Source organism: Amphibalanus amphitrite, unplaced genomic scaffold (genome assembly GCF_019059575.1).
Source record: "Amphibalanus amphitrite isolate SeventyFive unplaced genomic scaffold, NRLGWU_Aamphi_draft 000603F_arrow, whole genome shotgun sequence".
Taxonomy (NCBI): domain Eukaryota; kingdom Metazoa; phylum Arthropoda; class Thecostraca; order Balanomorpha; family Balanidae; genus Amphibalanus; species Amphibalanus amphitrite.
Window position 1 is genome coordinate 227,374 of NW_024882097.1, and position 142,106 is coordinate 369,479.

A 142,106-nucleotide genomic window follows, 5' to 3' on the forward strand; every position below is an offset into this window, starting at 1 on the left:
GCGAGTCCTATACATACATCTGAGGGTGTACCATGATGTCTGAGGTACCCAACTGCAGCTCCAATGGTCTCTTCTTACACTGGCGGATCCAGGGAGGGGGCATTTAGGGCCATGCCCCCTTCCCAGAGGCCTAAAGTGGCCCGTTTTCCCCTCCCCCAAACGATAATGAAACATAGTTCAATCAGGGCGTGGCCCAGGAGCCGAGTTAGACAGGGCTGTTTTACCACCTCCCGGCCCGCAAAGGGACCCAAGCACTGACTCGAAGCGGGTTAAAGAGACCCTCCCACCTTCAAAAAAGTTAATGAATTGGCATGAAAGTGATGTCGCTAGGTTCAGAAAGGGCGAAAACGAATATCTACCAAATTTTATCGAAAAATATTCACCGGTTTTCAAGAGATTAGACTTTTATTTTTGTTTACTTTTGGGATATCCGCTGCTGTTCCTAGCGACTTTATTTGAAAGTGCGGCATTTGTTGCGCGCAAAGCAGCCTATACCACCGCATGCTACCAAACGTTTTAGTAAAATATTAAAAAATCATTAGATCTCCGCTGACGTCACACATTCAGAGGGGTATCCAAAAGCATTAGCCCCTCTGAATCAAAATGCTGCAATTTTGAAATTCAATATTTCCGATTTAAGGCATTTCTCGATGTTGTGAGTGCGTGCCGAAACCGGTAATTTTGAGCCAGGGACCCCATTTTGGGTATCTCAGCTCAAATCTAATGTTAAGGTGGGAGGGTCCCTTTAACTGGTCGATAAAAACAATGGTAAGTGTTTACAAAATAATATAAAGGCATGGGTCGGGTGGGCTACCATTTATATATTTTTCTTTTTAGTTAAAAAAAATTCATAGTGTCAGGGCTGTGACGAAAAATAAGTGGCCTAAATCCGATGAGAAAACAGGATTTGGGGGTACCCTAGGTTTGGCTCCTGCATGAGTTGGCCCCCCCCAAAACGCAAGCCTGGATCCGCCAGTGAGCACGTAAATGATGTATGAAATAAGCGTATAACAACATGATCGGAAGGCACAGCATGCAATCAAAACACTACAACATGCCGTCATTTCTGTTCTGTATGATCGTGACATGCGTCACAGGGAGAGGTTTCCCCGTACTATTGGAATCACAGCCACCGGGTTCGGATAGAGATAGTTTGGCGAGATCTGTGTGGTCTAGGAACTTCTCAACTACCGCAGGCGTGGCCTGGTTTGGGATCTCACCGCCGTGTGACTCGGCTGTCACCCGCTCCGACCGTACTGTCCCGTCTCCGCCGCCCGCCGGCGCCTCCGTCAGCCTGTCGCACACGTCCGCCGCCTTCTCCGTCCTGCTCTCCAGCTTGGCGATCCTGCTGCCGAACTGGATGGCGCGCTTGGTGCGCCGCGCGGCGGCCGGAGCCCCGCAGCGGGCGGTCAGCAGGCGGATGGGCAGTTTGTCGCAGCCGCTCCAGCCGGGCCCCAGCTGCGCCTTCAGCCAGATGGGCAGGGAGCTGAGCAGACTGACCACCGACTCGTCCAGGAACGGAAACCTGGCGGGAGGGGAGGGGGAGGGTCAGCTGGGGTGCCGGGGAGCTGAGCAGACTGACCACCGACTCGTCCAGGAACGGAAACCTGACGGGAGGGGAGAGGGAGGGAGGGTCAGTGGGGCTGCCGGGGAGCTGGAGCGTGGCGACACGGGACCTTGCCAGCCGGTCAACGTTACTGGATTCCGTAGGAACATGAAACGACGGATACGACTGAAATAATAGGTAAGCTCAAACGAAAAATAGTCGCAAGAGATTCAGTACCCTTTCAGCGCGTAACGCCCAATCCATGAAAACTGTGGCACTGGTCACTTCTTACATCCTGATAGCCTGATGACCCCCTTCAGCACCCCCTCCCCGCCATTGACCTCGCCTCCCGTCCGTGGTCGCTGATGACCCTGTCATCCCTCCCCCGGTACCCGTCCTTGCGCCCCTCTCCGCCACTGACCTCGCCTCCCTTCCGTGGTCGTTGATAACAGTCCTCCTCGCCCCAGCTGTACCCCTCCCCCGCCCTGACCTCGCCTCCCGTCCGTGGTCGCTGATGACCCGGTCGTAGGGTCCCCTGCCCCCCCCCCCCCCCGCCACTGACCTCGCCTCCCTGCCGTGGTCGCTGATGACCCTGTCGTCCCTACCGAGGTTCCTCTCGCAGATGGCCAGCAGCTGAGTCTGGATCTCTGCCACCAGACCAGGCCAGGAGCGGTCTCGGAAGGCGGAGCGGTGCCGCCCGTACCCGGCCAGCTGCTCGTCGGCGCCCATACCCACCAGCACCACCTGGCGAACGATACAGGAAGCTACTGTCAAAACGCTGACCTACGATGGCTTGTGCTCGTTGCCATAGCGAATATAAGTCAGCTATCTTTAAGATCCTGGTATGTAAGCAGCTAAATACTCCAATTTGTTACATATGATAGCTTTTAGCAGCATGAACTGTTGCAAAATCAACAAAAAGCTGTCGCTGACGATCAAACTTTTGCGTCCTGCAGGCTGCAATTAGGTACTCTAAATCAAGTTCCTAAAATAGTCCGACAGTCCCATGTCACCCGCCTTTGACTGACCCTGGCCTGTGTCTGGTACGCCCGGCGGCCGAGCCCGTCCCCTGCCAGCTCCCCGGCACCTCTGGCAGCGAACCACACCGCGCATCCGATACTGTCGTCCAGGACGGTCTGCAGTGGACTGATGAGGTGGCGGACCCGCGCCGCACGCCACCGAGACAGCTCCGCGGCGGTCACATTCACCTGAGAGGAACGGGCGGGGTGGTTGAGTGCGTTGGGGTAAAGGTCTTTTTAGTTCTTCTATCGGCGAGATCAATCAGATACTGCTTATCGAGCGAGTGAGCAGTTGTGTGCGACGTTTATTTTAGTTCCAGATCAATATCAAGAATGCAAGTGCAAAACGCTTTTACTCTCCAAATCAAGCCAGTCCACCGTTCCACACCTTCCGGCTTACCTCGACAAAGTTCCACCGTCGTCGCGGGTTGATCGTCTGCAGCTCCCGCCATCCGTCCCGTCCCGTCACTCGGTCGGGCACGTCGTACTCAGACGGTGTCTCCGTCTCTGCAGTCTCCGATTTTGTCGTCCCCGAAATAGTCAACCGGCCACGACCAGCTTTCCTTCTCCCATCCTTCCCTGGCGTTTGTGCCTGTGTCGGCCGCTCAAACGCCACATTGAGAAGATCCACGGGCTGGTCATCGGGGAGACATCTATCGGCCATCGCCGCAACTAACATCGAGTCCACGCCGCCGGAGAAGAGCACCGCCAGACGCGGGTGGGGGCAGGCTGCGGGCCGGCTCCCCGCGGCGGCGGCGGACTGCAGACAGCTGGCACACACCGGCGGCATGTTCCCCACCCGGCGCCTCACCGCCGCCAACATGGCCGCCTCGAACCGCTCCATGGCGGCCGCCATGCCAGGCAGACGCTCCGCCTCTTCCAGGCCTCCACCAGCGTCGAGGAGTGTTCTGAGTTCATCGTCTGGTACCGCCGGGTTGACCGTCATCACGGCGGGGCTCTCCAGCGGCGGGCCGGGTGCCACAGACGGCCGCCACGCGTCCGGGACCGTCACGTGACTCCAGGGGTGCAGCCGCAGCCGGAGGTCGGCGATCGACTCGCAGTCGGCCGGGACGTGGACGGAGAACAGGCCCAGACACGGCACCTCGGTGAGGTCGGCGCGGTGCCGGCCGCCGACCGAAGTCAGCGTTACGGAGGAGGGGTTCAGCCGGCCGGGGGAGCCGTTCCACAGGAGGCTGCGCCGGCCGAGCGGGTCGCGGCCGAACCAGAGCCGGCGCTCCGTCGACTGCCAGAGGACCACCGCCCACGGGCCACACACTGAGCTCAGAGTGGATACCACCGCAGACTCTGAGGCACCCGACAGCAGAGCCGCCAGGTGACTGGTGTCAGAAACACCATCAGGGACCTGTAAAACAACACACATGCTCTGACAATGTATAGTCACCATGATACAATTAATCAGAAACAAACTTGGACTTTTCTGAAATGACAGAAAATAATACGTATCAATAAATGGATTGATTCATCATGCTAGATCAATGTAATGTAGGTACCTACCTTGACTCCATCAAAAATGTTCCCATTCCACAGGAGCAGGTCACCACTCTCGTTGACAGCTGGTTGGTGAGTTGCATCATCCCCTCTCATCCATAGCACATACCCATGTGCCAGAAACTTCAGTTGCCCACACAGCCATCCCGAGTGGCAGGCCTGATAGTCGGGCCCACGTCTGTCCAGTAGTTCACTCACAAAGGCCTGCCAACAAAAAAGGCCAGAAAGTAGCATCAAGCATGCTGTCAAGCAGACAGAATAGGAACCATTCTATTTCCCAGCCTCAATTTCATGATTTTTCTATTTCAATGATTTCAACAGTCTCCAAAATAACAGACAGGTATGGTACGAACAATCCAAATCCCCAGCCCTGTCTGATGTTGACTACAAAATGAAATATAGGTACTCACATCCACAGATGCATCCGTAAGGAGTATGAAACGAATCCCGCACATAATACCAGGTTGTAGAGCTTCTTCTTCTTCTTCGTGGGTTAGGGCGGGGTTGTAGAGCTAAAAATTGGCCCAACGAAATTAATGCGGGTACTAATTATGTGAAATTTTACAAGTAAACAACTAACCCTCAACCTCATGCACGCTTTCTGAAGAAACGTCGATGTCTGCTTGTTCAAATGAATTCGCTGATGAGCAGTTAAAGGCTTTTCTGACCCTCTACGATCATCTATTGGTGAAATTATTCGTGAACTTCAGAGAATGTACATAATTGAACACAAAAAAAGAGCTTCACAAATGTACGAGTCGCGCCGTCAACACTTTCTCATTAATTGATACCATATTCAGGAAAATTCCTCATCGTACCATACATCGTAAGTGATCTACCAAATCAATTTCTCAACAAATATATGCTTAAAAGTTGTCTGTGCTTTAAAAAATTGTTAATGAAATTGAAATGAAGAATCGGGGTCAAAAAGATTATTTATATTTTTGTTTTCATTTTCACACTGATGAGTTTCCTTCGTTATTTTCACGGAAATAGGGTAATATGGAAGCCAAGACGAAAGCCAGGACGTTTACATTTGCGTTTTGTTTTGTGAGTTTTTTTTTTGCGTTTGCTATCTGGATATATATGGAACTTATATTGCCTTGATCCGGATTGTCCTGTAGTAGTTTCAAGAAGCCAGTGTCTGGATTCGTTTATTTGGTAAGCTTTTAGGTGAAAGTATGCGACGCGACCTAGGGTTTGCGATTTAGCTAATTAGCTCTCAAATGCTACTGAATGCTAAAAGGTATCATTTGGAATGGTTTCCAAACATTCCACCTCGGAATATCCTTTCAACAATATATGAAACAGACTCCCAATTCTCCGCTCCTTAGTTTACTTCAAGGCGATATATTATCATAGTAGTGCTGCCACCTTTTTGCGGAAAGTCCGAAGACTCGTCAGTTTTTTAGATATTTACCCAAATTTTGCTTAAAGAGGTCTTCATCAAATCATAGGTATTACAGAACAAAACATAACCAGACCAGTAACCTGACCTAACCTTACCTAGGGGAGAGCGGGGCCAGTTGAACCACTTTTTATATATTGACATGCACAGCGAGATCTAGTTGTCATATCGAAAAATGCACAATACCATGAAAAAATATGCTCTTTTGGCTTTATTTTAAGATATGTAAAATTATGTTTCAAACATATTTTGCTGCCAAGCGCATGCTTATAAAACGGCTCTACGCCCGTTTCAAATGACCCCGATGCGAGGTTCAATTGAACCAGCCCAATGGGGTCAATTGCACCTATCCTTAACAATGGGATGTTTTCCTCTTTAAGGCCACTTTCTTAGGGAGATATTTTGTCCGGTTTACTTTTCCAAATGCTACATTCAATAGGTCGTTGGAAAGCTAAAAGTGTAAAGTTCCTCATAATAGGTGACATAAAGTACATAGACTATGGTAAAATGGGCGGATGAGGAAAATGAGAAATATATCAGGCTATAGCGTGCTTTCAAGCAAAAGGCTGGAGAAAAGGGGTCAAAAATTGAGCTCTATTAAACTACTATTTCAGTTTAAAAGCTCATTTCAAAGGTGGACTATTTCCTTTAATGTTTACAGCCCCTGAACAATAACCATTGCAAAGGTCACCGGGGTCCATTGAAACGGCCTGTGGCCCTGTTTCAACTGACCCTCAGAGAAGCGTTTCAATTGTCCCCATCCGCTCCCGCCATCTCGCACGCGCCGTAAAGCACATGTCAGACGAGCTGGAGGGACGGCATCATGCTGAATGAAGGGCCAAATAAGGTGTTATTCCGGAGCCAGGAGTTCTTCTTTCAGCAAATAAAGGTATATGAGATATCACAAAATATTCATAAAAACGATTTCTCCCAAACGCCCCTCAAAAACACAAAAACAAGTGTCAACTCAAAATTACCGTCCGTTTGCCGCCCAAACGCCGTTGACAAAGGAAGTGGTCGAGCGCGGATGCGCAGTGGTGTCGGCAACGCCAAATGTTGCATACTGTTGAAAATAAAGCCATGTTTCACCTGACCCCGTGTTTCAACTGGCCCCGCTCTCCCCTACAGGCTACAACCTACCAACCTAAAACCTACAACGTACAAACCTACAACCTACATACCTACAGCCTACCTACAATTTACAAACCTACAACCTTAAACCCACAAATGTGCAGCCTACAGCAAAATTTGTGCAAATGTCTCCAGAACTGGTGATTCTAGTCGCATACGGCATCAAGACCTGTTGGCTGTTGCTCAACACTGAAGCCACCTCAGTGGCAGAGTCACCAAGATGGGGGACCAGATGGAGGCGTTCGAGGTCACAGACTACGACCTTGAGTCCGAGTTCAACCCGCACGCGCGGCGCGGCTTCCGCCAGACGCGCGAGGAGCGCATCTACGGCGTCTTCGCCGACGACAGCGGCGACGAAAAGGCCGGCCCGTCGAAACCGAAACGGAAACCCAACTACTCGGCTCCGCTGGGATTTGTCAAAGGTGAGAATGATCGTATACCTCGTCCAAATTACTGGCATGGTGCCTTTTTGTCTAAATGACCAGAAATTATATTGATATGAACTAATGATGCTTGTCAAGTTTGTGAGATGAATTAATGATGCTGATGAAAGAGAATCACTTTCACCAAGTATCCGCGTTGTTTGTTGGTGTGAATTAAAGCTATGCATCTTTCCAATCACTCTTTCACTACCATTTCAGCTCTGCCATTAACGCACGACGCATCTGACACTGTGCCTGTGTACAGGTGGCATTCACCAGGTCGGAAAGGACGCTGTGCCGACGAAGAAGTCCGATGACGAAGACGACGATGGCGACGGCCCACCTGCCGGCTCCAGGTGAGTCATGTGTCTTTGGTTTTGTAGATTACACATTGCTGTGTTAATTCAGCTAACATAACTGAATGATGTATCAGTATCTGCCAGGTGATGTCTGTAGCATCACCCGGTCGCGTCACCTACCTAGCTCATCGTCCCCTCTCCGCCCGGCAGTGACGAGGATGAGGCGGCGCCGCGGCTGGGCGCCGGCCTGCCGCGCGCGTTCGGTTCGGGTCCCAAGCAGCGCCGGTTCCAGTCGTCGGGCGCCGGGCCGAGCCGGGAGGAGATTGCCGGCCTGCGGAGCACCGGCGGCGCCGGGCCCACCGCCGGACTCGGCGACATCGGACACTGGGAGAAACACACCAAGGGCATCGGAGCCAAGCTGCTCAAACAGATGGGCTTCAGGGAGGGCGGCGGCCTCGGTGAGTGAAGTCATAGTCGGGTGGTGGGCGTGAAGCGATGGATCGGTGTCTGGATTTTGTGTTAAAATGGCCCATCCGCGTGTCTGTTGTGCGGCACAAACTGCTTTGAAGTGCATAATGTGGTTACAATTCATAAGCGACCCTTTGGTTTATTAGGAATTATCGTTAAAATTACGTTCTCCAGCCGTAATCGCTAGTTCACAAGAGCTCTCTGGCTCATCTCTCGTTCACAACTTTATCAGTAATGAGTAACAACTCGCTTATCACCACATCAGTGATCACTAACACCGTCCTCCCTCCCTCCATCAGGTAAGAACCTGCAGGGCATCTCCACCCCTGTGGAGGCCAAGCTGCGGAAGGGCCGCGGCGCGATCGGAGCCTACGGGACCGAGAAGCCCGCCTCCCGACCGACGCCGGCCGCCGACAAGGAGGGCGACGAGCCGGAGCGAGAGTTTAAGGAGAAGCTGGGGCAGTGGCGGCGTGGACCCAGACGCAAGAAGGTCGACTACGTGTACAAAACGCTGGATGAGGTGCTTCAGGAGGGCAAGACGAGGACGCTGAAACCGGGAGTTTCGTCCAGGTAGGCTGAATGTGATGGTTAGAAAAGGGCCTTCTTATTCGATGAAGGATAGGGCGACAATGAAGCCAAAGGTTACGATAAATAATTAAATAAAGGTGTGGGATGGACTGACTAATTCCTGGGAGTGCCGACTGAAGCCTCATCCTGACCTCCCCTCCGCCCGTCTCCGTCAGCAGCGGCGGCGACCTGGCGCGCACTAAGGTGATCGACATGACGGGCCGCGAGCAGCGCGTGCTCTCCGGCTACCACGCCATCCACGGCCAGCGCGCCCCGCCCCAGACGGAGACGGCCGACGACGACGACTCCAAGAGGACGTTCGACATGCCCGAGCTGCTGCACAACATCAACCTGATGGTCGACCTCTGCGAACAGGTCAGAACTGGGCGTGCCGGGAGGTGAAGTGATATGGAGTGGCGTAAAGATGAGAGGAATCCACATCTTTTGAAGAGCATTTTGGCAAACTCGGAGGGTCGTTTTTTTTAGCTCCCGCTTTTTTCTAAGTGTTTCTGTCTCTTGAAAAGACGCATAACATTTTGATCAACTATGCACTAAACAGTGAACACTTGTAGGCGCGCATTCAGTCACCTCCACCAGCAGTACTGCATCCGTCCAGCGGCGTTTCTAACCCTCCCCCGCCCCACAGGACATTATCCGCTCGGACCGGTCTCTGCGCTACGAGCGGGACCGCCAGGTGACCCTGGAGCACGAGGAGGCGCAGCTCTCAGAGACCATCGAGCGGCACAAGTCGCAGCTGGAACGCGTCGAGGACGTGTCCCGCGCCGTGGATTACATGGAGGCCCACAAACCGGGGTCGGAGAACCCGAGTCCACTGGACGTCATGAGCAAGATGTTCCTCAAACTGAAGGTATGTAGTCAAATTTTGGGATTGATTTATCAGAAGAGGTTATCTCCGCCGTGCAAGTATGGAGACTCTAGCATGGTGTGATTTACCTGTGGAAAATTTATATGAACAAACGACAGGAGTGGTGCATAGTTCTTCTGTCCAAAATCATCGCTACCTACATATGTTATTAATGTGATAGGGTCCCGTTCGTTGTACATTTAATGACAAGTCAAATTTGAGTTGTTTGCACTCCACGCCCGCTCAGAGACTTGCTGTCGTCTAACCAACGCACCTACCTCCACCCCTATCTCTCTCCGCAGACGGACTACCCGATCGAGTTTGACGTGTTCGACCTGGACTACCTGGCCGTCGACTACGTGTTCCCGCTGGTCAAGGAGCTGCTCAACATGTGGAACCCACTGAAGAACCCTAAGTTCGCCACCGAGGTGTTTGCTGAGCTGAAGGAATCTCTGGAGAGCAGCGACAAGCCGCAGATGGAGTACGGCACGCCCGTGGACGTCTACCACAGGTGGGTCATGGCGATGGTGCTGCTGATAGTGTGGGTGATGATGTTGAACGTTAGTATTGATTTTTTTGGGGGAGGGGTAGTGACGTAACTAATTAGGTAATGACCATGAGATTGCGATATTGCGTGCAGAGTACTATAATAATTTTGGAGGGAGATATTGGAGAGAGCTAGAGAGGTGCGTTATCAGCTCCCGGTAAGCTGTCGCTCGGTTGCGATTCGGGAGCCGAGTGAACCATTTGTGCAGGGATTTGAATGATGAGCTGGTGTGTCGGTGTGGTGATTTATTTTGTTGTGTTGGCAGTCAGCCATCGTGTCGTTATGCCAGGCTCTTGTTATCCTTGGCGGTAATTTCTAATGCTCCATTGGTTTCCCGCTGGCCTTTGAGGTTTCCTTGCGAAAATGTTGCTTTTCAATCTGGGAGCTGTCATATTATTTCATCGCGCCATTAATATGAGCTCCCATGTAACGTGAATTCTTGGCTCGTGTCCTTTTACACGGTAACTGATTTATATCCATACTAAATAATGCCAGTAGCCTGGCACGGATACAAATGACGTGCCATTGGTCCTGTTTCATCAGTGATGTTGAAACCTAAGTAAATGTAACATTTCGTCACCAGTGAATTAAATTTGCTAGAGAATGAGGTGACCGAACTGCGACCGCCAGCAGCTATAGCGACCTCTCCCACTGCTAATCACAATTCAACCCTTGTTTCCTGCCGTCACTCTGCTAACCCTCCATCCCCCTCTCTCAGGCTGCTCTGGGAGCTGTGGATGCCGCCGGTGCGCCAGGCCATCAGTCTGTGGCAGCCCAAGCTGCAGCCGGAGCTGACCCAGCTGCTGGAGCTGTGGCGTCCCGTGCTGCCGCGCTGGATCTTCGATAACGTCTGCGACCAGCTGCTGATGCCCCGGCTGCAGACCGAGGTGGACGCCTGGAACCCGCTCACCGACGCAGTGCCCATCCACAGCTGGATACACCCCTGGATGCCCATCATGGGTCAGTAGTGGGGAGGGGGATACAGGGGCCATCCACAGCTGGATACACCCCTGGATGCCCATCATGGGTTAGTAGGAGGGGCGGAAGGGGGGGGGGCGAGACGGAACCCGCCCAAGCCCCGGAGTTGAGCATACGGTCAGAAATCATAATTAGTGATTGTGCACATTAACGTCAGGTCTTAGATCTAGCTGAAGCATTTCAGTCGACTTGTTTTCTTTTCAACACCAGGCATAAACGACGATGCTGGCAAAAATATAAAAGGCAGGGGATTCTAATCGGGACAATGGTCTCATTTATCTAAATTTAGTATATCATATCGTATAACTTATCCGTCTCAACACACCCCGTCTCTGCGCTCCCTCAGACCAGCGCCTGGAGTCTGTGTACCCGACGATCCGCCATAAGCTGGCCAGCGCGCTGCTGGCGTGGCACCCATCGGACCGCTCGGCGCGTCTCATCCTGTCGCCCTGGGTGGGAGTGATGGCTCCCGGCAGCCTGGAGGCGTTCCTCGTGAAGAACATCCTGCCCAAGCTGCAGCTGGCCATGTCGGAACTGGTCGTCAACCCCAACCAGCAGGTGAGGCGGCTGCCGAGGGGAGGGATGATGGGCAGATGGGTGGTGGGGACGGTGAACAGCTGAGTGATGATCATAGAGGGTATCGGGAGGGGGAACGATGTTCTGAATGCAAACGGGGAGTAGGAATTGATGTACTACATCTAGTATTCTGTTCGTTTGGCTAGGTTGATTTCGGACTGGAAAAAGTTAAAAGTATGACGCCATCAGTTCCATTTCATTTCAAGCTGATGGACGTTAGCTAAATGTTACAATGTTCAGTTATCGTGTCCCGACATCGTAGATAGCATACCAGCCACGTCGGTCAAATCGCCCTCACTAACGGCTATGCTTTATGGACTACCGGTGCAAGTATTGGACCAGTGGAACTGGGTGATGGACTGGACCTGACCCTCTGTCCCCTTCTGCTTCCAGGTGTTGGACCAGTGGAATTGGGTGATGGACTGGGAGGAACTCCTCTCGCCCGTCCACCTAGTCAGTATTCTGGACAAACTCTTCTTCCCCAAATGGCTGCAGGTGAGTCCTGACCCAGTGAAATGTGAATAAGAAAACTATGCTGCTAAAAAGTGGTGGTGCTTCGCCGGTGGAATACCCTTCGGTTATCATAGTATCATACCCGTGCTACACTTGTTTTGGTAACAACATTGTGGCCCGGTGTGTTGTCGACACTGGGTGACCTGACCACATCTCACCCTAAGTGCTGGTGAACTGGCAGAACCAAGCGTCCAATTACGAAAAGGTAACCTGACCTGACCTCATCCGCAGGTACTGGTGACGTGGCTGAACCACGCGCCCAATTATGAGGAGGTGACCAAGTGGTACCTGGGCTGGAAGCAGCTCATTCCCGAGAAACTGGTCGGACATGCCGTCGTTAGAGGTGAGCTGATCCACGTTATCATGGTCCCTTCATCCTATTGTAATAAGCGTAAACGTTTTTTTTTTCGAGAGATGTTTCATTTCAGTGCCGCTCCATCCAACGTGCACAAGCACCAAGACCATCTTACATCACTTTTCATGCTTTTTCACCGGCGTTTAGGAATGCCTTCACGCCAGTGTATATAAACGCTTTGATCCATCTCTCTTATCTCATTTCACCGCTCCGCTCCTCCTCAGAGCACCTGAACACGGGTCTGCAGCTGATGAACCGGGCGGCCAGTAACCCGGGCCAGGCGGTCTCCTACCAGGAGCTGAGTCACCTGCTGGCCAGCAGTACGCCGCCGCCGCCGCCGCAGCCGGCGCCCACGCCGTCCCAGATCAGGAATCGGGAGGTAGGTGATGGGCAGCGCCTCTGTCGGATGGTCTGGGAAGTAGGGGTAGTGGTTCCATGCGATAGATGGGGTGGGTGGCCTCATGGTGACGTTTCGGGGAAGGAAAGTGTTTGTGTTGACTGTTTGCTAATGGCTCGTAAAGCAGAACATAGAATGACATCCGTATTCTTCGGACGATTGATTCACCTATCCGTGCTTCTATCCTCAGGAAACTGAAATCCTTCTCCTCCACGCCACAACCCTCTTCCGGGCTGGACAGGCAACTTTATCTCATGCGGGCTGCTCCCTTGGAGCGGCACCGCTGCTCCCGAGGGAGCGCACCCCGTAGCCGGGTGCAGTGAGTGCCTTGGGGCTGGGTGGCCTGTCCTCTGGACGGGCTCAGCCCCGGCGACTCACTAGGGTGCCTGCCCAGACCAATGTCACCCCCTAAATCCTATCATCCTTCCGGCTCTGCAATGGTCTTGTCGACCGAAAGGGCCTAACCCAACAAAACAAACAAAAGACGATTGATTTGAACGCACCGTTAGAATTTGTCTAAACACATCGACTGCAATCACGTAATTAGTAGGTAAGCATCCGGGTTGGAACAATAACGCACAATAAAAATATCCTAATCGCTGTTTCTACAAAATATGGCCCCATATCCATTAAGGTCAACTCCATATCGTTTGCAACGTGTTTGCTTCCCACTAACTCCTCCCGTCACCTTCCTCAGGACCTGACGGCTGCGATCCGCACCGCCTCCGGCTCTGTCACGATCGGTTTCCGCGACCTGCTGGAGCGCCGCTGCGAGGAGCGCGGCATCCTGTTCCACCCGCTGCCGGGCAAGTTCCACGAGGGCAAGCCGGTCCTGCGCTGTGGCGGTCTGAGTATCTACCTGGACAGGAGTGTGATCTTCGTGAACGACGGCGGAGTGTGGGTGCCCAGCTCTCTGCAGAGTGTGCTGGATAAGGCGGCGCTGACTTCAGTGTAGTGTGTATGGGGAGGGAGGGGGGAGGGCGGGAGAGTGAGGGAGAGGACAGTGTGAGAGGCTGTGTGGTTGACTGATAAATGGAATTTCATGTGGACGTTAAAAACTGTGTACTCCATTGACTTGAGGGCTGAGACTCTATAAGGCTGTTTTTTAGTTCAAGTCTCGAGAGTGTGTTCAGATCCGCATGATTTGGCCGTACTTGGTTCGCCCGCTTACGTATCAAGCATAAAAAACACAGGTTATATGGCCTTATCATTCTCCAACCGGCTTGAACTCCATCGCTCATATTGTAGCGCTTGCCTTTCTCGTAACATTTCGCTTCCTAGTTTGTGTCGTCACCATTCTCGCAGGAGACCCCATATGCTGCGTCGCACCATGAGTGGACCTTCAACCTTGTGCTGCGTCGTATCGCAAACCACTGGGGTCGTTTTGACGGAAGCCAGAGCACCACGTCACATACCGTCTCACTACGTGCGATTTTGTCCTCGTATATCATTCTTTGACCCGGGGCGGGTGCGAGCGGTCGCGCTTTGTGCGACTATCTCGCGGCAGGGCTTTGGAGGGGGCGGTATCTGTGAAGGGCGGGGGATGAGGGATATGTCCCTGAACCCTTCGCAGCTACTTTTGCCAATGTCTGCTCCACGTGTGCGACTTGAATACAAATGTTGTTTTCGCATTGTGGTACAAATGGATTTATATTGTCGCGGCCGTTGTAAAATCGGAGAGTTATGGCTCGGAGAATGGATACCGAAGCGGAGACGAGAAATTAAGCGATTGATCTTTACAACCGGTGCGATCGTCATAAATGCTCCATCAGTGAATTAACCCTCGCGGGCCCGGGGGGGGGGCGTTTTTCGCCCCCCCTGGCGAATATTTGCGATAACTCCCGAACGCTTAGGGATAGGAAGGCGAAACTTTCAGTACCTTTTCTCCCATCAATTTGACATCTTCTGAAGTAAAAAATTTGGACCTAGCCCCCTTGATGACGTCACAAGGTCTATTTTTCTAGACCCCTGCACGGCAAAAATCGGCGTCACAGACGCAAACTTCAAATAGCTGCTAAAAATAGAGTTTTAGAGATAAAGACAAATTACGAGCACGGCTGTGTAGCGTTTGACCTAGAGAAAAATAGAAAAATAGTTTTGGTGACCTGAGGTCAGAGGTCAGGTCAACGACCCCGAAATGTGGTTTTAGTTTTTTTTGCAAATAACTTCGACAAAAATTGTCCTAGAGCTACGGCAGTGGTACCATCGCATTCGCCTTGTCAAGCCGCGTCGAATGATATATATTTTGTTCGGAAAAGGTCAAGTTTCATGTTGACCTCATGTGACCTCGAATGACCTCTGGTTGACCTTGACACATGAAAGGTCGTTTATGATGGATTTGTACCCGCTGATCACGAATCTGGCATCTATTTTCCTCTAAGCCTTCATTTAGAGCTTCCGGATGGCAAAATTGTCTTATTTATTATTACTAGCTTGAATCAGTGAAATAGCCTCTAGCAGGGATACTCTTCTGTGACCTTGACCTTTGAGCAGCCTTGTATCGTAAGATGAACCACATATAGGGAACTGATAAGCCTCAAAACATTTCAAAACATCTTGGAAGTTAGCACGCAAGATATGCGAAAAAGTGCCAAGTTTGAGGTCAATTTTGAGCGTGACTTTGACCTTGACCTTTGATTTGGAGCACATTTTCAGAATCCTCAGATTCTCTTCTTTCGTTTGACACCCAATTTTGCCGGTTTGATGCAGCCTGCCGTCCTCTAGAAGGCTTACTTTGAGATCACTACACATGTGCCGGTTTTGGCCTTTGACCTTGACCTCTGACCTTGAAAATTGACCTGAGGTCAAAAATTTTAGGTGCATTAGAATCGTCTCGTAAGGACCTTTCGTTTGGTATCGCTTTTGTTTCCGTAGCTCCCTTATTTACGGAGTTAGACAGGGGGGGCGAAAAACGCCCCCCCCGGGCTGCGATGGTTGGGATTACCCCCCGGGCCCGGCCGGGTTAATCGGCTGGGTGCTGTCACAAACGATCACCGTGATCCTTTGGTGGGTAGTTGGTACACAATGGATGGGTTATTCGATGTCATCAGTGGTCAGCGCGTAATATGTATGGTTTATGAAGCTTTTAGCGGCCCAAACTCCGAAATCATGGCTCCATCTCGAGCCGTTACAACCGCTAAAAACACCCCCCCCCCCTCCCTACCACGACTCTGCGCAGTGAATATCATTGCGTGGTTCGCCCGCGGTCACTGCATACCACCTCCAAACAGTGCCGGAGTTCACGGTACTCTGTTTACCGGTGGCACAGTTCACGGAGCAGCCAGCGACCCTGCCATGACCCGCCGCCAGCTGATCCTGGGGCGCTTCCAAGAACGCAAATCCCCGGTCTCGATACCCACCGGCCCGCTAAGGCTTTGTGCTCCCCGGGCTGTTTGTGTTGGGGCTGCGGGAGTATTTTGAGAGCGCGATTGGCCGGCATTGCGGCGGTCCGTGTCTGGTTTTCCGGTCGCCCAATTCGCTGCTATTGGCTGTTGTTGTTTGGCCTGATCTGACCTCGCGGCCGGTGCCGGCGGAAAATGCGGACTTTTAATGGACCCGTGCCGTGCGGTCTGATACTGAGAACGGAACGGGGGTAACTCCCTACTCCTGCACGGTCAGGATACAATCAGAGGGAGACGGCCAGTTCTGGAGATCACCGGCCTACCCAAAAGGGACGCAGGTGGTTCCTGCGGGCCACTTCCGCTGTTAATGTACTGCACGGAGTGTGCCCTACATGGAGGAATTCATTGCTGGTTTACTGTACCGATACGCGAAATGGAGGGGCAGAAACCCCGGCACCTGTTACTGATAGGTGTTGCTGACGTCAACCGAAAGATGTCGACCGGTTCAAAAGTTCCCATCCGACACATCTTAGCAGATCGTCATCGTTTGAGGAACAAACGTGCGACTTTTGACCTAAAGGATGAGATCGCGGGTCCCAATTTTTTTTTTTGGGTTAGGCCCTTTCGGTCGACAAGACCATTGCAGAGCCGGAAGGATGATAGGAATTAGGGGAGACATTGGTCTGGGCAGGCACCCTAGTGAGTCGCCGGGGCTGAGCCCGTCCAGAGGACAGGCCACCCAGCCCCAAGGCACTCACTGCACCCGGCTACGGGGTGCGCTCACTCAGGAGCAGCGGTGCCGCTCCAATTGGGAGCAGCCCGCATGAGATAAAGTTGCCTGTCCAGCCCGGAGGGGAGTTGCGGCTTGGAGGAGAAGGATTTCAGTATCCTGAGGATAGAAGCACGGAAAGGTGGGGTCTCAAATACCTCTCCCCTCGCACATACTCCATCTAGTGCAGCACAGCCTACCTTAGTCCAATGTATGTAGGTACCGTGTAGTGTAGTGCGGCACAGCTCACCAATGTATCGTGTAGTGCGGCACCGCCTACCACTGAGTGCAGTGTAGTGCGGCACAGCATACCACTGGGTGCAGTGAAGTGCGGCACAGCCTACCACTGAGTGAAGTGTACTGCGGCACAGCCTACCACAATGTGTGAATGTAGTGCGGCACAGCCTACCACTGACTCAGTGGTGTATTAACCCGCGCCCGGCTGGGGGTCCTGGATTTCCACGCCCTGCTGGGGGGGGGGGGGTGTTCAAACACAACTCGGCTCCTGGGCCACGTAGCGATACGCCGAAGGCGGCGTTCGAAAGAGCGTCAAAAATAATGACGAAATCACTTCGGTCAATTTTTTGGTCAGGTCAAAGGTCAGGTCACCAGAGGTCATTGAAGGCAAAATTTCGCCGATTTCCAGGTCGAATGTCGACAATTTCCAAGAAGCCAACGCATAACTCGGGAACCAATAGAGATACAGCGCCGCGGAAAAGCGCATTCGATAGCCCTATTAACGCCCTTTCTGAGTAATTCTCTCAGATTTGACCTAACGTCAACGGTTTTGCCTGCAGGGGGCAAAAACTGCAAAAATAGCCGATTTTTTCGAAAACAGTTTTTCTGCAATTACTTTTGACCAAAGCCTTGTACGAGCTTACTTTTACCGGCATCGTGTTCCTCTCGTCAAGACGCGTCGAATGAACTATAACTTGACCTTTAAAGGTCAACTTGAAAATTTGACCTCAGGTCAAGGTCATGACCTGACCGGGAAGGGTCATGTTGCATATCAGTCGATCCGTATCGTCGAGCTGAACACATCTAAGGCGTTTTCATCGCTCTAGCATGCCTCTATCAAAAGTTATTTGCGAAAAACTGTTAGATACTATTCGTGACCTAAGATGACCTCAGGGCATAAACAGGGGTCACCGACACCATTTTCATGTTCAGTGTGTCTAAACCACTTGTAATCTAGTGTTTGGGAGTGTTTATAATGTCCTTCGTCAAAAAGAGGCGCATTTCAATTTTCTCCCATTGACTTATAATGGGGAGGTCGCAAAATTGACCTGACCTTAGGTCATCGATATCAAAATTCTGAGATATACATTTTGTACATTCTATTGCTCTTAGCAATCGCTGAAAGTTTCAAAGCGATCGGTCACTCGGTGTAGCTTTGACAGACATTGAAACTTTTTATGAGGTGAGGTCACTTCAAGTGACCTGGTGACCTGACCTTGAATGACCTTGGTCTGAAATTTTCACAACATGTGTAGAATTGATGTGTGATAAGGTGTACCAAAAACGGCGGCGCTCCGCGCCGCCGTTTTTGAGATATTCGCGAAAAACCACAAGGGGGGGTGTTCAAACACCCCCCCCCCCAGCAGGGCGCGGGTTAAAGTGTGGCAACTGGCACAGCCTATCACTGAGTGTGGTGTAGTGCGGCACAGCCTACCAATGTAACGTGTGATTTATTGCGGCACAGAGTATACAGACTACCAACTGGAAATAAAACACGTGGCGTTTGTCACCGGCAAACAACTCGTCCCAGAACTCAGAAGAGTCGAGCTGGGAAACTGTATATACCTAATCTCGAAAGTACGCAAACAGCGCCATTAGGGCTCATTTCCACGATCATTTGGCTCTCACATTTATTCCGTGAGCCCACCAGGGTTTACCAATTGATCCAGATAATATTCAAATCGAGTCTTGAGGATCGTCTACAACTTCATTTTCTTTCTCATTTATAATGACCTCCGTTTGACCCCGGCTATCTGAGGACTGAGCTGAAGGTGTATGGTTCTAATGACGTTTTATTTACCTCCCTCCGGCGCTCCCCCTTCTGGCGCCGCAACTCACTGACCAGGCCCTCCCTCGTCAGTGGCCTCAAACAAAAATACACACACCATTTCCACATATGGTAATGCATACCATGGATGCCGACATCATGCCCATGAATGAGCTTACAAAACACTAAAGGCATTCGTGACACCATTTGTTTAATTTATTGATGACATGCACGAGCAGATAGCCCAGGGCCTGCTTCTCTCGCCCGCTGGCTTACACCACTGTGTATTTTCACCTCATTATTCCGGAATCTGAGCGGCTCGATCGCGGTACGTCACACGAAAAGGCCATCTCTTCTCTGGGTATCGGCTCCGTCCAGCACCTGACGTTTAACACGGAGAGATACGTCACAGGAGCGACGCAAGTCGTCCGCTGCGGTGACGGTCAAATTCGGTCGGACGGAGGGCCGATCGACGGACCGCGACGGGACGGGGGCAGTGAATCGTACTGCACTCGGCAGACGGTACCTCGCAGGGTCTACATTATACAGTTATCTGCACTGCAGTGTCTGTACTTTGTGCCTAATTGATTGCACTGCAGTGCATTTTCAGCGACCTGTCATGACCAGCCGTCTGGCACAGGTCACTACAGTGCCCCCTCTCTTATCTCAGGAGACGGTACATACATGCATAAGTAATAGACATGTATGTACCCAAGTCCGTCCCTCCCGTGCCGTGCCGCTCGTGCCGCTCGGAATGTCATCCCGTCCCGCAGTGACGTCACGGGCTCATCAGATGAGCCGTGTAAACACGACTGGCCGGCCGGAGCGCAGTCCGATCTGCACACGGCCGTCTGGTCGCGCGGCCCGAGCCGCCCCCAGCGCAGGTGTCCCGGCAGAGAACGGGCGGCGGTATATCGCCGCCCATCGGGGCACGGAACCACGGCCCGGCTGTGGCCGGGGCAGCACGGGTATTGTACAGAGTTGCCAGGAGGAATGCAACGTTCTTGCATGATGCAACTCACTCACTGGCATTGTCCTAAACTAGGCATTTTTCTCATACATGGGTTTCTTAGTATTGGTCATAATTAACATAGATAACGTGATATGTTCGTCATAGTGTAGATATGAAACGTAAGACCGTGAGACACAGAAGGGGTACCATGCAGGATGAAACGATCATATTTCAAAAAATGGTGAGGGGCGCTGGGGTTCCGTGCGCCGATGGTATTGGAAAAACCGTAAAAATCGATGGTGCGCTTTCGCTATGAAGTCAAAATAAGAGTTCTGAAAACGGTGTTCCATACCTATAGGTCAAACGTGTCACATGCAGGTCAGGTCGATTAGTCGTAGGCAGGGCTGCGGAGTCGGACTCGGAGTCGGTCGGAGTCGGCAGGTCTGCCCGGGGTCGGAGTCGGAGTCAATTTTGGAAACCGGATCCGGAGTCGGAGTCGGGAGTTGGAGTCGGTCGGCGTCGACAGTTCTACCCGGAGTCGGAGTCAGAGTCGGAGTTGGTTTTTGAAAGCCGGAGTCGGAGTCGGAGTCGCCGAAATTCCATCGACTCTGCAGCCCTGGTCGTAGGGCAGTGCAAAATTCAAGGGTCAATAAATATATAGGATTAATGATGATACAATATCAATATTGGTACATCTGAATCGCTTGATGTTTTATACATTCGTGATTAAATATTTATGTGCTAATTATAGGCATAAGCAGAAATGTTAAAGCCAAATGATGGTACGCCTTCTTCAATCTATATCGAGCACAAAAAAAAACGTTAAAAACACACTATGAATATAAGAATAGATGAACCAAAAAATCTCATCAGAAGCAAGGAAATTATACCGATTTTAAATAGCAGTTGATTCCCATCTGTCGGCGTTCGGCGACGGATAACCAAGCCGCCCTGCAGACTGCGCTCGCTAACCCGCAGCATAAAAGTGCGCTGGGAGCGACAGCGTTCCTTCTGCAGTGGGCGTTCCGAGTGCACGGTGTATGAAGCATAGCAAACTGAAAAAGGCGCAGCCAATTAAATACACACAGGATAATAAGGAACTGTCGATTTTCGACCGTGCTCATTAGTTCATTACTACAGCGGCTTGAGGCTGATAAGGGGGCGCAGCTAAACGTTTTTTTTTTTTTAGCTTGTTTTGCCTCTGAATTCGGAAGCATGTGGGAGACGACAGGGATAGTTACTGTACAAATGGTATAAAGGTTGGTATCGAATATAGGTATGCTAAGAGGAAGAAAGTGAAAAGTGATGCATCTATGCACTTTTGACTTGATTAAGCATACAGGTGGCTGACGGGGAAAAGTTTTTTAAGGGATTATCATTGCATGCATTGCGATACACGACCATATTCTCACACTATCGATTCGTCGGTCGGCAAAATAGTTTTTATTTGCAATGACCAGAAATGGATTGTACTTCGGTGTGACAAAAATATCATTGATAATAAATCGTTTAGCGGACTGACTCTGGGTGTAACGAAGCTATTTTTCCCTGTACTTCGACCTTTATTGACAGGTCTTCAAAGGGGCAATGCGATTCAAAAAACATCTAGACGTGAAATTTCCTCCTTCCGAGCGCCCTCCTCGCTGCACACTGCTTCAGCACGTTTGGCTAGACATTTGATGACACCCGTTTTTATGGAGTCTGCATGGTGAGAACTGAAGTGGATATATAAATTGGTTGCTGTAGGTTTTCTGTAAACCGTTGTTTTCAGCGCGTTTCCCGCTCTCGCCACTTCTACGTCCAAAAAGGGAATTTTCCCATCTTCTTCGACCTCTCGTGTGAATTGTATGTCCGGGCATACGTTGTTCAGATGCCTATGAAACTCGTCTAACGCGTCCGTCCCATGTTGCCAGACCACAAAAGTGTCGTCCACGTAGCGCCGCCAGTATTTTGGTTTGAGATGAGCGGTTTCAAGAAGTGTTTTCTCGAGAGTCTCCATGAAGCCGTTTGCCAGTGCGACTGATAAACTAAGGCCCATAGGGGCTCCTTCAAGCTGACTATATAGCTGGCCGCCACACTGAAAATAGCTACAGTTTAGGCACTCCTTCATCAGTGTTCTGATAGAATCGACAGACATTCCACACCTGTCTGGGAGTGTCTCGTCATTGAGAAGCTTCTCACATACGGCGTCTATGGCTTCGTCTGTTGGGACCCTCGTGAATAACGATGTGACGTCAAAACTAACCATGATGTCGTCTGGTGACAGTGTCAGGCTTTTGACTTGCTCAACAAACTGCGCGGAATTTGAAACCGTATGCTCCGCAACGGTTTCAGCACTGGCCAACGGCTTCATGGAGACTCTCGAGAAAACACTTCTTGAAACCGCTCATCTCAAACCAAAATACTGGCGGCGCTACGTGGACGACACTTTTGTGGTCTGGCAACATGGGACGGACGCGTTAGACGAGTTTCATAGGCATCTGAACAACGTATGCCCGGACATACAATTCACACGAGAGGTCGAAGAAGATGGGAAAATTCCCTTTTTGGACGTAGAAGTGGCGAGAGCGGGAAACGCGCTGAAAACAACGGTTTACAGAAAACCTACAGCAACCAATTTATATATCCACTTCAGTTCTCACCATGCAGACTCCATAAAAACGGGTGTCATCAAATGTCTAGCCAAACGTGCTGAAGCAGTATGCAGCGAGGAGGGCGCTCGGAAGGAGGAAATTTCACGTCTAGATGTTTTTTGAATCGCATTGCCCCTTTGAAGACCTGTCAATAAAGGTCGAAGTACAGGGAAAAATAGCTTCTTTACACCCAGAGTCAGTCCGCTAAACGATTTATTATCATTAATATACCTGGGTTTAAATATGACTTTACAGTCTCATATAAAAACATCATTCACTTTGACACGTAGAAAATGGTGGACTAAAATATTTGTTAATCAGTTGAAGCGCGAAAATCCCAGCAATTTCCATAACACGGAATACCTAAATGGTTATCCAGCACTGCATGCAGGTAGGTCCTGGCGGTCAACATCAATGAGGGAAACATCCCAATGAAAAACACGCACGTTGCAAACGCTTTCATTCAGCTGTATGCAGGGGGCGAGTCCCGTGGGAGAAGCAACAGATGCGCCGCCTGGCACTGCACCGGTGAGATAACAGTGCTCCACACCGAGCCTTCATTCACAGCCGCAGCTGCGTTATACAAGCGCAGCTGAACTTTTTGTCGCTCCTCGTGTCCGTATTGTAAATGGGTGTTGGCAGACTGTTTCACTATTTTCGCGAGGTCAGTTCGGTTCAACAGCTGATCGCCCCGAGACGTGGCGACCCGTCAGATATAAAATGTGACCGGCTCCGTCACCAGAAGACAGACATCCCTCGGCGGCTCTACTGCGCCTCTCGGTAGCGCCGCGGGCGGCGCCGCCCCCGCCCCGCCCGCGCCCGCGCGCACGCCGCCGCCGGCCATGAATACATCGGGCGCGCACCATGTAAATGAGCGGCCGGCCAAATACGGGCCGGCCGTCGGCAGACGCCCCGCCGACGCCGCCCCGGCAGCCGGCGCGCCGCGAGCTCCCGTCGACACCGACACACGAACGTCGGCGCCGACGTTGAGCGCATGCGCGCCGCGGCTGCTCCGAATATAGAGTTGTGATACAGGAGCCGTGTGTTGGGCTCGGCTGCGTACGCGGCGCCGGCGGCGGCCGGAGCGAGCGGGCGCCGTAGACGGTACGGCGCGGCCGCCGCGGGAGCACGGTCGGACGGGCGCAGTCGTGCGGTGTCAGTGGGTGCGGACTGGTGCGGACTGGTGACGCCGCGGAGACGTGGTGCTGGTGCACACGGACGGACTGTGTACGGAGCGGGACGGAGCACAGTCCAGTGGTGTGAGACGGTGACTGGACGGCTTCTAAGGATGATAACACCGGACGGGATTTGAAAGGTGAGTACAAATACAACCCTGCGGGTACTACAAGCAGGATATTTGAGTTATATACTGTCACGAAGCTTGGAAGGTTCATTGTAATCAATTATCTTCAAGAACCAAGCATGACAGGTTTAACGCCTGTTCTGGTGCTCGTTATTCGTTCATGAAGACTTTCCTTCCCGGTTGTGGATCCTGTGCCGATGCACATATGTGCCAATGCTGACCGTACGGATAAAGCGTCATACAAACAAGATTTAAAGTTGCAATGAAATACAATTACACGTATAAACAACATGCAACTGGTAGATATTGACATGCTATCATCTAACCGCTAACGCCATGCTTAGCCTCATTATGAACACTTATTGAACATTTTAAATACGGTGTTCAAAACTAAATAAGGCAATTAATAAACGGATCACGGCGCAATGTGCGTGCAGCGAGGTACGAAGGACGCGCAAAAACTCTGGATGTGTGTCTGGCTGTGTAAAAGCTCAGTGTACTCTGTTGGAAAGTCTTTGGTTGCCTTGAAAACTTTTTAAGAATGCCAATGCAAACTGCAGATGTAAAATGTCATGAATTAGCTCGCGATCGCTCCGCAATTGAATTCGAGATTCATTCCTGAACTTTGGTGGTTAAAGGGACCCTCCCACCTTCAAAAAAGTTAATGAATTGGCATGAAAGTGATGTCGCTCGGTTCAGAAAGAGCAAAAACGAATATCTACCAAATTTCATCGAAAAATATTCACCGGTTTTCAAGATATTAGACTTTTACTTTTGTTTACTTTTTGGGATCTCCGCTGTTCCTAGCGACTTTATTTGAAAGTGCGGCATTTGTTGCGCGCAAAGCAGCATATACCACCGCGTGCTACAAAACGTTTTAGTCAAACATTTAAAAATCGTTAGATATCTGCGCTGACGTCACACATTCAGAGGGGTATTCCTATGCATTAGCCCCTCTGAATCAAAATGCTGCAATTTTGAAATTCAATATTTCCGATTTAAGGCATTTCTCGATGTTGTGAGTGCCGAAACCGGTAATTGTGAGCCAGGGACCCCATTTTGGCTATCTCAACTCAAATCTAATGTTAAGGTGGGAGGGTCCCTTTAATCAGCTCGCATGCCGTTTGATGATCTCATATATACGCTGAAAGCGTGTCAAAAGGGCTTACTCCTACCTACGAGCAGCAACTGCTGCTTATATGAAACTTTTTTTTTGTAAAATTAGGCTGTAAAATACAGAATCGGCACCCGCGGGAATGAGAGGATTATTGTCATCATCATCAGTAGTCCGGTCCTTGCGGAGCACACTGGCAGCAGCTTCATATACGAGCAGTTACTTATCATTAAAAAGCGTATGCCTCGTTAAACAGACAATCATGCAATGCAATGTAACAGAAACCACACAGAAAACGTTACAAATGAAACTGTATTTCATTATCACACTATCAGTTGTGTTACCCATATTTTGCTTGCCGGTGACCGTTAGTTATCCGTTTGAACCACAAGGGAAGGCATTTAGTCGACACAGTGAACGGGCCTGAAACAGGCATTCCGTTTCCATTTCCGTTTTCCTATTCAATTTCGCCGAACCGTCGACTGATCTTGAGAGTACCGAAAACGCCACACGGCTGCATGCGACGGGGGATTTGTGACGTATTCGCGGTTCTGTTACCGCCGCTGTCATTTTTCGGCTCCGGCATAGCACACGTGCCGGCGTTTCGTTCTGTGTATTCCGGTTGGTCGTCGGCCCGGCGGAAAAACGTCGGAAACACGCCTGGACTGCGACCGGCGGCATGCGGTGACGACTGTTCTGCTTCCAAATGGTCCTGGCCGACGTGTGCTCCCGGGTACGCGGGACTCCCTCGGTGAGCTTCTGGGAAGGGAGTTCCTGCGTCCCCATGAGACATGGCGCGTTCTCCGGGGATAGGACAAGGAGTTCGTCTGTCATCGACAACACCCTGTCAGGTGTCACACGGTGATAGCGTAAAAATAATTATGTCCGTTTATCGTAGAATCGGAAACCGAGGGAGGGTGTTTTAGTGGTAATGGGCCGAAGGTAATGACGTGTTTTACACGATTCTCCACGCTACCACACCTTCAGCTTTTCATCGTCGTTTTTCTGTGAATTATATCCCTGTCTCAGGTTCTTTACTCTCTTCATTTGACTATAACCTCCGGAAAATAAGTCATGAACTTGTTGTAAAGCCAAGCTAATCGTTCAGCGCGAAGCGAAATTGATCACGCCAAAGTCATCATTTTCATCAGGCGGATCTGCAGCTGCATTTCGTCAATGAAACGACATCTCGCGCTGCAAACACCTCCACTCCGCGCCCACTTACTGCGATGCGATCATGCAAGAGATGCGATCGATTACGAAGTGAAACGGAAAGAGCATGCAGCGCCACTCAGGCATCACTTTAATCAGACACGGCTGGCATTGGCCCTCGCTGAATGCCCGCCTCTTTTGCATATGCATCGCATTGATCATGTTCGTCGTTGCATGACTGCCGAAATGACCGGCGCTCCATCCAAGGAGCTGCTCTGATGGGTGCTGAAACGGGAGGTGCGGGCGCATATAATGACAGATCAGAGCAGCAGCGCCGCAGCCACCGGCGGCGCGCGGTGACCGGCGCCTCGTCCGACACGCACCGGCCATTAGAAACCCATCAATTATTGTGCGCCGGCCCGACCGGCAGACGGTACCCGGGCACAGCTTCGGGCCACGGGAAGATGACGACGGGGTTCGGGTGGAGCTCGGCTCCTTAGAAACTTCCGACATATTTCGAAAGGCTCGTGACAGGGTCTTATGGACTAGATTGTCCCGAAATAATTCCAGAGAAGGGGAATTTCAGCTGGTCTCGTCCCGTCACCCTCTCATTTTTCACTCCGTCCCTACCGCACAAGATCCGCCCCGAGACATGCCAGTGGTGGACCGCCTGACGAAACCCTCGCCGGCGAAAGTTGCTCTGGTAGCTGACTTTCCACCGATTTGGAAATATGGGCCGAGGGGAAATAGTTCAACCGTGTCGCGGGCTGCCCCGTCCAGGAAACGTACAGTCACCGTCACGGGAAAGGCTCCATGCGACAGATATAGCGAGCCGGCCATGGAAAACTCGACTGGGGCATCTATCTCAATGAAGAGCGTAGGATTCTATTGCGACTTGGAAGATTGATGACCATAACTACAGTATTTATCTCCGAAACGAAAATAATTGTATGTTCAGACGAGTGGGAGTGACAGCTTCTATCTCCGTGATTCATTAATCATACGAGAGCGCAATGTTAATTTATTTGTGATTATCTGGTACCTACTACACAAATAGCCAGGCACCATAAATGATACTTGGCTTTCTAATCGTGCAGACAGAGATGTGAATCGTGTATAGCCATAGTATCAACGCACTGGTGCGTGCAAAAGTGAATGTGCAGCCGCCACCCACGGAGACAGGACACACTATCGGGAAGGCCGCCTGTGGTAGTTCCGTGACACCGCGGCGGAACCGGCAGGTGCGTCCCGGCCCTTTCACCGTCACGACTCAGTCGTGAGACACAGGAGAGGGGACATAGGACTAGAAACCATCGCACCAGAGACCTTCGGGTCGAATGGATCAGATACCATCTTCCAACTCGCGCCGGACCGGCCTCTTCTGTCGGCGATCTCTGCCCTCCCCTATCATCGACCTCACGCCGTCGATCCGTCTCAGCCAGCACGTGGCAGGGATGTCCCATGGGGCCAGCTGTGGCCGACGGTCGGTAAGAGACAGGTGCTACGTGCCACCGACCGACCGACGTAGCGACCGCGCCGACGGACCACGCCTAGTCGACGGACCGACCGTATGTCGTTACGGCGAACCACGCCGAGTCGACGGACCGATTGGCCTTACGTCGGAAACGCCACCGGTGTGAGCCGAACTCGCCCGAAGACGGTGATAAGCACTAAGCAGTAAGCAGCCCTGTCCGCTGTCCAGGTGGGCGGGCGAACAGCCGGCGCGGTAACTGCCCGTTCAGACCCACCCCTCCCTGCTGACCCTCTCTGCGCTCCTGTCCGTCGGGCGGACGCAGAAACAGGGCGGTGTTGCACGCGGCCAGAGCGACGGCCGTAAAATGTTCGGTCAGCAGGGCAACACGTACGACGTATTTGGTGGCCGCGTCCATCCTGAGACAATTGTGGCGCGAGCACCTGATGTCACCCCGGTGCTGATACAAATCCGACCGATTTATATACAACAAGGTGACATGTATCTATCCTCAAAAACTGAATGGCGATCCGGCTAAAAGCTAGCCCTGCCTGTATGTTTGCGCTCTCTGAGCAGAGGACATCTGGCGGGCGGGCCGTTTCCACATTCCTGTGGGTGGCCTGTTCAAACCTTCTGACAGATGTCTCGGTAATAACATGAGGCTTTACGTCACGTATGGTAAATACCTGCCGCACGTGCCGCGCATCAGTTTTTAAATTCATTGATTTATATCCATTATACCACGGGCTTTTATTTGCTTGAGCGCAATGCATGTGACAATGCGGCATGTATATATTTCTACATTATATTTCAAGATCCCCCGATGTCCTCAACTGCAGCCTGCACGTATGCATTTCCGTAAGCAGTTACCAGAGGCAGCGTGATTTCCGCGTGCCAAAAGCAGGCCGCGAAAAGCTGATAAGGTTTGATAATATAACCCAAACTTCAGCACCTAATGATCACCAATCTGATAATCGCGCCGATCACGAACTGAGCTCTAGGTGCACCAGCTGCCTGACGTACAGTCCACAGCAGAAGTAATGTGTGGTTTCAGTTATGGGTATGTTCTGCTTCTGAAGCCTAGGAACGATCAGCCAGACTGCAACGAGACTTTAAATGTAGCTTACATGTATCTTCACCCTTGCAGCTACAACTTTATCTATTGACGTCTTCTTTTTAATCAGTCCGCATTTGAAAATCGTCGGTCAAAGCCATCCGTTGAGATTGGTAAAACCACACATTACTTTAGCGGTGGGCTGTACCCCGGCCACCGTGTTGTGATGGAGAGCAGCGGCGGCGGCACGCCTGGGCGGGTGGCCGATCAGGCGGCGCCGGAACCGGCCCGCCCCGATGGCGTGCGCCGCGCTGATTTTTGGCGCCGCAGCGTCTTTTGCGCCGCACCGGAAGGCCACCTGTGACGGGCGGCGGAGGGAACCGATGGGATTTTACCCGAACGGACACGGAGGCCCGCGCGACTACAGCTCGGTATGGGCAAACACGGTCCGCGGTAACAGGCACAAAGCAGCACAGAGCAGCAGCGCTGTGAAAACGACCGACGGACGCCGGACGGTATACCGAGCAGGGTCCGATGACCTAATGGCCGAACAACGAGCCGGCAGCGACCATAGTCCCGTGACCAGGTAGGCATACATGTCTGCATAACATCCCATCTCAGCCGGTCAGCCAGCCTGCGGTCCGTGCCAGCCGGGTTCCGTCCGTCCCAGCCATGCCCAGCGCCCGCTCGGCAGGTATATGGCCCGCGGCCGGTCTGTCCAAATCCAGCCGACATCACTGCCATTCCAGGCATCCGTCCATCTCGGCCAAATCGAGCTGGGCACGGCCGAACCAAATCGAGCCGGCGGTACAGGTCATACCCGGATCTACCGGCGCGTGGACGATGCTAAATCAGCCCAGCGATAACCCGATGGTGACGATAGAGCAAACGGTGACGTCACCACAGAGCGAATGGTGACGTCACTGCAGCGCGTGACTGGGTCGCGCCAAAGGTCATTGTTCGTCGACACAACGCGCTGGCGTCACCGAAAAACGTCATTCACACATACGGTTGGTTCCTTTGGGGTGTTTGGCGGTGGCTCGCACAGAGCTGGAGGCGAAGATAAACCCGGGTGTTGACGGCCTTTCACAGCCAAACAGGGAGAGGAGTTGATCGGAGGACACGCTAATCAAGCATTAACGGGACGTTGAATCGTGATTAGCGGGCCGACGTGACACGACGCGACACCGAGCCAGTGGGGTCCAGGGAAGGGGGAGGGGGAGGGGGGGCGATAACGAGAAGGGTGGAGAAGAACAAACAGAACCGCGGCGGCCCCGCCGTGGTCGGCCGATAACACGCGCAGTGTGAGCCGAGCCGCGGTGTACAAGGGGTGCGCGGAGTGTTTGCCCACCCACCATCCCCATCATCACCGTCCTGTCCTTTGTTCCCAAACGACCCTCGTCGTCCACCCGGGTTTGACGAAGCGGTGGCTCGCACAGAGCTGGAGGCGAAGATAAACCCGGGTGTTGACGGCCTTTCACAGCCAATGGGAACAAAGGACAGGACGGTGATGATGGGGATGGTGGGTGGGCAAACACTCCGCGCACCCCTTGTACACCGCGGCTCGGCTCACACTGCGCGTGTTATCGGCCGACCACGGCGGGGCCGCCGCGGTTCTGTTTGTTCTTCTCCACCCTTCTCGTTATCGCCCCCCCTCCCCCTCCCCCTTCCCTGGACCCCACTGGCTCGGTGTCGCGTCGTGTCACGTCGGCCCGCTAATCACGATTCAACGTCCCGTTAATGCTTGATTAGCGTGTCCTCCGATCAACTCCTCTCCCTGTTTGGCTGTGAAAGGCCGTCAACACCCGGGTTTATCTTCGCCTCCAGCTCTGTGCGAGCCACCGCCAAACACCCCAAAGGAACCAAGGGTATGTGTATTCATACTAGATTATGCGCGCGTGTCCCGTTCACAGGGTTCACAGGCGGTACCTGTCAGCACGTGGGTTCCACGGCTCGGGTCCTGTAGGTACTCCGCCACACACGATGGGGGCCGGACCGGACACTGGGCCGCCTGTGGCCGCAGCCGCCGGAAACCGCGCCAAGTCGTGCCGACTGAGCGCGTCGGCCGCGCCGTTCTCTTTCGTTGCCACGTACTCGACGGATACAGCGAACTCATGGAACGCCGTCCAGAACAGGGGCTGACGCAGCAGCGCTATAATCAGTGGCGACCCCGACCATCCCCTCCCCCAGACCCCCACCACCCCCATGTTATCGGACCGGATCAGCACGTGGTGCCCGCCCCATCTCTCTCCCCACACCAAACATGCCACCATGACGGGGATGAGCTCCAGCCACGTCATGGATGGCGCGGCGTCACACTGCCGCTCGCGGGGCCACTCCATCATCCACCATTCGTCTCCGTGCCACGCCCCCATCCCCCGACGTGAGCTGTCCGTGTTCATCACAATACAGTGGTCGTACTCGCCCGGTGGCGGGGGGGGGGGGGGGAATGCCGTACCACATCGGCAAAAAGTGGCCCACCACCGTAAAACCGCCCGTACATCGGCCGTGATCCGCACCCGGCGGTTCGGTCCGCTAACAGAGTGCGCCGCATCTAGCAGGCGTCTAGTGAACGCCCTCCCCGGCGGGACGTACTTGCTGGCGTGCACGAGACGTCCCACCACCGACAGCAGTTCCCGCTGTGTGCATTTCTGTCGCCCGAGCAGTGTCTTTAGTAACTCCTGGGTGCCCACTAGCTTGGCGTCTGGCAACGCTAGGGTGTCTAGGGTGTTTCTGTGTCTATCACAACCCGAGAAGCTCCATCCGTGTTGATGGCGGGGCGCGTTTCCGCTCGGCCAGCGGCACGCCCACTTCCGCACAAATGTCTCGCAGTCTCACATACGCTACGTCGGCACTGTCCGATACTCCGCGCCCTACCCCGAAGAAGTCATCTAAATAATTGCGTATATACACGTCCGATGTCTGTTCCTGGAACACATAGGCGCAAGCATGTGGCAAAATCATTGAAAACCCATGGACTGCTTCTAGCCTCAATGGCAGACAAACCTGGTAGTATAGTAAACCGTCCCAACAGAACCCCAGTAGCGCCCACTGGCCGGGCCGGACAGGTATAAGTTTGAATGCATTTTTAACATCGGTCTTGAACAGCAAGGTCCCGGCGCCTCCAGCTAGGAGAATCGACCGCACGGCCTCGTCGAATGATGTGTACGTCACACGAAACTCGTCTGGGTCTAACCCGGCGTTGACCCCGACATCTCTCGACTGTGATAGATCTAAAATGAGCCGCACTTCGCCATTAGGTTTATCGCGCGCACTCAACGGGTTCACTATCATGTTCGGCAGCGGTGGAGCATGGAACGGTCCCCGTGTCGTACCGTCCGCGACCTCTCGCCGAATGGCTGCCGTCACCCCGGCACGGCGCCGTTCGGCGGACTGATTGTTTTTCGCGAAACGGCCCCGCGCCGCACCGCGGTATCCAATGTCAGCCCCGTGCCGGAACCGCCCAACGACAGTTTCTCTGGCATCGACCATTGTCCACAGCCTGTCGCTTGGCTTCCACCCTTCTGCACTGTCGACGGCGTAGGATCATGCACGAGTCTAATTATGAATACGCCCCCGAAGTCACGCCTAGGATCGCAGTACCACAGCCTGCCGTGCCGGGCTATCTGCTGTTTGCACTTGCCTGACCGGCCCGCCGCGCCGGCGCCGCGGTGTGCGTTATGAGTCACTCGAGGTCGTCTTTCCGCGCGTCCGCCCGCTCGGCCGCACGTTCCCTTATCCATGTCGCCGCACCCCCCCCCCCCCTTTCTCTCTCTCTCTCTCTCTCTCTCTCTCTCTCTCTCTCTCTCTCTCTCTCTCTCTCTCTCTCTCTCTCTCTCTCTCTCTCTCTCTCTCTCTCTCTCTCTCTCTCTCTCTCTCTCTCTTCCTCTCCCTCCTCTCTCTCTCTCTTCCGCCCTCCATCCTCTCTCTCTCTCTCTCTCTCTCTCTCTCTCTCTCTCTCTCTCTCCTCTCCTCTCCTCTCCTCTCCTCTCCTCTTTCCTCCCCTCCCCTCCTCTCCGTCCGTCCCAGGCCATTGTCCCTCCCTTGTTCGTCGGTTTGTCGGCGGTGTAGCTTTTATCACCGCTACGGCCGCCCAGGCCGTAAGCAAATAGCACCACTGGGTCCACAGATTCTCCTCATGTCCGGCTTTCGCGTTTGACGCGAGCACTAGTCAGCGAGTTTGCCGCGCTGCGTTTCTGCTGGGCTATACGCGTTGAACTTGGCATGTCTGGCAGGCGCCGCTATTGCGCCAGGTATATATCGATACCATACCGAGGCCGCGATGACATGCACACGCACCGACCAGTTGGCGACATGTTGACCCTGTTAATGTCATCTAGACCGCCTTGCCGACGCCGGGTCTAAGCCAACAGAAATGTGACGCCCACACCACGTGGTCAGAGTATAACCGGTTCCAGTCATTCCAGCCGGTGGTCCAACCTACATACACTAACCGTCAGGGGCGCGGGAACTACTTTCCGACTGGGGGGGCACACCATAATAGACATTAACCTAGGGTACCCCCAAATCTAGTTTTCTCACCGGTTTTAGGCCACTTATTTTTCACCCCTCGGCTTTTTCAACAAAAAAGAAAACATTTGCAAAAAAAGTGTGGTATTCCGTCTGAAAGCTGTGGGGGCACCGCCCTCACGGCCCCAGAGTTGGGGGGGCAAGCTGCCCCCACTGCCCCCCCGGCTCCCGCGCCTATGCTAACCGTCGCGTTCACTGCCTTGCTGGGGGAGAGCCGGCGCCGGCCGAGACGAGACGAGACGAGTCGGCCGTTTGGGGTGACGTCCTTGAGGCTCGCTTTGGCGGAGCTTAATGACGTCCCATTGGCGACCGAACTGGTCTGATGACCTGGGCATTCCAGCCCAATCAGGAGCCGGACGGCAGGGGGAGGGGGGGGGGGTCCAACTGACCCCTTCCCCACACGCTAGACGCAACAGAACGCCGCACACGGACGAGGGATATGATAGGTGTACGGATCAGGCTCATTCGAAAGCCCGACCCATCAGTATCACAAGCGGCGGCCGCCGCCGCGACGGGACAGTGACGACCTGCAGTTGTGCAGTTACATTCCGACTTAGCGTTGGAAACGGTCTAACATGAGCCTTCTTGCTGATACGTGCCCTGTGGAAAGACCGCAGTCGACACAGCCAGCCGGGAACCACCGCGGCACGTCAGCGTGACACTCACCATATCAATCCGCCTAGCGCTCAAAGCCAGCCGAAATCGGGGCGCCCGGGGCACCCGGCTAGCCGACATACAATGCATCTCTGCACGGCTGCGTGACACTGACTGGGACGGTCTATTCTGCGCACACACCCAGTCTGGAATCCATCACTGCACCGCAGAGTGACACTGACTATTTCGATCTACCCGAGCACATGTCCAGCCAAGTGTATCTCCCTCCCCCCCCCCCACCCCCACCCTCCGTTATGACCGGCCCCTCCCCAGAACCCAGCCGCCGCTGGAGACCGCTCCCAACGCCCCATCTCCCCTCCCTGGGCCTCGGCACGGCCGACCTGTTTGTCTTAGCGCGCAGCTGCGTGCCCTCAAACTCTCCCTCTCTGCTCTCCCACCCTCCGCTATCGTCCCGACCGGTCGTAAGCTCCAATATTTGCTCAGCCGCGACGACACCTCGCTGACGGCGCCTCGTCTTTATCACCTCGGCGTATGCCGTCTAGTGGTGTTAGTTGCAGAAAATGTATGTCCAATGTCCGTCCAATTCCAATGCTTACGCCGATTTCCGTCCAAAATGTTTAAGCTAGCCATTTGTCCAAAGATGTCCGAAACCTACGCAATAGTTTACACTTAACACTGTTATCTTTTTTTTATGTATTTTTAGCAGCTTTAATGTGTTAATCATCTCAAAGGCTGATCTTTCTATTCGCCAATCAGTGTTAACCACGATTGCTTTATAGAAATGCTGAGGTGTAGCAATGATTGTCCAAAGTTGTCCAAACCTGCGTCATTGTCCAACCGAATTCCGGATTGGACATTGGACAAAATCGGAAATCCACAGATTCAAGCTACGATTGACACCACTAAATTGCCGTCTCACCCAATGCCGCCGCGCCCCGATGGAGGCCATTAGATACCCGCCCCTCTCCTATACGTGCCCGCCTGTTCTGGATCAGTTCGCACCATTACCTGCCGGGTAGAACTCGCGAGTTACGTCACGTGTCAGGTCATACCCGTCGTCGGGCCAGATATGGCTCGACGGGGACCACAGTTGCCAGGTCCTCCTGTGCACACGGCATGTACTGATCAGGTCTCACCCGTCGGCCGTGGCCATGACACGACGGGGACCACAGTTGCCAGGTCATCCTGTTCACACGGCATGTACGGATCAGGTCTCACCCGTCGGCCGTGGCCATGGCCCGACGGGGACCACAGTTGCCAGGTCCTCCTGTGCACACGGCATATACGGATCAGGTCACACCCGTCGGCCGTGGCCATGACACGACGGGGACCACAGAGTGCCAGGTCCTCCTGTGCACACGGCATATACGGATCAGGTCACACCCGTCGGCCGTGGCCATGACACGACGGGGACCACAGTTGCCAGGTCATCCTGTTCACACGGCATGTACGGATCAGGTCACACCCGTCGGCCGTGGCCATGACCCGACGGGGACCACAGTTGCCAGGTCATCCTGTTCACACGGCATGTACGGATCAGGTCACACCCGTCGGCCGTGGCCATGACACGACGGGGACCACAGTTGCCAGGTCCTCCTGTGCACACGGCATATACGGATCAGGTCACACCCGTCGGCCGTGGCCATGGCACGACGGGGACCACAGTGGCCAGGTCATCCTGTTCACACGGCATGTACGGATCAGGTCACACCCGTCGGCCGTGGCCATGACACGACGGGGACCACAGTTGCCAGGTCATCCTGTTCACACGGCATGTACGGATCAGGTCACACCCGTCGGCCGTGGCCATGACACGACGGGGACCACAGTTGTCAGGTCATCCTGTTCACACGGCATGTACGGATCAGGTCACACCCGTCGGCCGTGGCCATGACACGACGGGGACCACATTGCCAGGTCATCCTGTTCACACGGCATGTACGGATCAGGTCACACCCGTCGGCCGTGGCCATGACACGACGGGGACCACAGAGTGCCAGGTCCTCCTGTGCACACGGCATGTACGGATCAGGTCACACCCGTCGGCCGTGGCCATGACACGACGGGGACCACAGTTGCCCGGTCCTCCTGTGCACACGGCATATACGGATCAGGTCACACCCGTCGGCCGTGGCCATGACACGACGGGGACCACAGTTGCCAGGTCATCCTGTTCACACGGCATGTACGGATCAGGTCACACCCGTCGGCCGTGGCCATGACACGACGGGGACCACAGTTGCCAGGTCATCCTGTTCACACGGCATGTACGGATCAGGTCACACCCGTCGGCCGTGGCCATGACACGACGGGGACCACAGTTGCCCGGTCCTCCTGTGCACACGGCATATACGGATCAGGTCACACCCGTCGGCCGTGGCCATGACACGACGGGGACCACAGTTGCCAGGTCCTCCTGTGCACACGGCATATACGGATCAGGTCACACCCGTCGGCCGTGGCCATGACACGACGGGGACCACAGTTGCCAGGTCATCCTGTTCGCACGGCATGTACGGATCAGGTCACACCCGTCGGCCGTGGCCATGACACGACGGGGACCACAGTTGCAAGGTCATCCTGTTCACACGGCATATACGGATCAGGTCACACCCGTCGGCCGTGGCCATGACACGACGGGGACCACAGTTGCCAGGTCCTCCTGTGCACACGGCATATACGGATCAGGTCACACCCGTCGGCCGTGGCCATGACACGACGGGGACCACAGTTACCAGGTCATCCTGTTCACACGGCATGTACGGATCAGGTCGCACCCGTCGGCCGTGGCCATGACACGACGGGGACCACAGTTGCCAGGTCATCCTGTTCACACGGCATGTACGGATCAGGTCACACCCGTCGGCCGTGGCCATGACACGACGGGGACCACAGTTGCCAGGTCATCCTGTTCACACGGCATGTACGGATCAGGTCACACCCGTCGGCCGTGGCCATGACACGACGGGGACCACAGTTACCAGGTCCTCCTGTGCACACGGCATATACGGATCAGGTCACACCCGTCGGCCGTGGCCATGACACGACGGGGACCACAGATGCTGGCCTCTCTAGGCGCACGGTGTCGTGGTCAGCTAGGTACCCGCCCCTCTCCGTCACGCCCACTTCTATAGCGCCCGTCGAACGGTCCCCCCCCCCCCCTATCCCGTCTCCTCGTGGCCGTTCTACCTAGATCCTTCCCCCCCCCCCCGCAGCCTATCGCTGCGCCCACCTGCCATCATGCGTCCGTCTCCTGTCGCTCCGTTGATGTTGTCCTGTTATTCCGTACACCAAACCGAGCACTTATATCGCATTCGTCGCGCGCGCCGCGCGAGAAACACTCCGCGCACCCCTTGTACACCGCGGCTCGGCTCACACTGCGCGTGTTATCGGCCGACCACGGCGGGGCCGCCGCGGTTCTGTTTGTTCTTCTCCACCCTTCTCGTTATCGCCCCCCCTCCCCCTCCCCCTTCCCTGGACCCCACTGGCTCGGTGTCGCGTCGTGTCACGTCGGCCCGCTAATCACGATTCAACGTCCCGTTAATGCTTGATTCACACATACGGTGTGTGAATGAAATCGAGTCATCGCCTTTTACTACATCCTTGTGTTTTGTACCACGGTTTTGCACCGTTCCCCAACCATTAGCCAAGACACAATTTTGTACCAAGACGCATTTTTGGCTTCCCGAAGCTCCAAAAATGCAACACATGCTTATGACTCGGCAGTTAACTGCCCAATGTGGCCTCGACTTTATGTAAACCGGACGCTGTACAAACTAACAGATGTCGCCACCGATTTGCACACGTTTGCATTGACGTATTGGGTACATATTGGGGTCATGCATACTCTTCTCCGAATCCAGGATCCTTCAAGCTGTAACAGACAGCGGTATTATCTCATGACAGCTCTCGGAACAGGGATCCTTCGTCTTAGCACGTCATAATTTGCATTCAGACATAATTATGCTAGCTGTAACTGGTATAGCAAGGCGTGAGACTTTTCGTGTCACAGACACGTCATAACCAGAGCCTTAGAATGTATCAACTTCTCCGCCGCCTAAGCTGGCAAAACCGGTATGGTCCATAATCCCACTTAGCTCGTCATCCAGAAACGAGAAAAGTAAACGCCGTTGTCCCAAAACCACTACCATCGCGCTTTTTTATAAGCGCATGCCACGGATCTGGCCGGCTTCTTTTCTAGCTTAGGCTGCGAGCCTGTTGGTGCATCAGCAAGCTAAGCGTCAGCGGGATTTTTTGGCCTCTCGCAGGCTAAAACCAGCCCGCACGCAACCCCGTTCTGCGCAACCGGCGTGGGTTTTTTATGGTCCATGTCAGCGCTGGGGCTTAGCGCAGGGGATTTCACGCATGACCCGGGTGATTGTAGGTACAGCGCTGCTGAGTACAGTCTCCCTCAGCACCCTCCACGCTCCAGGGTCATGAGAACCCACCGGTCCACTGCACCGAACGCGTCTCCCTCCAGCATCTCACACGGGCATCTCGGTTAGCTGCAGGAGGCACGCGGGGGATCCGCGCCGACATTCCGCACATCCCATGACAGCCGGGCAAATTCCTGGCAGAGAGCGGCCTCTCCACTGGCTGCAGCTGCTTACATTATGGAGCCGTCGTGCAGGCGGCCTCCCAAAACGGGCGTCTGTGCAGCGGCAGATAGCCGCGCACGGAGCGCGCTCCCGGATACGAGGGGACAGTGACCGGCGCGCGCGCCAGCCACCAGCGGCCGCCGCCCCGGACAGACCACCCCCGTTCACCGAATTAATCCCGATCGGTGCACAGATGCCGCCCAGTCGGCTCTATATGGATTCACCAGGGACGCACTCGTGACCAAACGCGGCGGAAAGCGGGCGGTCGAGGGAGGGCACGGCGGTTAGTGACGGGGGTCAGAGGGTGACGGGGGCCGGGCGGGCGACAAAAGGGATGTGGCGGATTAGGGTAATATTGACCATCGTGGGCGGCAAAGCCACTCTTCAATGGAGGCATGGGGCTACTGATCCGACAACCGGTCACTATACAGGTGCCTCCAGCCTTGACCTGTAGTGGGTAAATGTGAGAGGATTAATGGAACCGTGCCGAATGCGCACGCAATGGCAATAATAATGATTATCTTGCAAACCTTGTCCACCAGCACGCAAAATTAATTGTCCATCACTTCTATCAGATATTTCAGTCGTTTATTTTTGTGGCGTCTGTTTTATTTCCCGACCTTGTTCACAGGTGGGTTTCCTTGCAGGCCCTGTCCGCCCCCGCGTACCATTCTGTGCGGCGACTCTGATGGGCGTCTAGCCGACCGCTCCCCGCTGGTTCGGCCTGTGACACCAGCCGTTATATCACTCACATGTGCATCTGCAGCGCATATATACCCGGCGATTCGCCCTGATAACATCCCATAAAGAGGTATTAATGCTTGTGTAACATTCATGATCACCGGCTAGTGCCTCTGATAAGGCACATTTTAATGCATTGGCAGCCGCTCCCAGTTTAGCATAAGACGACATTAAACGACCGCATAGTTAGGGTTTTATGTATCAGGCATTAGTAGAAATGAATTGTCAATGGTAATTACGTCTGGTCGTGACTGCCCGGCCCGTCCGTGGGTCACGACTCACGGCCCACGGATCAGCGGGGTACAGGGACGGTCGTCCGGACGGGCGTGGGAAAGGCAAATACTGCCGACTGCTGATGACGGGCGAGTGACAGTGACAAAATCCTCAGAGACTGTCTACGAACTGGGCGTTACATTGTGACAAGAGTCTCAACTGCGGCGTCTGGATGGGCATTCAAGTGTCACGAACCGTGGCTTCATATTGAGCAAAGCGAACACCAAAGTGCCAGCTATGTGCGGCGCCTTTAATCCAAGTCATTTTCACTCTGTCTCCATTGCATACTCGTCATCGCAGCCGAGCTCTTCACTGGATATCTCTGTCTCAGTATGTCGTATGTGGCTATTCTTGTGACTGAGGCATGTTTCGATTCATCACAAACAAGGCACGCCTTTCTCGCCGGAATGCGGCAAGCGCCAGGGTCACGAGTACCTGAACGCTTCACGGAACTCGACTGGGCTGGACCTGGACACTGACGTCTAATCGTGGATTGAAATCTTGCTCTGCTGAGCCTTCATACGGTCTTTGTTAAACCGGGGACCCTGGCTAGGAGAGCCGAGTTGACCGCTCATGGCCGCTGGTAGAACCGTTCGAATCACACCGGGATTTCTAAGCGGTGAGCATCTGTACACAACCCTTTTCATTATTGTCAAACCATAGATAGCATGAATCATGCTATCAATAGTCAAACTTAGGTATAGCAAAGTCCTTATCGATCTATCCCACAGCATCCAAACTGACGATTTCTATGTCGGATCATCTCTCTCCCGCTCGCCCCTCTCGGCCAGGCAGGCTCGCTCGGATCGTCAGGACTCCAGGATATGGTCGGACACCCGCGGTCCACCCGCCCGGTAAGGAGCTACCAGCCTCCGTAGTCCGTACGAACGGCCCGCAACTCCGCGAATGGAGACACGACCGGGGCGTGACGATCGCGGTGACGCACACGAAAAGACCGAGCGGAACTCGGAGGAGGAAAACCTTCAGAGAAATGACGGCACACGGAGAGAAATGACGGCAGGAATGGCCCAATGTCACGCTGGAAGGCTTGATTGAGGGGTGAGCGAGAGAAAATTGAAAGGCGAATGAGGAAATATGTCCAGTAATATTGAGGAATATGGCTCAACCTTTCATCAGCTGTCTGAATGGTCTGCGAGCGAACAAAGGAAAATGAAATAACACCTCAATAGATACTACCCAGTTCCCGAGTTCACAGTGATTTTCTGAGACGTCTGTGATATTTTATACGGCATGCAGCGCGCAGTCGGCGTTCCCCCCCCCCCCCTGAACTGTTAATATGGGTGCAGCCGGTGTAACCCAGCCCCGAACACACACAGTTTAGTGCAGGTGTGAGTCAGCCCTGCAGACCGCCGCCCGGTGACTCACTGAGTCAGCCGCCCGGGCTGTGACGGACGCGCCATCCGTCAGCGCTGGCCCGTGACAGGCCGATCCCCTAATGTACAGAGGTGCCGCCCGCCCCCGTGGAACGCAGGCCATTCATCAGGGCACGGCGGCCCGCGGAGCGGGCGGCACAGGGGACACGAGGTCATCAGAGGGTCACGAGAAGGTCACGACGATCGAGGGATGACCGGGTTACTGGGGGTGAGATGTCAGGTCTGAGGGAAGGAAAGGGTGTCATACGAGTACCTACATGGGAAGATGACAGCTTGGACTAGTGCGAACACTGAGCAAGACCCCTCGAGGGCAGATGCAAACGACTGAGGGACGGCGAAGCTAGAGAGGTGCGAACATTTTGCTGTCCAACAATGAGCACCAGTCTCGTTAATGATCGCCACAACTCTGCACTGCTCAGAGCTGCGGCCGTATCAGCAGTAGCTGCCACAGCCGTCCCAGCGGAACTCCCCAGCTCTCCTCTCCGGCGGGTCGGCGGCGGTGACCCGGACCGGGCGCGGCCGCCGGCACTCCGACCCACCCCGCTGCCAGGGGTGCAGCCGACAGACCCGGCGCCATACGGACCCCACCCGCCCCCCAGCGCTGCCGAGCAGAGCTTGGTGCAGTCCGGCCCCGATGGCTTTGTAAGCCGGCCACCGACTTTAGGCGTCGTCCAGCTTGTTCCGATTGTAAATAGACGGACAAAGCGGGCAGCGAGTGCCCAGTTAGGTGTTTGGGTCTGTGTTAACCGCTTCACGCCTCCCAAACGGACGTACCGAACAAATTGAGATGCACTCCATCGCACGGTAAAGCGGTCCATCGCGATTCGCGGGTGTCCTACAGCACTCAGCAGAGAAGTGCTTATCCTGATAGCGCGCTAAGTCGCCTCACCTCTCCTCCTCAGCTGTCATTCTTGTCGGACCCCCCAGTGCGGCGGCTGCCCGGCTAAATCTCTCTCGGCGCACCGTTTAGCGTCACAGCTGTGTGTGAGAGGCCGTCTCCCGGCTGTCACCTCTCCCGGCGCCACCATCGCATTAGCATAATGCACTCTGTCAGCGCTTCCCAGTCCTTCTGCGGGGGTGGGCGGACCGCGCCGGTAGTCGCCGGCCTGTTCGGGCGGTGTGCACAGTGTTCACCGTGAGCAGCTGTCACGGCGCCTTCCGATTTGGACGGCCATCTGATCGGTCTGCGTCCATCTGTCCTTCTGTTTGGAGACGGGCGCTATATCGGTCCGGGCGGCGCTTTGAGCGGTGGCTGCCGCCTATCGATATGGTCCGGGAGCTGGGCGGGCCGGTCACATGAAACGGCTCGGCTGGGCACATCCGGGAGGGCCGAGGCGGGGCAGGAAGATTCACGGAATAAAGAATGGCAGCCATTGATGAACCATCATGTCGATGAACGACAAAATAGTCATGAGAAATTTCACTTCATAAACAGCTGAAAAATAGCGAAACATTTAAAGTGAATGCATTTCCGATCACTTTCAAGACAAAGAAACTGTCCTTGTTATGTAAATGAGTTCGTCCTCTTTCTCATCAGCCCGTATTTCCGCCCGCCTCCGCCCCTCCCTCTGCCGGTACGCGGCTGCAAGACGGCACTCCTGCGAGCTGGTGCGCACCTGGCATGTCGGGTGTACGCTGGTGGGATGTCGGCTGTCCCGGCGAACGGCCTACCTGTCATGTCGACCCGGCAGGCGGCCCCGACCTCCATTACCGACCATTTGTCTGTCTGTCTGTCGGAGTGTCGTCACTCATTTTCCTGTCTGTCGCAGTTTGTCTGTGCGAGTCTGGACGGAGGCTAGGTGGCGCAGCGCAAGGAACCATTATATACCTTTGTAATGTATTGGCTACGCTAATGCACTTGAACGGAAAAGGGCACCTGAAAAACATGCGAATCGCGTACGGCTCTTGTGATAACACACCGTGTGGTGTTATGTTTATGTGCTCAGTCGGAGTCTCCGTTACCTGTGCGTGAGCTGATATGACCGAACGCCTAAAATAACGTGTGGAGACTCAGCCCAAGGCGCACGCTAGTTTTATTGTGACTATAGGATTCACTGTCGTTTCAATGCATCAACAATGACTAATTAAAAAAATCAATTTAGTTTGAACTTTGTAGAATACAAATTCTAGTGCCTGTAATCCCTATCGCTGCTAAGCGCATTCAATAAAGCCCATTTAGCTGCCACTATCGCCTCACACCCTTGTCATATTATTTATACGGCGTGCTATCGTCTGATCGGTGTCACACCTCGGCTGGGGATGCGTCGTTCATGTATGATGTATGTTTCTGAGCGGCGCTGTGGCACGGAGCGCCGGCACGACACGGTCAGCCATCCGGGGTAGCTCCGGGTAGCGACCTGACCCGGGCCACTCCTCCCGACCCTCCGCGACCCTCCCCGGACGGCGAACACTGCCAGCAGACCGGCACGGCCGGCACCAGACGTCCGCCGGCGGAGGATCGGATCCGGCCACTCTGCCGCCATGCAAATGTCGCTCCCCGGTGCGCCGCGCCGCAGTCACGACCACCTCTCGGCGGCACACGACAATCTGTCGGCCGACCCGATTTGGCGGCCGGGCAACCTTGCAACAGGCAGATGAGCGCCACGACCTGACGGCCGCCTTGTTTACAGGAATTATGCAGGCCGAACATGGCTGCGCACCAGGGGACCCCTCTCTGACCCAGTGCTGAGACGCTCCACGCGCGCCGGGCGGCCGGGTGGGTCTGACACCAGTCCGCGTCCGTCAGACTTTTCCCTGACGCCACCGTGTCTGTCTGTTGCAGGAATTATGCAAGATCGCGATGACCACAGAGACATGACAATCAAGAGCAGCGGCAGTGAGAGTATGGCTCCGCTCGGGATGCGTTTTCCGCTCGATTTCGACCTCAGCATGGGACAGATGGCGCAGGAGGAGGCGGACCAAAACTCCAGGTGAGTTCAGCCGGTGACTCGGCTTCTCTAGAACGGTCGCCGGTCGTGTGCCGGCATGCTGATTGCTTATCAATGGGACATGCCATGGAAGCAAGCGGCTGTCGTCCATATGCAGGCATCACGGTCATAGAAAGAACAGCTGCTGCACGATTGTATGCAACACGATCCGGCGAGCGTGTTTTATGAGCGTTTCCCAGAACTTTCATTACGAGTTTCTAAGGCGAACCTAGTCGCACCAGTCCAGAAGCACAATCAGAGGCCGGCCCCGTTCTGCTCTCGCGGAAAGTGACCGTAATGGGCTGTTCCACTGGCGGCGCCAACACCGAGCCCTGCACGGAAAAGCCGACATTGCATGCCCATACCGGGCGGAGAGGGTGCCCCAGGCAGCGGCCGCCGCGTGCCGCTGCACCCCCCAGAGGGGGTGGGTGGAGGGGGGGGGGCTCCCGTTCGCCGTAAGCCAGGTGGCTCCAGCACACCTCCAGTAAGCACTGAGTCATGCCTTGGAACACTGGGCGCCGATGGTCGGCTAAATTCCACTACGCTATTCGTCTCAATGCGCACACTAATTGGGCGGGAATAAGAGTCACAGCTGTAAACAGGTGTCCAGGCAGGCTCGGAAGGGGAGAGAGACAATGCAGAAAACAGCCCGGTTCATCCTGCTTCAGCTGTTGTACAAGCTGTGCCAGCTACACAGTTTATTGGAGGAATTCCCCGAGACATGTTCTGGACTGGCGAAGTGTATGACGCATGTCTGGAGGATGCTAATTGCTGCCTTCTATCGACAAACGGTCTAAGGAGGTGGGATGTCCACATTCCTAATTCATATATGGGATCGCTCCTGAGTAATATGAGACTGTCACTGAACGATACCACGCAAACATATTTTACCAGCCGACTAAAATAGGCTGGGGATGGTTTGTGATTTATTGTCGAGTTCGTCTGACAAAACTGCACCACGAATTACACATACGGACTTGGTTGTCGCCTATTTTTGGATTCCCTCAATTTATATATGTGGTACAAACCCTACCAATCCCACACCTAAATGACGCAAACCGCACCGCTTCGTCATTTCCGAACCATGTTTCCACCACGGGCCGCCGATTCTTTGTCGGCTGGTGTCGAGTTTATCGTGTCGAATTTCTCCACAACACCGATCTGTACTTGTGTGCAGCCTTCACACCAAACCATAAGCTGCAAATCGTCTTTTCGATCACGTATAGCGTGCGCGAGCGGCACGTCCATGGGGAAGGGAGGGAGGGGAAGTGTGTTCGATTACCGCCGCCGACCTGGACTGACGTAGCTAACGCGCACAGGACGAACCGGCCCCATCCGTCACCAAAACCGCCCACCGCGATCATAGCCAACCACCGCGCGACAGCCGGCCTGAATCTGGAATCCGATGGTTTTACGATTATTTACATGTCATGCAAAAACGCTCGGCTCCGATGGAAGAGTGATTGAGAGGCATTTCGGTCCTTACCAATTAGGAATAAGCGGATCAGTCAGCGAATGACGCGGTATCGAGCGATCGGCTTAGGGTCGCGTGTGATTGAAGGCAGCCGTATTGTCTTCTGTCTCCTCCGTCGACCAAATCGGGCTAAGCCGCTGAGGTATTTGTTTCGTGATTCGCCCGTATGGTCTAATGGTCGAGCGCGCCGCGGAGGGTCGCAGAGACTGAGTTGTGGGCCGGATCTGGGCGAGGAGGTCTGTCTGTCTCCGGGCGGCGGACCGGGCTGTGTCAGCTCCGGCCGCCGTCCTCTCGCACCGCGTCGCGGGCCGTGCCATGTACGGACGGAGGCACGCGATCGGCTCCAACCGGAGCCTGTGACAGCCCCGCCCGGCGTCCGGCTGTCGTCCCGGGGGACCCGTCACCGTCGCGTTCCCACGGCCTCCCGGCAGCAGGCGCGGCGGCGCTTTCTCGCAGATTACGGCGACTGGTAGAAACCGCAGCTGGGGGCGCCGCCGGGCTGCCTCAGCCGCTGTCGCCACCACGGTCCCCGCTGTCTCCCCGCCGCGATCACGAGACTTTGTCTCCATCGCCACGCCGCATCGACAGAGATCACGCGTGTCGAACTCGACTGCCGACCGGCCTCCGCGGCGTGCCGACCTCACGTCGCTAGCATTCTTTGTGCGATTTATGGAGCTCGTTTCGGGTTTGTGGGTTCGGAAAGTGAAATCTTGCCATTACGATGACGACAGTAGTTTCACAGCGAGCGGGCACACGACGTGCTCACGCACTGTGACCGGCAGGTGCGGGCCGAGGCCAGATCCGAGACGGGGTTTTACTGTTCTCCGGACATCGGACTTGATCAGAAGAGCAAACATAACTGCCTTTGTGAAAGCGTATCAGCTCTCGTAAAGAGTCAATCTTTAGCATGTGTCATTAAACAAAAAATTTATTTGGTTGTTGCAATCATGGAAACGTCTTAAGTTTATTTGAAGGCACGTCTTAGATTACCCGTTCAGTGAAGCAAAGGTGTGAATGTCTGAAGACTGAAGCAGCCCGGACCCAGACATTTGCTTTAACCGAAGTTTCCACTCCATTTGTGCATTGGTTCTGGCGGCGCGGGTCGATCAGTCTCGATGAACACATCGCTCCGATCGGCTCCACTCATGATCTCGGCCCTCGAGTCACCTCTCGTGACTCTGACTCACGCCCGCTCCGGGCTCGGCCACTCCGCAGTAGTCGGGCCGAGTTTAGCGGACCGGACATAGCGCTGGGTGCGGGGGCGACCGAGCCCCGGTCCTCGCTGCGTTGTGCCGGCCCACGCGGATCTTCACACACACACCCGACCGATTTACCGGCAGCTGACGCTCACGCGCCCAAAGATTTATGATGTTTTCAGCAAATACCCCCGTCATACGGTGTATCAACTTGCTATTCACTTGTCAGTGGGCGTTCGTTAGTCGTGCCATCAAAATTCTGGCCATGCCGCTGACACGATGGCTGTCTGTTATGACTAGGCAGATCGGATGTTATTTCTAGCCTCATCCCACCCACGAAGGCTATTCGCCATTCACAATGCACGGGTGTCACTGGCGGCGCCTCTCGTGTGCCGAGTCTGGACGGCAGCGGGGCTGGAGGGGATCGGGTGACTGTCAGGAACAGGTGGGTGGGGTTCGACACCCGTCCTGAAGTCACAGTCCCCTGTCCCCGGACCCGCCGTGAGCTCATGAGGAAAACGGCGAAACGAGACTGTACACTACATCCGCACTGAAGACGGAAAAATCGAACGGTGAGCTAACTCCTTGGACAATAGCAGCGCGGCGCAATACACTTAGCCTTCTGTCCACCGGACATGCCGAATTGTTTTGCTGCTCAGTTCATTGACGGTTTGCGGTCATATCACGTCACCCATCGTTAGCAGTGCATCCGCTTTCAAAAAGCAAACCTGCTTGTGAACGTCGTCAAAGCTCGGCCAGTTAGCAACCTCAATGCTAGTGATACGACTCCTTCACGGCTAGTGGTTTCGCCGTACATGGCCATGCACAATCTTAATGTTGTTTTTGCATGCTGAAATGGCTTGATTCAACAACAATCGTGCTTAGATCTTCATGAATTGTTGGCGATGGCGTGTCTTTTCAGCCAGTGTAACGCCGCACCTGTTCCTCTCTAAGTCAAATGCGGTGTATGTAAATTGTTTCGACAGCTACATTTAGGCATTATCGCTCGTAGCCAAAGTGGTTCCAAAAAGCTTGCATCATACCGGAATGTGTGGGCTGCTAAAAAGAGAACCGCACCTGTTAGGACACATGTAACTGCCCTACAAAAAGGCTCTGTTCATGTTATCCACCTGGCAATGAGCGGTCAGCTTTTGATTTTCAATTCGATGACGATGGTTTAATGTGCCGTGGAACGCCATATAAATGTGCATTATATTTCAGCGGCGCATTGCTGCACGTAAAGCGGCGGCATGCAACGTCAACATGATGAACTGAAGATGGTATACATCTCAATAATGGCTGGGGGTTGCGGTCGGCACATCATGACGGCCATCTGAGGCCGTCAGGGGCGGGTATACACCGCGCAGTTATCTATAGGATCCTGTTCACACCACAGCCTGCTGAATGGCCATACAGACGAACACAGCCGGCCCGATCCGGCCGCAATACACTGCTGGCCCGGCTTCAATGAAGCGGGTCTTTAGCATACTGCTGAGTCACATTGGTATGCAGAGGGGATGCTGGCGGCGGTGCAGCCACCTCGGAGCCACCTGGGAACTCCGCGGTCCGCTCGGAGACACCTGGGCGCAAAGTAACGCCGGCGTCCGCGCCCCGAGGCGGCCTGGCTGACCCCTCGCAGCCGCAGCAGTGGCGCGGGAAAACCGGCGGCCCGAACGGCAACATGAGAGCCTTACTTCAAGAAACTACCCGATAAGCAAGAAACAAGAAGTATTCATCGAAAGCAATGTGCGATCTCATTCACTGGCATCTATTTCATGCATCTCTGCCGGATGTCCTCGATCGTTTGCCTCCTAATCACGGTATCCACGAGTGGTGCACCTCGCGGTGACCTCGGTGACACGGACGGGTGGGCCGGCCGGCCCGACAGCCGCCGGGGCGGTCTCCAAGGCGTCGCCACTGATGTATTCCATGTCGGGACGCCAATCTGCACGCCGTTTTGGCAAAGTCCGGTCCGCGCCGCGGCGGTTTGGCTGCGGGCCTTCGAGGGTTGTTGGGGGACCACCGGACGAGGGTGTATTAGCAGCTGCCGGCCTGATTTCGAGGGGAGGAGCGCCACCATTGAGGGCTGCTGATCTCTCGCCAATGGATGTCCGTGTGTGGCGGCGTTCGTCCCGGCAGCGGTGCTGAATTTGGCACGGTTTGACGGTTTGAGGACTCTGACGATGGATAGATGGCTCGCAATGAATGCTGCAGAGAGTATGCAGCTTGTCGCATCTGTCAGACGACACTACCATTTGTAAGCGGGCGGATGGATTTAGCATAATGCCATTCCGTTTGCGGATCGAGCGCAGAGATGTCCGTGTTCGCCATTAGTGTAGACAAAAGAGTTTCCCTCGTACGTCGGCCGCTGTGACAGGGCCGACAGCCCGGCCTGTCCGGACGCAGCACCGTGGGCCAATCAAGATCGCTGCCCCCGCTACCTTCACTGTCCCTGCTGCTGCTGCGGCGGCACTTCTCCAGGACTTACAGCCGCGAGATGCGACAAGCTGATGTGACATCAGGTGTGACGTGGGCTCTGATCCACGAGTCACGAGTCGGGCTGACGCCACAGTCGCCGACCTCAGCTCACGCCGGATCGGTTCGAACAGCACCGGTGTTTTCCCGGGCTGGTGTGTTTCGTGGTCTGCACAGCTGCGGCAGGCACAAGGTTGTACCGATGCAGAGAGATTGGCTGTCAGCCGCCGAGGGAGGGGGAAAACTCGCGCTGCACGACCGTCCAGTTATCGCACGGATCACGATCAGAGAAACAGCTTGGCACGGCCGAGACGTTTGTGATGAACGATTACGCGGAAAAGACAAACTTTGAATGTAGTTGCCTGGCCGACTGCCCAACAAGGAGCTGCGCCTGATGGCGCGCATGGAAGGGCCAACCATAACTCCCACCATACAGAGCTAGCCTGCCTTGCTGGGGTCAGCAAGGCTGACAATGCGAATACCATTGTTGGCTACCTCTCAGCTGCATCAGTTACCGGACATGGTTAAACAAGGCGCTTGTCTCGCTGTTCGTGCTTTGACTAGGACAATTGAGATAGCCTTCTTGGATTGCGGAATCGGTCGTATCTTACTCAACCTGCCTCTGGGCTTGACATTTTATCGACTCTTTATGTCTTGATTCCGAATGCCAATGGTAATATACAAAGCTCGCTATGAATAAATCAGCCCCCACTTAGTTAGCTATTTGATGGACTGATATGAACCAATCACGATGGTTTGATAGACCGTCGCCGACTTATCAGGTCCACCGACGCGATACCGCCTCGGCTTGGCTCACTGGACGCTCGCCTGTGGGTTGGAACCACACCTGTGGTTTTCCCGTCTCCCACCCTCTCTCTCTCTCTCTCTCTCTCTCTCTCTCTCTCTCTCTCTTTCTTCCCAAACTCTCCCTGTCGTCCACAAACAACAGGAGATACTGTTAACACCGCACATATGTCAACACCTGATCGGATCCCGGCAGCTCCAGCCACCGTACTCACCCTATCACAACAAAGCGATGTTACCCCCCCCCCCCCTCCGTTGCTATGTCGTCCTTGCGTTAGAGAGGGTACGCCCTGCAGCAGGCACGCCGACACCACCATACAGCCATCTTCGCCACTGCCGGCGCGTCCGGCGCTTGATATGACCATATTGGGCACGTCAGGGCCACGGGCCGCCTGTTTACAATAAATCTATTTGGCATCGGCCGGTGCACGCCCTGCGTTTACTGGCGCTGGTGGGCGGTGACGGTCGGACGGACACGGCCCGCCCTCGCGGGTGAGGCTGAGCTGTCGAGCCTCAGCTGGCCGTTTCTCCGCAGTAGATCTATGTCGGAACTCGGACAGTGAATCTGGAGCTGGGCTCCAGCCCCTGTCGACCTCAGGTCACGACACGAGGTCAGGCTGTGACCCGGCAGCACGGCTCTGCTCGGGTTAATCCACTGCACTCGCGGCTCTGCAGCGTGCGGCGCGGCTCGCAGCCCTCAGCCGCCGAGGCCGAGACGGTCCGGCGCGCTCATCGCCTTGTTGTGATAGCCGCTCCGATAGCGGGGGCGCGGGCGGCGTTAGCCTTTTACGGCGCGCGCGCAGGGCGCAACTCGGCGCCACCGCGGGGCGCCCAGCGGGGGTACATTAATTGCTGGCCGGCGATGGATGGCCGGTGGCGGCACGCCCGCCCGGCGCATTGTTAGCGAGTACCCGAGCTCCGTGTAACGTCACGTCTCCGCGCCGGCCGCCCGCTGCGAATGGTACGTGACGCCAGTTGGCGAGCCGGCACACAGGAACAGTGACTTAACTGGGCGACAGATGGAGCGAACGGGGCAGCAGATGTTGAGCGAACGGTAATGGCTGCAATGATATGTGCAGTGCGACTAATGCATATTGCATATCTTAGGTACCATTGGCGTCCACTCGTGTTATGTCGTAATGAACGCTTTCGGAGCACAAGGTCGTGGGGCTGATAGTAATTGAATTCATCACACGTCACCGGACAAATGGAAATAATTTAAGCTGGCTGTGAAGAGCATGATGTCGGCAAACAATTCGCTGAAAGCTTCTGGAAATAAGCCATTCAAAGCGCCTGGCCCGGCGTTTGATCTCGCCCACAAATATCCCGTCCTGTCATGTCCAATCATCCCGTGAGCGCTTCTCCACATTCCGCACTGCAGGCTCCCCTGGGCGCCTGCATGACTCGAGTGCTGACTCCGACTATTGCAGCGACTCCCCGGGTGGCTGCGGCCCAGTGTGAGTGAGCAGCTAACCAAACAGCGTCTGATGGCCCGGCGGGCGGCGGCCCCCGCCGCGCGACCAAATTACACCGCCATATTTACCCGCTCCCCGTCCGAGCCACTGCTGCGGAGGACGAGTGGCAGCCGGGAAGGGATTCGACGGACCCATCGTAGGGTCGACCTGATTCTTGAATTTCTAACTTTTCTTCATCATACAACAAACATGCCCGAAAACACTGAATCTTTCGGAGCTTCCAAATTATCCCAAGGAGGTTGCATACGAATTACGAACGTTTCAAACTTTGCAGGGGAGCTTCACGCATTCAGTGCTGGAATGGCATGTTTTCTTCTGAAATGCGCCGTAGCATTAACCACATTTTTAGTGTAACTCAACCCCTTCATCTTCACCCTAGTTTCAGCATCTCTCCCCTGTCCAAACACCCATCTCCCTGTCATCTCCCCAGTGCAGTCTGTTGGCCGTTTTTACCCTCTCCCTCCGTGAGCGGTATCGGGTGACCTCGGGGGGAGGGCGGCGGGTCGTGCAGCTGCCGGCGCCACTGATGTCCCGGGCAGCTGGTGAGGCGTGTCGCGATGTCCGGCTCCGATAGCCCGGTTCGACTGGGTGTCCGGGAATTTGTCTCGACCCGGTCACAGCAGCGCTCGGCGGCAGGTGCCACATTCCGTCCGGACCGATAGCCGTACGGGGAGAGGCCGGGCGCGCACCTGACCCGCTGCTCCCGACCGGCACCGGCCAGGGGCACACGGCCAGAGCCCAGAGCCCAGAGCACAGCTTCAGAGGAAAACAGAGGACACCGAACCATGTAGCCCGCAGCGCAGTAATGAGCGCAGTTAAAAGAGCGAAGACACAGAGCACAGCTCTGGAAACACAGCTTGAGAGCATCCTTTCGCAGCAAGTCCTTCTGGAGCACTACGGGAGACGTAGTGGCCATAAAGACGCGGCCGTGCTTCAGATCAGAGTTCCGTGCTCCAGAACAGAGGTCGTGGTGTGAAAGCGGCTAAGCTCATTCAGCCCCCAGTCGTCTGCATTTCTTAGAGGCGACGATGTAAATCCACCCTCCTCAGTGTTTTCATTAAGCTGCAAATATAACAAGCTTACCAGACACAAAGACACTAATTTAATTCGCATTTTTCCAGGGCAGATGATCCAGTCTCGCGTGCGGCGGAGCTACGACGCTGCTCTAATCTCGCACCAGTCGGCCGCACGCTAATCCCCCTGGGGCCAGGTGCTTTCTAAGGCGACTGGATTTTCGCAGATCTACCATATATGTAAACATCCACTCATGGAGAGCAAGCTTATCGCATGCATTACGTCAAACCTGTACCAAATGCATCTCAAGCCTCATCAATGATGTCACCATCCATTTTCATCAGCCATTAATCAATGAAGTCATTACAAACAGGTTTTCTACCTGCAACCTCGCCCAGCCATGTAACCTTGCAGATCCAGCTTAGGGAGATTAACCTGAGATCACTCGGACTAATAACAAATATCAGGCGGACCGCCCACCGCGAGGTCGTGCGGACTGCGGTCCGCCCGTGCCGCCGCGCCCCCTGCTGTGGTAGTGACCTCAGCGATCAGTCCAGACGCCCGGGCCATTTTCCAGTGGTGACATCAGTGCCCCGCCGGCCAACTCAGTCCGCTCCGATCGAGAATCAGACGTGGGACGGGCTGGCCTGCCGTGATTCGAGCGGGTTAGGCAAGGCAGAGGCTGTGCACCGGCAGGTGATTTTGCCGAGGTAAGGTGAAACCTGAGGTGGTAAATGCAAAAATATGCCCCTGGTAAATGCAAAAATATGTCCCTATTGACACTCTGCATCACAATTTCCATAGTCCCTAATCCATTTTTGCCCCTTACCGGCTCCCTTCTAAGATCTACCGCGGCCCACGCCAGCCACTCGCGCCCAGCCTCTCCCGGCTCGTGCGCTACACATCTCCCCATGAACATGCGCTGAGCCTCCGCCGCGCCGGGCCGAGAGGAGATCAGGGGAGTCCGCCCGGCCGTGCCGAGCCGTCTCTCCATCTAATCCGTCCGCGTCGCCGCCGAGAACCTGACGTAACTCGTCGGTCACACGTGACACGGCGTTCATGAGTGCGGACCTGTCTGTCCGGGTAGGAGGCGGTGTACCTTGCAGCGTGACCGGATGGGGATGCATGGCGCGCCGTCGGTAGAGAGATGGGTCGGCCGGAACGGTTGGAACGATAGGGTGACAGGGGGCAGGGAGGGAGGAGACAGGTGGGTGGAGCACTGGAGAGACAGGCGACGCGCGCCAGGAGATGGAAAGTGAGAGGAACAGGTGGGGTTTGAGAGAAGGGAGATTGGAGGTATTGCGATACGACCTGAGTGTAAAAACGGAATCGAAGTCTTGCAGTTTGCTCATCTCCCGAGGGCAGGCCAAAGAAAGTAGATATAATCGGGGGTAAAGGGAAAAGAAGGAAAAGAAGGGTGATATGGCAGTGCATAAAGAGGCATAAATGACCACGATTACTCAGGGTTTCAATGGCTTGTGATTTTGGCAAATGACCTTGCCCCAGCCGGGATCGGCATTGTTCTCAGTGGGAAGCGGCGCACGTCGGAGCGACCTGCGGAGAACTACGCCAGCTAAACTGTGGGACGTAGAGCACGCCCAGGCCATGTGATCATGAGCACGTCCAAAGCATTAGTTCATATAGCACGTCAGAATCAGTGGGCCGTGAGCACGCCCAGAGCACGCCAGGTGCACCGGGCGGTATGCCGTGGCCCTCGCCGGCGACCGACCGGTATGGCGGACCGATTTTTGGGCGCCGACTGCCATAAGTGGCATAGGAGTGCCCTGTCGAGAACTCCACCTAATCCTGACGGCATTTGGATGGGCCAGATAGAGGCGACGCCGTCCGCCGCCCTCCCGAGGCTGCAGTGACTGGTTAGCGCGGCTCGCCCCCGTATGGTATGTCGGGTCACCGGGGGGAGAGGAGAGGTCAAACAGGTCACACCGCAGGGGTCAGCCGAGAGGCACGGGTGGTAGACAATAATTGCCGGTTAGTGGTGGTCATTAGAAAACGAACACGAGTTGATGCTGATTGAGAACCGTGCGATGATAGTTATCCGTCGATATAGAGTGTTAAACGCCGGAATTGAAACGTGACTTGCACCAACCAGGCGAAGCGTGAATAACGACCACACACCGGTCGGTTCTTTGTCAAATCCGACTCGGTAGACGCACGTTACTAATGTTGACCTATGGCTTGCCAAACATCCATATGTGCTCACTGTTCAGCTACCATTCTTTGTACTCGAGTTCATTGCCCCGTTATGCACGCGCGCACGGTCTGTTCGTCCGGAGCCGGTGGTGCAGAGGCTCCCGAACCCGCCCGTGCCGTGCTGAGCTGAGCTGAGCTTTCAGCACCTGCTGGCAGATGGTATCAGCGGCGCTGCCAGTCGCGGCTCTTAGGCCTCGTTCTGCCGGCGATCCGCCGCCGATAGCGCCGCTCTGCCGTACAGCTGGCGGCCGCGGAAAGTCTGCCGATCGCTGCCCGCCGTCTGGCGCAGATTAGGAAAGAAATCAGTGGGGGAGATTCGGCAGGAGATCGGCCCGCCATGGCAGGAGGCCGACATCTGTGGCAAATTAGAGCGCCTCTCTCTCTCTCTCTCTCTCTCTCTCTCTCTCTCTCTCTCTCTCTCTCTCCCGCCTCTAGCTCACTACACCGCCCCAGCTGCCCTCAGAAGCTCCTTCATTCACCACCCCCGCTGTCGTCCATAGCTCACCTCACCTCACCTCACCTCATACACCGCCCCAGCCACCACAGGGACCTACCGCACTCCCCCAGCTGCTGACGAGGCTCCAACACTCCCCAGGTGCCTCCGAGGCCCGCCGCCCCAGCTCGCTACACTCCCCCAGCTACCACGGGGACTCGTACACGGTCCCAGCTGCCGCGGGGAGGCGCGCCGCCCATCGGAATGCCGCCGATGACGTCTGTGGGCCGGCGCTTATGGTCTATCGGCGGCGGCACCTCCCCAAATGTCGCCGACCGACACAGAGATGGACCGGCCGTTAGCCGTTCCAATACGGCCAACAGCCGCCAAAGCCGGCGGCGCGGCACGCAATCCGTGTCGCTTGACCGGGCCCCCAGCCATTCGGAAACCGGCCCGGCCGCGCCGCGCTCAGAGGCGGCCGGCGACCGGCAATGCAGGCGATAAAAACGCCGCAATTTTGTTATTAGATAAATTCATACCATGTTTGCAACTGAAGACGGATTAAGCGCTTGTATCGGTGACTGTTTATGCAGCGGCATCGTCGAAAATCCTACAATGATCGAGGTAGTTGAAGATTTTTCATGCAATATGGCTATAATCTGGTCTTAAATGGTGTTGGGAGATGCTATGGATTTTTCTGTAGATTGTTTTCGTTCGATTCATTGCTGCGGTTGACGTGCAGCCAGGGAGACATTATCGTTGAAATATGGACATCGGACACTGCCTAACGTTAGTGGCTATTTATTACACTGGCACTGCAGGTGTGGGTCCAACAATGATTATCTCAGCGTGCTGCCAGGGTGATCGTGCACGTGCACACGAGCTAGCCATAGGCTGATGATAACTTTTGCATGCTATGTTTATTGAAAACCACCAACAATCACAAATGTCAGCACACTAGCAGACAGAGTGAAACTCACATTGCTTTATGTATGTTTCATATTTAGAGGCAGCCCGGTGCCGAGTAACTCTGCCCCCAGCCTCCGCTCCCATCACGGACCTCATCTCCATTCTGCGGCTCCTCCCATGTCACGAACGCTCCGTATCCCCGTGTATCACCGTCCGTGTCTGTCTCCGCCGACCGCGCGCGATGTCCCAATCTGCCGCCTCTCCGGGCCGCGCCGCGCCCACTTTCAATAAATTAGCATAGACAATGGATGCTCCGGCACCGGTCGCACGGTGCGTGTTGGTCCCAGCTGTGTGGGGATCCGAGGGACGATTCGTATGCGCCGCGCCGGCCGACGTTCAGTCATGGGAGCATGTCGGATGGACCGGCGCGGCGGTACGGCGGTGGGTGAGCGGTCCGGCGCTGTGGCACAGAGGCCGGATATGTGTCACTAGGTAATGGAGTGACAGGCGACTGGCGGTTGACGTCGTGGGAAACTGAAGGTGCGATAGTGGGATTGTGATTGGATGTTGCGTCATCATTCGCTCGGGTGCCAATGTGCGATTTTCCATGGAAGGAACCAACTTTTATTAGTTTACGCATGCCTAGCATTGAATAAATATATTTGGAAAGCGGAGGAACGTTTTCGTTAATTGCTATCCAACTGTAAGCACAACATAAACAGCATAAGCCAAAAGCATGTCATCTATGCAATCGGGGAACATCTAGCATGCTAATCCAATTAAATGACAATTTTTCATCAGTCGCTCACATCAAATCAGCTTGGCATCACGATGTGGTCTCTTTGCGCCAAGCGCCGATCGTAAACCACCACATCATTTGTCGCCACCGTCGCTACTGGCCTCTTTCGCGCAGTTTATCGTGACCGGATGGTGGTCCCGTGAATGGCCACCTCGATGACAGCGCCGTTCGTCCATTAAACCAGGTGCCACGGCGCTGGCAGGGGCCGCAGCGACTGCCCACTGTTCTCCATGTGTCAGCAACTATACACAGACAGCCAACACCATATAGGGAGCGCGTCATCTTGTCGCGTTGACTGACGGCCCGGTTTTGAGGGTCGCTAATCGGCTTTGAGTCTGCGCCCGGCGGGCTCGTCTGCTCACCATGTCCGGTTGCATGACGCTCGTCATGAGATGGCCGGCAGACAGGACAGGACAGGACAGGACAGGACAGGACAGGACAGGACAGGACAGGACAGGACAGGACGGGACACAGAACAGGACGGGACAGGACAGGACATGACAGGTGGCAGCAGAGTAGGATGGGTGGGTATGGCCGGGGGTACGGCAGCCCCGCTGCCTGTCGTTCCCTGCCTGTCCAACAGCGCGCGCGGTCGTTCCCAGTCTGTCCAACAGTGCGCGCGGTCGTTCCCTGTCTGTCCAACAGTGCGCGCCGTCGGCCAGTTTGGAGCCGCAGCGCCCGCCCGGCAGTCCATTCGAGTAGACTGTGCGGGCTAGTTTGGTCACAGCTCGTGACCTGGAGGTCATTTAAATTCATCGACCTCCTTATTTGTCAAACGGATTTGACGTCAGCCGTAAGTCTTTTGTGGACGTCCAAAGACTTAAAACGTTCAAGTAAAAATGTGTACAAGTCGTTAGCTCGTTTGAAAAGTGTCCTGAAGTGGCTGTTAGCAGACGCGGCTGGACGGGCTCGACGTGAGTCAGCGATGGCGACTCGCCGACAGCCAAACAGAGTCACCGTAAGGCAAACACAGCCACGCAGATGATCCCAGGATGGAGTCATCTATAACGCCACCGGCTCCCCGCTGTTTCGACACCATAACTACCGAGGTCCGCAGCGAACCGAGCCGCTGGCCACTCTCAGCATACCTACGCATCGATCTCCATGACATTTACCGATCGCAGAGGCGGCATTTCTCGTGTACTGCCACCGGTGCCGTCCGGTCCGCAGCTGGCACCGGCGCCTCCCACGGTGCCGCGACGCCATGGACCGCCGGCCCGGCGACGGCGTGCGGTCTGCACGGCCGGCGGACAGTTCTGCTGAACAGGGGCGGATTCAGGCGAAAGGCGGATCTGAAATATGTCTGGAGATTTGATTTATGGTGACATGCTGAGGGCTGGGCAGAGCATGACGAGCAAAAAGCGAGAAAAGTGTAGATGTCAGGTTGGTTCCACTATTCTATTTGAAATGTTTACTGCCTGCTTATTACTCGTTGATTGAACGACCGACATCCTTTCAGGCTCATGGCAGCAGGGCATTATCATACGCCTCACCCAGCATACCTAGCCGGTCTTGCATGCCTGTCCAGGACTAGCAGGTAGATAGATAATCTGTCCTAAGTCCAAACGTTGTCCTGCTACTTCTGACTGATCATGCGCCAATGCATTATCGCACGCGTAATCTCGCATGCCTATCCAGCGTGGAGACTTTGTTCGCTTCCCGGACACCAGGAGACTTATGACCGCTACCATGGACACTGCAGAGTAATGGTGCACCCCTCAGCACCATCGCTCAGCGCCGTGAGACCGCCGGTCCAACCCCACATCCAGCCATCTGAGTCGGCCCTTTTGCGGCACACTGCAGCCGAGCGCGGAGCAGCCCGTTGGCCATTTTTACGCCGGCCGCGCCATAGCCATGTCCGCGTTTGACCTTATACGGCGCGCACCATTGCCGAATCGGCTCAATTCGAGTTAAGCCGCGTGATAAATGTCTGGCGAACATGCTGGCGCGGCGGTCGGACCGCGTGGCCGGCCTGTGGTATGTCGATGGCCCACTTAGGGGCGCGCCGCGCCGGTCGCACCTTCCCCCAGCGAATCGATCCGTGTTTGATTGGCCCGGTATGATCTCACCGACGACTGTAGAGTACCGGGCGTCGTCAGCCAGTCATGCAAAGGGCACCGGTGGCCGAGGCACGGACCGCCAGGGGGTGGCCCGGCGCTCCCAACGAGCCCTGTCCGCGGCATGCAGAGACAACCATCACCTGTGGCCCAAAACCCAAACAGCGACCGGCTGGCAATGCGGGGGATTCTACGGGAAATATCTGATAATCAGGCATGCAACTTTTTCTCCAACTGGTAACCGGCACCACATCAGCATGAAACTGAAAAAATGACGTTTACTGACTGGTGCAATATGCCGACAAATTACCACCATTTAGCGGCCATTCAAAGCCAGCGCGTCATCCGAATGCTATGCCGCCGGAAACTTACGATTCACAAGAGACGGTGGCGTCACCGTCCCGCCAATTTGTCACGGGCATGGAGATAGAAAATGATACATTGCAGTCTGATATGGTATTTACGCATCACATTCATTTTATGAGTGTACACGTATCAATAGTTTGTTCATGCCTCACTTTACCCCTGACTGCATCACCATTCCTACCATTAGCCAAGGTGCATGTGTAGCTGACGCGCTCTTCGCCCCCTTTTGTGATTTCAGCTCTTCGATGAAGGGCTACTCGCAGAAGAACTACCACATCGGCGACGGGACGCTGTACAGCGTCATGATCCCGCACCAGACCAAGCAGGTGGCGAGGACGTACCGAGGGTCGACGCCCGGCCGCGGCAGGGGAAGGTGAGAAAAGAAAAGCTGCATGCCACGGCGCTCCGACCGCACCAGGCGCGCACACTCACACTACGCTGGAGAGGCGAAAGGGTGGAAGGAGGGTCACTTTGGTAGGAGGTAGGGATATCAGAAGTGAGGCGAAACATCGCAGCAGGTTGCTGGTGCTTGTGGCAAGTAAGGCAAACGATAGCACATGCAAAAAGTAAGCTATCACAAAGAAAGATATAGTGATACATTTGAAGGTCATGTAGCCCTTTTATTTAATTTGTAGCCAGATATAAGTGAACTTCAAAGACCAAGGTGTGCCTCTAACTGTGTACAAGTACGGGAAACACACCCAGATGAGTAAAGATACATTCACAGAAAATGATAGCGATAGGCGTTCTACTTATGTTCTTACGTACGCCTACCTTGTAAACCGATCCCAGAAAGATCGCTCATCATTTTGTTGTTCTTGGCGGAGATCAAGATGAAGATATGATAGCTAGCGATTACAAAGAACAGGTATTACGAAAGAGGAAACACTGAGAATGAATCATTCCAGCTTTTTGCACTTACATACGGTGGTGCGGGAGTGAGCATCGTACCATCACTAAGTCATGGTTTACAACGCGGGACAGCTGACGGCGGGACCGTTTGTATTCCCGTTTCAAATATAAGCTCCATCACTGACAGATCGCCGTTACAAAACGCACCGACCTGATGCGCACGGACGGCAGCTCCAGCTCCAGTGTTGAGCATGCAGAACCTGTTTGTGGCCGTCGCACCGAAGTGGTCTCAGCCTTGCGCGCCGCACGTGCAGATGCCATCCATTCCATACCCGTCCGCCGCTGGAATTCGCACAGCGAACAGTTCCCACGGCCTAACCCGTCAGCTGGGGGGGGGGGGGGGGGCGACAGCACGCGGAGCACCTGCAGTGAGTACAGGCCGGGGTCGGGTCGGAGGGAGCCCCTCACACCACCTCGGGCCAGTGTCAGCTGCGCTGCAATACCTCGGCCAGGGGAGCCAGGTAATGTAGTCACAAGCCGAGGCATTCACGCACATCCTGTCAGCTCGAGTTCCATCAGGATGTGCCTTCCGTCACCTCACATGTGACAGGCGCCAGTCGCATTCGGTTACACGGCCCAAAATAGAGCCGCTTTCGGCTCCTTTCCGGGAGAGCTTGGCGCCCAGCCGCCCAGCGTGCCCGGGGTGGGGCGAGGCGGCGGCACGTCGGGGAGGGCCCTCTTACCGCGGCGCCGCATCGCGTGTTATTTTGGCACGTACCCCACCGGAGGACGCCTCCAAAACTGGAGTGCCGCGCCGTGCGCTCTCTCTGGAGAGACAGAGAGGAGGCGCGGATCACGGAGACGGCCGAGCAGCCATCGCCAGCCGGCGTGCAGCTAAAATAGCCGGGTCGTGCCGAGACGAAGGACGGGCGCCTGGCCTGGTCCTCCCCTCGGCGAGCTCCGCCCACGTGGGAACCGGACGGAAGCCGGCGGCGACAGCCGCATACCTTGGGATAGTTTTGGAGCCGCGCGCGCCGTCACAGCACTCTGGATGGATTTCCTTCCATGAGCGGACGTTTTCCGGTCGGCACAGTGCATTGTTGCACGAAAGCGGTCCACGCAGCCGGAGGAAAACCTGCAGACTCATGAATGGTGGCGAGGCTACGAGCCAGACCGCTGGCCTTCGGATTCTCGATGAATTATGAATGAACATGGTATGACGTTTGGTACCAATCACAACCTGACAGGTTATTAATCTGTACAGCGACCTATATATGATCGCCAGTATTAACATGTTCATTCACAACCAGCCCACAAAAGGACTTCAGCGACAAATCGGTTTGTTTCAATTCGACGATATACCTACCAGGAAATTCATTCTCAAATGCTGACAGCGTTGTTAGCAAATGTCAACAAAGCCTACAATACAGCCGAACCAAACAACATAACCAGCTACTCGATTAGTCGTCAGCTGTTGACGGTTCCGGGAACTCACTCTGCTCAATATATCCCCCGTCGATTTCCATCGCCGATATTCATAAAACCCGTCACTGGGTGTCCCCCGCCCCCAGCACCAGCCTGATCTGATTCAAAGCACGAGTAGCTCCGACTGTCGAGGTTACCAGAGTTGCGGACGGCCCAGGTGCAGCCCCCCGGTATACCGCAGCCACACACCGGACGTTCCAGGGGCGCCACTCACCGCCGCCTCGCCCCCGCAACCGCGCCAACATCGCCGCAACTGATCGGCTTCTGTCCTTATAGAGCGGAACGATTCACCCAGGGCATATTTTAACATACTGACTGCGTCCCATTTTGGGACGCAGCCCCCTGCCTTTGGGACGTAGCCCTCGCAAAATTTGGACCACTGCGTCCCACACTGAAATGCCACGGTTTCAGCCGAAAAGTGCGAGCAAAAATAAGTAACATGCCTCGGTCTTATACTGTGTAAAAGATGTAGGCTTTCCGATTGCTTTGTGCCCTGATTTACTATGTACCTAAGCACATACATGCCCTCTCCAGTCCTTGTGCCCTGCCCTACCCTTGGTCATACACCTTATTATGTTCTTCCCTATGTACTATACCCCTAGGATATGTGCCCTGCCCAGTGCCCTGTCCTTAGGTCTTGTACCTTGCCCTGCCGTTTCTTCAGGCCCTGTGCCCTGCTCTGCATTCAGGCCCTGTGCCCCGCTCTGCCCTGCCCTCAAACACGATACTTTATATATTCTGCCTGGAAATTTGATGCGCTGCCTTCCCGTCTTTTGGCCCCGTGCCCTGCCCTACCCTAGTTTGGGGCCCCTGCCCTTCTCTGCCCTCAAGCCTTGTGACACGTCCTGCCATCAGACCCCGTGCCGCTGCCTTGTCTTCAGGTACTGTGCCCTGCCCTGCCATCAGGCCTTGTGCCTTACCATGTCCTCATGCCCCGGCCCCGCGCCCATCCTCGAGCCTAATGCCTTGCCCTGCCTCAGGCCCTGTCCTGTCATGTTCTGCTTCCAGGCCTCATGTGCATTGCCCTGCCCTTAGACCCTGTGCCCTATTCTGTCATTAAGCCTTATGCGTGGTATCGCCCTCAGGCCCGTGCCCTGCCTCGCCCTAAGTTGCTGTGCTCTGCCCTGTCGTCAGGCCTTGTGCCGTCCCATGCCATCAGACACTGTGTCCTACTCTGCCCTCAAGCCCTGTATTCTGCATTGCCCTAAGATCTCGTGTCCCATGCCCGCTCTCAGGCGCTGTGCCCTGCCCTGTCATCAGGCCCTGTGGTGTCTCCCGCCCTCAGGTCCCGTGCCGTTTCCCGTCCTCATGCCCCGTGCCCTTACCTGTCCTCAGAGCCCGTGCTTTGTTCTGCCTTCATGCCCTGAGCCTTGCCCTGCCCACAGGCCCCATACCCTGGCCCTGTTTCACCGGTGATAGCACTAGCAGCACGCTGCTAGTACACGTGTCAAATTGGGTTTCCATGGAGACATCAACAGGCCCATTGCTCAAACACTACCACAAGTATGACGTCAGCTCGCGGAATTTAATAGCAGCGTCCGTGAAACACCGCCCACGTCTTGTCATACCTTCGGGGCCCGAAGGTATGACAAGACGTGGGCGGTGTTTCGGGCCTTGTGCCATACCTGTGTCTTATGTCTTGCTCTACCTTTAGGTACTATTTCTTGCTATTTCTAGGTACTGGCCTCTTGCACCAAACTACCTAGCTAGGTAACATCGAAAAACCGGTTTCAGAATAAGCTAATCTAAGGGTGGTAAATTTGTTTGCAATAGCCCAATACATAATCCTACATGTGCTTGCTAAATTTTGCACGCAAATTGTTACATTTGAGACTTGGACTGGGTATACGATGCAAAATAATCCAAGCATCCACACCTCTAAGATCCTGCGTGTTGCCCTGCCATCAGGTGTGTTGATCATCAGGTGTTCTAAGGTCCTGTGTCTTGCACTACTCTCCGGCCTTGTGTAATGATAGCCTCAGACCCGCGCCTTGCCTTGCCCTCGGACCCTGCATCCTACCCAGCCCTCAAGTATCCGTCTTATCTTAGCTTCATGGCCTGTGCCTGCCCTGTCCTTAGGGCTCAGACTCTGTGTCCTGCCCTTCCCTAAAGTCCTGTTTAGAGATGTCAAGTTGGAGCCCGCAGGCCCAGAGCCTGGCCCAAAATCCGGCCCTACAGGGCTTTTGCATGCACAGTGGATTGTATCATTGTTTTGAGGTACCTCATCGAAACGCATCGACTGATATGCGACATGATCTATCTTGGTCACGAAATGACCTTAATGTGAGGTCAAGTTCTGACCTTGACATTCCGAGGTAAAAATGAGAGAAGAACGATCGTGCAAACGAAAATTCTGCACCTTTTTTTAGTTCAAAAGCTTTTCATGAAACCTATATTGACAAAAATTGTAATTTTACCCGTTTTTGGCTATGGAGCCTTAACCGTTGATCTGAACTCAATTCTGACGAAATATTGACGAAAGAGCTGTTCAAGATATATCGATTGCTTTTCTCCTATCGATTGCGCCCTCCTAGCTATAAGCATCATCATCATCATCATATTTATTTGACATCCTTTGAGGACAAAACAAGGAGAACATATCTTCATAACATAACCGTGACACATGAAGATACAAACACAGCACGGCACAACAAAGTCACGTTTGCAAAGCACGGGCAGCTTTTTACATCAGGCGGACTAGGAGAATCAGTTTGGATGTATTGTTACAAGCAGCCTTACTAGCTGCCATGACTCGGCGCTGTTGCTGTCCATCAGCCAGCTGAGCGAGTCCGCAAGGCCACACTCGGGCCTGGGCGTGTGCACCCAGTCTCCGTGTATATGACCGCTGGCAGCCTCCATATCTGATCGGCAGCCTCGGCCCTGATCTGGCAGCATACGGTCAGATCAGGGCCGTCATGGCCGTCTGGCCATAGGAGGATATAGAGGGCCAGAGGGGGCCACGGGGCCATGCTCCCCCCCCCCCAAAGCGCCCGGAAATGGCACAAAATCGACACATTTCTGGGCATAATAATTAAACAAAGGAACTTCCATTGGGAAAAGTTTGGGTTATATTACATGATAGGCAGTAAGGAAGCGAAATCCGAAGCATCCAAAGCATCCGTTCATCCAAAGCATTAATCTATGATGGATTTTTTATGTAGCTTTAAAATCCGATGATTTCTTGTCACAACTTAGGTGGGTACTGTTTGACCTTACGTCGTCTAATTATTTCAAACACATAGTATCTTCAATGCAAATTGGCAAGTCAACCTCTATTTTGAATTTTTTAATATGTGAGATGGTGCTTTTTGCCATGATGAATAGATATAAATATGTGAAAATGATCAATAACATGGCAGAAATACAATAAAACAATAAAATAATAGTTTTTAAAATAATAGTTACAATAAAAGTTTTACATTTCTGCCATGTTATTGATCATTTTCACATATTTATATCTATTTTGAATCGATTGATAAGGGTGAAAAACGCATGAAGAGACGTATGTATCACATTTTAATCATGTGCATATTCATTTTTATTCTCTAAGCATAGGTACAATTTGGTGCGTCAAGGGAGGTCAAACACGCCCAACGCCGTTCAGGAAAACGAGTGACTAACAACAATGTAAATGTCATTAAATCGCCGGTCCGCCCTTTGAATGCGAATAAAGAACGCACTACGACTGGGCGAATTTCGAGACTGGCCAAAAGCAATCACAGCCTGCTCCCAATATCCCGCTTGCAGTGCCCCTCCCCCAGCACAGTACACAATGTATCTGTAGATTATCTCACTTGCATTATATACTATTTCGCTTGCAATGTGCCCTTTCCGATCAAAGCGTGTGCCCTATGCCACCTTTGGGACGCAGTGAAAAATCCTTAAAATATGCCCTGGATTCACCTGCGCCGGGGGTGACTGGGGTGAACCCGGCGAGATCCGCCAGATACGGGAACCGTCCCCCACCTCACCTCAACACTGCCGGACCTGTGGAATTCAAACAATTTCCCATAAGAATCAGCCGTCCAGGTTCACAGCAATATGTACTTATAAAGCGGAACGTCAAACATCATGATAACGCACCGCAATGGAAGAGATATCTCAAAAAGAAAATAGTGAACCGACGTCAGCACTCCGGATACAGTGGGCTCCTCGCATCATCACCTGTGCCTCTCCGCGAATCCCAACACAAAGCGAAAAAGGCCACTTGGCTGACGTTCGTGGCGGGCGGACTGCGATCAGCGGCGCGCTGACGCCTCGGGGCGCCGCCCCCGCCCCCGCCGCCGCCCCGGCGCGCGCGCCGGTCGCGCCATTTGCGGCACGTCCGCCCGCCCGCCATGCATACCATTAGAGCATGGGCGTCGAAACCGGGGGGGACGGGGGGGACGCGTCCCCCCCAATCACGACATCCGGGGGGGACGTCCCCCCCAGAAAAATCATAGATAATTTTGAAAAAAAAATTGCAATTTCCAGTGGTTATTCATAATCACAACACATACACAACAAAAAATGAAAACATACACGTAAAAATGAAGCGTTCATAAAAACGTTAAGGGTGGTTGGTCGGCTCGACGGTACAAGTATACATATTTGTAAAGACTACAGAGTTTCGCCGCCCGGATCCGTCCGCCGGAGGAGGCCGTCGGCCGTTGCTAGGCAACGCCGCCCCGCTTGGGCAGAGGACAGCTGACCAGGGAAGAGAAGGAGCGGAGCAGAGCGGAGGGAGCTCCTGGCGCAGCCGGCGGGGGGTCTGCCCACTGTAAAAGTTCTACTGCTGCTGAGTGCTGGTTGCTGCTGCCGGTTGGACTGTGGCCGAATTCTGATAACCGTGGATAGTGGTTGATATTTTGGTACCTGGCAGAGGAACGAGTGGCAAGATGAAGCGACAGAAGAAAATTGACAGCTTTTTCGTCGCAAAACGGTAAGAAAATTGAAGGGGTAACCCTCGGATGTGTCGGCTGGGTGGATAGGGGGCTGGGCGAGGGGGGGCACCCTCGGTTTTTCGCGAATAACTCGCGCAAAAAGCGGACGATCGCGACGAAACGTTCATAACCTTCGAGTTCATCAATTTCACACCTACTCTGAAAATTTCATGTGACCCAAATGACCTTTGACCTGTGACCTATTTCTCGAGACCATGTTTGGCCGGAGCCCGGATTCGCGATTCAGCGTGTGTCAGCTCACATTATCCGCGCGTTTCCAGTCTTTTTGCAATTGTAAACGTCCAAACATGTGATATGATGTTCGTCCCGTGCATTACGGTGGGTGCCAAGGTCACCCGAAGGTCATTGACCTTTGATGACGTCAGTTCACTTTTTCGCGTTTTACATGTTTCTAGAGTAGTTTTTCGGGTTGATTACGAATTCAGCATCCATTTGAACATTTACGAAGTAGTTTTAGTGCCTTCGTAACATGTTACGACGCCGTCAGTGGTAGTTGACACCTACTATGGATAGTCGGCAGGACGCCTACTGGTTGACCTTACCTAACTTGACCCGACCGGCCTAAATGCATGAAGACACCATCCGTGATCAAAACTTACATGAAATACGTGATCAGCACCCCGAAAGCTCCCATAACAGCTTCACTTTACGAATCTCTAGCAGGTCCTAATTTTCACGACCGGTCATTGACCTGACCTGGAAGGTCAGTAAATGACCTAGGACCTTATAGTTGGGTATCTTTGGCTTCCTCTCGTCACGGGTAATAGCTACGCTCGTTCTTTTTGTGAAGCTTTACCTCGATTATAAGCCGAACGGTCTGGGTCCCATCGTCTTTCCCCTTCCCCGCATACTGATACGTGTGCGGCTGCGCAAATGACCATTATGGGCGGCGTCTGACCCGTTTTTCTTCAAAACACCAACAACTTTAGCCCCAGCCCCTAGTTCAGAACAAAATGTGACATTTCCGGCGGCTCCGATACAGCTGTACCTAACACGTTCTTGTTAAATAGATGTGGGTGTTTTGTGTTAAATCTCACAATCATTAATTTCCGGATATGTGCCTATATGCTGGGTTCCAATTCTTTCCAGTTCTGCTCCATCTTCCGCTGTCCAGGAGCCTGTCTCCTCCTCCGTCGCAGAGCTGCCTGCCTCTGCCTCCGTCGCAGAGCCGCCTGCCTCTGCCTCCTCCGCCGCAGATCCGCCTGCCTCTGCCTCCTCCATCGGAGAGCCGCCTGCCTCTGCCTCCTCCGCCGGAGAGCCGCCTGCCTCTGCCTCCTCCGTCGCAGATCCGCCTGCCTCTGCCTCCTCCGTCGCAGAGCCGCCTGCCTCTGCCTCCTCCGTCGCAGAGCCGCCGGCGTCTGCCTCCTCCGCCGCAGATCCGCCTGCCTCTGCCTCCTCCGCCGGAGAGCCGCCTGCCTCTGCCTCCTCCGTCGCAGAGCCGCCTGCCTCTGCCTCCTCCGTCGCAGAGCCGCCGGCGTCTGCCTCCTCCATCGCAGAGCCGCCTGCCTCTGCCGCGATATCCACTTCTGGGCACCAGAGCACACGTGAGTACAAGTAGAATCCTTCCGATACACAAATATTTCACCCGAATGCGAATGATTAAGCACTTTTATACCTTTTACACTCTTTTGGACGGTGCACTGAAAAAGTTTTGCGTGATGTTTCCGTTTTCGTCTAATGGTCGCCTAATATTTAAATTTATTTTTTTCACAGGGTAAGTAAAAAGAACCGATAATACGCGATAAAACCGTATCGGTGCCAAAACTGTTTTACAAACAAAACTGTTTCCCCCTGCCCCCAGCACTCTCCACTTCTGTTTTCCATCCCTGTTTTTCAATCAGTTTGTTATCCCACGTTCCCTCATACATTGTATTCCTGCTCTCAACAGCTCTCTCGCCAAGTCCATCTCCCGGCCCGACTGGTTCCTGCGATCCGTCACCATGGCGCATCCCGGATATGGACACCCCAAATCAGCCCCCGGGGAAATCCATCCCGAAACAAGATCTCGGTGGACGGAAGCTGTCGTTCATGGATCACTGGTACACTCTGCATCCTTGGATCCACTTCTGCCCCACTCGAGGGAAGGTGCTGTGTTTCCACTGCGCCCGGGCCAACGCGCTGAGCAGTAGTGTCCCGGCGAAAGAAAAAGCGTTCATCACCGAAGGCTTCAGCAATTGGAAAAAGGCACTGCAGAGATTTTCACAGCACGCGCGCTCCGAGCATCATCTGCGTAGCCTGCCACCCTCACGCAACTCTATCACAGGAGTAATAGAAACAGCTGACGCCAAGCAGCAGGAAGTCAACAGGGCAAACCTCATGAAGGTCATCACGAGCATCATATACTTGGCCAGACAGGGTCTGGCGTTGAGGGGTCATGGAAATGACGACGGCAACCTCATCGAACTGCTCAAACTCCGAGCATGCGACAGCGAAGAGCTGGAGCAGTGGCTACGGAGAAAGGAACGCTATCTGCACCAGGACACGCAGAACGAGATACTTCAGCTCGTCAGTCATGAAGTTCTCCGCAGACCGCAACATCATATCGGGCATGCGCGACGCCGTGGATGGCGAAGTACCCGACGTGCCGCCCTTCTCGGTGATAGTTGACGGCACACAGGACATCAGCGGTAACGAGCAACAGTCGATTTGCGTGCGATATGTGGACAAGGATTTCAATGTGCAAGAAGAATTTCTGGGATTCTACCAAGCTCAGTCAACGACTGGCGCCGACCTATCCCGGTTGATTGAAGATGCCCTCAGGCGTCTAAACCTACCTCTGACTCACCTTCGAGGTCTGGCGTTCGATGGGGCCGCGAACATGGCTGGATGTGTTCGGGGAGTACAGGCCATTCTCCGCGAAAAACAACCCAAGGCCCTCTTTGTGCACTGCGGCGCGCATTGCGTGAACCTTGCAGCCAAGGAAAGCTGTGACGTCTCGACCATGCTCCGGAACGCTCTGTACACCATCAACGAGGTGGGTCGACTGTTCGCCGAGTCATTGAAGTTCCGAGAGAAGTTCGCTGAACTTTGCGTGTGCGAAAACGAATCGCCGAAGAAGCTGCGGCCACTGTGTCCTACACGGTGGACAGTGCGACTCCAGGCTGTGGACGCCGCTCTCGACCGCTACGACGAGGTACTGAGCACTGTGGAAGAGCTGGGTGCCGGCAGCACTCATGTAGCAGCGAGAGCCGCTGGTCTACACGCGCAGCTGCGAAAAAAATCAACTCTTCTGGCGCTGCACATGGCGCGTGTGGTACTGGCGCCACTGGATCGCCTAAACAGGGCCGCCCAGGGCTCGCGCTGCACGGTATCACAGCTGATGAGCAGCGTCCGGCTCACCAAGGAGCTCCTGCAGGCTGAGCGTGACAACGCCGACCACACGATCCAGGGGCTTTTGCGAAAGGTGGAGGCGTCCAGCTGTGATGCTCCCATGACGCTGCCTCGCCAGAAGCGCGTCCCAGCCCGGTTTGCGGGGGCCGGAGAGCAGCACCACGCCGAGGACCTGCCCCAGTACCTGCGGGAACAGCTGCTGCTGGCGATAGACTCGGTCTGCACGCAACTGTCGGACCGCTTCGACCAGGAGGGCGTCCGGGAACACGGCAAGGTTGAGAAGGCACTGTTGTCTTCCCTGAACGTGAAGGAACTGGACCAACTTTTCCAGGAGAGTCCATGGAGGGAAGATATATCTGTCGCCTACCTGGCACCGCAGCTGCAGGTGCTGTTTAAGAACAACCGTCCGGAGAATTTGGACGCAGCGAAAGCTACGGTGGCTGACCTTGAGGAGAGCGCGCGGGCCATGTTTCCGGACGCAGTGAAGCTGGTCCGACTCCTGCTTACTCTTCCCGCGTCGTCTGCGACCGCTGAGAGGAGCTTCAGTGCCCTCCGTCGACTGAAGACGTGGCTGCGCTCCACGATGGGTCAGGCGCGGCTGAACGCTGTGGCCGTCTGCCACGTTCATCGGGACCGGGTGGCCACTGTGAACGCCGACCGAGTGGCGGCCGCGTTCATCAGTCTCAACGCCCGCCGGGAGCGTGTGTTTGGCCGGGTGTAGAGTATGGACCGTAGTGGTAAAGTGGGAGTAGAGTTCGTGGTCGAACACGGCTGTTGATTCTTTTGGTGATCAAAGGAAACTTAAGGTACCTTGTATTCTCAAAGCAGTTTGGCATTGTTTCCAATCATCTTTACCACGCGCATCTTACTGGGCCGCGGGGAACGTACTTGCTGACGCTGATATTTCTGAAAATGTCACTGGCGAAGTCTGAACAATATATATCAGACACTCTGCTCTGCCTTTTCTGGACAAATACCGATAGTTAGAGCCACCAATGTTTTTGACTTATAATTCCCTTGTTATCTTCCCATCACAGTGATAAGACCGAATGGAGCAAAATGACATACCTACCTACCTATCACTAGGCATTTTTTTTTTTACACGTCTTTCCACTGATCCGTCATCAAAGAGACGGCTAAAATGCGTCCCCCCCTGTCAGAAATGTGTGGCGACGCCCCTGCATTAGAGCGTCTAATTACGGCCGGCGCCGCCCCCGCCGCCGCGCAGACGCGTATATGGCGATGACTGCGGATGAGGCCGCCAGAGCCCACAATGCCTCCCGGGGAGGTCCGACTGTGTAAGGCGTCAGCGGCCACCCAGCGCCAATCGATCCCGGGTGGTCGCTGAAAACCTGTGAGGATCATTGTGCAACGTCTGCAGAGGCGACCACTAAGAATAGTTAACCCGACCGGTAACCGAGCCGACGCTGCCTACACAAACAGGTGGCCTGCTATTTCTATTGTTCGCAGTTGTGACATTTTTGGCGAAGCGAGGTGGGGCTCAACCGTAGCAGCAATGAATTAGCCTGAATATAGTGCAAATAGCGCGGATTCACTGTCCTTCGCCCACGCAAATGACGTTGCTAGATTGTAGAACAGTCAGCAAACGAAACGAGCCCGGGGACGGGGCCGGTGCCTCTTTTCGATTATAATCACGTACGGCTTTTGTAGGGCGTTCGGCTCAAAGGCAAACACCTGCTGTGATAGCCGTAAAAGACGAGCCATTTCTTTAGGAATGTAGTCTGAAGTGATTTTCTACGTAAATGGTATATTCGTGTCAGGAGGCGACGTCACCGAAAGCAAAACATCGATACGGGGATATAGTTTATGGCGGCTTTGCAGTAATGCGATTTGCCTATGATCCAATTTAATCTTGCGAAACTGACTGAATAAAGATGTTATAAAAATAGTGTTATAAAAATACTGTCCGGTGCTTTTACTATTTCTGAAAATAGCATCAATGGTAATAGTAGTAAAATGCTTATCAAGCAATGTTGGTCACTATTAACCCTATTCCTGGCGGGGGGGGGCCTCAGGAGCCCCCCCCTGAGGTTTTTTGGTTATATCTCCCAAACGCGTTGAGCTAGGAAGCTCAAATTTTCTGACTTTTCCTAAAAGGCTTCTACGCAACATGTCTGAAAATTTTGAGTTGATCTGACCTCAGGTCAGGTCACCAGAGGCGGTTTGGTGACGCTACCTCAGAAAAGTTTGCAATCACGCCAGAGCTAGAGTTTTTGACCGATCAATTTCTTCTCTTCAGGGTTTAGTAAGGGTACCAGTATGTGCAATTTGTATATCTCGGAATTTTGATATCGGTGACCTAAGGTCAGGTCAATTTCGCGACCTCCCCATTATAAGTCAATGGGGGAAAAATCAACTCCCTGTTTTTACCACTAAAACGGGTCGGAATGGCCCCATATACCATACATGACTTCATATACGATCAACCTTCACTACCTTCAGGTTTGTTTTGCTGTTGGGCAGCTGTGAGGTCATGTGACGTCATCAAAGGTCACCAAAGGTTTTTGGCCAATAACTCCGTACAGGAACAAGATACAGACGCGTGGATGGTCTCATTGTGTTCAGCTCGTCAAGACGCATCGAATGATATACATGATGACCTCGAGGTCACGTGACCTGAGGTCAACCTTTGACCTTGACCTTTCGAGGTCAACATATATATCATTCGATGCGGATTGACGAGAGGATCACGATGATGCCCTTAGTTTGTTCCTATCTTGACTAATTCGAAAGTTATTCGAGAAAAACTCTCTCCATATCTAGTGCCGCCATTTTGACTTTTTCGACCCCTGTGACGTCATCTTTGACCTGACCTGAAAATGACCTTAGTAAAAATTGTAGATCTTGGCCGTGCGTATCCGATGCCGTTTACCGCTTGTCGCTATCTTGCTTCGTTCTCGAGATCTCAGGGGGGGCCGAATCGGCCCCCCCCCCGCCAGTTTCTTGTCCCGGCGGAGCCCGCCAGGAATAGGGTTAAATGAAAAAAGCTCAGCAAATGTAGGAAAAGACTCCTGGGAAATGTTAAATACGATCTAATATCAAAACAGACAGGAAAGGCATAAACGTTCGGATTTATTCGCCTAGCGATTTTCCCTACAAATTGTATATTGCACACTGAAGATAAGTGATTTTTCCATGATGCTCCTTCCGGAAGCAGGCAGCATACCAAAATGGTAGCATCAAACAAAACAGGGCGAAACCACACTTCCCCATTCCTTTGATCCATTCATTCCTCGAAACTTTAGATGAAAGTTGCACGATTTTCCGTGGATAAAGTTTACTTACGGCTTGGTAAATCTGACAAAAAATAATAATCCAAAATCTTCATTAGCTATTCCACATTCAGCTGTGGATCTAGGCTAGTCGTGGCGTGGCAGCCCATATGAATGCCCGCCGCCACACCGCATTATGGAAATGCGGTCCCCGTATAAGCCAGGTGCCGCCTTTATACGGCAGGCGTATGTCCACGGATTTGCCTGACCAACGAGATTAGAGACCATATAGACTGGCTTCTCCTAACCAGGTTCGATTTTTCCCGTGCAATCGGACATTCTGATGTGACATCAAAGCTGTCACCAAAAAACTTCAACAGGCATTGTTAACTCATCGTAAAAATACCGCCGCCGAATAAGTCGATATTACCGGGCGGCGCTGTGCAGCGGTCGGCCCGATTTTCATCACGTGCCGCTCCACGGGGGTGTTGGGACACGGTACCGACTCTGCGGACACCGGACACAGTGTCATCCTGTCCGATCGGACAGCCGACAAATGCGGCCAGTGCGGACCTCCAGCCGCCCGCGCCCCGCGCACCGTCATCTATTTCCATCGCCGCCGGTGATCTGGGCCGGCGCGGGGACGCGCATCTGCACGTGCGCCGCTGTTCAGCGCCGTGCCTCCGCCAGCCAAATACGAGCATATCGAGTAACAGCGCCGAGCAGCCGGCCAAAATAGACACTTTACACCGCGCCGGCCGGCCGAAAATAGGCCCGCCAGCTACGGCCCCGTACGGCAATCGGCGCCGACGATGGCGGCCGGCTTCGGTTGCAGCCGTCGGCGCCGACGATGCCTAGTTGTGGGATCGGCCGCGAGGCGGCGCCCCTGTGCCGGTCCGCCGACCTGCAGCGGATGTGACTGGGGGAGGGGGATTATTGGGCGGTTCCGACTGCTCAGGAAATAGCGATTTGTGGCATGTGAATTGAAACAGCCGCCATGGGAATTAAGACCTCAGAGTGGTCGTCCGAGCGAGCGGGGTCATCTGTCCACGGTCAACGAGGGCCGTCCGGTGGATCCGGTGCGGACTGGCCTGGTGACAGGGACGTCCGTCCACCTCACGGGCGCCGACCGTATCGGGTTTCTTATTTACTTATCTAAGGGCGTGCAACATAACGGGTGAAAGCGATATGTTTGCTGGGGTCAAATCAAGGAGTCCTCCTATGCAGTTATGATAATTAGACTCAGCCAGCAAAGGGCTGCTGACCGCAAAACAAAGTCAAACATACGCTATTGTGTGACATGCCTATTGCCTACTGCCTAGCAACTCGTCTACCGCATTACGCATTGCCGACAGTAGTCGTTCAACCATGGCCGTCGGGTCTGTCCCTCGTGCACATTATAAGGCGCGCTCGGGTCATTTAGCATCCGTTACACAACACTCCCGGTCAGGGCCGTCACAGTGGCACGTGCATTGCCAGCGTGCCAGCTCGCTCGTAAAGTCCCGTGTGCAGAAAACTGTCAGCGTAAACAACGATTGTGTCCGAAATACACAGAAACATACTTTGGCCGGCCAACCGGCGCCCATTGTATGTTGCCGGTGATATGAGGATGCACGATCGCCGCGAAACACCCGAGGCCGGGAGCCGCACCGGCCCGACTCGTCAATTCCAGGAATGCTATTTTCTCCTTAGCTAGTTGGAGCATGCAAGCCGATATGACGTTCTGAATGTAAATTATGTGTATTTTTATTCCAGTCGTCGGATGGGGAATATTGAGCCGGACTGTCCAGGTCAAATGAATATGGCCATAACAGGGCTGCCTACAAAATAAGAACAATGAGCACAAGCTCCCGTATAAGTAATGAAATTTCCAATATTGAAAGTAATTGAAACGGGAAAAAGACGTTCATGTTCATGAACAGCATTAACAAATTAAGCTGACGTAGGTACCAATAAATAATGGGCCTTGCTTCATGAGCACTGACTTCACCTCGGATGGAGGGTACGACCATACCCTCAAACCGCGGTCCTCATTTGTCGGGCAGTTTATATTTCCCAAGACGTACATTATATCGCACACAGTAGCCTGGCGCTCATTCGCGTAAATTTCTGCGGCCGCACAGCTAACACTAACCCCGATCAACATCTGGTCCTTCTGACCGGACTTGGCCGGCCATACCAGATTGCACTGACGACAGGCTATAGCAGCGCTGTATCCTATGAGCAGGCCGGCAGGTGACAGATATATGTGCCATTAACGCCGACCGCCCGGAACCGGTGACGTCATTATGAACGAGTGACGTAATCAGACCCTCGCGGACGTCATGTGACCAGTGCACGGCACTGACTGACTGCAGAGCAGAGATCTGATGACTGAGGCAGATCATCACGTGGTTTTTGTTCTGGCGGACCACATGCTTAGATGAGACAGACAGGTGCGGAAAACAAAACAGCGAGATTACAGATGCCGTAGTGTAAGCGCTGAACTGCATTATCCGTTTACGGACTGGAAAGGGCCGCCTGTTCATTGCATGGTGTGATGGCCAAAATCCGGCCGTTTGTATAAGCCACTGCCGCGTGTGCGCACACCCGATGCTTCTGTTGTCCCGACTCTGACGCCCTTCTTTCTCCTTCCGCAGGGGCCGAGGCCGGGGCCCGGCGGCCGCTACCGGCGGCGCGCGCGGCCGCCGCCAGCTCAAGTTCCATCACCAGGCGCTGCCGCCCGAGTACCTGGATCACTACGTGCAGCGCATGAACCAGGAGGCCGCCTCGCTGCTGGCCCAGGAGGTGACGGCGCAGGCGGCGCGCGAGGCCAGCCCGCCGCAGCCGCAGCCGCCGCCGGAGCGGCCGGCCGCCGCCGCCGCGCTGCCGCACCTCACACCGGACGTGCTCAGCGCCGCGTGCCAGGCCGGTCGGCGGCACGGCACCAGCACCGTCCGGCCAGAGACGCTCAGCAAGGTGGCCTCGGTGATCGCGGCCAACTCAAAGTACCGGCAGATCCTACCGCGGCCGGCGCCGAACCGAGGCACGCGGACACGCGGCCGCGGTCGGGGGCGAGGACGCGGCTCACGAGCCATTCCCGGCTTCATCCAGGAGGTGCACGGCAGCATGAACAAGGGCCAGGAGAAGATCCTGGTAGAGAAATCCTCCTACGACGGCGGCAGTCTCTTCCCGACGTCGGTATCGGCACACCTGGTGAAGGCCATTCCGGGCCCGTCGGCGGCGCTGGCGGCGGCTGCGGCGGCGGGCTGCGAGCCGCCGGCAGGGGGCGCTGAGGCGGCCGCCGCTGCCGCCGCCGCGCTCAGCCGGCTGCAGGGCGGCCTAGAGAGTCCCCTGGAGGGCCGCCACCGCAGCAGGAAGCCCCGCAAGGCCGACATCTGTCACATGGTGGACGGCGGCGGCAGCGAGCGGTCGCCCAGCTCGCCAGAGACCCCCGATACGCCGCCCATGTCGATGTTACAAACACTCCTCAGCGCCAAACCGGAGCCGGGAGACGGAGCCGAGGAGTTCTACAGCCGCCTGCACGAGTACCTGCCCATGTACCAGCGGCTGCTGGCCGGCGCCGGCGCGCACAGCGACTCCGGCGAGCAGGACGAGCCGCTCAACCTCTGCATCCGCGACCTGAGCCTCAGCGACGGGCCGTCGGTGAAGTCGGAGCCGTCGGCCGACGAGTCGCCGCCCGACTCGCCGTCCGAGGCCGCCTGGGGCAGTGACTACGTGTTCTGGCCCGAGGCCGGCGTCATGGTGCACCCGCTGATGCTGGAGCACCACTGGCGGCAGCGGGCGAAGGGAGACGCCGCCACCTGGGCAGGGGACGCGCCCGACAGTCCCACAGACGCCGGCGGGGTGGCCGACGGAGGATCGCGGCGCAAGAAACGCTCCCCGGCTCACGTGCTGTCGGGGGACTCCGCGTCAGCCGGCGCCGGGGGGTTCGGCTCCACCTCAGATGTCAGCATATGTAAGTTCAAGTTCAAGGGCGGAGCCAACCCCAGTCTGCAGGAGAAAAAGAAGCTCTCGCTCAACAGCGACGGCCAGTTCCGCTTCTTCCAGAACGAGCGCACGCCGCCGACGGCGCCTGGCGAGCAAAGCGTAGCGAGCACGAGCAGCGAGCGGGCAGCGCCCAGCCCCGACCGCAAACGGAAGCGAGCCGGGCCCCTGGAGCAGCACCGGCAGCTGGAGAAGAAATTTCGCGAGCAGGGCTTTCTGATTCAGACGGCGCAGACTGAGTCGGCCGAGGGCGCCACCTACTGCAAATTTCGTCAGCTGAAGAAGTTCACGCGCTATCTGTTCCGCAGCTGGCGCGACTACCTTCCCGAGGAAGGCGAGGAGGGGGACACCGCCGCGCCGAGTGAGACGGCCGGCAGCGAGTCCCCGCCGCTGGCAGAGGTCAAGTTGTGACTGGGGCGGCCGCCGGATCGGAGCTGGCCCGGCAATCAGTGGCCGTTCCTCGCGGGAGGAGCGAGTGTCGACAGTGTGCGTGTGAATGTACTGGTGACTATGAGCTGGCGAGTGCCAGCCAGAGTGTATTTATCGCGTGAGTCTCATCGAGTGGCGCATTGTCCGTCCGCCGCGCGCCGCATTTGTCACTTGTTATTGTTGTCATGTGCGAGGAGGGACAAACGTGCAATGCCTAGTCATGTGTTTGCAGTGCCATTTTAAGCAATAAACGGCCGTAAGTGCCTTCGCACACCGCCCAGAGAACTTTCTGCTTTCTCGTCTAACTTCATCACAACTGCAAATCAGCGCATCATCACAGCGCATCGCTTCTACTCACATCCCACTACCAAATCCAATCAACTATGTCAACTGTTTATTGACACCAAAAATAATCCATGGCGCGTCTCACGGTCGCGGGTTCTCCACGTCCTGTGGCAGGGACAGATCTGCACAGATCTGTGCTCCGACCCCGCGGGCGGTGACTCGTTCAGGTAGCGGCACCCGGAGCTGACGTCTTACCCAGCTCGCTCCGACCGGGCGTGCCGAGCTCCGGGCGCCGTGTGAGCACACACCCACCGTGTCAGCGATGTCTACATCTACAGCTACTAGAGACTCTAGCCGAGAGAGAGGAGAGAGAGGGCGGTGATGATGGAGTAAGCAGGACAGAGACTGAGCGGCGGCGGCGCTGACCTGACGCGCGACTCGTCCGTGAGTGTATGATGCGGCCCGCCGGCCGGCCCGGGGCGGACCTCAGTCCCGGTGGGACGGCCTCTCAGTCCCGGCCGTTGGTCCTCGGCGAGCGGGAGCGGGAGCGAGAGCGCGACCTGAAAAATAAAACACGAGTCCCAAGTCAGATGACGTCGAGACTGAACAGGGAGTAATACACATCACGCATTCAGCACTAAGGCCGTCAGCGGAACGAGCGCAGGCAATCACAAAATACGGGTCTGTGCGAAATGGCCAGCTTCACGTAAATGCTTAAATTAAACAGGGCAAGGATTAAATGACAAAATTTTATACAAGCCCACTTTGTACACAAACAATAAAAAGCTGGATAGTCCCATCCGTATATGCCGTATATGAAAGTGAAATACACGTCCGAGCACACGTCGACGCCAGCGCCACCTACTTGCTGCGCGTGTAGGAGCGGGTACGTCCGCGCCGGTCACGAGAGCGCGAGCGGGAGCGCCGGTCACGGTCGCGGTCACGGCTGCGGGACCTGGAACAGCCCCGGGGGCAGGGAGGTGTCAGCCGCCGCGAGCGGGGCGGGGCGTGCTGGGAGAGGGCGGACGGGCAGTTACTCAGTGGCGAAGAACGCAGGATTGGTTGGAAAATGGAGATAAATGTCCGCAAGTGACTGCCCTCGGGAGAGGTAACTGAACAGAGGCAACAAAGGACTAGTGGGAAGCTGAAATGGGTAAGACAATACGAGGATATAGCAATGTGTAAGGATGCCTCCGTGACCTGCGTCGACACACACACTTCAAGCGACACTCTTCACGTGGTTGCTTAAAATAATACATTTCTTCAAAAGCAAGCCGCATCTCGATTAGCGACACACCAGGGTACTTCAGGGTAAGGCATTCAGATGGACATGTTCACAAAATTACGAATTCCGATTCATGAACAGGATACGCTACACCGCAACGGGGTGACTTGTGTGATATTGGCATGGGTTGCAAGCATTCGTACGACGAGGTTTGAGGAAAACATCCGCTGAATACAGGAAACCAGCCACGTGAATTATCAGGAGACCGTAAACATGGGAATTCCGAGGGCACTACAATGTTTAGTTTAGGGATCCAGCAAACGGATCGAACCGAAAAGGTGCCCAAGTCAGAATCAGTAAGCTGATATGTACAAAAGCTTTTACATTTTATTTCGTCATAAGTAGAATTCGTCTATCCCGAATTTCAGTCGGTTTAAGGTTGTCCCTGTTTGACTGAATTTCTGCCCTAGCAGATAATGGTGTAGCGCTACTGTATTCAATCCTTCGAAAGTGTTTATCAAAGGTTGCAGCATCAAATTGTACATTCTTCCTCCAGCAGCTTACTCGATTATCCAAGACACCGAATTTTGTATGTGATAAAGCGATCTGATAAATTTATATGATGTCTTCAGCGAAAGAAGAGAAGTGTGTCATGAAAGCTTTTTACAATTAATTTTTATGATAGAACTTAAACAGCGCCACTCAAAATGGTGCTGAGGTAAAGGGTGGAGACTTCCACTGGGGGCCAACTGGCGTCTAGCTGAGCAGGCGTCCAAGTTGGCGTCTAACTTGGCGCCTAACTGTTGGACTTCCCAAGCTAGACGCGTCTTAAGTTAGCTGTCGCCAGATACACGCAGCCTCCGTCCAGCTAGACGCGTCTAAGACTTAAGACTATTTCGACTTAGACGCGTCTAAGACTTAGACGCGGCTAGCAAGACGCGAAATGGAAGTCTCCACCAGCCTTACCTAAGAAGTAAGACCACATAACTTGAGTACCAGAATCATTCAATTGTAGCCGTCCGACCTTTCAATTGTCAACAGTTCTATCAGCAAAATAACAGCTGAATCGAGTTTTGCGATAGGCCTCTCCATAGCATGTTTCCTCTTTCACACAGGTAATTTTCGGTCTGCCTGTAGCAGGTTTGACCAGCGTCCGACACTGAGTCTCTGTCCACTGCAGCACGCGCTAGTGCATCTCTCTGTGCCCTGTGACGGCGTCTCACCACCGAGCTGGGCGGCACTGGGAGCGGTGACACGCGGCTCTCTGGGCGGCACTGGGAGCGGTGACACGCCGCGGTCTGGGTGGGGATGGGTGCGCACTGCGCGCGCTCTGCAGGCAGCGCCGCCGCTCACACGGCTCGGACGGTCAAGCTGTGACGGTCAAGCTGACTGTGCGGGCGACAATCATCCCCTATGAAACGTCAGAACAGCGCGTCAGCAGGCCATCGACCATCCAACCACGGGCACGACACCAGCGGCCACGAGGAGCGGACGCGTGTCTTCTCCGCCCTCCCGCTGGGGCCCGCCCCGCCCCGCCGACCCGCCCGGCCGCCCGCTCACCTCTTGCGGCCGCCGGCGCCGGTAAAGTGGTTCCTCTTGTCGGGACAGTCATAGGCGTAGTGGCCGCGGCCGCCGCACTCGTAGCAGCGGTCGTTAGGGTTGTACCCGCCGCTGCTCCAGCGGTTGAAGCCGCCGCCGCCGCCGCGGCCGCGTGATCGGCCCGTGGACATCTCGACGGTGACGCGGCGGTTGCAGACGGTGCTGGAATGGCGGCAGCACGAGCGTCAGACAGCACAGACGGACATTTGTAGACAGTCAGACAGAGCGCAAACGGACAGCGACCGTCAGACAGAGCACAGATAAACTGCAGCCGTCAGACAGAGCACAAACGGGACAGCAGCAGTGGCCGTAGTCAGTTAGCAAAACTCATAGGATGGCTGCTGGACCTAGTATAACTATAATGGTACATATCTATACAATTGTCCACTTGTCTTGTGTCTGAAGACGCATGCGGTCTTCAACTTACCGTCCGTCCAGACCTCTGACGGCGTCCCGGGCATCGCGTGGGTCCTCAAACTCGACGAAAGCGAAGCCCGGCGGGTTGCGGGCCACCCAGACGTTAGTCAGCGGTCCGTAGTAGGAGAAGGCATCCTCCAGCTCCGTCTGTGAGGCGTTACTTCCTGAAAATGAACGAGTTTACAAACGTGACATCATTAATTATACTTTGACTAGGTCCCATATGAAATATGAATATCATGTCTTTAAATCAGTAGACAAGTGAAAGATGGAATTTGTAGTTGCATGTATTGTACATAGCAGATAAGCTGACTGAAATTAACAAGGGAAATGACAGCACATGATAACCAGCTCATTGTTATTTTATGCATGCAAAAGGACAAATTGTATCAAACAGGTTGACTATATGAGATTAATAGTCAACAACATTCAATTCTAAATGTTTCACATGTTACTTTCAATTGGTTAGATTACAATGCTTACCGAGATCCCCCACGTAGACTTTGCAGTCAACATTTCCTCGAGACATGCCTTCAGATTGTCAGCAGACCCGATGGGCCACTGTAACACACAACACAGCACATGGTTCCATGACTTACGAGGACAAAGGGATGACTATATTGTATGCACACACATACCATCAGTGACTACGCCTGGGATTACAACATACCTAGCGTTCATGGCTTGAATTAAAGATCTGAAAGACCTTTTCTGAACAAATACCTTAAAACTTAACTTTAACTTAGGTACTTTAAAACCGGGGGTATCTTGACAGGCCGGGGTAGCTTTGATTTGAGATGGCTGCCCCCATGGAACAAAATTGACCTAATTTCTGACCATTATTTCAGAGGTAAGCAGTAATGTAAGCTTTCTCAACCTCATGACATGCATTCCCAGATGCTGGAAAAATTTGTTAACATAACTACCAAAACCAGATTTATTGTTTAAAGGGAATATTGCTGAAACTAACACTGCTTAGTGCTTTTTGGCCCCCCCTCCCCCATCACTGACCAAAATTTTTGCAGCCACATTAAAAAAAAGCACTTCCTGCCTTTATTCTTATTTGAACAGCCTTCAAATCAGTCTGCCATGATTTCTCAAGGATTATATCACCACCTTGTGCTAACCAAAGCAGTTTTTGGAAAATTAGTCCACATGAAAGGGATCAATCTTTTAGAACCCATGTTAATTCAAGAGTGGCAAGAGCATGCATTAGTGCATTACACTGTTTGTGATAAATTAGGCAACCTTTTTTATAGGAGATAAAGAAGGAATATAACTCTATCCAACTATGAAGTTAGCTATTAGGAGTACTGAGGAATTCCATGTGTAAGTTTCATGGAAAAATGAACACTTTTGAGAGTAATTAGTAACCCCGCCTAGTGCCTGCCGCCTGGGGTTACTTTGATCAGGCTGTTTTTCGCTTATATCTCATGTTCCAATTATGTTATAAACAAGAAACTTGGCACATATGTAGTCTGGCATTGAAATGCAATTTGGTTGGATATTCAGCAAAATATCCAAATCCACATAAGAGTTATGACCCAAAAAACTTGAAGTTTAATCAGGGTCAAGCATTTCATTTAGGAGGGGTCCGACTGACCTGAGGTCCACAATCTGGCACAGGTTCCAACTGTCTCCCATATATGCCAACCCCATTGAAAACATCAGAATTGGTGACCAGACTATTGATTTAAAATACTAGCACATTTGATCCCAATGAACAGAGCTTGGCACTCTAAAAACGAGTGGCAGTTACGTAAATGGCCGTCGGCATACCTATTTCATGTTTTTTCACAATTCATTAGCAAGTTTTGAATTGGAATGAGGGCTCTCCAGGCATGTATGCCCTGATTCGTCATTACACGACTGGGCTGTGCCTAGCACGATTGAGTAAGGCTAGCGGAGACCCGTGCACGCCAGAGATCTCGTCGAAAACTGCTACGTTTTGCAGCTTGGGGGAAATGAACAGACAAACATCTGAGCTTTTACCTTGAAAATCTCTCGACTAACAATGCAAATCAGTCGCAGTTCTACGCGAAAATATCTTTGAACAGACTTCAACCTTCAGTCAACATATAAAACATTATATTCACTGATATACCTAACAGATACAGCGTTGCGTGCAAGTTGCGTGTAGAGTGTAGACGAGAATTACAACCGTGGCGCAGCCACATGAGCGTCACTGCTCGCCGCAAGAGCGCCATTCGACAACACCACTGACAACACTATTTGACCGCCACCCTTGCAGTCATTTTATAACTCAGGAACTAATGAACCAATCTGAACGAACGAAACACCATTCGAATCAAAGGATACAATTTTATTAGCTGTTTTGAATATAGTGACATCAAGTGACCTCCGTGACCTCAAAAGGTCAGCTTTACGTTTTCAGCTATTGCAGCCATTCTATAACTCAGGAACTACTGGGCCGATCGCGACGAAAACACCACCAGTCGAATCAGCGTATGCGATTTCATCAGCAATTGTGAATATGGTGATCTCAGGTGACCTCGGTGACCTCAAAAGTTCAATTTTACGTTTTCGCCTATTGCAGCCATTCTATAACTCAGAAACGATTGGGTCGATCGAGACGAAAACACCACCAGTCGATTCAGCGTACACGATTTTACCATCTGTGTCGAATATGGTGACTTCAGGTGACCTCAGTGACCTTGGGAGGTCTCATGACCGTTGTCGCGCCGTGGTCGCGCCTATGGCAGCCATTCTATAACTCAGAAACTACTGGGCCGATCGAGACGAAAACACCACCAGTCGATTCAGCGTATCCGATTTAATCAGACGTTTCGAATATGGTGACCTCAGGTGACCTCGGTGACCTTGGGAGGTCATGTGACCTTCCAAGGCGCGAGCCACCAGAAGAATTTTCAATCAATTCTTAATAATTAAGCAGTCAATAGTTTACGGCAGTGCAACGGATGCACTACGGTGAGACGTACCCCCCGAACAGTTTTTCGTCACGCCCAGGCCGTACCTATCTACATAGTGAGACGTACCCGAACGCTTTATTTATTTACCGATTTGCCACAGTATGTTTTAGGATGTTTAGAACGGCTTTCGCTAAAAAAAAGCCTCGTAACTCAGTTTTCTTCCATTGACTTATTGAGGGAGATGATGTAAAATTTATCTGACATCAGCTCACTGACATATCATTCCGAGATTTTTTTGTACCTAAATCGTGTCACCCTTAGGTATGTAAGTACCTATCAATCGCGGGAAGTTTCAAAGCAATCAGTTAGTCAGAGTAGCCGTGACGAGCATAAAAAATTATTGAGATTGGGGGACTTGATGTGTCCTGTTATGAGTCCTGGGCCACGCAGCGATACGCGGAAGGCGGTGTTCGAAAGAGCGCCAAAAATAATGACGAAATCACTTCAGTCACTTTTTGGTAAGGTCAAATGTCAGGTCACCAGAGGTCATTGAAGGCAAAATTTCGCCGATTTTTAGGTCGAATGTCGACAATTTCCAAGAAGCCAACGCATAACTCGGGAACCAATAGAGCTACAACGCCGCGGAAAAGCGCATTCAATAGCCCTATTAACGCCCTTTCTGAATAATGCTCTAAGATTTGACCTAACGTCAACGGTTTTGCCTGCATGGGGCAAAAACTGCAAAAATAGCCGATGTTTTTCGGAAACAGTTTTTCTGCAATAACTTTTGACCCAAGCCTTGTACGAGCTTACTTTTACCGGCATCGTGTTCCTCTCGTCAAGACGCATCGAATGAGTTAACTGACCTTGAAAGGTCCACTTGAAAATTTGACCTCAGGTCAAAGTCATGACCTGACCGAAAGGGTCATGTTGCATATCAGTCGATCCGTATCATCGAGCTGAACACATCTAAGGCGTTTTCATTGCTGTAGTATGCCTCTATCAAAAGTTATTTGCGAAAAAACTGTTAAATACCATTCGTGACCTGAGATGACCTCAGGGGCATAAGAAGGGATCACGGACACCATTTTCATGTTCAGTGTGTCAAAAACACTTGTAATTCAGTGTTTGGGAGTGTTTATAATGTCTTTCGTCCAAAAGAGGCGCATTTCAATTTTCTCCTTATAAATTATAAACTTATACCTACCTACTTAGGTATAAATGGGGACTGGGGAGGTCGCAAAAGACCTTCCATTCAAGCCGGATCTTGTGACTTAACCGCATTTTCGGGTCAGTTCAGGTCAGGTCAATGACCTATGACGTCGTAAGTGAACCTCGGCATGGCCCTAAAATGTCGCAACTTCGGAACGCCCTCATTCCTCAATGCCAGAGGAGCTTTTACAGGGAGATGAAACTTACAGGACCTAGTATCCTCGAGAGGTTTCACAGCTTGTATAGCTCGGACTTTCCTAAGGGTCACCTGAGGTCAGGTCGGTCACGTGACCTCACCATTATAAGTCAATGGGGGAAATATGGAAACTGTGATTTCGGCGCAGGGAATGATCTACAACTATCTGAAGCAAACGAAACTGTGATAAAATGCACTCCTTGCGAGGTCCGATGCTTCAATTTTGCACTGTTGACCTTACGTAACGTCATATATGACGTTACTAACGTCATACCTATGAGTTTTTCGTCAATAACTTCCGATCAAATCGATAACTTCCGATCAAATTGAGCTAGCAAGTCGCGAAAACCATCCATTGACTCGGGAACATCTGCAAAAAATGCGATATGACTTTAGTTGACCAGCATCGTGACTTCAGGGGCTCTGACTTGACCTTGACCCGAGGTCAACATCCTTAATTGACCTCAACCGAACAAAAAGTATCCCAATCGACGCTCTGAGCATGAAGAATAGTGGTGTCAGTCGGAACTTAAATCCTCGCAATTCCGAGTTTATCCAATGTCCAAGTCGGAATTTGGTTGGACAATGACAGCAGGCTTTGGACAACATTGGACAATTACTTGCTTCACCTCAGCATTTACAGGGTGATTCATAGCCGTGTGACCGAAAATAAATGAAAACTACAGGAAATGCTTTCGTGTTACATGCGATTGCTAAGCACCATATGAAAGAGCCAAATCTGAAGTTTTGATCCATGTATTGTATCAGTCATATACACTTTTCCTTTGAAGCTCACACTCATTTTAGACAAGATGCTCAAAATGGCCACCTCGGCGACGGATGACTCCAGCACCAGAGCCCTAAAGTTGGCGATGGCGCGGGCGCACCACATGTCTAAGGAAATGGAGCCAAAGAAGCTTGCAATGGCGTCCTTCAGTCGCATAATATCCTGGGGACTCTCCTAAAAGATCTCGGACTTTGCATAGCCCCGAGGAAAAATTGCATGCGATGTTGAGATCCGGCGAGTGTGGTGCCCACGGGACCTCAGCGCTATTTGAAATCAACTTTCCGGGGTTCGCTTACCATTTTTTTTTCTGCCGTATTTATCATTAAACCGTGTCCTCTGTTTTGAATTTATTAGCAATTCTATTAATTATTATCTTCTTTGGAGCTTCCCTATAGTGCAGGCCCTCAGACGTGCAGAACTATCCTGGAACTGCGTTGAATTATACAAATTACACATTTCTACATTTTGCTGCACTGTGTACATCTTGAGCGATATACAGAGACCAGACCAAGACCGAACAAAACTTCATAAAATTTGCTACTAGCACGTGAAATTTCACGCGAAAATATGCAATCCTCTTCTCAAGAGAAATCAACTAAATAGGTCGTAATCGTGTGTAGCCTTGACTGGCGAATAGAAAGCTCAGGTTTCGATATGATAAACACTTTGGAGGTGGTAAGTTAGTACATTTTAAGCAAATAAAATAACAGTGTTGAATGTAAACCACTGCGTAGGTGTCCGACGTCTTTGGACAAATGGCTGGCTTGGACATTTTGGGACGGACAGCGGACGTAAGTATTAGACTTTGGACGGATTGGACACATATTTTCTGAAATTGTCACCACTAATTGAGAATACGATGCTGCCAAAATCGCGGCTCTGCGACCTTCCTTGGCAAAGCTATTTTTACCAAAAACCGAACCCTTGCCTGCAGGCAAGTGGCTTGGCTGAGCTCAGAGGTCACCGGTTGACCTGAGATCCTAAAATCGGGTACCAATCGCTGCGCAATGCACACACGCTCATTTTTCCGCGAGGCTCTAGCTTAATTAGGCACAAAACGGCGAGGGGTTCGTACCAGGGTATATTGAGGTTCGTACCACCCCCACACCTCGGCCGGGCGCATGCAGAAAACCAGTAGGTCCGGCGAGGGAGTCGCCTCACAGATGACAGAAGATCTAAAAAAAAAGATATTTAATGCTGTCTACGGTAAAAAATGGCTGTGAAAAATGCTGCGAAATAGCCACAGAGTGAAATCTAGCGACTAGCATTATCATCAGGTAGGTGTACTGGAAAAGCTACTTAACAAGGTCACTTATGACGATATCCTCACAGCATACTTAATTTAATAAGCATGCTTCAACACTAGCGTGTAGCATTAAAAAGGCTCCAGCTGCTACTAAATCCTCCAAGGACAAGCAAACCAGCCTTGGCAGTGGGTGGTATTTCAGAACGGCATGCACTGCAGACGCAGCCAGCGAACATGTTGTAAGCACGCACTTGTCAGCTTCAAGCCTGTAATTTCTCCGCAACCGCAGGGGAGATTGCACAAGATAGTCGCAAGTGCAGGCATGCGACGATGCTATTTCTGGCACTTGCGTTCGTTTGACAAAATATCTCAACGCTCTGGTAAGTCACAACCCTGGTGCAAGTTAGAGGTGGCAAAATGTGGACCCGAGGACCCGGTCCAAAGAACCAGTCTGGACCCATATGGGTCCAGACCGGTTCCTGGAAATTTTCTGACGGGTCCAACCGGGTCCTACCATAACTATACATCTTGCGCACTACACATTATTGCAAAATATGAAGTGAATGTTTCTTTGCACACAGTAGCTCATGAGTATTCCCAGTGGGAAATAGGCTGTTTTACATGATGCAACTAATGATACCTACAAGCAGTTTGTATTAATTGACTTTTGGGGAACGGGTCCAACTGGTTCCGATTCCAACTAAGACCGGGTCCGACTGGTTCCAGAAATGTCCAGCCGGGTCTGGTTCGAGTCTGGTTCCCAAAATTTTCATCTTTTGCCACCTCTAGTGCAAGTGCTCTCATGGTACGAGCAGATTAACGCCAGCACATACCAGCGTCATTGCAGAGGCGCCAGGAGGTCAGTTCCCTATGTCGAGCAGCAAGTTTACGTGCGTCATCTCCGGAGTCCGGACAAGTGTCCGCTTTTCCCAAAGTTTCACATGGTTTTGCTCGTAGTTAAACGTCTCAAACGTTTTTTTTTTTAAAGTCAATCACATTTAAACACTAACACACAACATCAATTTGACCGAAAATGTCAATCAATGAATGCTTTGATTGATGGTTCTTATACACTTTTACAGATACGGGTACTTATGGGCTGGCAAAGGTACCAGCTTGCCATTGACATAATGCTTGCACACCAGCCTGGGACAGCAGTCAGGAAAGGACTTGCGTCGGTCACCCGAAGCTTGTCTGCAGAACAAGTTACCAGCTTTCAGCTTCTTGAAGTCGACCTTGTCGGCCACGGCGGGGCATCTGCAACGAGATAAACATGTAATGTAAACTGTAGTTGGCCCAGGCAGCGAAACAAACTGCATTTAGATTGTAGGGTTTCAGAATAGCAATCCTGACAAACGACTATATGAGAGGTAAGGTAAAATTATTCAAATGCTGTAATAAAAATAGCAATACATTACAACAGCGCAAAACTTTTCGACAAACTTTAGTTTGAAATCGTCATTGACAATAATTGTTACCTCCTATAGAGCCCAGTGTTAAGCCTTTTTTTACGAAAAAAAAACAAAACAAACGAGGCATTGGCTCTGCAAATACCGTGCATACCATCCAACATGTAATTGAAAAATATCTATGCGCTAACTGGAGACGAACAACAAAAGCACTTTACTCACTGGAATCTGTCAATGAACAGAACACCGTTTTCCCTGATGCAGTGGCTCTGTTTGCAACCCGAGTAGCGGGAGCTCCATACTTCTCCGACTTTAAATCTTTTGTAAATCTGCTTGTCTAGGCATTCCGTGTCTGGGTCTGCAACATAGGTATATCATGCGTATAATAATCATCGTGGGAAATTCACATTATCAATAAACGCAAAATAAATACGGCACCATGCCGCTCTGCCTATCCATAACAACGTATCGAACAAAATATTATCATTTTTCATGATGCTGTCTGTAAAAAAAAAACACACACACACACATACACACGACCTGACCGCAATCGCAACCTACTTTCCAAATCACGAATCAGAATAATGATTCGGACGCGCAACTGAACTGCTTCCAAACAAAGTATACGCATGGTAAGCCAGAGCCCATTTCGCAAGTAGAATATTTTGGGAATAATGTACAAAGCTGCTACATATCGATATCGATATATATATATATATATATATATATAGAATATCTACCATATGCCTCTCAGAGCATGATTTTCCCCATTTTCGAGAACGAATGCATACTGCATATGTCACCGCAAATTCCCTCACCTCTCCCGACGGGCAGCTTGATGTACCGGGGGTAGTGCCACTGGGCACAGCAGAGCTGGGCGCAAAGCGAGAGCAACACCAGAGCTCTGAGCATGACGGCGATCCTCTACCAGAGACAGCGGCCGGGTGATGAGTATGACAATCACAGGAAGTGGTCGAAGGGGGTGCGCCGTGCCTGTCGGGTGTGCGCCGCGCTCCCCTCGCGTCGGCGGGTGTGCGTGCCGAGTGCTCTCCGTTCGCCCTCTGCACCCTCCGTCCGGCCGGCGTCGGTTATATGTCGGGCACAGCGGCTTCCGGCTGCGTGAACGGGGAGTGGAACGGACTGGGCAGAACCTGATTGATTGATCCAGCCACGAGCGGCACGCACAAACGAGCCAAATACACGTGTTGTGGCGTTGCAATGTTGTAACGAAGATTAATGCTCGGAAGTGAATACCCACATTGAACTTGTAAGGTGGATGAATCACTCGTAATTTAACGAAAATCTAAGTAGGGCTAATATTTTCTACACAGAAAGCCGCTGCACGTGGAGATTCTTCATTAAATATCACAAAGAAGGTATGATTTATTCACCTGCCATGGAATGTTCTTCACTCCGCTTATATGCTTATATTAAGAATATAACTGTTACCAAAATATATCCCTATTGGAACATACGGTCGCATTTGGACCAGCTAACGGACCGCTGTTTTCATAAATTGTATGTGCCGACAACTTCTGTGCAAAACATAACGTTCTCTGCTCAGTTACAATGAAAGATTTGAGATGGGTTGATAACACCGTAAGCCAGGGGTTGTTTTGTGGTCATATCTCATAAAGGAACACAACAACACGGTTATGGGGAACACGATGTTGATCCAAGTTGTGAGTAAATGGACCCAGTCAAGGAAGCTTTGTTGGAACATTGAAAGTGTTCTCGAGTTTGTAATGAGACCGCGGTTAGTTGACCGCACCACGCGGCCGGTTCATGGCAAAGCAGAGCCATATAACAAGGCAAGGTACCCGGGGACTGCAACGCAGCACACATACAGAACCGACTTCCGTGTGAGACTGCAGTCACACACAAGAAAGTATCACGCCGCTCCTGACAGTCACCCAGATGATAATATAAGGCTTCCAATTGCCTTTGTATATCATTATGCTTTCCGCAGTTGTATTTAATCCGTTATCTGCAATGAGTAGGTAGTCATCATTCATCATTATTTTTTTTTAGGATCTGTCTCTTCATGATCTGCTCCAAGCAGTCAGCGGCTGCTAGCGATCGCTTTCAACATTTTTCAGTTACATTACATTATTGCTTCGACGACATAGCTGAGCTTCTATGACATTTCTTTTCTCACGCATTATACCAGGCCGCCGTCCACTGGTGCGGAACGCGTGCGGTCCGTACGGAATTTAACACAGAACCCTATGGGCGCATCCGGTCCGTACGGAAATCGTGTGCGCTCCGTCCGGACGCGTATTTACAAATTGCAACCGAGCTCCGCCGTAGGGTATTTTATTTCCGCCGTAGTGTATTTCACTTGGGGGATTTTCTACCATACATCTGCCTGAGCTTAGGGTAATTACAATTTGTCGCCGACGTTAAAAAATGATGCACTTTTTTCGCAGTATAGGATATCGCATGTGCATATTTCTGCCTTTTTGGGTGCGCTTTATCGGTTTTTCGTGAGTAACTCGCGTAAAAACCATCCGATCGCGACAAAACTTTCAATGCCCCCGATTTTATCAATTTTACACCTACCCTGAAAATTTCATGACCCTGACCCAAATGACCTTTGACCTGTGACCTATTTCTCGAGACCATGTTTGGCCCGAATCGCGATTCGGCGTATGTCGGCTCGCATTAGCCGCGCGGTTGCAGTCTTCACGTGGCTTCAAGCGTTGAAACATGTGATTTGACGCTGGTCCCATGCATTAGGGTGGGTGTCAAGGTCACCTGAAGGTCAGGTCAGCTCAATGGCCTTTGATGACCTCGGTTCCTTTTTCGAGTTTTACATGTTTTTAGGCTAGTTTTTGGAGCTGATTTAGAATTTAGCAACCATTTGAACATTACAGGGGGTGTAACGAAATTATCCGGACACCTTTCTTCCCGCTGTAATTAAAAAGCAAAACAATCTGGTACTTTTTTTAACTGAGCTTGTAGCCACCTTTCATAAAACCATGGTGGTGAATGTTCTGGAGCATTTCAGCCAATGAATTCTCCAGCACACTGGCTTTGATGCAGACCAATGCCGTCTAAACCTGTGCCTGCGGTTGAGCAGTGCTTATGGCGGGTGGCTCTTCATATACCTCCTGCTGAACAAGAGCCCACAGGTTTTTGATTGAATTGGGATTTGGGATCGCGACTTTTTCCAAGTCATAAGCGTTAGCCCAGAATGATTGAAGGTTCTATCGGCATCACTTCCCGTTCTTTTAGGGACTTTTAAGTAGCGCGCCGCCCCGCATGAAGACAGCGTGGCTTGAATCAGGCATCAGTGCGCGTTCACAAATCGTTCAGGCATCTATGCCGTCTGGTTGAGCGCCTCCAATCATGCTCCACCACCTTCCCTGGAAAAGCTCCACCCTGGCCTATGGGGCAAAATATAAGGGACAAAAACACAAACCAAGACAGATAAAAACAAAGCAAAATTAACTCATTACCTAATGAAATTCAGGCTGGAGCAAATACATAGGTAATAGGTATCTATGTCAAATTAGAATGAATTAAAATCAACCTGACCAAGCCTTACGGTCTGACCTGGTCCCAACCACCTTACTTCGCCTAACTTAACCCAATTCAACCTAGCCTACCACAACACCTGCAGAGGTACCTTCCTGGAAAAATGACGCCCAGGGAGGTGACTGTCCAACTTATTGGAATACTACCATGATATCTTGTCAAAATGTGTGTCAACATGCTCTTGTTTGACAAGTGATGTATAATAAATGTGATATTCAATAATTATCTCCTGACTGTTGACTGTTGAGTGGTCAAAATATTCAAATAATCAGGGTACAATGCTGTGCATAGTGCACACTAATCATGTTGTTTTTGTGTAGGCCCTCTGCACATTGTTGTGTGCACTGCTATGTGCACCTTAAGTAAAAAAGTGACTGGTGGTACATGACAAAAGGTTGTGCAACTGTGAAGTTCATGCCCTTGGTCAAGCTGGTGCCAAATGCCTATAGCTATAGCAGGATCAGTGAGGGTTGTAGACATGCTACATACATTGTGCAATTTGAAGATATTGGCACAAAGTTCATCCATAATTACTATGCTTAACACCTAATGAAAGAAGAGACATAAATGCCCAGATGATAAAACTCTCTGGTCAACATCACACAAATTTATTGACATACTTTGCAGGTACATATTTACATTCATGGCAAATACTTTCAATTTGATTCAGAAACTAGTTGCTAGTAAGCTTGCATTTTTGTAGGTACAACAACGACCATATATTAAGTCATAAAAAACCTTCTCATAGTATTCATCACATACCTTTTTACCAAACAAGTACCTAGCTACCATGCAATGATTCTTAATTTTTCCCGCAATCCATCTATATCTCAACTGACACAATGAATTTGAAATACCTTATCAAAACCAATAACTGTACATAAGAAGAATACAATACTACAAGAACTATGAATTTCTGAAGTTATTCTCACATGCTGGAATGTTGAAACTCTACTTTTGTCGTCCATTTCCACGTTTGATTGAGCCATCATATCAACTGTTTTCATTCTTCAGTCACAAGCTTTCGCACAAATCTTGAATTTTTACGCATCATCTTGAACCATGCTCCAGCCTCCAGTCTTTCCAACAAGGTACTATGTAACATCAAAGCAATTTTGATTTGTTACAACAGCTTCAGATCATGATAGGCTTGAGGTTTGTTACACCATTTGCCAGACAAATATCTACAAAATGTGTATGAATTCCCAAACTAAGTAATTGATCATATCAGTATTTGCAGTTTCCACAAAATGTTTCATAATACTATTCTATGTTTATATAAAGAAACTCAAATAATCCACAAATTGTTATTGAAACACTCCCACTTCAAGAGTTCACAGCAATAACAATACAAAGAAGCAAACAAACATTGCGCCAGATTTCGTATGAAACGCGCCATCGTCCTGAAGTTTCTACCACAGACGGTAGTTCAACCGCAGCCGTAGTGCAAAAACCCCTGCCCACCTTACCCCACGGCGGAGCTCGGTTGCAATTTGTAAATACGCGCGCCGGACGGGCGATGGCTCTCCCTCCCCCTGTTTCTGCAGGGGACTGGGGACTGGGCAGAACGTCAGGCCTCAGAGAGCGCTGGGGGACGGAGGCTCCACGGCGCAATCCGCAGGTGGAAAGGATGACTCCTAACACAGGCTACATCCGTATTAATGTTTGCCAGTGCTCTGGCGAGGAACATGATAGATACAATTATATGAAAGAAAAACATTGACCTTTTTCCTCGAATCTATAGCAAAATTAATGAAAAATCACCTTTTTATTTACGTGATATTTCGGCCAACAGACCATTATCAAACGAAAGAAAGAACAATGTAGAAGACAAAAACGGTTACAGCAGACAGACGGCAGCCTATTTTCATATTTCGAAATTCATCTCGCGGTATTTGTTTACATAAGACTTCAATGGAAGAACATCCTTGGTTATGCTAAGATGTTTCCGATGTACCGTACACACATACATAAAACGAGCGATAAAAAAACGAGATAAAATCAGGACATATAACTCATCATAACACTTTTTGACATTCGATACGATCGATGACTCGAATTCACACGCTGCATACGCTATCTTACACACTTATATGATAGGCCAAGACACAAGACGTTCGTTCAGGGAGGGCTCCGAATCTCTGATAGTGATGGACTCTGCTATCTTTCTGTCTGGGTAGTCCAGAGCCTGGTGCAGTATCTCCACCGTAAGTGGTAGATCCGCCCCTCTGTCTAATGACAGCTGACCGTGAGCCACTCTAAAGTGGTCTCCGAGGGGGGTGTCGGGAGTCGCACTCAGCATGTTCCTCACATGCTCGTTAAAACGCAGTCTGACAGGACGTTTGCTCTCTCCCACATACACCGCCGGCTGTTCCTTGCAGAGAGTACACGTGATCCTGTAAACCACATTTTTGGTCGTGCATCTCCCTGCTAAGCCACACTTACAGCAGTAGCACCCGCGACTGGCACCCGGACAGAGAGGAGGTGAGAAGGCTGACCTGACTAGCGCGTTTTTCAGTTTGTTTTTGTTTCGCCAAGCAAGTCGGATGTTCATTCCCGACCTGCGCACCACACCTTTCACCCGGCTCAATAATTCCTCGTCCACATATGGTAGAGTCAAGAAGCCATCTACATCCTCTTTTGTAGAACCCCGTTTAGTGCCCCCAGCTTTCGCTTCCCTTAGAGTTCTCCTAAGCACGTTTTCAGGGTACCCGTTGCTAGAAAGGAGATTCCACATTTTTGTCACGCTCTTTTCTTCCCTGTCCTTATTCGACGATACTGCTATGGCCCTTCTAAACTGGTTCCTAGCCATGCTAATTTTGGTCGACGACGGATGAGCTGAAGAGAAATGAAGCACTATGCCCGAGTTGGTAGGCTTAATGTACAGTTCAGTGGCCAGAAATGTGATGTCATTGTCAGAAACGACAGAGACCAGGGTATCTAGGTATGGGACCCCCGAGTCCTGCTTCGTGAACTCCATCGTGAATTTTACTGTAGGATGAAGTGAGTTCAAATACGCTAGGAAATCTTTCAGGGCTTCCTCCCCGTGGGTCCAGATTCCCCCGTAATCATCAATGTATCGCAAGAGCAGGTCGGGCTTAGCCTCCCTGTTTTGTAAAGCCAGTCTTTCCAGCCTGTCTAGGAAGAGGATAGCAACGGGAGGGGCGCAAGGGTTACCCATCGCGATTCCCACTTTCTGTTTGTAGAAATCTTTGTCAAAGCAAAAGACGTTATTCCTCAGACACTGGTCCAGGAGTGTGCATACGTCATCGGGTGTCAAACCGAACATGTTGATATCAGTAACATGCTCCTGCAACTTTTCCCGAACAGCCTCCACTGCCTCATCTAAAGGAATGGAACCATACAGGTTTACTACGTCTATGCTGAAAAATATGATGTCACTTGGCATCGTGTGTTGTCGCTGGTAGTCAGCGAGATGGTCCAAAAAATGTTTGGTGTCCCGTAGGTGAGTAGGCACATATCTCAGCAATTGGCTCAAAACACGTTCAATGAGACAAGATGTTTTCTCTGTTGGGCCTCCACAAGCTGAAATCACGGGACGAAGAGGGACCCCCGGTTTATGATCTTTGGGAAGCCCGTAAAACAAGGGGATACGGCTATGGTTAGGTGTTAGGTCATGAATGACATTGTCATCAAGCTTGTTACTGGTAACCTGCTTTAGGGTACGTTTAGTCAAGGCCTCTACCCTGGGAACTGGATTTCTTTTCAGTTGTTCGTAGTTGGATCGATCTCCTAAAATGTTGTTAGCTTTCTCAACATAGTCAGTTTTGTCAAGTATCACAAAACCCTTACATTTATCGCTAGGTTTTAAGATAATGGCATCATCTTTTTTTAGCGTTCTCAAAGCCGACATCTCATCCTGGGTGACATTGACATGATCTGTTTTGTGGTGCTTATAGGTACGGAGTAAATCATCTTTAAGCTGTTTCAGGTTTCTCTCTGCCTGATTATTTGTCGGGGGAGGAATCCGTTTGTCCAAGTCGGGAAAACGGAAGGTCAAGTTTGGTTCGTCATTTTGTGACCGATGCGTACCGGTTGTCGCTGACCCCTGGGCGCCTGCAGAAGCTGACGGTGCTCGCTGGGTGTCGGATGGAGCTCCTGGTGCCTGTTGTGCATCTGTAGAGACCGATTGCGTCCGCTGGATAGCACCGGTGTCGACTGAAGGTCCCGGTGCCTCTTGGGCCCCGGCTGGAGCTGACAGTGCCTGCTGGAGGGCGCCGACACCGACTGGAGCTGACGGCGTACGCTGGGACGCGACTGGGGCTGACGGTGTCTGCTGGACCCCGACTCGAACTGGCAGTGTCCTCTGGAGGGCGCTGGAACCGACTGTAGCCGGAGCTGACGGTGTCTTCTGAAGGACGCCGGCACCGACTGGGGCTGACGGTGTCCTCTGGAGGGCGCTGGAACCGACTGGAGCTGTAGCTGACGGTGTCTGCTGGAGGGCGCCGGCACCGACCTGAGCTGACGGTGTCCTCTGGAGGGCGCCGGAACCAACTGGAGCTGGAGCTGACGGTGTCTGCTGGAGGGCGCCGGTACCGACTCGAACTGACGGTGTCCTCTGGAGGGCGCTGGAACCGACTGGAGCCGGAGCTGACGGTGTCTTCTGAAGGACGCCGGCACCGACTGGGGCTGACGGTGTCCTCTGGAGGGCGCTGGAACCGACTGGAGCTGTAGCTGACGGTGTCTGCTGGAGGGCGCCGGCACCGACCTGAGCTGACGGTGTCCTCTGGAGGGCGCCGGAACCAACTGGAGCTGGAGCTGACGATGTCTGCTGGAGGGCGCCGGTACCGACTCGAACTGACGGTGTCCTCTGGAGGGCGCTGGAACCGACTGGAGCCGGAGCTGACGGTGTCTTCTGAAGGACGCCGGCACCGACTGGGGCTGACGGTGTCCTCTGGAGGGCGCTGGAAACGACTGGAGCTGTAGCTGACGGTGTCTGCTGGAGGGCGCCGGCACCGACCTGAGCTGACGGTGTCCTCTGGAGGGCGCCGGAACCAACTGGAGCTGGAGCTGACGATGTCTGCTGGAGGGCGCCGGTACCGACTCGAACTGACGGTGTCCTCTGGAGGGCGCTGGAACCGACTGGAGCCGGAGCTGACGGTGTCTTCTGAAGGACGCCGGCACCGACTGGGGCTGACGGTGTCCTCTGGAGGGCGCTGGAAACGACTGGAGCTGTAGCTGACGGTGTCTGCTGGAGGGCGCCGGCACCGACCTGAGCTGACGGTGTCCTCTGGAGGGCGCCGGAACCAACTGGAGCTGTAGCTGACGGTGTCTGCTGGAGGGCGCCGGCACCGACCTGAGCTGACGGTGTCCTCTGGAGGGCGCTGGAACCAGCTGGAGCTGGAGCTGACGTTGTCTGCTGGAGGGCGCCGGCACCGACTAGAGCTGACGGTGCTCCCTGAGCCACAACTGGAGCTGACGGTAGTCTGGCTCGTGCTTGTCTAACTATCTCATCCTTCCATCTCTTACCGTAAGCAAATCTTTCAATAGCCTTCTCAACATCAACCAGAATCTTCTTGGTGACATCCTGCGTTATGGCAAAGTTGGGTCCCTTGGCCAGCAGCTTCATGCCTGAATCACATATTGGGCGAGACGACAAGTTGTTCACCCGAGGAGCTGTGTCTTGGGTTTCAACGGTTGTCATCAACACGAGTTTGTCATGAGCCTCTCGCTTGAGACGGTCATATTTGTTCATGAGACGAGGTCTGTTCTCCGCGATGGTCAGGTCAAACACTCGTACGCATGTGCGGCATACCCAAATAAACTTGTCCGCGTCAAAAAATCCTCGAATACGATCGAATAGCCTATCTCTTTCACGTTTTAGAAAAGCCCTTCGTCGGAAAGCTTCGGAAATGGCTTCGTTGAGTAGAGATTTCATAAACTTTTCACATGATTGCTGTACTTTGCTGTTCTTCTCAAACACTGTATTAACTGGTCTCATGCTATCGCTGATGAATCTTGGAGTAACACCCGACTGTCTGCATGCTACAAGGAATTCAATTTGTAGCTCCGTTTTCGCTAACTTTTCTGGGTTCTTTAAAGTTTGGACGAGCACTGGCCTGCGGTCAACAATGGGCTCGATAGTATTAATGTTTGCCAGTGCTCTGGCGAGGAACATGATAGATACAATTATATGAAAGAAAAACATTGACCTTTTTCCTCGAATCTATAGCAAAATTAATGAAAAATCACCTTTTTATTTACGTGATATTTCGGCCAACAGACCATTATCAAACGAAAGAAAGAACAATGTAGAAGACAAAAACGGTTACAGCAGACAGACGGCAGCCTATTTTCATATTTCGAAATTCATCTCGCGGTATTTGTTTACATAAGACTTCAATGGAAGAACATCCTTGGTTATGCTAAGATGTTTCCGATGTACCGTACACACATACATAAAACGAGCGATAAAAAAACGAGATAAAATCAGGACATATAACTCATCATAACACTTTTTGACATTCGATACGATCGATGACTCGAATTCACACGCTGCATACGCTATCTTACACACTTATATGATAGGCCAAGACACAAGACGTTCGTTCAGGGAGGGCTCCGAATCTCTGATAGTGATGGACTCTGCTATCTTTCTGTCTGGGTAGTCCAGAGCCTGGTGCAGTATCTCCACCGTAAGTGGTAGATCCGCCCCTCTGTCTAATGACAGCTGACCGTGAGCCACTCTAAAGTGGTCTCCGAGGGGGGTGTCGGGAGTCGCACTCAGCATGTTCCTCACATGCTCGTTAAAACGCAGTCTGACAGGACGTTTGCTCTCTCCCACATACACCGCCGGCTGTTCCTTGCAGAGAGTACACGTGATCCTGTAAACCACATTTTTGGTCGTGCATCTCCCTGCTAAGCCACACTTACAGCAGTAGCACCCGCGACTGGCACCCGGACAGAGAGGAGGTGAGAAGGCTGACCTGACTAGCGCGTTTTTCAGTTTGTTTTTGTTTCGCCAAGCAAGTCGGATGTTCATTCCCGACCTGCGCACCACACCTTTCACCCGGCTCAATAATTCCTCGTCCACATATGGTAGAGTCAAGAAGCCATCTACATCCTCTTTTGTAGAACCCCGTTTAGTGCCCCCAGCTTTCGCTTCCCTTAGAGTTCTCCTAAGCACGTTTTCAGGGTACCCGTTGCTAGAAAGGAGATTCCACATTTTTGTCACGCTCTTTTCTTCCCTGTCCTTATTCGACGATACTGCTATGGCCCTTCTAAACTGGTTCCTAGCCATGCTAATTTTGGTCGACGACGGATGAGCTGAAGAGAAATGAAGCACTATGCCCGAGTTGGTAGGCTTAATGTACAGTTCAGTGGCCAGAAATGTGATGTCATTGTCAGAAACGACAGAGACCAGGGTATCTAGGTATGGGACCCCCGAGTCCTGCTTCGTGAACTCCATCGTGAATTTTACTGTAGGATGAAGTGAGTTCAAATACGCTAGGAAATCTTTCAGGGCTTCCTCCCCGTGGGTCCAGATTCCCCCGTAATCATCAATGTATCGCAAGAGCAGGTCGGGCTTAGCCTCCCTGTTTTGTAAAGCCAGTCTTTCCAGCCTGTCTAGGAAGAGGATAGCAACGGGAGGGGCGCAAGGGTTACCCATCGCGATTCCCACTTTCTGTTTGTAGAAATCTTTGTCAAAGCAAAAGACGTTATTCCTCAGACACTGGTCCAGGAGTGTGCATACGTCATCGGGTGTCAAACCGAACATGTTGATATCAGTAACATGCTCCTGCAACTTTTCCCGAACAGCCTCCACTGCCTCATCTAAAGGAATGGAACCATACAGGTTTACTACGTCTATGCTGAAAAATATGATGTCACTTGGCATCGTGTGTTGTCGCTGGTAGTCAGCGAGATGGTCCAAAAAATGTTTGGTGTCCCGTAGGTGAGTAGGCACATATCTCAGCAATTGGCTCAAAACACGTTCAATGAGACAAGATGTTTTCTCTGTTGGGCCTCCACAAGCTGAAATCACGGGACGAAGAGGGACCCCCGGTTTATGATCTTTGGGAAGCCCGTAAAACAAGGGGATACGGCTATGGTTAGGTGTTAGGTCATGAATGACATTGTCATCAAGCTTGTTACTGGTAACCTGCTTTAGGGTACGTTTAGTCAAGGCCTCTACCCTGGGAACTGGATTTCTTTTCAGTTGTTCGTAGTTGGATCGATCTCCTAAAATGTTGTTAGCTTTCTCAACATAGTCAGTTTTGTCAAGTATCACAAAACCCTTACATTTATCGCTAGGTTTTAAGATAATGGCATCATCTTTTTTTAGCGTTCTCAAAGCCGACATCTCATCCTGGGTGACATTGACATGATCTGTTTTGTGGTGCTTATAGGTACGGAGTAAATCATCTTTAAGCTGTTTCAGGTTTCTCTCTGCCTGATTATTTGTCGGGGGAGGAATCCGTTTGTCCAAGTCGGGAAAACGGAAGGTCAAGTTTGGTTCGTCATTTTGTGACCGATGCGTACCGGTTGTCGCTGACCCCTGGGCGCCTGCAGAAGCTGACGGTGCTCGCTGGGTGTCGGATGGAGCTCCTGGTGCCTGTTGTGCATCTGTAGAGACCGATTGCGTCCGCTGGATAGCACCGGTGTCGACTGAAGGTCCCGGTGCCTCTTGGGCCCCGGCTGGAGCTGACAGTGCCTGCTGGAGGGCGCCGACACCGACTGGAGCTGACGGCGTACGCTGGGACGCGACTGGGGCTGACGGTGTCTGCTGGACCCCGACTCGAACTGGCAGTGTCCTCTGGAGGGCGCTGGAACCGACTGGAGCCGGAGCTGACGGTGTCTTCTGAAGGACGCCGGCACCGACTGGCGCCGGTGCCGGCGTCCTTCAGCTCCGGCTGCAAGCCCGGCATCTGCGGAGCACTTGCCGGCTTTGCAAGCCGGCACTCGCGGCCAGACTTGCAAAGCCGCAGCCGGGCTCCGGCTGCGGAGCCCGGCATCTGCGATGCCGGGCTCCGCATCGCGGGACCGCAGGTTGTTTGAGCAAGCACCTTTGTAAACGCAGCAAAAACGCCCGCCACCAAACGAGAGGATGAGCCTTGCACGTGCAGACCGGAGTCGGTGTGCTACGGACTGACGTGCACGGCACCCTATTCGTCGGTCTATAGCGGTGTGCCAAATTTGAGTGCAATCGACCCGGCCGTTTTCGAGATCTGGAAGCGACACCCTGCACGTGCGCACGTGCAGCCTAGGCCCCAATTGACTTGTGCACGGCACTCTATTCGCCGGTTTCTAGCGGTGTACCAAATTGGAGCTCAATCGGCCCCGTCAATTTCAAGATCTGGAAGCGACCCCTACACGTGCGCTCGTGGAGCTGCACCCCAACCGTGGCACATGAAAATACATGCTAACTGACTTGTGCACGGCACCCTACTAACCAGTCTCTAGCGGTATACCAAATTTGAGCACAGTCGGCCCGGCCGTTCTTGAGATCTGGAAGCGTCAGCCTGCACGTGCGCACGTGCATAACGGGTCCCATCCGACTTGTGCACGGCACCCTACTTACCAGCCTCTAGCGGTGTGCCAACTTTGATCACAATCGGCCCAGCCGTTCTCGAGATCTGGAAGCGTCACCCTGCCCGTGTGCACGTGCAGCGGCACCCCAACCGTGACACATGGAAATGCATTGCGCGGCAGGTGCCTACAACCATGCCAAGTATCAGCGCAATCGGCAAAATAACAACAGAGTTATAAGACTTGCCACCGAACTGACGCCTCTTCGTTTTGCACGTGGCACGTGCATTAGGGGTCACCCATACGCATCGAGAATAGCACACTACGTGTAAGAAAGGAAGAAGCTATCCCACACAAAAGACCGCGAGTGAATCGGTCCAGTGGTTGCAGAGATATAAGGTTTCTAAAGGCACCCCACAGGCGGCCGAATGCTAATATTTAGCAATAATCAGTGTCGCATCCGCACACGGGAGGTATCCCCGTCACCTGTTCGTATACTCTAATGTGGTTGGGTTCAAGTCACAGTCGAGCCCTGATTTTTTACAGCTTTTCTTAAAAACGGCACATCGTGCAGTGACGTCCTATGCATCAGTGGAAAGAGCATCAAAAGTTGTATATTATATTAACTTTTCACTTTGGTATATCTGCAACGTAAAAAGTTATTAAGCAACAAAGACGCTCCCATTGACTTTCCATGTTAAAAATTTTAATTTTCAAATGAACTTTATAAGAAAAAATGAGTTTTGCCAGCTTAACGAAGCATAACGGCCTATGCTCTTTCCTCTACAAGATATAAGAGTTTGGGCAAAATCTATCTCTAAAATTTTGCACAAAGATCGAATGAAAATGTCTCTGCAAAGTCTCGGCATCGCCGTCCATTGACTTAACATGGAACACAGCAAAATTCCAACTTTGACCTCGTGCAAAGCACCGTTCCAAGATTCTGAGGGGTATACAGCGCACACTGGCGTGTACCCAAACGTGTTTGCCATAAAATGCTGGGAAGAAAACCACCTCCTTCTTGGCTCGTTTTCCCGCCATTCGCGATCGCGCAAAAAGTGTCCAAAACCCCGTTGACTTAACATGGGGAAAATGGAATCGCACGTGCCACGCGCAAAAGACTTCTTAGCGAGTAGCGACCGGTGCCATCAGGTAGATCGCCTGCGGGAGCCCATACCCTGAACTTTTTACGAAGATTGTACATTTCGTCTAGGCCCCCGTCAAGTTGTACTGATTCGCGGCCAGACTTGCAAAACATAGATACCCTGGTCTCTGTCGTTTCTGACAATGACATCACATTTCTGGCCACTGAACTGTACATTAAGCCTACCAACTCGGGCATAGTGCTTCATTTCTCTTCAGCTCATCCGTCGTCGACCAAAATTAGCATGGCTAGGAACCAGTTTAGAAGGGCCATAGCAGTATCGTCGAATAAGGACAGGGAAGAAAAGAGCGTGACAAAAATGTGGAATCTCCTTTCTAGCAACGGGTACCCTGAAAACGTGCTTAGGAGAACTCTAAGGGAAGCGAAAGCTGGGGGCACTAAACGGGGTTCTACAAAAGAGGATGTAGATGGCTTCTTGACTCTACCATATGTGGACGAGGAATTATTGAGCCGGGTGAAAGGTGTGGTGCGCAGGTCGGGAATGAACATCCGACTTGCTTGGCGAAACAAAAACAAACTGAAAAACGCGCTAGTCAGGTCAGCCTTCTCACCTCCTCTCTGTCCGGGTGCCAGTCGCGGGTGCTACTGCTGTAAGTGTGGCTTAGCAGGGAGATGCACGACCAAAAATGTGGTTTACAGGATCACGTGTACTCTCTGCAAGGAACAGCCGGCGGTGTATGTGGGAGAGAGCAAACGTCCTGTCAGACTGCGTTTTAACGAGCATGTGAGGAACATGCTGAGTGCGACTCCCGACACCCCCCTCGGAGACCACTTTAGAGTGGCTCACGGTCAGCTGTCATTAGACAGAGGGGCGGATCTACCACTTACGGTGGAGATACTGCACCAGGCTCTGGACTACCCAGACAGAAAGATAGCAGAGTCCATCACTATCAGAGATTCGGAGCCCTCCCTGAACGAACGTCTTGTGTCTTGGCCTATCATATAAGTGTGTAAGATAGCGTATGCAGCGTGTGAATTCGAGTCATCGATCGTATCGAATGTCAAAAAGTGTTATGATGAGTTATATGTCCTGATTTTATCTCGTTTTTTTATCGCTCGTTTTATGTATGTGTGTACGGTACATCGGAAACATCTTAGCATAACCAAGGATGTTCTTCCATTGAAGTCTTATGTAAACAAATACCGCGAGATGAATTTCGAAATATGAAAATAGGCTGCCGTCTGTCTGCTGTAACCGTTTTTGTCTTCTACATTGTTCTTTCTTTCGTTTGATAATGGTCTGTTGGCCGAAATATCACGTAAATAAAAAGGTGATTTTTCATTAATTTTGCTATAGATTCGAGGAAAAAGGTCAATGTTTTTCTTTCATATAATTGTATCTATCATGTTCCTCGCCAGAGCACTGGCAAACATTAATACTATCGAGCCCATTGTTGACCGCAGGCCAGTGCTCGTCCAAACTTTAAAGAACCCAGAAAAGTTAGCGAAAACGGAGCTACAAATTGAATTCCTTGTAGCATGCAGACAGTCGGGTGTTACTCCAAGATTCATCAGCGATAGCATGAGACCAGTTAATACAGTGTTTGAGAAGAACAGCAAAGTACAGCAATCATGTGAAAAGTTTATGAAATCTCTACTCAACGAAGCCATTTCCGAAGCTTTCCGACGAAGGGCTTTTCTAAAACGTGAAAGAGATAGGCTATTCGATCGTATTCGAGGATTTTTTGACGCGGACAAGTTTATTTGGGTATGCCGCACATGCGTACGAGTGTTTGACCTGACCATCGCGGAGAACAGACCTCGTCTCATGAACAAATATGACCGTCTCAAGCGAGAGGCTCATGACAAACTCGTGTTGATGACAACCGTTGAAACCCAAGACACAGCTCCTCGGGTGAACAACTTGTCGTCTCGCCCAATATGTGATTCAGGCATGAAGCTGCTGGCCAAGGGACCCAACTTTGCCATAACGCAGGATGTCACCAAGAAGATTCTGGTTGATGTTGAGAAGGCTATTGAAAGATTTGCTTACGGTAAGAGATGGAAGGATGAGATAGTTAGACAAGCACGAGCCAGACTACCGTCAGCTCCAGTTGTGGCTCAGGGAGCACCGTCAGCTCTAGTCGGTGCCGGCGCCCTCCAGCAGACAACGTCAGCTCCAGCTCCAGCTGGTTCCAGCGCCCTCCAGAGGACACCGTCAGCTCAGGTCGGTGCCGGCGCCCTCCAGCAGACACCGTCAGCTACAGCTCCAGTTGGTTCCGGCGCCCTCCAGAGGACACCGTCAGCTCAGGTCGGTGCCGGCGCCCTCCAGCAGACACCGTCAGCTACAGCTCCAGTCGTTTCCAGCGCCCTCCAGAGGACACCGTCAGCCCCAGTCGGTGCCGGCGTCCTTCAGAAGACACCGTCAGCTCCGGCTCCAGTCGGTTCCAGCGCCCTCCAGAGGACACCGTCAGTTCGAGTCGGTACCGGCGCCCTCCAGCAGACATCGTCAGCTCCAGCTCCAGTTGGTTCCGGCGCCCTCCAGAGGACACCGTCAGCTCAGGTCGGTGCCGGCGCCCTCCAGCAGACACCGTCAGCTACAGCTCCAGTCGTTTCCAGCGCCCTCCAGAGGACACCGTCAGCCCCAGTCGGTGCCGGCGTCCTTCAGAAGACACCGTCAGCTCCGGCTCCAGTCGGTTCCAGCGCCCTCCAGAGGACACCGTCAGTTCGAGTCGGTACCGGCGCCCTCCAGCAGACATCGTCAGCTCCAGCTCCAGTTGGTTCCGGCGCCCTCCAGAGGACACCGTCAGCTCAGGTCGGTGCCGGCGCCCTCCAGCAGACACCGTCAGCTACAGCTCCAGTCGGTTCCAGCGCCCTCCAGAGGACACCGTCAGCCCCAGTCGGTGCCGGCGTCCTTCAGAAGACACCGTCAGCTCCGGCTCCAGTCGGTTCCAGCGCCCTCCAGAGGACACCGTCAGTTCGAGTCGGTACCGGCGCCCTCCAGCAGACACCGTCAGCTCCAGCTCCAGTTGGTTCCGGCGCCCTCCAGAGGACACCGTCAGCTCAGGTCGGTGCCGGCGCCCTCCAGCAGACACCGTCAGCTACAGCTCCAGTCGGTTCCAGCGCCCTCCAGAGGACACCGTCAGCCCCAGTCGGTGCCGGCGTCCTTCAGAAGACACCGTCAGCTCCGGCTACAGTCGGTTCCAGCGCCCTCCAGAGGACACTGCCAGTTCGAGTCGGGGTCCAGCAGACACCGTCAGCCCCAGTCGCGTCCCAGCGTACGCCGTCAGCTCCAGTCGGTGTCGGCGCCCTCCAGCAGGCACTGTCAGCTCCAGCCGGGGCCCAAGAGGCACCGGGACCTTCAGTCGACACCGGTGCTATCCAGCGGACGCAATCGGTCTCTACAGATGCACAACAGGCACCAGGAGCTCCATCCGACACCCAGCGAGCACCGTCAGCTTCTGCAGGCGCCCAGGGGTCAGCGACAACCGGTACGCATCGGTCACAAAATGACGAACCAAACTTGACCTTCCGTTTTCCCGACTTGGACAAACGGATTCCTCCCCCGACAAATAATCAGGCAGAGAGAAACCTGAAACAGCTTAAAGATGATTTACTCCGTACCTATAAGCACCACAAAACAGATCATGTCAATGTCACCCAGGATGAGATGTCGGCTTTGAGAACGCTAAAAAAAGATGATGCCATTATCTTAAAACCTAGCGATAAATGTAAGGGTTTTGTGATACTTGACAAAACTGACTATGTTGAGAAAGCTAACAACATTTTAGGAGATCGATCCAACTACGAACAACTGAAAAGAAATCCAGTTCCCAGGGTAGAGGCCTTGACTAAACGTACCCTAAAGCAGGTTACCAGTAACAAGCTTGATGACAATGTCATTCATGACCTAACACCTAACCATAGCCGTATCCCCTTGTTTTACGGGCTTCCCAAAGATCATAAACCGGGGGTCCCTCTTCGTCCCGTGATTTCAGCTTGTGGAGGCCCAACAGAGAAAACATCTTGTCTCATTGAACGTGTTTTGAGCCAATTGCTGAGATATGTGCCTACTCACCTACGGGACACCAAACATTTTTTGGACCATCTCGCTGACTACCAGCGACAACACACGATGCCAAGTGACATCATATTTTTCAGCATAGACGTAGTAAACCTGTATGGTTCCATTCCTTTAGATGAGGCAGTGGAGGCTGTTCGGGAAAAGTTGCAGGAGCATGTTACTGATATCAACATGTTCGGTTTGACACCCGATGACGTATGCACACTCCTGGACCAGTGTCTGAGGAATAACGTCTTTTGCTTTGACAAAGATTTCTACAAACAGAAAGTGGGAATCGCGATGGGTAACCCTTGCGCCCCTCCCGTTGCTATCCTCTTCCTAGACAGGCTGGAAAGACTGGCTTTACAAAACAGGGAGGCTAAGCCCGACCTGCTCTTGCGATACATTGATGATTACGGGGGAATCTGGACCCACGGGGAGGAAGCCCTGAAAGATTTCCTAGCGTATTTGAACTCACTTCATCCTACAGTAAAATTCACGATGGAGTTCACGAAGCAGGACTCGGGGGTCCCATACCTAGATACCCTGGTCTCTGTCGTTTCTGACAATGACATCACATTTCTGGCCACTGAACTGTACATTAAGCCTACCAACTCGGGCATAGTGCTTCATTTCTCTTCAGCTCATCCGTCGTCGACCAAAATTAGCATGGCTAGGAACCAGTTTAGAAGGGCCATAGCAGTATCGTCGAATAAGGACAGGGAAGAAAAGAGCGTGACAAAAATGTGGAATCTCCTTTCTAGCAACGGGTACCCTGAAAACGTGCTTAGGAGAACTCTAAGGGAAGCGAAAGCTGGGGGCACTAAACGGGGTTCTACAAAAGAGGATGTAGATGGCTTCTTGACTCTACCATATGTGGACGAGGAATTATTGAGCCGGGTGAAAGGTGTGGTGCGCAGGTCGGGAATGAACATCCGACTTGCTTGGCGAAACAAAAACAAACTGAAAAACGCGCTAGTCAGGTCAGCCTTCTCACCTCCTCTCTGTCCGGGTGCCAGTCGCGGGTGCTACTGCTGTAAGTGTGGCTTAGCAGGGAGATGCACGACCAAAAATGTGGTTTACAGGATCACGTGTACTCTCTGCAAGGAACAGCCGGCGGTGTATGTGGGAGAGAGCAAACGTCCTGTCAGACTGCGTTTTAACGAGCATGTGAGGAACATGCTGAGTGCGACTCCCGACACCCCCCTCGGAGACCACTTTAGAGTGGCTCACGGTCAGCTGTCATTAGACAGAGGGGCGGATCTACCACTTACGGTGGAGATACTGCACCAGGCTCTGGACTACCCAGACAGAAAGATAGCAGAGTCCATCACTATCAGAGATTCGGAGCCCTCCCTGAACGAACGTCTTGTGTCTTGGCCTATCATATAAGTGTGTAAGATAGCGTATGCAGCGTGTGAATTCGAGTCATCGATCGTATCGAATGTCAAAAAGTGTTATGATGAGTTATATGTCCTGATTTTATCTCGTTTTTTTATCGCTCGTTTTATGTATGTGTGTACGGTACATCGGAAACATCTTAGCATAACCAAGGATGTTCTTCCATTGAAGTCTTATGTAAACAAATACCGCGAGATGAATTTCGAAATATGAAAATAGGCTGCCGTCTGTCTGCTGTAACCGTTTTTGTCTTCTACATTGTTCTTTCTTTCGTTTGATAATGGTCTGTTGGCCGAAATATCACGTAAATAAAAAGGTGATTTTTCATTAATTTTGCTATAGATTCGAGGAAAAAGGTCAATGTTTTTCTTTCATATAATTGTATCTATCATGTTCCTCGCCAGAGCACTGGCAAACATTAATACTATCGAGCCCATTGTTGACCGCAGGCCAGTGCTCGTCCAAACTTTAAAGAACCCAGAAAAGTTAGCGAAAACGGAGCTACAAATTGAATTCCTTGTAGCATGCAGACAGTCGGGTGTTACTCCAAGATTCATCAGCGATAGCATGAGACCAGTTAATACAGTGTTTGAGAAGAACAGCAAAGTACAGCAATCATGTGAAAAGTTTATGAAATCTCTACTCAACGAAGCCATTTCCGAAGCTTTCCGACGAAGGGCTTTTCTAAAACGTGAAAGAGATAGGCTATTCGATCGTATTCGAGGATTTTTTGACGCGGACAAGTTTATTTGGGTATGCCGCACATGCGTACGAGTGTTTGACCTGACCATCGCGGAGAACAGACCTCGTCTCATGAACAAATATGACCGTCTCAAGCGAGAGGCTCATGACAAACTCGTGTTGATGACAACCGTTGAAACCCAAGACACAGCTCCTCGGGTGAACAACTTGTCGTCTCGCCCAATATGTGATTCAGGCATGAAGCTGCTGGCCAAGGGACCCAACTTTGCCATAACGCAGGATGTCACCAAGAAGATTCTGGTTGATGTTGAGAAGGCTATTGAAAGATTTGCTTACGGTAAGAGATGGAAGGATGAGATAGTTAGACAAGCACGAGCCAGACTACCGTCAGCTCCAGTTGTGGCTCAGGGAGCACCGTCAGCTCTAGTCGGTGCCGGCGCCCTCCAGCAGACAACGTCAGCTCCAGCTCCAGCTGGTTCCAGCGCCCTCCAGAGGACACCGTCAGCTCAGGTCGGTGCCGGCGCCCTCCAGCAGACACCGTCAGCTACAGCTCCAGTTGGTTCCGGCGCCCTCCAGAGGACACCGTCAGCTCAGGTCGGTGCCGGCGCCCTCCAGCAGACACCGTCAGCTACAGCTCCAGTCGTTTCCAGCGCCCTCCAGAGGACACCGTCAGCCCAAGTCGGTGCCGGCGTCCTTCAGAAGACACCGTCAGCTCCGGCTCCAGTCGGTTCCAGCGCCCTCCAGAGGACACCGTCAGTTCGAGTCGGTACCGGCGCCCTCCAGCAGACATCGTCAGCTCCAGCTCCAGTTGGTTCCGGCGCCCTCCAGAGGACACCGTCAGCTCAGGTCGGTGCCGGCGCCCTCCAGCAGACACCGTCAGCTACAGCTCCAGTCGTTTCCAGCGCCCTCCAGAGGACACCGTCAGCCCCAGTCGGTGCCGGCGTCCTTCAGAAGACACCGTCAGCTCCGGCTCCAGTCGGTTCCAGCGCCCTCCAGAGGACACCGTCAGTTCGAGTCGGTACCGGCGCCCTCCAGCAGACATCGTCAGCTCCAGCTCCAGTTGGTTCCGGCGCCCTCCAGAGGACACCGTCAGCTCAGGTCGGTGCCGGCGCCCTCCAGCAGACACCGTCAGCTACAGCTCCAGTCGGTTCCAGCGCCCTCCAGAGGACACCGTCAGCCCCAGTCGGTGCCGGCGTCCTTCAGAAGACACCGTCAGCTCCGGCTCCAGTCGGTTCCAGCGCCCTCCAGAGGACACCGTCAGTTCGAGTCGGTACCGGCGCCCTCCAGCAGACACCGTCAGCTCCAGCTCCAGTTGGTTCCGGCGCCCTCCAGAGGACACCGTCAGCTCAGGTCGGTGCCGGCGCCCTCCAGCAGACACCGTCAGCTACAGCTCCAGTCGGTTCCAGCGCCCTCCAGAGGACACCGTCAGCCCCAGTCGGTGCCGGCGTCCTTCAGAAGACACCGTCAGCTCCGGCTACAGTCGGTTCCAGCGCCCTCCAGAGGACACTGCCAGTTCGAGTCGGGGTCCAGCAGACACCGTCAGCCCCAGTCGCGTCCCAGCGTACGCCGTCAGCTCCAGTCGGTGTCGGCGCCCTCCAGCAGGCACTGTCAGCTCCAGCCGGGGCCCAAGAGGCACCGGGACCTTCAGTCGACACCGGTGCTATCCAGCGGACGCAATCGGTCTCTACAGATGCACAACAGGCACCAGGAGCTCCATCCGACACCCAGCGAGCACCGTCAGCTTCTGCAGGCGCCCAGGGGTCAGCGACAACCGGTACGCATCGGTCACAAAATGACGAACCAAACTTGACCTTCCGTTTTCCCGACTTGGACAAACGGATTCCTCCCCCGACAAATAATCAGGCAGAGAGAAACCTGAAACAGCTTAAAGATGATTTACTCCGTACCTATAAGCACCACAAAACAGATCATGTCAATGTCACCCAGGATGAGATGTCGGCTTTGAGAACGCTAAAAAAAGATGATGCCATTATCTTAAAACCTAGCGATAAATGTAAGGGTTTTGTGATACTTGACAAAACTGACTATGTTGAGAAAGCTAACAACATTTTAGGAGATCGATCCAACTACGAACAACTGAAAAGAAATCCAGTTCCCAGGGTAGAGGCCTTGACTAAACGTACCCTAAAGCAGGTTACCAGTAACAAGCTTGATGACAATGTCATTCATGACCTAACACCTAACCATAGCCGTATCCCCTTGTTTTACGGGCTTCCCAAAGATCATAAACCGGGGGTCCCTCTTCGTCCCGTGATTTCAGCTTGTGGAGGCCCAACAGAGAAAACATCTTGTCTCATTGAACGTGTTTTGAGCCAATTGCTGAGATATGTGCCTACTCACCTACGGGACACCAAACATTTTTTGGACCATCTCGCTGACTACCAGCGACAACACACGATGCCAAGTGACATCATATTTTTCAGCATAGACGTAGTAAACCTGTATGGTTCCATTCCTTTAGATGAGGCAGTGGAGGCTGTTCGGGAAAAGTTGCAGGAGCATGTTACTGATATCAACATGTTCGGTTTGACACCCGATGACGTATGCACACTCCTGGACCAGTGTCTGAGGAATAACGTCTTTTGCTTTGACAAAGATTTCTACAAACAGAAAGTGGGAATCGCGATGGGTAACCCTTGCGCCCCTCCCGTTGCTATCCTCTTCCTAGACAGGCTGGAAAGACTGGCTTTACAAAACAGGGAGGCTAAGCCCGACCTGCTCTTGCGATACATTGATGATTACGGGGGAATCTGGACCCACGGGGAGGAAGCCCTGAAAGATTTCCTAGCGTATTTGAACTCACTTCATCCTACAGTAAAATTCACGATGGAGTTCACGAAGCAGGACTCGGGGGTCCCATACCTAGATACCCTGGTCTCTGTCGTTTCTGACAATGACATCACATTTCTGGCCACTGAACTGTACATTAAGCCTACCAACTCGGGCATAGTGCTTCATTTCTCTTCAGCTCATCCGTCGTCGACCAAAATTAGCATGGCTAGGAACCAGTTTAGAAGGGCCATAGCAGTATCGTCGAATAAGGACAGGGAAGAAAAGAGCGTGACAAAAATGTGGAATCTCCTTTCTAGCAACGGGTACCCTGAAAACGTGCTTAGGAGAACTCTAAGGGAAGCGAAAGCTGGGGGCACTAAACGGGGTTCTACAAAAGAGGATGTAGATGGCTTCTTGACTCTACCATATGTGGACGAGGAATTATTGAGCCGGGTGAAAGGTGTGGTGCGCAGGTCGGGAATGAACATCCGACTTGCTTGGCGAAACAAAAACAAACTGAAAAACGCGCTAGTCAGGTCAGCCTTCTCACCTCCTCTCTGTCCGGGTGCCAGTCGCGGGTGCTACTGCTGTAAGTGTGGCTTAGCAGGGAGATGCACGACCAAAAATGTGGTTTACAGGATCACGTGTACTCTCTGCAAGGAACAGCCGGCGGTGTATGTGGGAGAGAGCAAACGTCCTGTCAGACTGCGTTTTAACGAGCATGTGAGGAACATGCTGAGTGCGACTCCCGACACCCCCCTCGGAGACCACTTTAGAGTGGCTCACGGTCAGCTGTCATTAGACAGAGGGGCGGATCTACCACTTACGGTGGAGATACTGCACCAGGCTCTGGACTACCCAGACAGAAAGATAGCAGAGTCCATCACTATCAGAGATTCGGAGCCCTCCCTGAACGAACGTCTTGTGTCTTGGCCTATCATATAAGTGTGTAAGATAGCGTATGCAGCGTGTGAATTCGAGTCATCGATCGTATCGAATGTCAAAAAGTGTTATGATGAGTTATATGTCCTGATTTTATCTCGTTTTTTTATCGCTCGTTTTATGTATGTGTGTACGGTACATCGGAAACATCTTAGCATAACCAAGGATGTTCTTCCATTGAAGTCTTATGTAAACAAATACCGCGAGATGAATTTCGAAATATGAAAATAGGCTGCCGTCTGTCTGCTGTAACCGTTTTTGTCTTCTACATTGTTCTTTCTTTCGTTTGATAATGGTCTGTTGGCCGAAATATCACGTAAATAAAAAGGTGATTTTTCATTAATTTTGCTATAGATTCGAGGAAAAAGGTCAATGTTTTTCTTTCATATAACAGGCTACATCCGTGGTTACGCCCAAATGCAATAAGCCAGGTGCTGCTCAGGAAATTACTGACATATGTAATCTGTAAAGCCTTACAAGTAGGATTTTAGCTTCGGATTTTAGCCTCGTCTTACTCAGCGTGACCAGCTAGGCAGGCTAATTTTGGAAAGGTATGTGAACTGCACACCCAGTACATTTTGTGTTGAATGGTGTTATATTCCAAGATATTCACTCGTGCATGAAACTGGTGCGCTGCTTACTCCTCACAAACTTTGCTATTCTTCGCATTGTTTTTGTTGTGGTTAAGCAATGGCCATGTTTCGCCAGTTTTAGGTTTGCTAGTGTGAACGTAGTTAACAAATCCAAAGTCTCCTTTGACTTGCGCATGATTTGCAGCTTTTCTTGTCCTTGAGGTTACGAACCCAAGCGGCCCCCCGTTTGTGGGGCCTGAAGTTGGAGAATTTCCCTGTTTTTTAGGCTTATCCCGGGGAGTCCGATTGAGCCGACGAGACGGTGGAAAGGTTACGGCTTTTACAGCTCTCTTCCTGAAAGTGGACGGGTGGGATCATTGGATGCCATGAAAATCAGCTTCTCCGGGTTCTGAGCCTGCAGTTGAGCGGTCGTGTGAACGGGCCAGCTGTGGAATCGAGCTGCGGCTCAGACGGCGTATGTTTCCAGAATTTTTCAGCACTCGGGCGTGTATTCCCGTTTGAGTGCGAACTGCCACACCTGGAGAATTGCGACAGGTGTTGGTTCATGGTGCAGTGTTGACCGGTGCGGTGATATGTCGTTAGTTGTGTCAGAATACAGGTGTTCCGGAAACGAGCCGATCAACTCTAATTCTGGGTGACATACACGATACAGGTCACAGGATGGGTCTGGCATGGGTTCCGGGAAAGGCATGTCGACGCGGATAGTGCTTTGACATATTTGCCTAATTCAACGCAATTTCATCATAAATCGTGTTTTATAAGGTATGATAATGGCCTACAATTGTTTAAAATTCCTCGGATATGTGTACCTACAAACGTGCCCAATAATAGGAAGAATCTAGCAGACGTTGCGAATTAAGCACTGATATTATCTGAGCGTCTCATGATATGCATACCCATTACCCATGTAAATTGTTGTCATGTGACAGCATCTGCAGCTGCAGGTACATGATGAAATAACCAACACAGTTCATAACAAAATCCCCAACACACCCCAAATATCTTCCCAGAACTCACAACATGTAACCGTGCTGACAGACAACACGTTGCTATAAAGTGTCCAAGGATGGTCGCAACAACAATGCGAGATAACCGTCACGATCTTTCTGATTGTCGTAACAGCCGCGGATTGGAAACTCCGGACCGATGTCGTCATGGCGGAATGTCGGATTTTGACGCGGCAGAGGCTCGGCAGGTGTCAAACGACGAGATGGCCGGTCGGCTGCACGAGCGCGCCACCCCGTACCAGTCCCGGAAGGTGCACCCTTCCGGGGCTGTGGAATGCCTCTGCGGTGAAAGCGTGATGTATAATGTCCGTTCTGATTGTTTCTTTTGATAAAACGCGCATGAAATATTCTTATTTGCGTATTGTTCAATTTTCCGTCAGATATACGCGCGTAACCTTTGGCCTTTCTGCATCTGATTGACTTAAAAGTCATTTCAATTAGGTACATAGGTACATGGCTGGTCCAATTTGGCCCAAATTTGGCGTGCCCTCACTTAATTTGCACATTACCATTTTAAATTGATATGAAACCTTCCCGAAGTGCCTTGGTTTATACCTGGTTGTTCTTTTCCAAACTATTATTTAGACGCCTTAAGTCCGACGTGGTAGATTCACAAATGTAATTTAGAGACCGTTGCTGGCTCCGGTCAGAGGAAAGCACCTCATCTCACTGCGCCTTGGCACATGCTCCAAACATTGCGCTGCAAACCACGCATGACTTCCTTGCCGGTATTCTGCAATCGGTCAGCGTGCCAGCTGGAACTGCGGTGAGGCACCGAGCTGGCGACGGGGCGGCGCCAGTGGGGCCAGCCCTCAGCGCGCGCTGAGGAGACGCCCGGTGGAGGCTCCTGTCACATCCTTCGAAGACCCCTGTCACATCCTGCGTACTTACCTAGCCGGACTCACGGGCCGACCTAGTGAAGCTGTAGTTTACCGTCCAACAGGATCCCGTCTCTCAGGAAATGGTAATGCACGTTCGGGTGCGATTTCAAAACATGATGAAGCAATGAATAGACACAAACAGTTGTCACAGTTTCAAGAGAGCGTACTTTTGGACATTTCTTATCTTCGTGACGCTATAAAGTCGCTCACTATCTGCGTTTTACTTACCCCACAGGTGTGATTTGTGGCGTAGTTCGCTCTTCCACGTATACTCAAGCAAAACATTGTCATGAGTGACGAGAGCGAGTTGCGCATTGTAGAGCATTACATACAGCTTATGTCACTTCTTACCTTGAGTATTGAGCACGGTACGTTGCGTCGCACTCCCGTAAACATTTCTCAAACTAAAAATGCATCAACTTTGAAAGGTGGAAGATAAAAATGCGAATAAATTGTGGTTCAAGAGCTCCGTGACCTATGATTTCAATCGACGTACAGGGTACACGGCTCGCTGAACTTAATAATCAAGTTTGCGACATATCTCGAGAATGGAGCATAACTTGTAGCTTTATCCTTTTCCCTGAGACTTAGGAGTATAATGTGCCCTTTATTTGTGCCTGCCAATGTCATTCATATTTCATCAATATGAAAGAATCTAAGAAAATGCAAAAATGCTCGCTTTTAACTACCTATTTAAATATATGCATTGGGAGTGCAAATTCAAGACGTTTTAACTTAAAATGGAATGCGCCTTCAGATTTAACGGCTGATTTAAGCTTCATGGAAGGAAACAGATAACACCTCACCAAACTCAGAACAATGATTCAACTCGCAGGAAGCCTTTCAATTGGTCACCCTGCCAACAAAATAAGCAGTAACTATGCAACATCACCAGTTGACTCAGTCCCAGTCCGGCTCGACTGCTTCTCTCTCCCACCAGTGAACTGTCTTTTCAGGATTCCAGTGACGTAATTACCGATATTCATGCCGATCGGGGGCGGAGTCACCACCTCATCTGCCTACGGCCTCCGCTGGCCTCTGCAGATCGTGTGCAGATCGACTATATAATCACTGCGCCTGCCGGAGTCACACAGAAGCGACTCCGTTCCTATGGGGTGGACAACTCGTGTGCCAACTGCGGCGTTTGCGGGAGCCGGTCGCGTCATGATGGGTTTGCTGGCAGTGATGGTGGTGGTGTCTCTAAGTGCGCAGCTGTGCAGCTGTGCGCAGTCGTATTCACAGGCGCAGTCGCAGTACCCGAGGTATCTCAAGTTTCCTGTGGGGAGAGGTGAGTCCAATATCAGTGCAGCTCTTATGCAATGATATTGCTATTAGGTTAAATGGGTTACTTGGTTCAGAAATGGATAATAGATCAAGCTATTGTAATTTGTTTGCCAAACGGTAGAAATATTGGTTATTTGTGATCTATCAAACATGAACGTGTGCAAGATGTCATTCCATTTTGTAAGAAGGGAGAAATGCTTTCAAAAAGATATATATTGAAAATAAGTTGCCTGACAGCATACGAAGTTCATCTGGTGCCATTGTCACATGTTTTAGATCCCGATACAGAATGTATGGATTATCAAGTTAACAAGCGCTTCAAAGTTGGCGAGGTCTGGACATCGCGCTACTCCGGCTGCAAGCAGAGCCACTGTATTCGAGAAAAGGGTGTGCTCTACATCGACAGGTTTCAGTGAGTCCCTAGTCATTCTGCAAAATAATGGGCGCTTATTGTCGAGATTTTACGGTGGTTGGGAAATATGTAGTGATAGATTGTGACACTTAACCTTTAACATAACTATGTATTTACCGAAGCGTAAAGCAGCGTCAACTATGCTGTTCCGTGTACCTAAATATATTGATGAAATGATTGACCATGGTACTGAATATCGTTGCTGAGACCACGACTTAAATTTTTACTTTTTATATAACTTTTTTGTCAAGTGAATGATTCACAATCAATGCGGCGCACTATTTCGTCAGTAAACAGCGGACTCAAGCGGCTTGCGGCTACTCGACTACGCCGTACATTATGTATTGATTGCCCATGCATAGCTTCTGGGTGTAATTCCAAGCATCTCTGAGCCAACAATGCATTATGCAGTCCGTGCATTCCGTGCGCTAATGGATGGTGTGTTGTGTGTCGCCAGATGCCCTTCGGTTCAAGACAAAGTGGACTACAAGAGGCTGAAGGCCGATAATCTGTTCTGTCGAGAGGCAAGAGGAGATCGACGGAAACCATTTCCAGATTGTTGTGCCCGCCTGGTGTGCAAATACTACTTCAACGGGAAATTGGTTCCCCTGCCGCTGCATAAGTATCCCTACCTGTGAGATCTTATACGCGCACAGATCGGCTGAAGCTGAAGACACAGGACTCTACCACCTATGTCGTCTTTCTGTGAGGTCCATTGCACCTCTCATGTTGGCTGTTCAATGCAAAGGAGGAAGACAAAGCCTTTGAGGTACTGTTTCGTGATATTTATTTGCATAGATCTGTAATCATAACGTGTAGGCATCCTAATTTATTGTATTGATTTTGATTTTGATTGGTGTGTTATAGCTTTTGCTACTGCAGAGTTGGAAAACATTTTAACACATTGATGTTATTATAGTGTATGCGGTGCGATGCATGTCGTGATCATGATGTTAACATATTTTGAATCCACTTTTGTAATCATTATTCACGATGTAATTATTTTTTAACCCTCGCCCATGTAGGGGGGGGGTTGGTGCAACCCCCCCCCCCCTGAGGCTTTTCGGAAATAGTGCAAAAACGGCGGCGCGCAGCGCCGCCAAATTTTGGGTACCTTATGGGGCAAACCTTGCGCATCTTTTGATAAAAAAAAAATTTGACCGGGTCATGTCAGGTCACGGAGTTATGACGTCACAAAGGGAACAGCCTCCGGCCGGATTTTCACAAACTGAGTGCCAACGCCCGAGGTTTCCTGCCGGTGGTACCGACATCGGTTGATGGTTCGTGATGAAACTTCCCATGCATGTTGGGGCAAGTATTGGCTATCATATGGTATAAGAAACTTGACCGGGTCAGGTCAGGTCACGGAGCTATGACGTCACAAGAGGAACAGCGTCCGGTACTATTTTTGAAAAGCGCTCGAACCACTATTTTGCTAATTCTTGTCACCTCAATGGGAATATGCAGCAATATTAGCTTCTATAGGGAGCAAATGGACCTCCCAAATCCAAAAATACAATCAGATTTCAAAAATTTAAATTTTGATTTTTCGAATTTCTGCCGCCGACTGTGACCTTGCCGACTTCCGGCGCTCCCAACGCGCCATTTTTAGAGCTAGGGAAACGAAATACATACCAAACGATAGAGAATTGATCAAGGAACACGATAGTGAAGGTGTAAAGTCGATATCTCCCACCGTTTTGCCGCAATCGCCGCGGAAAGTTGAAAAAGTCTATTTTTTCCGAAAATTTGACCTTTGACCGGTCAAAAGTATGTCAAATGTTGACCTAGGACCATAAAATATACCACCAATCGCGAGATCTCGGCGAGAGCAATCCGTTGGTCTTTTCCGCTAAGCTCTACGACGCTCCGTTTTCAAACGCCAAGGGGGGGTCGCACCAACCCCCCCCCCCTGCATGGGCGAAGGTGGCAGATCGCCGTTTACGGGCGAGGGTTAACTTTAACTTTTGTAATTATTATTCGCGATAGATTTAAATGTTTATAGAGTGATGCTTTGATGTAGAATTTATCAATTCATGCTCTGTGTACTTTAAAATGAAACATTTGTCAACATCATCATTCAATGATCATACCTACATATTTTGTAAGTGGCAAGCGATAGTGTGATGGCGGTTATCTTTTGCAGAAATATAAAAAAGCATTACTATTATATTAAACAAGTGTACGACTCTATGTAAAGTGTTAAAATCAATGACACTGTCCCTTAGAAAGCATTCAAGCTCTTTTTTCTGAGAAAAGCTCATGGGATTTCTATTATATCAATTAATGTTTCAAGTCAAACTATCAAGAACTTCGTGAAAAATAAATAATAACGGGCGGGTAAACATGGATTACATTCAATCGACCACAGCCCCAGCTATGATTTTCCCCGGTCATCCCGCTTTCTACGTCACGCATGCTGGTATGACGTCAAATTCTCCCTACGGATCTCTCTGGATGCGGTTCAGGTGTGACGTCAATGACATTTTATTGGTCGATCCTTACACACCACAGGTCAGCTTGGACGTCACCTAGCCCACCGGTTTCAGTGTAGAGCCAGCTGGCGTCATCGACTTTTCCTGACAACCCGGATTACCTTCATATTCGTCGTAACTATGATTTTATTTTGTATCCAAAATGGGTGTTCTTGGGCTGGTTGTTGATTTTTTTTTTGGACCATCTGTATTCTGTAGACTGTAATATAGGTCTGTCATTAATTGAGCGCACAGAAGCCGTTTTCACGGCGGCCATCTGGTACACATTTGGTGCAGATTAGGTGCAGATTTGGTGCCGATTTGGTCAAATGAGGTTCAGTGTGTTTCTTAACCCGCGCCCAGATGGGGTCTGCCGAGCAACGCGGTCTGATGGGGGGGGGCCATTTTGGCCCCCCCCCCTCAGATCTCGAGAACCACGCAACATAGCGACAAGCGGTAAACGGTGTTGGATAGCCCCAACGGGGAACTACCTTGTGACCCAATTTCATTGACCTCGGTCAAACCGATGACGTCACAGGTCAGGTCAAAGGTCGAATTTTCACCGTTTACAGGCATTTCAAGAAATGCGTTGTAAAATCGAGTAAAATGCATTTCATTGAAAATCATCGATGGGGAAATGTTCTTCAAACACATATTTTGCTATTTGAGGTCACTGATACCAGGTCAGGTCACAGAGGTCAGGTCACTGGGGGGTCACAATATGAAAGTGTCGTGTGATACATGTTTTATGGTCCATTTTACATGACAAATGCGATTATGTGGGTCAGACAGACTTTAAGGGCCAGCTTAGGTCACGTTTTGGTCAAGGTCAGGTCAAGGTCAGGTCAAGGTCAGGTCAAATTAGGTCAAATTTCAAAGTTGATATTTTTGCATAAAATGGGTATCGATTCGATGCAGCTCGTCACGGGGAGTTCAATGGTGGTCTCCGTTTTGTGCTACGAGGTCTAGAATTGCTAAAAATTGAGTTCAAAAATTTGACGTCATCAATTTTTAACAGTTGTTTTGCTATAACTTGGCCAAAAAAGAGGTATCGATCTAAAATTTGGTATGTATATCGAAGAGCGCAGGGACTATCACATATATTCCGGTTTTTTTCGAAATTCGAAAATTTTTTGGAAATTTTTTGAGTTTTTCTAAAAAAATCATTTTTTTATTTTTGGGGGTCAAAATCCCAAAATTTTGAAAATCCGAGATAGCAGTTTTGTAGCGCCGTCTTTTCTCTATACAACCACATAAATAACTTTAAAATTGCTTGTTAACTGTAGAATTTGTGAGCGTTTAAAGATTTCATGTTTTTTGCTCATTTTTACTCGAACATGACCTCAGTTTGACCTCAATAACTCCTGACCTGAGGTGACCTGTGACTTGAAATTTTGTGTGAAGGTGTCAAATTGATGCCCGGTAAGGTACCCAAAATTTGGCGGCGCTGCGCGCCGCCGTTTTTTCGCTATTTAAGAAAAACCACAGGGGGGGGGGCCAAAATGGCCCCCCCATCAGGGCGCGGGTTAAAAGTTATCAATTTGGACTGCACAGATGCTTATATACCTCAGTTTTCAAATTATCAGACCTTGTTTTCGATTAAAACACTGAAATAAATTCATGATACGAATATATTTATTGTGAAAGAGATTTGGTGCACATTTGGTCAAATTACGTGCATCTGCCTCATAGCGCGTCCTGAAAACGGCTGTACCTACCCATATCTACCATCCCTCCCCTGGCTTGTAGCCAGGGATGCTCGCTGACGTCACAAGACTTGCACAAGACTAAGCTGCAGAGAATCAAGCGAACTGCGGGGGATGTCTCAGTTCACGTTCAACTTGCGTTAATCCGTGTTTCACTGCGCGTTTTACGCATTTCACTGTGTTCGCTGCACGTGACCAAGAGTAAAATGATGACCCTGTTCTGGAGAACTTGTCCGTTGCCAAGCGAGCGGTCGTTACCATTTTAATGGTGTTATGGTTCCAGAGACTGGCCGCCGTCCACTGGTGCGGAATTCCGTCCGGAGTCCGTCCGGAATGTCTCCGCACGCTGGCCGCATCCGGTCCGGATGCGGTCCGGATGCGGTCCGGATGCGGAGAGCTCACGGACACCATGCGGAGACCGCACCGACTACGGACGGAGACTGTGACAAATGTGACGAATTGAGAGATGCATGGATGACGCCATGATTTTCTGAAATATTTAAAATAAAATAAGACATTACAACAAAAATTATAGATGAATTATTGTCTTTTCTGAATTTATAATTATAGCTCAGCATATTTTTTTTTTGATGATGGTAGCTGTGTTATGATGCGGATATATAACATAAATACAAAGCATGCAGATAATTCGGGAGATCTAAAATATATTAAATGTTTGGTAATGCCTTATCGCTACCAAGGTGATATAAACAAACAATTGACATCCGGCATCTGCACTCTGCAGCGATATCTTATATGCGCCGTCAATAGCTTTCTGTCGACTTTCCAGGAGCTTGATATATACGTACGCTGCCGTCTTCGTTCTTGTTATTGTTAAGTATACATAGGCTACGTTCGTTCTGTGTTTATTGTTCTTGTTGTATTTCATACCGTTTATTGTTCAAGTGTTCTGTATAAGTGTAACTATGGATGTACGTGTCGGCCTGGCTCAGGCTCGGCTCCGTGTGGCTGTGGAGCACGCTCGTCGGCGGCCACGTCGGCGAGTATGGGTGACCGACGTGCTGCAGCGGCGTAAAGCTCGTGGCGAGTTTTACCACCTCGTGCAGGAGCTGCGACTCCTGGACCCGGATAGGCACCAGACCTATTTCCGGATGAGCCGCGACTCGTTTGACCTGATCTTGTCTAAAATCGGACCGATCATCACCCGCCAGCACACCAACTTCCGAGAGCCCATCGAGCCGGCCCAGCGTCTGGCCATCACCCTCCGGTACCTCGCCTCAGGGATGGAGTTCGCCGCGCTGGCGCCCACCTACCGACTCGGCGAACGGACGGTGCGAGCCATCGTGTGGGACACGTGTGCCGCCATCGTGGCTGTCCTCGGCCCGGAGGTGCTGCCGGCCCCGACCGAGGCCACCTGGAGGCGGAGCGAAGCGGCCTTCAACCAGCTGTGGGACTTCCCCAACTGCGTGGCGGCCATTGACGGGAAGCACGTCCTGATCAAGGCACCAGCAAACTCAGGCAGTGAGTACTTCAGCTACAAGAAGACTTTCAGCACCGTACTTCTGGCTGCCGTCGACGGTAACTACCGCTTCGTGTACGTGTCGGTGGGGAGCGCTGGGAGGGAGTCCGACGGCGGCATTTTCGGCCGCAGCGACCTGGCTGAGAAGCTGAGGGACGGGACGCTCGGCCTGCCACCAGCCAAGCCGCTCCCGGGCACGGAGGTGACGCTGCCACATGTGTTTGTGGCGGACGAGGCGTTCCCTCTCACCGCCAACATCATGCGGCCGTACCCAGGCCGCACCGAGGCCAGGCTCGGCCGGCCAGCGGCGGTCTTTAACTACCGCCTGTCCCGGGCACGGCGCGTGGTGGAGAATGCCTTCGGCATCATGTCCCAGATGTGGCGACTCCTGACACGGCCGCTCAACGTCTCCGTGGACCACGCCTGCCAGCTGGTCTACACCATCTGCATCCTGCACAATTTCCTGCGCCGTGACGACGCAGCCGGAGCACCACCCCGAGTCGACGGCACGGAGGCTGAGCAGGCGAACGGTGGCGGGGGCGGCGCGCTGGTGGACCTCCGCGGCCGTCTGGCGGCTCACCCTCACAACTACCCCGTCCGGGCGGAGCAGATCCGACAGCAGTTCACACACTTCTTCATGGGCCCGGGAGCCGTGCCCTGGCAAGAGTAGGAAGCTGTCGGATGTCGGTGTGTGTCAGTGTGTGACACGTGTCTTGGAACTAGTGTGTACTAGAGTTCCATGTGCGGTGAGCTTCATACGCTACGTGCATGGGTTAGGAGATGTTATTGAGGCATTATCGTACTTGTCAGCTGAAATGTTGCAAGCTGAATATGAGATGTGCCACTGCTGCACTTCAAATATACCAGGTTTACTCTGATTGGTGTTATATTGTAAAAGATTGGAACGTCAGCTGGGGCTAACAGACATTGGCAAACGTCAAATGACAACGTAATGCAATATGCATCAAGTACAAATATAAAAACAAACAGACAAATCTGAACAAAAACAAAATACCATTATCACTGGTCACACATGTAGGAGAGTTAGAGCCATATGGTAACATGAAAGACATACAACTTGGAATGAATCCGCGACCAGCATTTCGAGTCAAAAACAAATACTAACCCCCGGAAAGCATTTACGAGGGACATCAAGCTCATAGTTACATAGGAAAAATAATCACCGAATGATGCCTAAAACGATGCTACAATGAATGTCACAAGATCGTCGTAAAAATCACAGCACAGGTGACGGATGGACAAAGTATAATTTAAGGACAAAAAGTCAGACACCAAACAGACAGACAAAGTCATTCGAATTCATAATTCATCGTCAAAATCTCATGATATAAGGGAAATACAGGGTGGGCCAAAAAATTGTGTAACTTTTCAGCAGTAATTTCTCGAAAGTGGTAAAACATATGAAGAAGAAACTTTCACAACTTAAAGAAAATCGTTTGACAAATTATATGATACCCATTTCATGGACAAGTTCCAATGGAACTGATGTTGCCACCATCATTTAAAAAGGATATGTGTCTTTTATTCGTGTATGTGCTCAAAGTGGGAACCTCCACGCTGAAGGCACATCTGAACGTGCTCCAGGAAGCTGCCAGGAAGTGCCAACAGATACCGCGGAGCGGGTGGGCGCCAGCTTCCTGGAGCACGTTCAGATGTGCCTTCAGCGTGGAGGTTCCCACTTTGAGCACATACACGAATAAAAGACACACAGAGACACAATGATTATGGCAACATCAGTTCGATTAAAACTTGTCCATAAAATGGCTGTCGTATAATTTTTAAACCATTTTCTTAAAGTTGTGAGTTTCTTCTTCGTATCTTTTATCATTTTCGAGAGGTTATTGCTGAAAAGTGACACAATTTTTTGGCCCACCCTGTATGACACGAGCTTTGTCTCACTCCTCCTTGGCCTTCATGATAGCGGTCATTATTTCTATTTTTAGAGCAAACACACGATGCTCCGGCACACCTTCCATTTCTGCACCAACCCATTGGCCGAACGACAAGTTAGGGTTGGACAGAGTAGCGAAAGCGTTTTCTAAATTCTGAAGTGCGTCGTCAACCCTCCCTAGTTTATCCCCAGTCTTGGGCCGCTTGGCGCCGCTCACGCGAGTGGTGGCTGGCTGGGCGGCTGGCTGGGCGGCTGGCTGGGCGGCTGACGGGGTGGCAGTGGCGGACCCGGACGCGCTGCCGACCGGCGTCGACCTGCGCCGCGAGGCCGGCGGCAACGGCGGCGCCGTGCCACCAGACATCACTGCAAAGTACACCCCAATCTAAATATCAATAAGCGTACAAGACGGATCACATAGGTGATCTGTTATTGCTTCGTGCTTATAAAATGATAATGCCGATTTGTATTGCACGTCGTTCACTCGTACTGAAACTGTTAGATTCATTTATTTATTAATACCACACCTACTATTGGACGTCAAACCCCTCGAGACCCCACTTTTTTGCGATAATTTTTAAATGCGTGAACTCTCGTTGACGATATTCTGGCAATGTGTGTTTCAGAACCTGCCGACACTTTTATTACAAAAGTATTTTGACACCAAACGATAATGAAAGGTACTTCTCATTCACTCGTAATGCTAAGGTCATTTCAGGCCCGGGCAGAGGCTTGCGTTCGGCCACACTCGAGCCCCGCCACCAGCGCCATCTGCTCTTAATGTCATCTACCAGCGCCCGCTACCGCTACCAGCTACCGCCCACCATCAAGCCTGGACGGAGCGCGAGAAGCGAGTGACCGGTCGCCGGGCAAGAAGCGCCGGAGAGGTAGGGCGGAGCGTAGCGCTGATGTCATTACGTGGCTCCACCCCATGAGCGCGTATCCTTTACCCAAACAGCAGATTCGTTCCGTGAAATTTAACATTACGAGTGAATGAGAAGTCCCTTTCATGATCGTTTGGCGTCAAAATACCTTAGTAATAAAAGTTTCGACAGGTTCTAAAACACACATTGCCAGAATATCGTCAATGAGAGTTCACGCATTTAAAAATTATCGCAAAAAAGTGGGGTCTCAAGGGGTTTGACGTCCATAGACCATAGTAGAACCCAGAGCGACTAGCCGCCACGTGATATTGCGATGAACTTTTTCACCTGTTGTAAGAATGCTCGCAAACAATGCAAGACTCATCAAACCAATAGCCAAATAGATCCTTGCACCAATGTACCAAATCGATTGAAGATTCGTGCACGGCACACTGCACATTATAAAAGTACCCAGCGCCCTCACTGCACTTGCCTACCTGACCTGTCGTCGGACTGAGCCTGATCGTCGCCGAACAATGACTGCGTCTCGCTCATCTCCAACTGATCTTCCCAGTCGAATGACTAAAACAAACAAATGAGAGCACAACCGGTCAGAAACAGCACCAGATTTAGCACCTTCCGACGAGAGAAAAATGTGCATGTAGATAAGTCGAAGGAACTGCACTTGTATACTAAGCAAGAATTTCACTTCCATTATTAACCCGCGTCCCGTCGGGGGGGGGGGGCGAAACGGCCCCCCTGTCCTTTTCCGTCGATATCTCCTAAACGGCTGGAGATATCGCCACCAAACTTTCAGGACCCCTCCATGCATCAATTCTACACATTGTGACCAAAAATTTTCCAGAGGATATGATATGAAAGATTTTAGTATCAGCTTCTGCTGAAAGCTGGGACCATAGTACACAGTCCCCACTCCCAGGGTCTCTTTGACCAGTCTGCAGCCATGTAGTTAAGAAACCAAGGTCAGAAACGTACCGCGTTCGGATCGGAAGTTGAGGACTGTTGAACACCCAGGTTTGTCAGCACACTGTGAAGGAAAGGATGATAACATAATCACGAAGGATGCATGATGTTTGTTTTGCTTTGTTGGGTGATGCTCTTGCGCTCCATCGAGACCATTGCAGAGCCAGGACGATCGCAAAGAGTAGGGGGAGACATCGGTCTGGGCAGGAATCCTACTCAGTCGCCGGGGCTGAGCCCATCCAATTGGGCAAGCCGACGGAAACGGTGTGAAAAAAACAACAACAGAACGGTGTGACTGAATGAATGAGGAAGAACGAAGAACGAAGAACGGAGGATCCCATGGTTATCAATTATAATGCTTTGTCAGTGTTGTTTCATAAGTCATGATCTAATGAGACCGTTTTAGGGACACAGGATATTAGGAATGGGGAAAGGAACAAGTCTGGCCGGCCTCCCTCGTGCGCCGCCACGGTTGAATCGGCCGCGCTAACGATCACTATACCTGCTGCTGAGAAGCTAATTATCATGTCCAATGACCATGCCAGGCATCGATTGCTATATGAACGTCATGTGCTGCCACCTATGTGCCGATGGCACGCCATCTAGAAGAATCACATTGGTAATTAGTACAGTTCCCAATACAGCAAAACTCACGGTTTGGGGTTACCGGCGTCGTCCAGGAACCCCATCTCTCTCATCCAAGAGGGCATGTCCTGCGGTACCGCTCCCGCGGATCCGCTCGGTTGCTGTTTTCGTCTCTTTGTATAGTAGTCCCGTAAGTTGCGCCATCTCTTCTTCGCCTCATTTCCTGAAAGCACAGACATATGGCATGGTGCATAACATAGCATGGCGAGTGATGAATGAACAATGGATGATAGGCGTTTCAAAAGACGAAGGTTAATCATACTTTTTTATTAACTGGCGGCCCCACCCAGAGCTAAGCGGACATCTGACAACTTAAGTGACCAATCACTGTCAACACTTCAAACCACCAGCTATTCAGTTTGCTGATGTACATAAATGTGACCTTAATAGCAACGTCACAAACAGTTCTAACCTTCACGGCCAGTAGTAGCTGCGCACCGCTCCCATAATGCTCTGGCTTTAGTTTTATTGAAATAGTCCTTGTGTTTGGGCTGCCACAAGCACGGGTTTTCCTTTACAAATAAAACCAGTGCACTGTCACCTGGCATGCTGAAACAAGAGAACATGATACATTTACAGATAAGAAAGACAAAAACACATACAATGAAGCATATTGGTATGTGTAGGTAGGAAATAAATCTCATCTGTGACTTGTCCCATGGCAGTGATGGAAAATTACAATTTTCTGGTATGGTGATGAGAGTTGACCAGTCTAATGTTTAAAGTTACCTATCTTTTAGCTGTTGCACAAACATATAAACCCAAGTTTTGGAATTATGAGAGGCATGGCACGAGCAGTGTTGAATGGTCCATCTTTTTGTCAAACCAATGATGAAAACAAATTGGTACCTAGCAAAATGTTATGAAAACACCATGAAAACATGTAAATGACATGTTGACTCAAAACACTGACACTGCCTTGGGTACCACACCTACTTCAGAAGGACATTTCAAACTGCACACCACATCTACTTCAGAAGGGCAATTCAAACAGTTGTGGTGATATTGCCACAATGGCACAATGCTTGGAAAAGTGCTCAATTCTACCCCATTATGTGTCCCTCACCCATGACCCAGGTATGTGTGAGAGACACAGAATACAGCTTAGAAACCTTCCCAAAATTGGAATGTTATACCTACTATTGGCAGCACACCAATAAGTATTATCAAATGCTCAGGAAGAAGGCACCCACCATGAGTAGGTGGTGATTGTCAGGAACTACAAAGTATGTGTCGGCAAAGCAAAGCTGATAAAATTATCCTAATCAAATCCATTCAGTACCTTTGCATTTTGGTTTGACCTATCCATGCAAAATGGACTAAATACCTATGAATTGTATGACTATGTGTACTGTGTAGGGTATGTTCAGGAAACCCCAGTTGAAACTGCACAGCAATGCTCAGCCAATTGTTCTACCACATGTGGAACTGCAGGGGATATCATTCATCAACCATGAATCTGCTTTACTGATACAGGACGAAAGTCACATCTGGTACTTGGTAGTCATAAAGCATGCGTCACACTTTTTTTTGCAACCAAGGAAAGGCGCTATACCCAGAGATGCTTTCTAGCCAACCAAACCAAACTTAACCAACTCTGACGACCTAACCTTACCTACAACCTAACAACTGAACAACCTACAGCACCTCACCTTGGTTGCAAAAAAAAAACAAGTGTGATGCCTGCTTTACTTCTACCTCACATCTTGGGGGTAAAAGTGTAGGAAAAGTCAGAACTCCGAGCAAATATATAAGCATAATCTAACCTGACCTAACCTTGCCTACCAGCCTACGAGCATAAATCTTTCAACCTACGAACCTACAACCTATCAACCTAAAACCTTCCAGCATAAGGCCTAACAACCCACTACAATTTAACCTGCAACCTACCAGCCTATTCAGACCTTTTGTATGCCTACTAACAATTATATTGGGTCCATGCACTCAGTAGCGACTGCGAGTCCTCGTACCCTTCAAACTAACATCAAATCTATTTCCAGATGGTTTTAACTACAAAAATGAAAATGAGTACATCATATGATTGGCACCTAACATGCTTCATAGATGTATGCACTCTAGCTTTCTCAGCCTGAACCCCTTCCAGAAATTCAGGGTAATGTGCGATATTCTATGCACCACTTATCTGCCTGTTACTAATTAACAGGTATGTTTTTTTTTGTCGCTCATTGGAATGCATAAAACAGCATATTTATTGTGGTGTTTGTGGTACAATTAAAACAAAATGCCCTCTGCTTACCCAAAAAAAAATCATAAGAAGCATCCTCTATGCACCAATTGTAACATGCAACCAAAATAATGTTTCCTATCACTCATTACCAAATAAAATATTGCAAGTAACCAGCAGCGAAAACTCTTGCCATTCTAAGGAAATAATTTTTACTTACTTCATGATGATCGAGTTCCAATTTTTCACAATGTTCACAATGTTTGCCTCCGACACGGCCCCAAACCAACCCCAAACCACGTCTGTTCCGGACGTTCCGGATGCGGAAAAGTTCAACGCGTCGGACATCACTCTTCCGTCTCCGTAGCAACCGCATCCGAAACGCATGCGGAGAGCGCGTATTTACAAATTGCAACCGAGCTCCGCCGTGGGGTAAGGTGGGCAGGGGTTTTTGCACTACGGCTGCGGTTGAACTACCGTCTGTGGTAGAAACTTCAGGACGATGGCGCGTTTCATACGAAATCTGGCGCAATGTTTGTTTGCTTCTTTGTATTGTTATTGCTGTGAACTCTTGAAGTGGGAGTGTTTCAATAACAATTTGTGGATTATTTGAGTTTCTTTATATAAACATAGAATAGTATTATGAAACATTTTGTGGAAACTGCAAATACTGATATGATCAATTACTTAGTTTGGGAATTCATACACATTTTGTAGATATTTGTCTGGCAAATGGTGTAACAAACCTCAAGCCTATCATGATCTGAAGCTGTTGTAACAAATCAAAATTGCTTTGATGTTACATAGTACCTTGTTGGAAAGACTGGAGGCTGGAGCATGGTTCAAGATGATGCGTAAAAATTCAAGATTTGTGCGAAAGCTTGTGACTGAAGAATGAAAACAGTTGATATGATGGCTCAATCAAACGTGGAAATGGACGACAAAAGTAGAGTTTCAACATTCCAGCATGTGAGAATAACTTCAGAAATTCATAGTTCTTGTAGTATTGTATTCTTCTTATGTACAGTTATTGGTTTTGATAAGGTATTTCAAATTCATTGTGTCAGTTGAGATATAGATGGATTGCGGGAAAAATTAAGAATCATTGCATGGTAGCTAGGTACTTGTTTGGTAAAAAGGTATGTGATGAATACTATGAGAAGGTTTTTTATGACTTAATATATGGTCGTTGTTGTACCTACAAAAATGCAAGCTTACTAGCAACTAGTTTCTGAATCAAATTGAAAGTATTTGCCATGAATGTAAATATGTACCTGCAAAGTATGTCAATAAATTTGTGTGATGTTGACCAGAGAGTTTTATCATCTGGGCATTTATGTCTCTTCTTTCATTAGGTGTTAAGCATAGTAATTATGGATGAACTTTGTGCCAATATCTTCAAATTGCACAATGTATGTAGCATGTCTACAACCCTCACTGATCCTGCTATAGCTATAGGCATTTGGCACCAGCTTGACCAAGGGCATGAACTTCACAGTTGCACAACCTTTTGTCATGTACCACCAGTCACTTTTTTACTTAAGGTGCACATAGCAGTGCACACAACAATGTGCAGAGGGCCTACACAAAAACAACATGATTAGTGTGCACTATGCACAGCATTGTACCCTGATTATTTGAATATTTTGACCACTCAACAGTCAACAGTCAGGAGATAATTATTGAATATCACATTTATTATACATCACTTGTCAAACAAGAGCATGTTGACACACATTTTGACAAGATATCATGGTAGTATTCCAATAAGTTGGACAGTCACCTCCCTGGGCGTCATTTTTCCAGGAAGGTACCTCTGCAGGTGTTGTGGTAGGCTAGGTTGAATTGGGTTAAGTTAGGCGAAGTAAGGTGGTTGGGACCAGGTCAGACCGTAAGGCTTGGTCAGGTTGATTTTAATTCATTCTAATTTGACATAGATACCTATTACCTATGTATTTGCTCCAGCCTGAATTTCATTAGGTAATGAGTTAATTTTGCTTTGTTTTTATCTGTCTTGGTTTGTGTTTTTGTCCCTTATATTTTGCCCCATAGGCCAGGGTGGAGCTTTTCCAGGGAAGGTGGTGGAGCATGATTGGAGGCGCTCAACCAGACGGCATAGATGCCTGAACGATTTGTGAACGCGCACTGATGCCTGATTCAAGCCACGCTGTCTTCATGCGGGGCGGCGCGCTACTTAAAAGTCCCTAAAAGAACGGGAAGTGATGCCGATAGAACCTTCAATCATTCTGGGCTAACGCTTATGACTTGGAAAAAGTCGCGATCCCAAATCCCAATTCAATCAAAAACCTGTGGGCTCTTGTTCAGCAGGAGGTATATGAAGAGCCACCCGCCATAAGCACTGCTCAACCGCAGGCACAGGTTTAGACGGCATTGGTCTGCATCAAAGCCAGTGTGCTGGAGAATTCATTGGCTGAAATGCTCCAGAACATTCACCACCATGGTTTTATGAAAGGTGGCTACAAGCTCAGTTAAAAAAAGTACCAGATTGTTTTGCTTTTTAATTACAGCGGGAAGAAAGGTGTCCGGATAATTTCGTTACACCCCCTGTAATGTTCAAATGGTTGCTAAATTCTAAATCAGCTCCAAAAACTAGCCTAAAAACATGTAAAACTCGAAAAAGGAACCGAGGTCATCAAAGGCCATTGAGCTGACCTGACCTTCAGGTGACCTTGACACCCACCCTAATGCATGGGACCAGCGTCAAATCACATGTTTCAACGCTTGAAGCCACGTGAAGACTGCAACCGCGCGGCTAATGCGAGCCGACATACGCCGAATCGCGATTCGGGCCAAACATGGTCTCGAGAAATAGGTCACAGGTCAAAGGTCATTTGGGTCAGGGTCATGAAATTTTCAGGGTAGGTGTAAAATTGATAAAATCGGGGGCATTGAAAGTTTTGTCGCGATCGGATGGTTTTTACGCGAGTTACTCACGAAAAACCGATAAAGCGCACCCAAAAAGGCAGAAATATGCACATGCGATATCCTATACTGCGAAAAAAGTGCATCATTTTTTAACGTCGGCGACAAATTGTAATTACCCTAAGCTCAGGCAGATGTATGGTAGAAAATCCCCCAAGTGAAATACACTACGGCGGAAATAAAATACCCTACGGCGGAGCTCGGTTGCAATTTGTAAATACGCGTCCGGCGCCGAGTGAGCGCCCGATCAGCGACGCGTGGCGGACTGCGCCATTCTCCGTCTCAGCGGCGCCACGTCTGGCAGCAGCACTAATTTTACATACCAGCCGGCGCCAGCATTCCGGTCTATGATTGCACCATTATTGGCCCGGAGTGAGGCAGGGCCCCGCTGATAATGGCACTTCCGAGATGTCCCCGGTGTGTGGAGAAAGGGTAGGTCCAAGTATGCTGCGAAATAAGTGTGGGTTGACGTTGGCCTGTCTTTCTCCGCATGGGGCTCCGCATGGCGTGTCTGACTGGTCAAGAGAGTGCAAATACCATAGCATCCCACGCACTGGTGATTGGTGGATGTTTGGGCTTTTTTTCGTATTAAAAGTAGACTGCATCTTGTTTGCAAGAACAAAGTTGAACATCCCATGGGGCATGATGGATCGAAATCAGAGTGGTTTTATATAAGCCGAAAAATAAAATCGTACTACGTCCTCCTCACAGCTTCTACCGTATTTCTGGATCAGCAACTAAATACCTACACTATAATTTCATCCATGTGTGACTGGCCATCCTATTTCCACCGGCGACAAACCACAAAAGCGGGCTCAGCGATACACGTGCCTCCATGGCTGAGGAATGAGGAGAACGGCGGGGTACTGCGGGAGTCCAATTCGAACTACCACTTATATGGCACCGTTTCTGCCCCTGACATACATGGACAGTTATCAGCTATAGGTAGCTGCTTAGTAGAATTAGTGGACGGGATGTAAGAACAGCGATATTCTAAAATGAGTCCAGCGTGCCTCGTATCATATGGAACCACAGCACACCAACTCTGTACTGGTCATGTGTTGCCGTTGCGACTTTCTGGAACCGTCACAGCAGCCGCCCGGCCGTCCAGAAGAGCCCTGAGGAACCGTTACAGCTCGCGACAACTGCACGGTGCCAGCCTGAGACCGGCTCATGAGACACCCAGCTCTCAGGATAATCGGCTGGTCTGTCTGACCAAGTGCCGCTCCTGTCGTCCCGAGGCCACGGCAACCTCCGCTGTCACAAAACATCAGCGACTCGGGCACAAAGGCGCCCGTGGCACTTCCTGGTGGTTCCTGAGAGCGAGGACGCGTCTCGCTGGTGTGTACTGAAGGTACAGATGTAAGTGTAAATCGCCCACCAATGCCAGCTGTGGACACTCAGAGGACGTGCGGAAACATTTCACTTTAGGAAAATTTGAAGCTGTTGAGCGGATTTTGTGTGACCAACAGATTGTTTCTTGTTCCAAGGCGAAACCCCATCAAATAGTGTCCTGTTCTCAGAAGATGCTTGAGGTCCTTGAAAGGCATCATGCGCATGACATAAGTACCGGTTATGAGGCGTTACCCAAGGCTACATGATTTGTCCACCAAAAGTGGAGCAGAACCGACGAGGTTAACGGCAAAATTTAGAGGTCTACAGACCTACAGACTTTGACGGCTAAAAGCGGTGTAGCTTGTTTCAAATGTATCTCTTTTTGTATTTGATGCCTGTTCTTATCGTAAATTGATAATGATATTGCATCTCAGCAGTTCGACACTCGCATTGCAATCGTTCGGCACGATAGCGAACTATAGTCTCTCAAGACTGAGCCGTGCCTGCAATAGCTTTTAGACACCGGTATCGTGTCTAGTAATGCCGAAACCGATGACCAATGACCCCCAATCCCGACCGGCCGCCGCACGTGGCCCTGCGAGGTCAGGCAAGGCCGCGGCGGGCGGTCCGTCCGACCGGGCGCACACCCGGGTCCTGCAGCTGCACGACCCGGCACGGCGGCATCTCGCCGAGACCGGTCTCGGGCCGGGCCCGCCCGGGACGGCCCAGATGGCCCGTGTGAGCCGCCGCAGCGGGCCGCGCCGATCAGCGTTTTTCGAGGAACAGGCGGGCTGGTATTCGGTCAGAATGCCCGGTCCGCCGCGCGCGGGTCGGTGCAGGGTGAGATTGACCGCAAGGTGGATTGTCAGGCATCCTCGCTGACACTGGTGGGTCATAGGGTTCATATGTGGGGTGGTAGAGTCGCAATGGGTCTCTGCCTCTTCACGGCGACACTGCCTCTGACCTCTCATTGACCTCTATATGACCTCCCATTCACTGTAACCGAAGAGCCATCGGTTAAGTACATTCATCGGGTACAGGAGCGCACACAGCAAGAAAAGTCAAAATGGAGACTGGAGAGAATATATTATTTTAGGGCACTATACTCATGTATGCATATGTATACGTAGAATGAAAGTGAGTTTCTTAAATGAGTGCGTTCCATCTCGTTGCAAGGAATAATGTTGCAATCATGCACACCGCGTATAGTAACGGATGCCATCTGATAATAACATCGCGTGGCCCGGACCTATGCAGACTTTAACCAGTTTATTCTGACCACGGTCGCTATGGAAGCTCTCCTGTGTCAGAAACGCTGCATAACGAGTTCTGGGTGCGCTAAATGAGCGTCTTTGTGCTTTGTGACCACTTTCTTTTGCGCGTTCTAGGTGTCTGAGGAGCGCATGCGGCTCTGATATATCGTGTTATTTTTCCATCTGTTTCCACCAGTCGTGGAACGACAATAAATTGTGTTATATCTAGTAATCCTTTTTCTGTTCTACGAAGTTGATACACGGATGTCATGCCTGCCTGATTGTAATGTGGGAACTATTCAGCTAAACATGAAAAAGGTATCTAGCTGAAAAATCAACTTAGCATTGAACTAAGACCATTCCCAGTTTGAGACCAAAGTTTGTTTCACTGGGCTCAGCATGTACTTGTGTTTTACGCCAAAACCTTGCAATGATGCTGACAAATGGTAAAACGTCAGTTTTGTGTTAGAATCTGTCATGTTATCGTAACTTATTATGAAATACCTTATAACCGAGCGCCAGGAAAATCCAAGCGTAGAAGGAACCACTATTAATATCTTGATGCCTCAGATAACTGGTATGTCACGAACAGCTGAAATTTTCTTAATTTGCCTGACATTCTCTCCTTTCTTTGAATTTCAGCACAGCATAGCATCATCCTTCAGCTTGGCATGCGCCTGAGGACAAAAAACAATGCAGTTGTTCATAGTTCATCACCTTTAAAATGCACTGATCGGATCCTGGTACGCATAATTGAATGCATCACTGGCATTAATACGTGTATACGCTTATCAATCAATGCGTGTACTTTCTCAGTCAGCCGAAGACTGTTTTTCAATTGAGAGCAAATAAACATGCGGGAAAGCATCCAAGAAATGATGCTTAATCTTCAATGAAAAGTTCTGTGAGGCTGATGTCCAAATGTGAATAGCGATATCCACAAACACCCTAAACATCTCTTATACCTTCGATCAGCAATTACGCGTTAGTTCATTACCTTTATCAATTTGCGCTGTTCCCTGATACGCCACTATCACTGTTACCTAACAGCATAATCCTCATCTGACGTCGACTGCAGGAGTTCCCAGCAGTCGTGCTGTGATGACGCATGGATGTTGTCTCGGGCAAAATCCGCGAGCCCTCTGAAGGCCAGGGCTGCCAGAGGTGAGCTAAACGGAGCTACAGGCCAAATCCCAGCCAGCCCGTCAGACTGCCGTTGCCGCAGAGCTAGGGAAACTCCGAAACTGGAAACTTGATAACGGATACGTCTGTAACTTTTCTCGACGGCACAAGCGGATGATGGTTTTCCCTGTGAGAAACCTGTGTTATTGTACGTTGCAGAGGTAGGATGAGATGTAAGTAAATACCACTTAGAGATAATAATGAATTTGCTCTGAGAGGAATGTGGCAAGATCACGCGATTCGCTGAATGGTTTTTGCAGATCACCATGAGCTGATCGGACAATGTGGAAGGCCCATAATCAGAGATAAAAAAGCGTAATAGGATAGGCTCGAATGCAAGAGGGCGAGTGACCGCATGAGCCAGACCTAAATAATACAAAACATCGCATTTATTTCGTTTTAATTATAAACACCCTTTCATTATGTGCAAATGTCCATGCAGATTGAGATTTAAAGGTGTCAAGTTAAGTGACTCAAAAGTAAAATAGAAAAGGGAAATAATCGCAGCAAAAAATAATATAAAATAAACAAAATAAAGAGTAACAAAATAAAAATAGTAAAAAAATAATTATGACTTAGGAACATACTTAAATATGTCTAAAGAAGAAGCAGCTAAGCCGGCGGAATAAATTCCCGCTATTGGGGTACCTACTTACTACCAAGTGCATTTCCAATCAGGATTCAAAGCAGAAAAGGCATTTACTTACATGCCCGTTTTCCCGCTGAGCCACACGATTTGCTATGTAAAGAACCAGTAAGAACACCCAGAGAATGAATATCTAATGCACGCTTACCATGCATATTGCATAACGATTCGACCTCGTCGCTCTGCCACGTAACGGCATCGTCATAGTGCCACACGGTGCACAGTGGAATGCATTTAGAAATGATATCAGTTATGTTAAATGTGGTTAATTTTACATACAAAAGCGACATCCAAGCTAACTTATCATCTTTCTAAGCCCATTCACAAATAAGCCGGCCTTGGTGACCTTGTTTAACCAGTTTTCTTCCAATGCCAGCTTTCTTGCGGACGATAGAATGCTCGGAACCGGATAGATTACAAGACTCTCCCACCTTCCGCCATTTACGGCTCGCACAGAAAGTTTGTGCGTGTGGCTCGTGGGATGGAAGCCTCAGCGAGGGCGCGGTACCGGTATATAAGCCGGAAAGTCTGAGTTCCGGGGCACACTGCCAGGTCTTCCATCTCTGCGTGAGCACGCACGGCTAGCTGGGCTCGAAGGACGATATGCTGACCCATCTGACCATCACGTTCGTCGCCCTCACTGTGGCTGTAGCAGCGGAGCCGCTGGACCTTTCAAGAGAAGAAAGGGGAGCACTGTTCATTCGCCTTCCAGCACGTAAGTCCTGACGGGAATTGATTGGTTGTTACGCATTAAAACATTCATCATCACAGAAATGTTATTAGTTTTGCAATTATTCTCCTGCCGTCAGTTTTTTAACGTGTTTTTAGCTTCCAATTATAAATGATAAAATCAAAACAACGATGTTTTTAATTTGGATGTTTTTATTCTTTTCGCAGCGTATGGTACCAGTCCGGTTAAGCATGCTACGACCCGCAGATTAGCGAACACCACAGCGTCGGAGATGTCTGGTCGTCGCCCAACTCGGGCTGTAAGCTGAGCACCTGTGTCAACATCAACGGCGTCCTCAACGTGGAACGATATTCGTAGGTTTCCAAATCTGTCGCACTGGCAAAGTTAGATATTTTTGAAAATGTATTTATTTTATATATCATGAATATAACAGTGTTGTAGGAATATCCCCGCCACTCACGGTCGTCATATTTTTACGTTACAGATGCCCGATAGTTGGCAAAAATGTCGACTTCACCCGACTGAAGAAAGAAAACTACTTCTGTCGCGAGGCCGCCGGTGACAGGAACAAGCAGTTCCCTTCGTGTTGCCCCTCTCTGCAGTGCAAACACTACGTGGAGGGCAAGCTGGTGCCGCTGCCCAAGCACATGTACCCCACGCTGCGGTAACCCTCTGTGGATGGGGAAAGCAGCCGTCGTGTGTCGAAGTCTTCTTCAGATGATTGTTTGAAAGCTGACGTTAAATGTTGTTACACTGATGTTGCAGTGACGCTAGCAGTGGGGATATAAACATTTTTCAATATTGTATGGGTGTTTCCAGTGAATGTTTTCTAATATCATCACTTATCCCTATTCGTGCAATGCTGGTTAACCTGTTGAGATTTGTAAGTATATGCGGATAAATGATAGTATGCCTACTGCCGATTACATTGCCAATGATGTGTTTATTGAGCTCATTTTAGCAGTCCAGTGTTAAGTGTTACAGGTGTTGCACTGAACTTGCAATGCTACAATCGATGCTAGAAATGAGTGAAACAGTACAAATGGAAAATAAAGACGATACTAAAGTGATATTTTGATTGTCTTTTACCTATATGCAACACTACAGCTGACAGCGCCATCATTCATCACATGCTTGTTCAAACTGCGACTCAAAAAAGAGCGCTACAGTCAACTAAAGGGTGTTTATCGCTTCACCGGAGACAGCAGTATCCGTTTGAATGTGGTCCTATTTAGCTCCAACAAAAGCTCAAATTGAGGACCGCATTTGTGACGAGGGTGGGCCACACATATCTCACAAATCTGGTCAAGTTCAGCAGGTCTCGGCGTAAAGCCCCGCGGTGCAGGACGTCACACACAGGGCGATGTGTCCGTACATACATACATAAGGCCGCCGGCTCAGGACCAGAGCACATTACGGTACCTCAGCTCACGGAGAGCGGCCACACTGCACGACAGACAGTATAATGTCCCACCTGAGTTTTGCGCTCGCTGCTTTCAGCGTGGTGGTGGCAACGGAGCCGATGGATCTCACCAGGGTGCAGAGAGGAGCTCTGTACATTCGACTGCCAGCACGTGAGTTTTGACTGCTTTGTGACGTTTTTTTTTTTGTCAACCATCGAGATGTAAGGTGGCATTGTTGCGATATACAAAAATGTCATCCACCCATGAGTGTTGCTGCTGAATCACGGATAAAACTGAAATATGCAAACCGTATTGTGACTGAGCTCTCGTTATCCTTTCAGCGTATTCGACCAGCCCCAGTCAGTGTTTCGACCCGCAAGTGAACGAATACCATAACGTTGGTGATATCTGGTCATCTTCTCAAGCAAGATGCAAACTAAGCACCTGTGTTGAGATCAACGGCATTCTCAATGTTGAACGCTACTCGTAAGTAATTCTATCAAGCATCTATTATTTCATTTTTGTTCAAGTGTAGACGATTTTTTTTTATAATGTAACACATTTCTTCACAAAAAGCAATGTCCGACAATTTTCAAAACATCAGTACCTATCAGCTACCTACCAAAATAATAATTTTCTAGCCTTGCTGCTTATCATTCAAATCACTTCATGCCATGATAGTAAATGAAGGTCAGTAATTGAAACGAGTACGTAGAAATACAGTACAGAAAAATACAGATTCCTGTGTTGCTCATCAAATTATCTCTACGCCTTACAGATGCCCGGTGGTAAGCAAAAACATCGACTTCACCCGACTGAAGAGGGGCAACTTCTTCTGCCGTGAGGCCGCCGGTGACAGGAACAAGCAGTTCCCTTCGTGTTGTCCTTCACTGCAGTGCAAACACTACGTGAAGGGCAAGCTGGTGCCGCTGCCGAAGCACATGTACCCGATATTGCACTGATGTGGCCTGGCAGGGACGCGCCGATCTCACAAGTTCATTTTTGTATTCCCTAGTGAAGTCATTTGCAATTGTCTTATTTTGAACGGGGGCATGTAACTAGTGATTTTGTAGAGGCATCTCGAGTGTTGCATTTAGTAATTAATGTGTGCCGTTAGTTGTAACTCGTTTTTTGTGTCTTGACAACTGGTTGGGGAAGTAGTGCTAATACCCTATGATAATGCAATGCTTGTAAGCTGAGCTGTGATCGTTTGAGTGTACAATTGCGTGGGCGTAGCGTTTAGTGTGAAGCAACGTGACAAGTCGCTGCAAATGAGCTTATATTGGGCATGGGTTATTGAAGTGATCGTGAATTACCTCAAGCAATGATTATGGACATTTGTAGAAAAAAATACATAAGTAAAAATATGTCATTCATTTTTGTGTAGCTCTTCCAAGAGCAGCGAGCTTCTACCACCCTACACCTCCATACAAATCACAATTAAATCACGAGCCAGTGCTATCTGATAGCATAAGTGACAGTTTAAGTAAGAATTAGCAGCTCAAGCTACAATTTTGTTAGCACCGGCTCAACATATCACCGAAAAAATCATATATGCAAATGCAGGTTAGGGTCCAATGTGTCAGATAGCGGGTGCCATGTAGCATGTTACTCGTAACTCGCGCCGTGTTGGTGGTCTCGGTTTTTCGTGTTGTGCGGGGATGGGCGTTTTTTTTTTCACGCCCCCCGTCTAACTCGGCTCCTGGGCCACGTAGCGACACGTGGTAAGCGGTATTCGAAAGAGCTTCCAAAATAATGACGGAACCACCTTGGCTATTTTTGGTCAGGTCAAAGATCAGGTCATCAGGGGTCATCAAAGGTCAAATTTGGTCTGTTTCAACAACTGTCGAAACACCTGACGCATAACTCAGGAACCAATAGAGCTACAGCGCCGCAAGAAAGCGCATTTGATAGCTCTTTCACAGGTCTTTCTAAATATTCGTCTCAGATTTGACCTCAGGTCAACGGTTTAGCCTGCAGAGGACAAAAAATAAAAGGAAGCGGTTTTTACAAAAACAGTTTTTGGTAATAACTTTTGATTCAAGATAGCCATGGCATTTATTTTTCCAGCATCGTGTTTCTCTCGTTGAGACGCGTCGAATGAATTATAAGCTGACCTTGAAATGTCACTTTGAAAATTTGACCTCAGGTCGAGGTCATGACCCGACCGGAAAGGGACATGCTGCATATCAGTCGATATACATCGTCGGGCTGAGCACATCTGACGTGTTTTCACCGCTCTAGCACGTCTCTATAGTTAAAGTAAAAAAAAACTGCTAAAAAAGTAAAAAAGTTATAGTAAAAAGCTTCTGGTGGCCTTTCATGACCTGAGATGACCTCAGAGACACACAGAGGGGTCAAAGGTGCAATTTTCCGATTCATTGTCATGTTAACCTATAAATCCGTATTTGAGATTTTTTAGAACGACATTCGTCCAAAGGAGGCGCATTTCAATTTTCTCCCGTTGACTTATACCTAATGGAGAGGATGCAAAATTGACCTAACCTTAGGTCACAGGTATAGAAAAAAAACACGCAAGATAGCCACGAGCGGCAAACGGTGTTGGATAGCCCCAACAGGAAACTGCCTTGTGACCCAGCTTTATTGACCTTGGTCAAACCGATGACGTCACAGGTCAGGTCAAATGTAGAATTTTCACCGTTTACAGGCATTTCAAGAAATGCGTTGTAAAATCGAGTAAAATGCATTTCATTGAAAATCATCGATGAGGAAATGTTCGTCTAACACATACTTTGCTATTTGAGGTCACTGATACCAGGTCAGGTCACTGAGGGTCAAAATATGAAAATATGTGATGCATGTTTTGTGGCCCATTTTACATGCCAAATACGATTATGTGGGTCAGGCAGCCTTTGGGGTCAGTTAGATTATGTTCTGGTGAAGGTTAGGTCAAGGTCAGGTCAAGTTCAGGTCAAGGTCAGGTCAAATTAGGTCAAATTTAAAAAGTTGACATTTTTGCATAAAATGGGTATCAAATCGATGCAGCTCGTCACGGGAACTTCAACGGTGGTCTTTGTTTTGCGCTACGTAGTCTAGAATTGCTAAAAATTGAGTTCAAAAACTTGACGTCATCAATTTTAAACATTTTTTTTTGCTATAACTTGGCCAAAAAAGGAGGTATCGATCTAAAATTTAGTATGTGTATAGAAGAGCTCAGGAACTATCACAAATATTCCGTTTCGTCGAAATTCGGAAAACTTTTGGATTTTTTTTTGCGTTTTTCTAAAAAAAACTTTTATTTATATTTTGGGGCTCAAAATCCCATAATTTTGAAAATCCGAAACAGCAGTTTTGTAGCGCCGCCTTTTGTCTACATGACTATATAAAGAACTTTGAAATTGCTTGGTAACTGTAGCTTTTGTGAGCGTTTCAAGATTTCACGTTTTTTGCTCATTTTTGCTCGAACATGACCTCAGGCTGACCTCAATAACTCCTGATCTAAGGTGAGCTAAGACGTGAAATTGTGTGTGAAGGTGTCAAATTGATGCCCGGGAAGGTTCTGAAAATTTGGCGGCGCTACGCACCGCCGTTTTCTTGCTATTCAGGAAAAACCAAGGGGGGGGGCAAATTGCCCCCCCCAGCGGGGCGAGGGATAATAACCGAAGGTTTGTTGTCAATAGTTAAAACACTATTCTTTAGAATTGTGTTTTTCTATTGAAAAACAAATCTGAGTTCCCTGACAATTTGGCAAAAGCTGCCTGAGATTATGCAGGAAAACTGCATCAGTCGTAGTCTACGTCCTTTCAGGAAGTCGGTCGCTGGTGCAGAAATGCCTGATAAGCTGAGGTATAATGTTCATGGCATTGTAGCCATGCAGGCACCACTAACATTGACACTGCACCACAGTCCACAAACACTGAGTTTTGCGGGCTTATACCTGTGTGGCCCGTGTCTCGCCTTGATAAACGTAACGCTGAGGTATAGGCAGCTGGCAGTGCATTACAAATTCATATAGAGAAAGCT

The 142,106-nt window shown here is 51.2% G+C and overlaps 7 protein-coding genes and 2 long non-coding RNA genes across 18 annotated transcripts; 5 read left to right on the forward strand and 4 right to left on the reverse strand.

The window, feature by feature from the left end:
• Positions 1–976: 976 nt before the first annotated feature.
• On the reverse strand, positions 977–4,662 carry LOC122394657 (asparagine synthetase domain-containing protein 1-like). The gene is made up of 6 exons (XM_043391668.1): positions 4,485–4,662; positions 4,081–4,278; positions 2,966–3,928; positions 2,575–2,754; positions 2,109–2,290; positions 977–1,525 (listed from the first exon to the last, which is right to left on the reverse strand). Exons 1-6 carry the CDS (start codon positions 4,527–4,529, stop codon positions 1,048–1,050), a joined length of 2,046 nt encoding a protein of 681 aa, XP_043247603.1. The 5' UTR covers positions 4,530–4,662; the 3' UTR covers positions 977–1,047.
• Positions 4,663–5,096: 434 nt separating this feature from the next.
• On the forward strand, positions 5,097–14,231 carry LOC122394658 (tuftelin-interacting protein 11-like). 6 transcript variants are annotated; one of them, XM_043391671.1, is made up of 14 exons: positions 5,097–5,235; positions 6,764–7,035; positions 7,301–7,391; positions 7,545–7,792; positions 8,102–8,372; positions 8,546–8,744; positions 9,016–9,237; positions 9,537–9,745; positions 10,500–10,741; positions 11,106–11,317; positions 11,729–11,830; positions 12,080–12,191; positions 12,428–12,582; positions 13,298–14,231. In XM_043391671.1, exons 2-14 carry the CDS (start codon positions 6,834–6,836, stop codon positions 13,553–13,555), a joined length of 2,523 nt encoding a protein of 840 aa, XP_043247606.1. In that variant the 5' UTR covers positions 5,097–5,235; positions 6,764–6,833; the 3' UTR covers positions 13,556–14,231. The 6 variants fall into 6 exon arrangements, with proteins under 6 accessions (XP_043247606.1, XP_043247610.1, XP_043247604.1 ...); XM_043391675.1 differs by having other exon boundaries at positions 8,549–8,744; XM_043391669.1 differs by having other exon boundaries at positions 5,103–5,235; positions 6,749–7,035.
• Positions 14,232–23,221: 8,990 nt separating this feature from the next.
• On the forward strand, positions 23,222–77,229 carry LOC122394643. Its single transcript, XM_043391651.1, has 4 exons — positions 23,222–23,615; positions 43,328–43,475; positions 58,924–59,058; positions 75,168–77,229. The coding sequence occupies exons 2-4, from the start codon at positions 43,333–43,335 to the stop codon at positions 76,924–76,926; spliced, it is 2,037 nt and encodes a 678-aa protein (XP_043247586.1). The 5' UTR covers positions 23,222–23,615; positions 43,328–43,332; the 3' UTR covers positions 76,927–77,229.
• A 151-nt stretch (positions 77,230–77,380) lies between these two features.
• LOC122394659 (serine/arginine-rich splicing factor 7-like) lies at positions 77,381–82,650 on the reverse strand. Of its 2 annotated transcripts, none has more exons than XM_043391677.1 (6): positions 82,463–82,650; positions 80,954–81,031; positions 80,481–80,634; positions 80,015–80,215; positions 78,095–78,184; positions 77,381–77,789 (listed from the first exon to the last, which is right to left on the reverse strand). In XM_043391677.1, the coding sequence occupies exons 2-6, from the start codon at positions 80,997–80,999 to the stop codon at positions 77,738–77,740; spliced, it is 543 nt and encodes a 180-aa protein (XP_043247612.1). In that variant the 5' UTR covers positions 81,000–81,031; positions 82,463–82,650; the 3' UTR covers positions 77,381–77,737. The 2 variants fall into 2 exon arrangements, with proteins under 2 accessions (XP_043247612.1, XP_043247611.1); XM_043391676.1 differs by having other exon boundaries at positions 82,629–82,647.
• A 4,883-nt stretch (positions 82,651–87,533) lies between these two features.
• On the reverse strand, positions 87,534–95,484 carry LOC122394660. The gene is made up of 4 exons (XM_043391678.1): positions 93,516–95,484; positions 89,030–89,326; positions 88,434–88,569; positions 87,534–88,059 (listed from the first exon to the last, which is right to left on the reverse strand). Exon 1 carries the CDS (start codon positions 95,158–95,160, stop codon positions 93,841–93,843), a length of 1,320 nt encoding a protein of 439 aa, XP_043247613.1. The 5' UTR covers positions 95,161–95,484; the 3' UTR covers positions 87,534–88,059; positions 88,434–88,569; positions 89,030–89,326; positions 93,516–93,840.
• A 20,346-nt stretch (positions 95,485–115,830) lies between these two features.
• On the forward strand, positions 115,831–117,410 carry LOC122394649. Its single transcript, XR_006258908.1, has 3 exons — positions 115,831–116,015; positions 116,288–116,423; positions 116,881–117,410. It is a non-coding gene; the product is annotated as an uncharacterized LOC122394649 (long non-coding RNA).
• Positions 117,411–121,529: 4,119 nt separating this feature from the next.
• LOC122394644 (protein ALP1-like) lies at positions 121,530–122,753 on the forward strand. The gene has a single exon (XM_043391652.1). It carries the CDS (start codon positions 121,530–121,532, stop codon positions 122,751–122,753), a length of 1,224 nt encoding a protein of 407 aa, XP_043247587.1.
• Positions 122,754–122,970: 217 nt separating this feature from the next.
• Positions 122,971–129,027, reverse strand: LOC122394636. 4 transcript variants are annotated; one of them, XM_043391645.1, is made up of 6 exons: positions 128,890–129,027; positions 126,897–127,033; positions 126,494–126,647; positions 125,852–125,903; positions 125,358–125,437; positions 122,971–124,358 (listed from the first exon to the last, which is right to left on the reverse strand). In XM_043391645.1, exons 1-6 carry the CDS (start codon positions 129,015–129,017, stop codon positions 124,178–124,180), a joined length of 732 nt encoding a protein of 243 aa, XP_043247580.1. In that variant the 5' UTR covers positions 129,018–129,027; the 3' UTR covers positions 122,971–124,177. The 4 variants fall into 4 exon arrangements, 3 of the variants coding, with proteins under 3 accessions (XP_043247580.1, XP_043247578.1, XP_043247579.1); XM_043391643.1 differs by having other exon boundaries at positions 125,353–125,437; XM_043391644.1 differs by having other exon boundaries at positions 122,971–124,377; positions 125,353–125,437.
• A 6,844-nt stretch (positions 129,028–135,871) lies between these two features.
• On the forward strand, positions 135,872–137,802 carry LOC122394648. The gene is made up of 3 exons (XR_006258907.1): positions 135,872–136,743; positions 136,926–137,072; positions 137,204–137,802. It is a non-coding gene; the product is annotated as an uncharacterized LOC122394648 (long non-coding RNA).
• Positions 137,803–142,106: the final 4,304 nt, after the last annotated feature.

Coding starts and splice junctions, on each gene's coding strand:
- LOC122394660 (XM_043391678.1), bottom strand. CDS start 95,160: ATGCCAAGTGACATCATATTTTTCAGCATAGACGTAGTAAACCTGTAT.
- LOC122394636 (XM_043391643.1), bottom strand. CDS start 129,017: ATGTCCGACGCGTTGAACTTTTCCGCATCCGGAACGTCCGGAACAGAC. Junction 127,034..128,889: donor TGGAACTCGATCATCATGAA/GTAAGTAAAAAT, acceptor CTCTTGTTTCAG/CATGCCAGGTGACAGTGCAC. Junction 125,438..125,851: donor CAACTTCCGATCCGAACGCG/GTACGTTTCTGA, acceptor TGTTTGTTTTAG/TCATTCGACTGGGAAGATCA.
- LOC122394657 (XM_043391668.1), bottom strand. CDS start 4,529: ATGTGCGGGATTCGTTTCATACTCCTTACGGATGCATCTGTGGAT. Junction 4,279..4,484: donor TTACGGATGCATCTGTGGAT/GTGAGTACCTAT, acceptor TTTTGTTGGCAG/GCCTTTGTGAGTGAACTACT. Junction 1,526..2,108: donor GACCACGGCAGGGAGGCGAG/GTCAGTGGCGGG, acceptor CCCTCCCGCCAG/GTTTCCGTTCCTGGACGAGT.
- LOC122394644 (XM_043391652.1), top strand. CDS start 121,530: ATGGATGTACGTGTCGGCCTGGCTCAGGCTCGGCTCCGTGTGGCTGTG.
- LOC122394658 (XM_043391671.1), top strand. CDS start 6,834: ATGGGGGACCAGATGGAGGCGTTCGAGGTCACAGACTACGACCTTGAG. Junction 7,036..7,300: donor TCCGCTGGGATTTGTCAAAG/GTGAGAATGATC, acceptor GCCTGTGTACAG/GTGGCATTCACCAGGTCGGA. Junction 11,318..11,728: donor TCGTCAACCCCAACCAGCAG/GTGAGGCGGCTG, acceptor TTCTGCTTCCAG/GTGTTGGACCAGTGGAATTG.
- LOC122394643 (XM_043391651.1), top strand. CDS start 43,333: ATGCAAGATCGCGATGACCACAGAGACATGACAATCAAGAGCAGCGGC. Junction 43,476..58,923: donor GAGGCGGACCAAAACTCCAG/GTGAGTTCAGCC, acceptor TTGTGATTTCAG/CTCTTCGATGAAGGGCTACT. Junction 59,059..75,167: donor CCCGGCCGCGGCAGGGGAAG/GTGAGAAAAGAA, acceptor CTCCTTCCGCAG/GGGCCGAGGCCGGGGCCCGG.
- LOC122394659 (XM_043391677.1), bottom strand. CDS start 80,999: ATGTCTCGAGGAAATGTTGACTGCAAAGTCTACGTGGGGGATCTCG. Junction 80,216..80,480: donor GTCAGAGGTCTGGACGGACG/GTAAGTTGAAGA, acceptor CCGCCATTCCAG/CACCGTCTGCAACCGCCGCG. Junction 77,790..78,094: donor CGCTCCTACACGCGCAGCAA/GTAGGTGGCGCT, acceptor TTTATTTTTCAG/GTCGCGCTCTCGCTCCCGCT.